Consider the following 144,179-nt stretch of genomic DNA (forward strand, 5'->3'; position numbering starts at 1 on the left):
AGGAACCGATGCAAATACCCTTACGCTGAATATAAACACGATCATCATAAGAAACAAGAGCCGAACAAAGATAAAATTCTAGTAAAGTCACAAAGTTATCAACAGATATGCCTGCACCTCTCTCAAAAGCTAGACAACCATTTTGTACGATGCAGGCCCGGACAATAGGAAACAGTTCGGAATGTGGAACTGAGTAAAACAAATCTTCGGCATGCAGTGAGCAGGCAGACCCACCAGATTCCAGGTTTTGCAAATATTGCGTCACATCTGTTGAATTCTTCACAGTAAAGTGATCATCTACATCCAGTGCACTAAGATGCTTTAGTAAATAACGGCTAATGTTTTGCTGCCAAAACTCACGCTCGCTAACAATGCACCTGAAAGGAATATCTGGCTTGTGGGTTTTACACTAAAGAACACTGACACGGAGGTACGCTTAAAAGCACGAACAACTTCAGATAATTTCTCGAGTGATGTGACGCTCTTTCCTGTACTGATCCTTTTTTCCGTCCTTGGCTGCGTCTTAACACTACGCAATAAGATGAACCAACTAGCCCAGCAACATGTCCTGATACGCAAAGAGCCCACACACTCGGAAATCCGCCTACACATTACCCATATTCTGGCCATGATTTTAGACAAATATGAACAAGGCGTCTTATTTACATCACTAAGAACACCCGGGAAATGAACTACGAACAACGTATGAAGTGATTAAAAAAAGCCATTGACCTGCGTTGCAAACGCAGCACAGTCGCAGCTTAAGCTGGAGGAGCTACATAATAGACTTTGGTGAAGGTATTCGAATGTGTGTGCCGATTATTTCCTGTGTGCTCCACTTCTCTATCACATTACACCCTCCCCCATGAAGCCAATCAGATATACCTCTAGTTAACATCCATTTTTTTCTATCTCTCCGCTAAGTGTGTTTCCATAAGACTGTCTGTATGTCTATCAGTGAACAGACAAGACCAGACGAGAAAAGACCACAGAGTACCACACAAGACCAGACCAGAACACTCTTAAGATGAGACCAGACATACAGATATCGAAAATGAAACGACATGTCGTTAAACGCATTGGTGTGGTGACCAGTAGCACCATGCAATAAATTGAAAATCCCCATGACCTACACTTTGCTCGGTCACCATAGCCGCCTAAGTCAAAATCAGTGGAACGGCTGCATAGGAGCTCCTTTTTGGGCAGCACGCACTAGAGCGTCTTCGCGGATAAATCTATTTGCGTCGTTTTCACGAGAACCAGCTGAACTGTCCGCCCGGCATTGGTATGTGCACACTGGTATGCTGAGCCCGATGTTGCCTGGTTGTAGCCGCGAGCGTTAACTCTACGATTCGCTTCTTGAGTAGCGATTCGTAGCTTGCGAGGAGGCGTCATAACGTGTATAGAAGAGTAACCACAGATATTCAGAGTACGTGGTGTACATGCCACCAATCTTTACAGATGGCACGATACGAGCATGTTGATGAAGATGATGATGGTTTATTTGCATTACCTTTGCAACGGGGCAGTGACAAATAGTCAGCTAGTCTGCTTGAGCTAATCAGGTATAGCATGGAACATGCAAATGCTATGCAAAGTTTGCACGTATCGATGCTACGTGGCGTGCCTGTCACATCGCGTGACAAGTGGCACGATACCGTGCTAATGATGATGATTAACTGGCATCCCTTTTCAAACAGGGCTGCGACAAGCAGTCACCTAGCCTGCTTGATTTATTCAGGTATGCAATACATGTTTTTTTTTTCATTCTACCATTATTGTATACAACTCCATACTCTTTTTCTTCCTCAATATTTCCCTATCTACCATGCACCGCTACCTATGCAACTGCAACATTGCGGGCCACTTGATGTAATAATGTGCAATTGCAATGCTAAGTGCGCACGTATCGATGCTACGCGGCGCGCATCTCACATCGCGTGATAAGCGGCACGATATGACGCTAATAATGATGCTGATTATTATTTATTGGCGTCCACTGTGAAACGGCGCGGAGAGAAATAGCCGCATAGCCTTGTTGATTTAATCAAGTATATAATGCATGTTTTTTGAAATTTATTCTAGAATTTTTGTGTGCATCTCCTTAATCTTCTTTTTCTTCCTCAAACCTTCTCTGGAACTGCTATAGAACTGCTACATGGCGTGTGATGCGATGTAATAATATGTAACTGGAATGCAACGTGTGCACGTATCGACACTACGCGGCGTGCATCTCACATCGCCCGTCTCCTCGTGCACTAGGACGCGTGTCTAGGGCATGTTTCCGCGGCAAGCTAGTAAGCGCTGCCGTGGCTCAGTGGTAAAGTAACTGACTGTTCAATCCCTGCGGGAACTGTTTTTTTTTGTTCTCTCATTCCTGGTGATAGCTGCGGCGGCGGACAACATCGCCAACCGGAACGGCTAATGGAATGAGCCCATAGCAACTTGCGCTGTAAAACGAGGGTTCAGCAATTAATCGCAAAGCGCCTAATTTACCTTGAAATGTAAACGGTTCCTTGCAGATTTTAACATGCCCCCCCCCCTCCCCCGCCATTTTCACCGAATATGTACTTCTATTCTACAGTTGTTTTAGGAATCTGGGAAACACTGCGGATAACGGCCGTATGACAGTCTGGAACGCGTGTATAAGGAACTCTCTAGGAAATCTGCTGTTACCATACAAAAGAATAAAGATTTGTCGTTCGTCACTCACAAGGTGTTTTCTACTTCCACGAATGATAAATAACATGCCTTGCATATTTAGTCGAAAAGACCGGGAAGACTTACTACACGCATCGTATGTTACAACGAATGAAAAGTGCGGAAATACTGCATACGGGCATGCAGTAATTATCATCGAGTGATTTAATTAACCAGCTAACTTCGAACTTTTGGAACATGTAACCCTTAGAATTCCTCCCATTTCTACTAATTATGAAATACCTCCCTTTTTCAGACATCTCAGGAAAGGGTGGAAACTTGGTAAGCGTTTCTTATACCGCCTTTAATGGGCGGGTAAACAAGGATTTAGAAATTTTAATTTGACCCTACTTTAACCATAGTTAGATTTAACACACAATTCTAATCTTGCTACCACATCACCGTTAATATTCGCCACAGTTCCTAAAAATATTAATTTCGCGAGTGGCTTAGTTCTTTGGAAAAACAGTAAAAACTGGCATGTGGCTTTCGTTTTTGTCACGTGACAAAAGCGAATGTACAGAACTATGAATGTACATTCATAGTTTCGCTGTAAAGCGAAACAAGTTGCAATATAATCGCTACATTATGCCCGCCCTATATTATTTATTGTTATTATTATTATTATTATTAGGACTGAGGATCAACGACGAATGTCTCAGCAACCTTCGGTTTGCAGATGACGTCCTATTCAGCAACAATGGGGACGAATTAGAGCAAATGATTGAGGACCTTAAGCGAGAAAGAGTAAGAGTGGAGTTGAAGATTAATATGCAGAAGACAAAAAGAATGTTAAATAGCCTGGCAAGGGAACAATAATTCATGATCGCCAGTCAGCCTCTAGAGTCTGTAAAGGAGTACGTTTATCTAGGTCAATTACTCACAGGGGACCCTGATCATGAGAAAGAAATTTACAGAAGAATAAAATTGGGTTGGAGTGCATATAGCAGACATTGCCAAATCCTGACTGGGAGCTTACCACTGTCGTTGAAAATCAAAGGGGTACAATCATTGCATTCTACCGGTGCTAGCATATGGAGCAGAAAATTGGAGGTTAACAAAGAAGCTCGAGAACAAGTTAAGGAGCGCACAAAGAGCGATAGAACGGAAAATGTTAGTCCTAACGTTAATGGACAGGAAGAAAGCGGTGGGATCAGAGAACAAACGCGAATAGTCGATATTCTAGTTGACATTACCTGGAAGAAATGGAGCTGGGCAAGTCATGTAATGCGTAGGATGGATAACCGGTGGATCATTAGGGTTACAGAATGGATACTAATGGAAGGGAAGTGCAGTCGACGATGGCAGAAAACTAGGTGGGGTGATGAAGTTAGGAAATTTGCAGGCGCAAGTTGGAATCACCTAGCGCAAGACAGGGGTAATTGGAGATCGCAGGGAGAGGCCTTCATCCTGCAGTAGACATAAATGTTGGCTGATGATGATGATATTATTTATGTTGTCTTATTAGATAATTGAATACTAAGTTGTTCGGAAGCTGAATAATAAGATCATTCTGATAACGACATTGCACACAGAACACCTTTATCAGTGGCTTGCGACGGAATGACCAGAATGCAGATCAAACGACTTGGAGACCAAGAGGGGAATTCGTGCGTTGATTTCTGCTTACGATTCCTTCCAATGCGTGGTTCTGTTTTACAATATAGGTAGGAGACCTGCAATGGAATGCGCTATATGCATGTGGCTTATATTTATAATAAAATACTGACTTGACGCGTCACTCATGCATAATCCTCAGACATCGCATAAGCGTCTCCATGTGTGGTATCAAGGGTGACCTGTGTGCGCATATCAAAGTGAGATCGTCTATTGCGGATTATTACGCTTATTTCTTGGCGCTTTGTCGGAAATTTGTGTTTCTAAAGACATTAGTAAAACTTCTAAAGCTTTAAGCACCATCTGGGCCCACTGGCAACACTGCTAGCAATATGTCATGTAATTTGCAGATTTTGAACAAGTCCAGCATTGGCACTTCATTTGCAGCTCGACAAACAAATTATTGTGCATCATATTTGCAGTCATAGTTCAAATAACTAAATTTTTCAGACATAATTGTAGTCTTTAAATATGTTAGAATGTGTTGGGCCTCAATGGCGCTTAGAATTGCGCGTCTAAAGTTCGAAATATACACTGCAAAGAAACAACAAAAATAAGCAACAGCTTCAAAGACATTGCTATAACTTTATTGTTATAGTCGTATGCCTGCTCAACGACACAGAGGATCGAGTGAGTTGGAAGTGCCTCATAATTTAAAGTGGAACAAAAAACCTACATAGACATGAAAAATTGCGAATTCCGCGAACACTTTTTTCTAAATAAACGTTTATAGAAGACATGTGTTCAATAATTATAATGTGACACACACATGCACACACACATATATTTTATAAAAAAATATGGTTGATCCCTCTATCATAGGAATCGGTAAGACACGACAGTGAAACGTGTCTTCGCAGAAGCTGTTGTATGTTTAGTGTACGTGAAGAATTAAGTTGCAAATACCCATCAGGCGGCACCCTAACATTGCACAGGGATCCTCGACAATTGTCACACAAGCGAAAGTTGCCTAACGACTCGCGGCCGGGAAACATCTCCCGGAGTCACTGGGTTGTACGAGCAGGAGCACTGCGCAAATCCGCCATAAACCACACGCGTTCGCAAACCGTACAAGCGATACCGAACGGGTGGTTAGTGAATCGCTTCGTGAACTCACGGTCCGCTGCAGCGAAAGGCATCCGATTTGCGGGTCGGCGACCATGTTGCTTGGCGCGCGGCGTCTTGCTGCCGAGTGGCATCAGCGAAGGTACGAGCATTTTGGTCCGGCTCCGTAGTGTCCTAGGCAGCCATTTGAGTTACAACGCGCTCAGCTTCAGGCATGCGAGTGGCAGAGTTCGCAGCGTGCGCCGCGAACACGCGAAGGCGTTCTGCTTCACGCTGGCGTGTCTCTCGCCGCACCAAACCGAGATTCATCCGTCGTCGTCGTTGCCTTTCTGCGCCGCTGAGCGCAGCAGCTTTCTTAGTTGGTGCCACCGCAAGCGAAGCAGTACGCGGCGTTTTTCTCTTTCCCTACCGTGGAGAAAATGGGTGTTTTTTGTAGGTTACGCCAGACTTCTTTTTTTCTGAAGGCATTACTGCACTCAGTATATTATGTTATACGTAAACAAAAAGCAGAATGAATGCACTTTTCATGCATTAAAATTTTATTAACGAGATATATGTCATAAGAAAGATATAAATTTACAGAATCAAGATTGTGGGGTAGAAGTGAACAAATTTTGTAAACAAAGACACGCTTGTACCTACTAAGAAAAAATGTTACAATAATTATGAGATATACAAAATATGTTCTCGTCTAATAGGCGCAATCTCCGAAAAAAAAATATTTCATTGAACAGGCATGCCGGGCTGCGGCCGTCGATGTTCCGGGTTGGTTTGCATCGTCGTCGCTCTCAAAGTCCGACAAAAAGGCAGCATCGTCAGACTTGCTGGTGCTCGATCCATCGATAAAATCAGCCACAGGCGCAGCGCAATCACGAGATCTACGATGTTCCGAAGCACGCGCGCCACTGCCGCAGGCGGCCGTGTTTACTTCCTACTTTGAGTATCGCGAAACTTCGTAGTGCGTTCAAAAATTACCGCTGGGCGAGAAAATGCGAACTGTTTAGGAAACAATAATACAGTTAGCCTTCTTCACGAACTATTATTCTAAAGACCATCCTTGGTGGCCAACTTATAGGCCTCTGCGAAACAAGATGGGTTGAGCGACACGACAGGTTTATCCGGTTTCGGGATTCACTTGGGAGCATGGCGAAAGTTCTGGATAACGTTTCTAGCTGGACAGAAATGCACAGCTCTGCGAAAGCTACGACACTTCTTGCAGCTATCAGGAACGGCGAATTCCTGGTTGCAATTGTTTGCATGGCAGATATGCTCACGCATACGCTTCTGCTTAGTCGTCTGCCGTGTGTTGACGTCCAAACTGCTAAGAACGCGTGGGTAGACACCATGGCTCTTCTTGATGACCGAAGAGTGGACTCTGCCGAAACATTTTCGCAGCTCTACAAAGACGCCTTCGCTTTGGTGGACGATCTGTAAATCGAGATTCGGCCCTCACGTGTACTAAATGACCGAAGTACAGGTGCAACGCGCCTACGCTTGATGTAAACAGCTACTACAGAACGGCAGTGTACACTCCATTACTGGACAATGTGCTGACCGATTTAAAAGCGAGATTCACAGTTTAGGCGCAAAATGCCTACGAAGTGTTCCTATTTATGCTATCTCAGATATGCGCTACGAAACGGGACGAGCAAAAATATCTCGCAAGTATTGCTCAGCGATGTTCCGCGTTTGTGGAGGCAAATGTCTCAACGACAGCAAAGATATGTCAAGCTGAGCTAGGTTTATGGCGGCAGAAATGGTAGCGCGAAGCCGAAGACGGAGCTGAAGTTCCCACTGCTGCTGTTGGGACGCTGGGCGTGTGCGACGGGGAAGTCTTTCCTTTACTACATACATACTGCGGCAGGTACTGGCCACTCTACCTGTGAGGTTTGCCAGTGCCGAAAGGTCTGCACTAAGCCGTTTGAAGACTTGGATGCGTTCTCAAATGAGCGAAGGGCGCTTGATTAGACTGACATGGTTGCATACTCATGGCGACATTGCCATTGACACGACAAAAGTAATTGAGTGGTTCGCAACCAAAGATAGCGCACAACGGAGGTTAGAGTTTTTTATGTAAGTAGCTTGCATAGGTTGGGGCCTTGCAATGTTAATTGCCGAAGATGCCAATCCTAATGCTTTTATAACAAACATGTGAACCTGGTTATCGCAAATGTACATCTTTGTTCTTATATAAATATTGTCTTTCCGTTTTATGTGTTGCTTTTCGATTCTTCTGTTTTCGTTGGTTAAGATTGTCGCCTGTTCCGATGTAGTTGTATGCTTATTTTAGTACACGTTATTGTAGTACTTTCCCTTCCCTCTACATATCTGTATATTTGAATTTTGTTCTCCCAGAATTCACTTGTTGTTCATGACTCATGAGTGTTACTCTACTTCCCTATAGAAAAAGCTCGGCAGGGCATTTAGGGTAAATAAAGAAATCGCCGCACTCTGCTGGTTAATGCTGCTTCTTTAATTTTCCTACTTACTCCTTGTGTTCATATTTGTAGCCGATATTATCCAGATTCCTGTGTAAAATTTTTGTTTTAGTTTTTATTGCTGTTACAAGGTTTGCCCATCTATGGCGTGGAGTAGCATTTTCAAATGCGTACTCCTTTCTTATCGGAATGGCCAATATCCCACTTTGTGAATTCTGCGGGTGTAATGAAACAATCGCACACCTTCTGTGTGAGTGCCCTCATTTCAACCCGCAGAGAGCAGCTCTCTCAGCGACAATAGATCAACTGGACAAACGCCCAATGACAGAAAAGAACATCCTTGAAAACTGGCCTACACAAACAACGGCGCGAGCCGCCCTGAAGGCATTGCTGCGTTGCTTGAGAGACACCGGACTCAGTGACAAATTGTGACTCTGCACTGTGGATGGAACGTTCACACTAAGCAACACGAGAACGCCTTCGCAGACTGCGTGACAGTGCCCGCAGAAACAGTTCTGTTTCGTGTGCGTGTGTGATTTTCTTTTCTTTCCTTCCTTTTTTATTCTTTATTTTTACTTATTTTTCTCTCCCTCGCCTTTCGCATCCCTTTACCCCTCTCCCGTTACAGGGTAGCCAACCGGAGATAACCTCTGGTTAACCTCCCTGTCTTTCCTTTACCTTTTTCTCTCTCTCTCTTGCCCATGCCCACCGGTGCCAATAAATTGTTTTCAAACTGGTCACATGGTTGTCTGCAAGATGTTGATGAAAAAGACGGTAAGAGAGAGAGAATAAACTTTAATCCAAAGAGCATGCAAGCGCAGATGGCTCTTCCGCTCTGCAGTGGGTGGTCCCCTCAGTCCAGGAGTCCAGCGGTCTTAGCTGCCCTTCTCGCTCTATTGACCAGGTTGAGCTGCTCCGTCAAGTCGGAACTGGACAGCGCTGCCTCCCATTGCCGTGTGGTGGAGTGTGTTATGGGTGTGAGCGGTGGTGTGTTTGCGCAAGCCCATACCATGTGGTAAAGCGTTGCACATTGGTCACAGTGTGGACATTTATAGGAATACAGCGCAGGGTGTATGGCGTGGTAAAGACTCAAATGTGGATATGTGTTTGTTTGGAGTTTTCGCCATATCACGGCTTCCTCTCGCGTCAGAGCATTATGCGGTGGGGGTAGTGTTCTTCGTGAAAGGCGATAGTGTTGTAGGATGCGCGTGTAGGTTCATGGTATGGGCTCTGGTTGGAACTGCTCGGCGCGGTCATCTCGCGGCTCCCGGTGTGCATGCGCTCGGGCCTAGGCGTGTGCCTGCTGATTGCCGCGTAAGGACTCATGCCCCGGAGTCCACACAATTTGAATGTATGGCGGCAGCTGGTGCGCTTCATTCAGAATGCGATGTGCGGCCCTGGAAATTTTGGCCCGGGAATAATTTTTGCATGCCGTCTGAGAGTCCGTCAGAACTATGACGCAATCCCAGTGCGGTCTCGTCGTCGTGGCTAACGCTATCACTAGTTCCTCTGCCTCCGCAGCGCTCACTCTGGAAACCGACGATGCATTTATTTCGGTCCCGTGATTGTCGACTACTGGTGACGATTGCGGTGCTTCTTGCGGTGCTGGCTGCGTCTACGTACAAGACATTGGGGTGGTTTCCACACTTTCTCACGAGCGCCTGCGCTCGGGCTTGTATCCGTCCGATGTGGAAGTTTGGGTGCATGTTCCTGGGAATCGGTGAGACGTGCATAGCTTCTTGTGTTCAAGTTGGGATTTTGGTCAGTGCGCTGGTCTTCCGTACGGTATATCCAAGACGCAGCATCCCGCTATTGTGCGTAGTAGTCTTTCCTTGTGGTTTACCAGGTGGGCCTCTATGATTTCCCGTGCGCTGTTGTATACCCCTGTCTCCTCGAGGCGAAAAGTAGCCGTTCTGGGTGGGAGTCCGAGCGCTTGCTTATACCCCTTGCATATCAGCCGGTCGAGTACCTCCACTTCAGCGTTACTGAAATTTAAATATGGTGCCGAGTGCGCAATGCAGCTCACAATCAGAGCCTGCACTAGTCGTATAAGGTCCTGTTCCTTGACTCCCCCATTCCTGCTGGTAATTCGTTGAATCATGCTCAAGATCTGCGTGGTCGTGTGTTGTAGCTTCTGTATGGCGTATCCTCCGCCCCCGTCCTTTTGTAAGTGTAAGCCGAGGATACGAAGTCTGTCTACCGTGGTAATTTCTCTAGGACCTATTCGCAGGTGGATGGTTGGTGCCGGGGCTATTCATCATCCTCGAGTGCGCTTCTCGATTAAGAGAAGCTCTGACTTCTCCGGGGCGCATTGCAGTCTGCATGTCTCCCCGTGGCTTGCTACTACGTCTACTGCCTCCTGTAATGCCCCTTGTTCTCCTATGGACCCTGCGACCGTCGATGTCGTGATGTCGTCTGCGTACAAGGCATGTCTGATCCCTGGTATTTTCTCGAGTTGGGCTGGGAGTTTTATCATGGCCACATTGAAATGTGTCGGCGACAGCACTGCTCCTTGTGGCGTTCCTCTGTTAGGTGTGTCTATTCGCTGTGACCTCACATTTCCCAGCCCTATTGTGGCTGTGCGATCTGTGAGAAAAGCCCTCACGTAGCTGTACGTTCGTCGGCCGCAATTCGTGTCACTGAGATTGGCTAGTAAGGCTTCGTACCCCACGTTGTCAAAGGCTCCCTTTAGGTCTAGTGCGAGGATTGCTTTTGGGCAGCACGGCGTTGCTGCAGTCAGTACCTCCTCTTTGAGCTGCAGAAGCGCGTCTTGCGTTGACAAGTTGGGGCGAAAACCAAACATCGTGTTCGGCATCGGTTGACGTTCTTCGAGATGCGTCTGTAGTCTGTCTAAAATAACACGTTCCATCAATTTACCGAGGCAAGGCGTAAGCGAAATGAGTCTTAGGTTCTCCAGCCAGGGCGTTTTTCCTGGCTTTGGTATCAGCGTAATCTCTGCATGCTTGAATTCCGGGGTAAGGTCCCTCTGCTCCAGTGCGCATTTAAGAGTTCAGATATTGCCTCCACGGTTGCATCGTCCAGGTTACGTAGCAACTTGTTGGTTATTCCGTCCTTGCCAGGAGTGATGTTTCGAGTGAGTCTTGCGAGCGCTCGTGTCAGCTCGGAACACGTTATGTCCCGGTCGAGTTCGCTGTTTTCCAGTCCAGCTTAGTCAGCCGCTGGCTTTGCACCGAGTATCAGCTAGCCAATATATCTACTTTGTAAGGCACACAATAATATCATTTGAAATAATTTGTTCATGTATTTAGTTAAGCTTGAAACCTGCCTGCTGTAATGCCCTACGGCGCGATGTAGGTCACTAATAAATAACTAATAAATAAATAGCTGACCGTTTGTGCCTCCGAAGTTGTGTAGCACTCGGCTCATCGTGTGCTTGCTTTCTCTCTTGCTCTGTGTCGGATCTAGCAGATGTCGAAGTATGGTCCACGTCTTCGCAGTGCCCAGCGTTCCTTGGAGGGAGTTACAGAACTGGTCCCAGTTCTGTCGTGCAAGTTGCTCTGCGTAGCGATCTGCTTCGTCCGTTAGTTTCGCGATGCGTATTTTTAGCTTACGGTTGTGCCGCTGCCTTCGCCATCTTCTAAGCAGACAGTGGCGCGCTTCCCACATGTGTAAGAGGCGCGGATCCACTGCCGGATTGTCCGTGGTGAGTGCAAACCTCCTTGGAGTGTTTGGCTACCAATTCCTGCAGTTCTTAAACCCAGCCCTCCAGATCGGTTATCGCTTGGGCTTCTTGAGTTTCTCTTTCGCTCCGGAACTATGCCGGAGCTATTCGGCACTATGCCGGAACTCCGGAACTATTCTTCTTGGGAAGTTTCCCACGTGTACCGAGATGTCGAGTATGAAGTGGTCGCTCCCTAGCGTCTCGTCAGCGTTTTCCCACTCGACGTTCCGAAGTCTGGACGCGAGCGCAAGATCGGGACAAGTGTCGCGGGCCGTGCTGTTGCCTACTCTTGTTTGATATGTCGGATCCGTCACTATCGTAAGTCAGTGGTGTTGTATGAGGTTGCACGAGGTTGTTCCCCTTTTGGTGTGTCTGACGTACCCCCACGCCTCGTTCGTCGCGTTGAAGTCGCCTAATATGAGGAGGCCGTTTTGTCCAGCCAGCTGCCTCGCTTGCGGCACCGAGTTGTCTATTAGCGGCGAGAAGTTGGAGTGGCGCCCTCTACAAGTGACGTCACGGCCAGGACGGCGCTCGCTCGGCTGCTGCGCGCGCTCGTTCCCTTTGTGCATGCTTGAGGTAATGGTGGCTCCAGCCGTACTTATTGAAGGATATGCCGGCTTCTTTTTACTGTCATGCCTGAACGGCAGTTTCTTCTTCAAAACCGCAAGTCGTGAAAATTTGCGGCGCGGATATCGCAAGCTATGTAGCATTGAAGGGGTGTACTGGTTTTGCAATGCGTATATGCGCAGCGGCTGTCCGTAAACTTTGCGTAAAAAGAATGTCTGCAATTTCAACACAGGAAGTTGTGTATGATGTTCCGCAAAACACTTCAGATTCTCTTAGTGCTTTGTTATAAGAAACATTGCGTTTTACTAGGAAGATAAATTTTGGTATTAGTATTTGATGTCAATATTAAAAATGTGTGTTAGAAGGAAACTGCACAGCAAATCTTTTATGATGATTCTTATTACTATGGTAAGTTGTTGTAGTCAAATATGGCTACTTTATTAATGCGTAAAAGGAAGAGTTAGGGGCGCATTTTGCATCAAAACGTTTGCTAATACTTTCACCGTTCTTCAAACACGCAATGGGCACTCAGAAAACGCATTGCTCATGGCTGTTAACACGACGGCGCGTCACGTATAGTATGTATATAATTCACGAATCCCATAACAGCAATCACCTGAAAGAACAATTTCGTGGTTGAGATAGAGATAGAGAGCCTATCAATTGCACGCGAGAAAATGTTTCATAGTGACCTACAGTTGCCTTTATCGACATCATGGCACAGCCCTTACGCAACTAAATCTACCGACTGTGGTTATGGCGAGGCATGCGTTATTCGCGAAATCCATCAGTTCACTACAACTTCGAATTGAAACCATGAAGCAGTTCTTTAAGCGCCAATTGCAATGCCTAAGGTATACTCGAGGTTACACAGCGCAGCTGAGGCTGCGCTGAAGAACAATATTCAAACACCTTCGGCCTCACCATGCCTCGATCCTGCGTTGTCTAGCTACACAAACTGAGAACTATTTGCTAAGTGAGTACATAAAAGAGAACCTCACATACCCACAAGCCTCAAATTAATTCACTTGATTTTTTACCTCCACAGGGGAATAATGATATCTTCAATAAGCCTCATACTGCTAATTAATGAGGCTTCGGCTTCTTTCTAGCTGCAGCCATACGGTCCAAAAGGCATTATTCAGTAAAAAATTTGGGCCCAGGAGCCTGTGTCAGTTCGCCAAACAGATTCATGATGTCTGTTCCTCAAGAAACAAGCAGCCATAAATTGCACAATGAGTTGAACATGTAGTACGAAACAGTGAATAAACATTGGTACATTACTTTGGGTATTCTGCAAACAGCTGTAAGCCTCAATTAGCTTTACTTCAAATTACCGCCACTTGAAATTAACCGGTGAGGAACGGCGTAATTTTGAGAAGCAGTTAAAGGAACAAGTGGTGCTGGTTGAATCTAAACTACACTGTCAGGTCCTCGCGTTACTGCCGAGCGTTTCTGTGAAGAAATGAAAAATTAGATATTATACCATGAGCTACTCGTCACAAGCAAACACGTTTTAATTAGTTAAAATGAAGGTAAATGTAGCATTCATATGTAGCAGACATAGTGGCATGCTCGTTGGACGCTCTCCTGGAGAATCTACAAAAAAGGATCTTCCGCATGCGTGCCTGCAACACCTTGTATTTCCCGAGGGATCAGTTATAGCCCCCACAAAAACTTCAGGTCTCCTTATGGAATTCTTAAGAGAGACTGGTTTGATGGACATATGGTGAAACCATTCAGCGATATTGTAAGAGACGCTCAGGCGGAGCATTGCCGGCCTTGATCGCCAGGCTAAACCCGCCTGTTGCTACAATTCACCACCACCACCACCACCACCACCACTGCAGGTATGGTATCCTAACTGGATTCTTATGTGCTATGTTAATGCGTTTAGCCTTTTATTAGTCACGTGCTATTTACGCTTTTTATTAGTCCCTCAATCTGCAATGTCGAGATCCGCGCACGAAAAACATGCAATGGGCTGGTCTGAGCTCCTTCGGCTGGCACTGCAGCGTTGCATGCCCTTGAGAAATAAATTTTCGTCTAGGAAATCAGCTCTTTGAATAAGCTTGCGCGAATGAAGACGTCGTAAATGTATTTGACATGACCGTCATAAGTACACAAGCACAGGGAACGACAGCGAACAAACGGAAACACTCCAGAAGGCGTCCGGACAGTGCCCGAACGGAAGCAGACGACAAGCGCGAGTCCTTGCCGTGACGTCACGCGAGCGGCGCTCGCAGCGCCCCTGTAGGTCGTTCTCGGGGCTAATAGGGGTCCCAGCGTTTCCTTCGGCGAACTGTATATATTAAGTATAAAACACTCTTGTTTCCCTTGCGCTGCGGTACTATGTATGTACCGCACTATGTACTATGTAGGCACTAGGGATGTAACTGAGAACCAATCGTGGCCATTTGGTTAAAGACGTGTGCTTAGTTGCAACCCCCCCCCCCCCCCCAACCGCATTCCAGCTCCGCAAAATCTTACTTTCGTCATGCCGTCGTCGTCGCGCCTTCCACTCCGACCCAGTGGCCCAAGTTGCCTAATAGCAAGTGCAACAAGTATGCGCGGGTGGTCATGATGCTGTCGAGGTCGTTTCATCGCTGTCATTCCAGCTTTGTCATCCGACACCCATCATGCCGTCGTCACGTCATCGTCGTCATACAGCCGTCATGCATTCGTTGCTGTACCGCCATAGTGATGCCGTCGTGTTCATTCAATGGTCGCTGTTTCAGCTTCGTGATCTCACTCTTGTCATGCTGTCGTGGTTACGTCTTTCATGCCGACCCTGTGGTTCCAGTTGTCTAATGGCTTTGGCAGTAGCTATGTGCTCGGGTGGGGTTGGGGTTGAAGATTAATCTGCAGAAAACAGAGAATGTACAATAGCCTGGCAAGTGGACAAGAATTCAGAATCGCCAGTGAATCTCTAGACTCTGTAGAGGAGTACCGTTTATCGAGGTCAATTACTCACAGCTGACCCTAATCGTGAGAAGGAAATATACAGAGGGATTAAATTTGGTTGGAGTGCATACGGAAGGTATTGCCAAATCCTCACTGGGAGCGTACCACTGTCGCTGAAAAGAAAAGTGTTGCAATCCGCCTTTTGCATGTCCCGAGTGCGCATGCGCTGTACCCTAGCGGTGAGCGCCGAAAACGTCTTGTACGGCGTCGGTGGCTCGTGCAGCAGACGACGCGCGCGTATGCAATAGCGTATGCAGCTAGCAACATAGTCGACGAGGACGCGAACTCGTATATTGTCGGAGCAGTGCCGACGACGCGGTATTTGCGATGTGTTTCGACAGAAACTTCAGGTGTTCACAACGATATTCGGTTAACGTATGGTACATCACAATCAATGCCGACATGACACCAATGCCGATAAGAAGTGTACCTTACGCCGGTGCCGACTTTCGGCCAGCTGTAGTTTGCACACTGTGCCAGTTGGAGACCTATATTGTCACACTTGTATGACAAAGAAGCGACCGACGATGCGACCAACGACAGCGAGTCATTTTAGTGTGATAGGCTTTCGTGTCGACGATGCCGACAAACCCATGGTGTGCTGCTGATCGCCGTGCGAGCGGCCGCCGAGTGAGAGCATCGCACCGGCAACACGATTGTCGCAGCAACTGCACTTGTGCGTGCATTTACTGACGCTCAAAATGAGTCGAGGCGTGCTTCCTAAGCTGTAATGCACGATTTACAGCCCTTTACAAACGACCACATTGAGTTTGAAGGGGTGTATATCTCGTTCAACACAGCTTTATTAGGCCTAACATAGCCTACGAGTTCGTCCGCTACCGGCGGACCTGAAATATAGGATAACCTAGCACGACGAAGGAAACTGCTGCTATAGTTAGGTCCTGACCATACCGACTTGAAGTGACGCACTCTTAGCATAGTACGATGCACACACAAACAGTGGGAAGCGGCGACAGGGCGCAGTGCCAACACCGCGGTACATCACCGTTCTTGATCGAAGGGCTGTCGTTCGCACTCGCCAGCGCTTCCATGAACGAAGCGCAACTACGTAGAGTGGTAGATCTGTGTGTATTGTTATTCTGCGAAATTTATTAGTTACCGAAAACACAGTTTGCCTCTTATGCTAAACAGGCAACAAGTGATGGCCCTTTCGATACGGCTGCGTCAGCAACAACATCGCTCGTTGCCACGCAAGTACGGCAGGAGTCGGCATTTTCGCGTGCCATTGCGGCTATAGGTGCTTGTATAGTCGCCGTTTTCGAAATGCCCGCGGCGCGCATGCCTTCTCGTCTCAGCGCGATATGCGTCTGATATGCGCATGAGAACTGTTCACATATGTTTTGAGCATTTCGTCATTATTTCGTGTGAGCGGTGCACGGTTTCTACTGTACTTGAAGCGAACAGCGAGCGGTATACCCGTACATGCGCCGATGTAAACAAATGCGCCTTTCTTGTGTTGCATAAGTACTCTGCGCGCATTCATAGAGCTATGGCCACTATGGTCAAGACAGCTGTAAAATCAGCTGTTATCATCCTATTGTCGTACGTTCTGTGCAGGTCTAACAGTGGCAAGTGCATGAACTCGACTGCTACGATACGGCCAACCTCCGCTGAGCGGAATTGACCCCAGCTTGAACGTGAGGTGGGCGGCTGGCGAGTGCTCACGTTCGTGCACTTCAACTTCCGAAGCATGTTTGGATTCATATTGGGTATACGAGTAAATAGGAATAATAGGAATACAAGCGTATAGGCGCTGTGGCAGTCGCGTTAAGGTGCGATGTGTTCGTTCAGAGGCACATCGCGTGGTGACGACTTCTGTCAGCGTATACGTGCACGAAATCACGTCATCATATTTCGACGACTTGCGGTTGTTAGCCGCGCCTGGGTCGTTACCGGCCTCGGCGTCCTGTCCAGGAAGCGGCCAGTCACAGCAAAACGAAAATTACAACAACTGACAAATGCACTAAACTATTTCAGCTCGCTTCTTGCAGCGTGCCTCTGCGTCCCGCGTTGCCCCGACGCCGTACATTCTGTTTCTCGTGGAGGCCGCCAGGTGGCGCCACAGTGCAATGCAAAATGCGGATTACTGCATTCTACCGGTGCTAACACAGAGGGACGAAACTTAGAGGTTAACAAAGAAGCTCGAGAACAAGTTAAGGACTGCACAAAGAGCGATGTCACGAAACGTAATTAGGCCTAACGTTAAGAGACAGGGAGAGAGCGGTGTGGATCAGAGAGCAAACGGGGATAGCCGATATTCTAATTAAGGTTACGAGAAAAAAAAGGAAGCTGGACAAGCCATGTAATGCGTTGGGTAGATAACCGATGGACTATTAGAGTTACAGAATGGGTTCCAAGAGAAGGGAAGCTAAGTCGAGGATGGCAGAAAACTAGGTAGGGTGATGAAGTTAGCAAATTTGGAGGCGCAAGTTGGAATCAGCTAGCGCAAGACAGGGCTGTTAGGAGATCGCAGGGAGAGCCCTTCATCCTGTAGTGGACATAAATATACGAGGATGATCGAAAATGTGTTCGGGGTCGTGATGCCGTCCTGGTCGTTGCGTAGTCGTCACTACAGCTTTGTCTTCCGACTAACCTCATTACGCCGTCGTCACGCCATCGTGGTCGCTCAATCGTCATCATCCCGTCGTCGCCTCGCTGTCGTTTTATCGTTTTCATCGCTTCAGTAACGTCATGTCATCGTCATACCGCCTGTGTCTTTGCATCAACGTCAATCTCTGTCACTGTATTGCAATCATACTCTCGTCACTCAATTGTGATTAGGACGCCCTTATCATGCCATAATCATAAGACAGTCGCCATGAATGCAGCCATTGTTAGGCCGTCGTTGCAATGCTGCATTGGTAGTGTCATCATCGTCATTCCAGCTTCGTCACCAACTCCTGTCATGCCGTCCTCCTCTCCCCGTCGCCAGTCATACAGCTTTCGTGATAGTGTCAGCGTCCCGTCATTGTCATCATACACCCCTCATGCCATTGTCCTCATGCCGTTATCATCATGCCATCGTCATCACTGCATTGTCGTTATGCATTAGTTCTCATACTGTCGTCGACATGTCATCGTGGTCGTTCCGTCGTCATCTTTGTGACTTAACATGCAACTCTCGTCATGTCCTCGTCGTCATTCCTTTGTCGTCATGCCATCGTCATCATACGACCTCGGTCGACCTATAGACGTCATTGCTTGTTCGTCATTTCATCGTAATCATGTTGTCATGCAATCGTAATTATGCCACGGTTGTCTGGCCATCCGCGTAAATTGGGTCATCGTCACTCAGACGCTATCACACATTCGTTATGACACAGTCTTCGTCATGCCGTCTTGGTCGTGCCAACTTCGTCATTCCCGCTATACATGATCCAGTTGTCGATATACTGTTGTCATCTCATTCTCCTCATGCCATAGTCGTCGGGTTGTCGTTATACCGTTATCGTAATTTAAGAATCGACATCGTATTGTCATGCCGTTGTCGTTACACGCCTTTGTCATCCGACGGATATATTTCCTCCTTCTTCATTACATCGTCACTGCGTCGGCGCCATAGAGCTATCGTCATGATTCCATGCTCATGGGTCACCTTGGCAAGCGAGGGCCATAGCAAAGTGGGATGATATCGAAATATGCGGCATATAGCCGAAGCAACGAGTCTGAGAATTACCACTACAGGTGTTCATAAACGTGACTTAGGAGTATGGTCTGTCACGACGATGCTCGATTGCTATTCGCATTGAATTGAATTGAATTCATTTATTAATTTATTTCTGCACATCAACAGGAATCGAAGCCAAATAAAAATGCTATACAGCCTGACGAAGGCGTTTGGTCCGATACAGTTCGGCACGCAGGCATAATACAAGTAGGCGAATATCAACAATATACAATACTTCAAATTAGGTTATCATTTCACAATCTAAATTGTCTTTATAGATATAAAAACAAACACACAAATATTATCACAAAGCACACGAAAGAAGCAAATTGGCATACATATATTGTCAGAAGCAGCAACGAAAAGAAACAATGCGCGCTCAGAAATAAAAGAGAGCACTCAGTGTACATTGATCAAGATGAAAAGTCGAGGCACGTGGAGATTTGGTCAACACTAAAACTGTACTTGGTTATATTGAATACAGTTTTCTACAAGAATTTGTTTAAGCCCATTTTTGGGCAATTTGTTATTTAGGCCTAAAATGTCAAGTTTATTAAGGAGACGGGGTAGTGTAGAATATGCTGCCTACCATATGTAGTTATATTTTTGGTGTTCTTATACTTTTTGTATGGAGGAAGTATTGAACACACCGAGAACAACTGTACATAGTGCACAACTTATTATTTTGGATATACAAAAAAGCGTGAGACAATAGATTTGGTTAGCTTGCAATATGAAATGTTTTGAAAAAAGCGGACGGGGTGACCATGATGTCCTTCAAACATTCGAAGTACCTTCTTTTTGTAATGTGAGTATTGTGGTATAATTCTGTGCTGCCGTTGTACCCGACATCAACACGCAGTAGTTGGGCCGGGAATAGAATATTCAGTAATATAACGCTTTGTTGCGCCAAAGTGCCAATGCCTGTCGACATTATCGTCGACAGTCATCGGGAGGTGAGTTCTGCCGTAATTTTTTTTAACAGCACACATTTTCACTAAGCTTTCAGTAGAAGTACAACACTTCTGTCGTCCCTATGTTTTCATTCTCTCCGGTGTAGGTTTTTTGTGCTTGAACTATTGATTATGCATGCTCATTTAATGAGAATGTATAATGGACCTGATATGTATGAGTCATTTAGAAATCTCGCAGACCTGCAAGAACCAATGAGTACGTTCCTCAGAGGTGGCACGGCTCCTGAGGAAAACGTTTGCGCACCTTCTATATTGCATACCTCGTAAGACTTGCGACTGTACAAGTGTCGGTTAAAATTAATATTTTAATGAAATGTACGCAGTTCTACAGCAATTGCAACCCCACAAATGTCTTTTTTATGTTTCCAAAGATTATCATCAGCCCATGTTTATATTCACTGCAGGACCAAGGCCTCTCCCTGCGAATCTCTAATTACCCCTGTCTTCCGCTAGCTGATTCCAACTTGCAAGTTGGAATCATGTTTCAAAAGATATTGACGCGACACAGAAGAAGACCGGCACCGAAGCAGAGGTCCCGAAGCAGAGGGCACCGAAGAAGAGGAGGTAGAGGTTGCTCCACGCCATCTAGAGTGGTTGCTGCTACGCCTGTGCTACTCGCCTATTTTGTAAATATTTGTAAATATACGTTTTTGCGCTACATTTTCTGGTGCAGGTGCTGGGTACGCTGCGTGTTCATCCCCATCACCCAAACACGGAACTCCGAAGTGGTCGCCGCGTTATTCCCACGGTGATGGCCACTGAAGCACGCACCGCGCCGGAATCTACCATGCAGCAGCCGTCGCCGCCGTCTGTCATCTTATCGCTTCCGCAAGATCCGGGCACCTTCTCTGGCACAGATAACGTAGACGTCGAGGACTGATTTTCATGCTATGAGCGTGTCAGCAAACAGAACAGATGGGATGATACGCTTATGCTGGCGAATGTGATATTTTATCTGAAAGGAACCGCGCGCGTCTGGTACGAGACGCATGCACACGATCTGACCAGCTGGGATGTTTGCAAAGAAAAACTGAATGACTTGTTCGGCGAGCCCTTGGGTCGTCAACTAGCCGCTAAAAAAGAAATTGGCTCCCGTGCGCAGTCATCTACTGAATGATACATTTAGTATATTCAGGATATTCTAGCGCTTTGCCGTAAAGTTGACGGTAACATGTCCGAAGCGGACAAGATCGGACACATACTCAAAGGAATCGCCGATGACGCATTCAGGAACTGCGCCACCGTGGATGCTATTGTGACAGAGTGTCGGCGATACGAACAAGCTAAATCCCGCCGTATCGCCCAGCAATTCACCAGGCTCCCCAATACTGCCGCATCGTCATCATGTGAGGAACCACTACCTCCGTTACAATCGCCGGTTTCGAACACTTTGACACGGATCGTTCGTGGGGAACTAGAATCAATGTCACCAGCCCCTCTCGTGCCCGATGTCTCGACTGCCAACCAGCCTATGGTTTCATTGATTCAGACCGTGGTTCGAAAGGAGGTCGCGAATTTGGGACTCTCCTCTGTGTGCGCTGTTCGCGTGCCACCAGTCGCACCAGTCACACCACCAGTTCCACCAGTCGCGCCGCGGAAGCCAGCCCTTTTACTCGCGATACCGCAATCCCGCTGAGTGGAGGACGCCGGATGATCGCCCAATATGTTTTGCGTGCTCTCGAGTTGGGCATATTGCGCGACACTGCTTGAGCCGTCAGACGTCACCCACTGGCTGGAGCACCCGAAACCCTCGTCCTGAAGGCTACTCCCGTACAATATCGTCGCGCTCTCCATCGACTGACACGCCCGACGTCGACACTCGCACCAACGTGTACAGCAGGTCACCATCGCCCCGCGATCGCTGATCTCGCTTGCCGCAAGCCCGCCGATTCCCTTCGCCGTAAGCCCGCCGTTACCCGTCGCCTGCCAACTCTGGACGCTACGCATCGGAAAACTAGCGAGTGCAGCGCCCGGAGGTGACGCTGCATTCTCGACCCGGCCTCGAAATCCTCGTCTGACAGTTTCTACCCGCTCTAACTTGCTCGAAGTCCAACTCGACGGTGTTAGTGTTACGGCCCTTATCGACACTGGTGCACAGATCTCTGTGATGAGCTCTAGTCTTCGTGAGAAGCTGAAGAAAGTCCTGACACCCACCGTGCAACGTACAGTGAGAGTTGCCGATGGAAGCACACCTACTTCTGTTGGAACGTGTACTGCCCGCGTTACTGTATCTGGCCATACGACGAGCGCTCAGTTTCTTGTGCTTGAGCAGTGCTCATACGACTTGATCTTGGGCATTGACTTTTTGCCGACACATTCGGCCCTCGTAGACTGCGGCACCGGTGTCCTGCAACTTGAACTCCCTTCTACCCCAGAGACTCTTCCTGCTAAACCTACGCAACTGTGTTCTTCAGAGTAAGTGCGATTACCGTCTCAATCCACTACTTATGTTCTTTTGACGCCCTCTCTTGCTGTCGCTGACGGGGATTACGTTGCATCCCCTATTACTGACGTTGTCTTGGCATACAATGTGACCCTACCCCACACGGTTGTCGAAATTGTGCAACAACGAAGATTATCTACCTGTGCTCAACTTTGGCTTATCCTCTCGTGTTCCGGAATTGCGCTTGCAACGTTGGCATCCTTCAACGACTGTCAAATATCCACGCTAACATTTGAGGCGACTTTGAGTCCGACGTGCTCAGCAGGATCCACCAGCTTGCCCACCAGTGAATTCAACGAAGTGATAGCCACGGACCTTTCACCTGCGCAGGCTGACGAGCTCTGCTGTGTGTTAGCGTCGTACCGGGACGTTTTTGACTTCGACAACCGCCCACTTGGCCAGACAACGGTCGTCATGCACCGAATCGACACAGGCGACGTAAACCCTATTCATCGCCGTCCGTATCGCGTTTCTGCTGCTGAACGGGCGATTATACAAACAGAAGTAGACAAGATGGCTGCAAAAGACATTATAGAACCTTCGTCTAGCCCATGGGCATCCCCAGTTGTGCTTGTCAAGAAAAAAGACGGCACCTGGCGTTTCTGTGTCGATTACAGACACCTGAACCAGATCACTAAGAGGGACGTATATCCGTTGCCACGCATACATGATGCCCTCGATTGCCTCCACTGAGCGAGTTATTTTTGGTCCATCGTCCTGCGGTGTGGCTATTGGCAGGTTGCCGTACATCCTATGGACCTCGAGAAGATCGTTTTTGTGACATCTGACGGGTTATACCAATTTAAAGTTATGCCCTTCGGCCTATGCAATGAGCCAGCCACATTTGAGCGCATGATGGATTCGCTCCTTCGTGGCTTCAAATGGTCGACCTGCTTATGTTACCTAGATGACGTTATTGTTTTCTCAACGACATTTGACAGCCATATTCAGCGCCTGTCCGCCATCCTCCAAGTGTTCCGCAGCGCCGGTGCTCAGCTTAACTCATCCAAGTGTCATTTTGGTCGCAGCGAAATAACAGTGCTCGGCCACCTTGTTAATGGTGGTGGAATCCAACCTGACCCAGAAAAAATTCGCGCCGTGAAGCATTTCCCTGCACCTTGCTCAACCAAAGACGTTCGCTGCTTCGTTGGCTTATGTTCTTACTTTCGTCGCTTTATCAAAAATTTCGCTGACATCGCCCGTCCGCTCACCGACCTTCTCAAGAAAGATACGCCTTTCGTCTGGGGCCATCTATAAGCTGATGGATTTTGTGCGCTTATCCGCCTTCTGACGACTTCTCTGTTGGCGCACTTCGACCCATCTGCTCCTACGGAAGTTCGGATGGATGCCAGTGGATACGGAATCGGAGCCGTCCTTGCCCAGAGCCAGCATGGTCGTGACTGCGTCATAGCTTACGCCAGCCGCCTGCTCTCTGCCCCAGAACGCAATTACTCAATTACCGAGCGTGAATGCCTTGCCCTTGTTTGGGCAATCTCCAAATTTCGACCGTACCTGTTTGGCCGCCCAATCACGGTAGTCAATGACAACCATGCGCTCTGCTGGCTTTTCTCGCTGAAAGATCCTACAGGCCGTCTCGGACGCTGGGCTTTGCGATTACAAGAGTACTCGTTTTCTGTCATCCACAAGTCTGGCCAATTACATCAGGACGCGGACTGCCTGTCCCGTTATCCCGTGGATCAACCCGAAAGCACCAACCTTGACACCGATGCCTGTGTCCTTTCTATATCTCAGTTAATTCATTTCGGCGATGAACAGCGGCGTGATCCGACGTTACGTTCCATCATCAACTGTCTCAGTTCTGGGGCCTCCTGACGAGCCACTCCGGATGTTTACCTAACATAATGGAACTTTATACCGCCACAGTGTATACTCCAAAGGCCCTGAACACTTGCTTGTGGTGCCCTCCCACATGCGTACTACTGTCCTCCAGCAGCTTCACAACGAACCTGCAGCAGGTCATCTTGGTGTAACGCGCACTTATGATCGCGTGCGGCGTCGTTTCTTTTGGCCTGGGCTTTATCGTTCCGTACAGAAGTATGTTGGCCGCTGCTAACTTTTCCAGCCACTCAAGAGACCACCGACGCTTCCCGCCGGCCTTCTTCAGCCTATTGATGTCCCAGTAGAGCCGTTCTTCCGCGTCGGCCTCGATTTGCTCGGTCCTTTCCCTGCATCAGCATCAGGGAACAAATGGGTCACTGTCGCGACAGACTATGCCACGCGTTACGCTATCACGCGCGCACTTCTAACCAGCTGTGCTATCGATATTGCCGACTTCCTCCTTCACGATGTTATTCTGCATCACGGAGCGCCTCGTCAACTGCTCACCGATCGGGGTCCCGTGTAATCGATGACCTTCTACGCTCATGTTCCACGAAACACAACGTCACCACCGCCTGTCACCCTCAGACAAGCGGCCTGACCGAACGTCTGAGTCGCACCATAACCGACATGCTGTCCATGTACAGTACGGTCCACTCTTAGAGGGAACACGCGAGCGCGCGGCCGGCGGTCCGCGGAGCGCTAACTGCTGGCGAGATTTGGAAACGTGGAGCATGCGCATAGAATAACGAGGGCGGTTCGTACCCGTGTCGTCTGCTACTTCTCCGCCCCAGCACTCTGCGCGCGCTAGCGCAGTTCTATATTTATATGGTTGGAAAGACAAGTTTGCTATGCTCGCTGCATCAACCATCAGATTCCTTGTCTTTAGCAAAAGCGGCTGGCTGGTTCGAAAAGCATGTGGAAAGCTTACGATCAACTTTTACGCAGGTGATGGGCTTCATTATCGCTTTCACAGAATTCCACAGCTGGGGGCGTATTCTTCGCTGATCGCATTTGCAGTGGGGCTAGTTCTTAAAAGCGGCATGGCCAGGGTACCTGAGGACGAAAGGCTTCGCATAGTCGAGCTCTACACTAAAGAATACAGCCAGCGCGCTGTCACTGTCCATGGTGAAGAGGCCACTTAAGACCGTGAATAGAATTATCCAGGCTTTCAGAGATGAAAATAGGATCAAGGACGCCTCTCGTAAACCAAGGCCACGAGTGACAACTCAGGAAGACGATATGAATATCGTTGCATACGTTGCTGACAACCCTCGAGCTCCACTTAGTGAAATACGCCAGTGTTTTCAACTGACCGCTTCAAAAACAACTGTGAAGCGACGGCTGGCTGAAGCAGGACTCAACAGAAGGATGGCAGCGCAAAAACCGCGACTGACGAACGTGAACAAGTCAAAGCGCCTGTCGTTTTCCCAGCGGCATGAAGCGTGGTCCGCTGACGATTGGGACCGAGTGGTCTTCAGCGACGAGTGCACATTCACGAACAAATGGGATCAGAGATCTGGCGTCCAGACAGAACTCGGTATGTTCGAATTCTCTTAAGTCTTCTCCGGTTCCCTAACCTTGCTACAACTTCCATAGTAAATCAAACTGTAAATTTGAGTTTTAACGCACCGTAGTCGAAAAAAAGTATACAAGTCTCACCCAAGCGCCGCGATCGGAACTCCTTTAGAAATTATGCGCTACTTATCAAACGCCCATTGTGCCACATGCGTGGGTTGGAAAACATGCCTTGCACCAGAAATATTAAGGTATCTGCGGCCGAGAATGAAACACTCGATTTCCTATTAATAGTCTTAATAATATCCGGGGTTGAACGTCCCAAAACCAGGATATGATTACGGGGGATTCCGTATAGTGGAGGGCTCCGGAAATTTGGACCACCTGAGGTTCTTCAACATGCACCTAAATCTAAGTACACGGGCCTCAGCATTTTCGCCGTATTAATAATCTTAAGTATGCTGTTTCGTCTCGTAGTTATTTCCCTTAAAACTTGATTGGCATTGCAAGACAAGAGTGCTGCACTATACAGCCTTCTAGAACTTTCTTTTTTCGTTCGTGTTTGTTACTACTATAGGTTCAGGCCTGAGTCTGTTCACCGAGTAGTAGCAAGCGGACGGACTGTGGGGAGCGTTTGGGGCTGCATCACCCGTGACGGCCTCGGACCCCTCGTGCGCATACAAGGGGCCCTCACAGCGGACAAATACAGCAATATTCTGGACACCGTCGGCCTCCCGCACATCACCAGTCACATCACACTGCAGCATGACTGCATTTTTCAGCACGACCGCTCGCCGGTGCACACTGCCAAAAAGGTCGCTCGCCTACTACAGCAGCGCGGAGTGACTGTGCTCATGTGACCCCCACAGTCCCCTGATTTGAATATAATAGAAAATGTGTGAGGAAGGATGAAGACATCTCTCTCACGCCTAAGCCTTCATGAAAAATCTGCGGATGACCTCTGGGCTGCGGTCAACGAGAAGTGGGAGCGGCTCAAGTGCGACTCTAACTTCACAGAAGCACTGTACAGGTCTCTGCCTGAAAGAATGAAGGCCGTAGTCGATGCTGAAGGTGACGTCACCCGGTACTGAACGAAGTCCAGGGCATGCTATTTGAGCACGAAGCGACTTAGGTTCATATGAGAATGGAAAACCCAGGATCCACCAGACATTTATCTAGACACCCCAAAACGATGAAACCAAAAGCCCAAGGCCTAAACAACTGACTTTTTTTGCGATTACCAGCGTAATCATCGTCATTACGATTGTAATTTTTTTCAGTGCCTGGTATGTCGCGCTTAGTCCTAGTTTGCTTGCACAGATCTGCATTTTATTTTGTGTTTCACAGGGCACAGACATGTTCCATTAGCTTTGCATTTTTTAAAATGTTTCGAGGCTATAGATCTGGCCTGGCTCACCTATACTCAGTCACACAAATACAACGAATAAATTTTGTCTTCTTCGTTTACTCCGCGTCGTTTTACGCACACCATTTTTTAGTGCGCGTGTTAGTGAAACGCAATAATTTTCGTAAAAGTGCACGTCATCGCATATTCTGCGATGTTGCCTCAACGATTAAAAAAATCACGCGTCTAAGAACTAACATTGGCTGGGGTATTGCAAGCCACAACAAGGATATCATTCGGTGTCACGCCGTAATGGGAGACTTTGAACTATTTTCAATCGCAAGTGTTTCCTTAACGTGCTTCTAAATACATGGCTTTTGTTTGCATTTCGCCCGTAATCGAAATTCAGCCGCTGTGGCCATGAATGAAATCGCATCAAAGCTGCCAGAAACCACAGCAACAAAGAAACGGTACTTACTTTTTTTTCTTGTTCTACGCGCTGATTACCCGACGAGGCGCTGGGAGAGTACAGGGACATGAATCGCACCGCAGAAAAACGAACGCGCTGTCCAGCGCACGGCAAGCGCAGGGGCGGTAAGTAGCAGACGAACGGCGGCAAGCACCGTCCTTGCGCTTTTATGCGCATGCTCCAGGTTTCAAAATCTCGCCAGCAGTTAGCGCTCCGCGTATCGCCGGCCTAACGCCGGCCGCGCGCTCGCGCGTTCCCTCTCAAAGTGGACCGTACTGTACGTTTCCGCCGCCCACCGCGACTGGGATGCTACCTTAGCCTTTGTCACATTTGCCTATAATTCGTCACGCCAGGTTGTTCACCGTTTTGTCTTCTTTTTGGCCGGGAACCGACACTACCTATGGATACTTTACTACGACCCGCTCCACGACAACCATCGGAGTACGCGCAAGATGCCATCGACAGGGCGCGCGCTGCGCGTCATATCGCGCGCGACCGCCTTCGGATGTCGCAGGTGTCACAGAAGAACCATTATGATTGCCGTCACAAGGATGGATACTACGCTCCTGGATCCTTAGTGCTCCTCTGGTCGCCAACTCGACACGTTGGTCTCTCCGCGAAGCTTCTACCACGCTACCATAGTCATTATCGCGTTCTGCGCCAAGTTACCGACGTGACGTATGAGATTGCACCGGCATAGCCAATGTTATCTTCTGTGCCGGTCAAGACTGACGTAGTTCATGTTGCCCGGCTGAAGCCGTATCACCCGTCCGCTGATGCTACACTCTGACCTGTCCGGATGGTGCGCGTGTTTTCGCCCGGGAGGTAATGACGCGACACAGAAGAAGACGGGCACCGAAGCAGAGGTCAGCATTAGGCCGGCACCGAAGAATAGGAGGTAGAGGTTGCTCCTCGCCATCTTGGCTGGTTGCTGCTACGCCTGTGCTACTCGCCTATTTTGTAAATATTTGTAAATATACGTTTTTGCGCAACAATATTGTCATGGAAACAAAATACATTATGTAAAAATACGACTTTATTGAATATACACATATGGCGGGTCTTTCACATGAATGTCTGAATGAAATAATATAATAACCAACATTGTCTGTGCAATTCAAAACTCTACAGATGTAATCGAGAAGGCGAAATGGCGGGCTACATAGTGTAGCCTCTGAATAAGAAGACGAGAATTATGTGTAATGTGTACACTACTTAATGAAAACGTTCAAATGTATGACGTGCACTCAACAACAACTGCGTTGCTGAAGTAATGACTATTTTGAAACCACCAGAAGAAACTTACGCATTCAGAAAAACTAGGTTCAGTGGCTGCTCGTGATGATACCCATGCTGATGATCTATACTGCTGTAAAGCAGCTTCAATGTGTAGTCCTAGAAATGGAGCTTGCGTGGATGACAGAGTGTGTCTTTGCAAAGAGCCAATAGTGGAGGGGCTGTTTTTTTAAGCAGAAGATATTTTGTATGCTTAATTCTGGTATTACTTATGACTTCAAAAAATACAATAAAATAAAAAAATGGAAGCACCACACGTATCACGTCTTCTCATTACTTCGAATCCTGCCGAATCGTGCAAAAGAGGCAGAGGGAGATGATCATGACGATGATCTGGAACACAAGAAAACAACTGTTACTCAATTTTCCTAAGAAACGTCACCACATAATTATAATGTTGAAGCTTCCTGAAGTCCAAAAATAGAAACTTGCGATATTGATGCCAGGAATCTTGTTTCGCGTACCATACGACAGAGTAGAAGAAGGTAACAGAAGGTTGTGTACCGAAAGCATTACTTAGCGTAGCTCTTATTGAAGCGTCCACTTTCACATATGATGTGAGTGTAGATTACGTTGGCTGATAATTTTCACTCATGATACACTTCTTTAAGGACGGAGCTTACACTTTTTAATGTCCGAACTTGATGTCCTTATGAGGCATTCGGTGCCACTCGCCTTTCAAACAAGGTGTTCACACTCGTGTGAATTGCATCCCAATGACCTTGGCATACCTTCACTCTTAGTGTTCTTATCTCGCAGAGATTACCCCTGTTGATTTTTGGGGGGACCGCTATGAACATCGCAGGTTACAAGCAATTGGTTGTAATGAAACAGAGAATAGTGCATTGGAGGCATTCTTGGCACCTCGTTTTTGATGAAACCTGGCAGAGTTGCGTGAACCGGTTGTGTGGCCTTATTCTTTTGTCTCATTGATGTGCTAACCGGTGCTGCTCAGATATGCAAGACGAACACGTTTTACGCAATGTTAACCAAGGCTAGTGCCTTTATAAGGAAAAGCAAGACTTCGGCGTGACTTTTGACGACCACTTTACAATAGCAGAATCCACGCACAATGATGCGGGTGCACTGCTTAAATGAAAGAATGGACACTGTTCCTTGCTTAGTTGAAATGAACCCATTTTCGCCTCGAGCCACACATAATCTTGTCAGTCGGTCATGAGATGGAAATGCGAACACATTGTAAACAAAGGAATTTGTTTGGTGAAAACTAGGTGCCACTGAAATTAGGTTACGTATTACAGAATGCTAAAATTTTATGACTAATGCAGTTTTTTCATCCTTTGTTTTTTGTGTTTTTGGCCATTCGAGCTCTGACGGTTGAGACGATAGTCCTAATCAATATGCTCACTCTTCCAGCAGAAATGTTCGTTTAGTGTTCTCCTCGAATTTCCTGTATCTAAAGACAATTAGCGTTGCTTGTAAAGAAGTGTGCGCAGGTGCCTTGCGCCAACGAAAGGAATGCTTTCGCACGATCTAATCTAAATACAATAAAAGCCCGTGAAGCCTCTGTTAAGCACTTGGTGAAAATTATAGGCACCTTTACACGTATGCACTCGGATATGTATCCCCGTCAGCTGACATCTGATTGTGGAAAAGCGAGAGTTATTTGTGTTGGTAAGAAAAAAAAATGCGACGAACTCTGCCTAGGAGTACCGTTACTGAAGGCACACACCTGAACAGTGGCAGTTAGCACGGGTGCAATGAAAAGATAGCATAATACTAGGAAGTATAGAGTGCGGGAACAAAAAGGGAAGCGGAGCTATTTATCATATTTCTTATATTTACAATAGTGGCTATTATCGCAATATACTTAAACATTTCGCCTTCCGTGTAATGCGCATCATGACACTGTGTTTTTGTGTTTATGTTAACGCTAGCAAAGCTGTTTAAAGAAAAAAGTTCAAAAAGCACCGTGCAAAATACAATTATAAGACTTGCGGTGTTTTGTTGTTAGAGGTCTGACTACCGAACACCATAGGCTAGAAAATTGTGTCTTGCAAGATGTTTTTAAATCTTTTTATTCGTTCAACAGCTTGGCTGACGTTAGGTGGGACAGCCTATACGTAACATCGTAGGCGTATTTTATTCAGCTTCACTTTTATTACTTAATTGAATGAAGTGATACGCACAAATACGCTTGACACAAGTTGTTCAGATAAATTAAGTGCGCGTAATTTGTAATCATTCTCAGAAGCCGCAATCTTTCCTCAAGGATTGCATGAAAATTGCAGTGACTTTGAAAACCCAGTAAGCCTGGCGTAGCTTTCCCTTTTCTTATCCCCAAATTCTCTCCAGGAAGTAATTCCTGCCACAAAATATTTCTGTAAGTAATCTTAGCTTAGTGGTATGAGAAGCTGCTATGATGACACTGTTTTATAATATTTCTTAGTAAATCATGTTACCTTGCATATAACCATTCTGAGGCCCTGTGTTTGCCTCAACTTAAATTCTTCATTTTTGGTAGCAGGGGAGTTTCGGGTTTCTGCAACTTATACCGCGCCAAGTAAAAAGGACACCTAAGTTATTTTAATGTTATTTGTTAGTGTAACGACATGATAGGATCAAGGTAGCATCCATGCTTTCTTCATGCTAGATTATTCGGGCTTGGAAGTGTCCTACTCTGTCGTAGCTCGACTAAACAAATACAAGCATATGGCACCACTCAGCAGCGCATATTACAATGCATACATTGACAAAAAGTCTCACCTGAACAAAGCCAAGCGCCAGACCCAAGCCACCCACAACGGCTCCTGTCCTCTCAAGAAGGACACGTAAGTTTTCACTGCATCCCTAAAAAATTCGAAAGTAAATAATAAATGCCTTCGCACCAGCAATCACTTGCTGAATATTCAGCAAGAAAAATACAAACATAAGTCATTTGTCGACATGAGAATTGGGTGTAGTGTGCTTCATCTTTCCCAGTAGATCACACAGCTTAGTGCTTACATTAAAGCTCACAAAGTACTTACAAGCTCCTACAAGCGGCCAATGTTGGCACTTCTACCTCCGCTTTCTCTCCTCCTTGCCCCCTCCCCCCCAAAAAATATACAAAATAAAAAAAAACAAGAAAACAGATGTGATTGTAAAAGAGGCTATCATATTTTTGGTAATTTTGCCTAATTGCTGAACTCAAGCAATATAATTATAAGCTGATACATGATTTAAATGTTCTGTAGTTCAATATATCGGACGTAGATTTTTTGCTGTCTGCTGTGGTACATGCTATCCAGGACGAGAAATAGGTGAGTTTAAAAAAATAGATATAGTGTAAGAATATTCTTTTAAGTAGGATTCTTCAAGTGTCCACTCTTCATATCTTTTCTAATATGCCCATGACATTCCTACGCATAATAAACACACCACGTTTTCCCCCTATGCCAAAGTACACGTGAAGTAGCATGTCAAACTTATATCTTATATTATAATGTCTCGTGTTAGCATTTAGTGTTCCCTACAAATTATTGAACCGAGAGTAATGGATTATATCTTTTTAGTCCATATCCGTTTATTAACCACAGTATGAAGCTGCAAAACGTTAATACATACGACGCCCGAAACTCATGAAATTTACTCCAAATATACCTCAACTGCATTTTAATAATTGTTATTCTCATGGAGCGATATTTTCTTTCTTATTTGTACACCTATGCACAGTAACCGATATATGTAAGGGTTATCGTGACTTTCTTGCGATCAGACCTGTTCTGTATAAAATCAGACGTCTTGTTACTGCAAAGAAATTGCTTACGCCTTTTGGCTTTCTTTTCAATTTGACGTGAAATGTATTTCAGTTTGGTAAAGACAGGGGGTTGCTTGCTAAAACCACAGGAGGCGGAAACATATAATATTTATTGCTTTTGTCTTTGCAACCGTACTACCCTCGCGCCTCTGGAATCATTTTGTAGAAAAAAGTCGCAGCTTCGGCCGAAAGGTGAAGCATCGATTGCGATAGCAAATTCGTAGACAGCTATGCGAAGTAAGGATAGTAGTTTTATCGGCCATATAAATTTGTAAATATTCGGTTACTATACTTAAACACAGTGTCACACGGGCACAGGTAAACATGAACACATCTCTCTCGATGACCGCGGGAGCTCGTCAAAATGCTGTAGTGAGAAATCGCGCCATCGGCAGCGAGAAAACTCACTTTGGCGCTGGCTCTCGCTTAAACGCGAACTAAACGTCGAAAGCGCGCATACGAAGCTACCGGCACTCGGCGAGTGCCCTTTGGCCCATCGCAGATCGCATTGAAGATGAGGCCGCCGCGGGCCCACGCTTCAACCGCGTCGCAGATCGCTTTCAAGATAGCTCCGTGAGCAGCAGCCGCGTAAGCAGAACGCACCCCCCCCCCCCCCTCCCGCCTTCGTCGCCACCTCCCCGTTTCTCGCGCGCGAACGAAGAGCGTGCGCTTCCGGCCGCCTTGCTCAGTCGCGTGCGCGAGATTAAGCTGCGGTTGCCGGCTCACACTCGCACGCCTTCACTCGCACACACAACGCACGGCACGCGGCGACGATTTCATCGTTGGATTTTATACGAAACATCACGACGACGGTGACGGCAAAAATGCGCTCGGAATGTCCATATAATTGCTATCGCAATAAAAAGAAGCCATTATTCAATTATGCGTTCATCGCGTGCACAGACGCAGCCGTTGTTGCACCACGCATGACGCAACTGCGGCAAAATTTAGCCTCTCGCTCGGCGTTCAGAGAGGCATAACTCGGCAGCACGTTCGTCGATCCGACCGGTAGGGGTTGCGTTTGAGAGAGATCACTAAACCAAGTAGGTATAATCTATCAAAGAATCTCAAACCTGTCCTCATCAGTGTTATAAGGCTTACAAGTGTGCAATGTGTTGCATAAATGTTGCGGTTGCTTGAGTATGGCGCCAGCGCGTTTGCTACGTAAGGTGCAGAAATTGACTTGGGAGCAAGACAAAGGGATGTAAATTCGCACCCACCACCTTAGACCACAACGGGTCCACTACAAATAGAGATCGAGCACGATTGGAAGATTACACCGCAGTACAGCTACTAGCTGTATCATAAGTTAAGTTTGTAAGATTAGTAACGCTTGGGTAAATTCCACTTGTGTATTTGGTAGCGTCACTTCGGTATTCTTGTTTACATACACCCTCAACTGCTGGCATAAGATATTTTATTTACCCCACTGCGGCTACGTCCTCGATGCAGCCTACCAAATTTGTTTTCATGAAAAAAATGGGACGTGCTTCTAATACTTCATTATTATCATTGTGCAACGGTATCTAAGCGATTTGGGTACTATTACCAGCCAAGTCATCACTGTAAGTCGCTGTCCAGCCGTATCTCCATGTCTTTGCACCACGAATTAAATTCCTCAAAATTGTTAAATTACCCTTTTTGACACTGTAAGCGTTTGAAATAGAGTTGCGATGGAAGTGGCATGAAAGATTTGCTTACGTATATGAAGATATTGTTGGTCCGGGAACTGCTGCAGGACTGCGGTATAGTCATGTCTCGGACCTCGTAGTCATGCTTGGAGATGGCGCCGCAACATTCAAGCTGCACCAAGAAAAAGAAACACGACATTACGTTAACGTAGTTTAGTGCCCAAATAAGTGCTGGTTATTATTGCGATAGCAATTATATGGACACTTCAACCGGATTTCTGCCGTCGCCGTCGCCGTGAGGTTCCGTATAGATAAAATCTTCGCCGCGCCGTATGCCCCAGAGGCAGCGTGCGGGGACGCGCGTAACAAGGAGAGCGAACGCACTCAATCTCCCACGCGCAAGCAAGGAAGCGGAAAGCCAGCGCCGGAGGGAGCAGGGGGGGGGGGGGCACTTCTCTGCCAACAACTGCGCTCGTCGCTCGTCCGCACAGTCTCTTATCTCTCCCACGCGCAAGCAAGGAAGCGGGAAGCCAGCGCCGGAAGAAGCGGGGGGGGGGGGGGGGGCGCACTTCTACGCTGCCAACAACCGCGCTCGTCGTTCGTTCGACCGCACCGTCTCTTATCTCCACACGGCTCTGACCTTTATGCGCCGTGCATTCGCCGCTCAGTTTCCGTTGAAGCGATAGACCGCACGTACCTTCGCCCGCTGCTGCGGCGTATATATGCGCTTGCTGCCAGCGTTTTGACAGTCGTTGTCTGCAGTCATTCAGTGTGATCTATTCATGTTTGTTTGTGCGCGCTCACACCACGCTTGTTCAATCAGTTAGTAATAGTCGGGCCACATTTTCCAACGCACGCTACACATGCAATGCTGCCCGGGTCGGCAGTGCAGCGCTACAGGTGTGTCCCTTCGCACGCGCTGCCCACGGGAAGCGCTTCTCATCAACACCACCGTTTCACACGCGCCTTCTCGTGGTCATCGAGTCTCTCTTCATGTCAGTCTACTTGCGCCGCAGCACACCTGCTTACTTAATCAGCTCATGTTTACTACAATTCATATTGCTACCAAAGCCGCTCACCTTACTTCGTATGACATTGCTGTGTTGCTATCGCATTCATCGCTTCGCCCTTAGGGCGAAACTGTGACATTTTTTTTGTCAAATGTAAAAGTTGTGCCATGCTTAACGCAAGAATCCATCTGACCAGTCCTACGTCCTTACAGCCTCACTTCTAGTCTACTAGTGGTGATTCAAGCAGCCACAACAATGCGCGCTTTCCTCTTTGTCTAAAAGGGTCCCATGAACAACAGTGCGTAGACAGAATGAAGTCAGTGTGATGGTCCGCGAGTTCCGTCACATTTGATTTCGCAGACTGAAGCTTCTTCACAAGACATTATGTGGGTGAGGCTTGAGCACTTGCCTGTTCCACCATGATATGGTTGGTGAGAAAAGCGGAAGAACCGCAAAGAAAAGGCGCTGTAGCCAGAGAATGAAGGAAGGAAGGAAGGAAGGAAGCAACAGAAAGGCAGACGGCAGGGAGGTTAACCAGAAATAAAGATGAAAAAACTGAGGGGGGTGACAGTGTAAAAAATTGCGGCGGCGTGACAAAAAGAGGCGAAGGTTGGAAGGGATGGGCTACCACCAGCGCACAGCACCAAGGGTGCATTTTTGGTCAATTTGCCTAATTCCTTAACTCAAGCAATATTATTATAAGCCGATACATTATTTAAAAGTCACTGTAGTTCAATATATCAGACGTATATTTCTTGCTGTATGTCGTGGTGCATGCTATTCAGGAGGACAAATAGGCGAGTTTAAAATATATAGTGTAAGAATATTGTTTTTAAATAGGACTCTTCAGTTTAAATAGGACTCTGCAGCGGTGGTCTGGAGGTAGAGCATCCGCTCCGTATGCGGGAGGTACCGAGTTCAAATCCTGGTGCCACCGGAAACCCACTGCTTTGTTCTAATGGGTAGAGATGTTCCTTGGCCTGTTGCTCAGCTCTCCAGGGGATTCACATCTCGAAATAGGGCCCCATAAAGATTTCAGGAGTGGTCTCTGGGCGCCTCTTGTCCAACCACAGACGGCCTTGTTGAGAATTCGCCGCGGCTGTGGGAGGAAAGTGCTGCCGCCGGGTAACTACTGGTAAAATAGGTACAAGCGCGCTCCCGGCCAGGCCCTCGGTCATCATGGGACCTCAACGTTTGGGAAGAGGTGTTTGTCCTCAAGCCGAAGGCGTCCCCACATCGATAGGCGCATTTGGGGCGCCATATGGGAAATGGCTGCCATGGGAGCGGCCCAAACATCACTTTTTTCTGTGCTCACGAGGGGTTCGACGGGAATTCAGGGTGCAGGCTCCTTTCCCAAGCGAATCACCCCTGAAGGAAGCCGAACGCCAGGCCGGGGTACGCTTGTGCCAATTTGAACCAGCGGGTGCCCGGTGGTGGTGGGAATCGAGCCCACAACTTCCCGCAGCTGAGGCGGGCGCTCTACCACTACTCTACCAGTACTGGGCGTGCTTTTTTATTTAAAACAACCGTTCTATTTTTTTTACTTAGCGGACAACCGCCTACACTAAACAATGGACATCATTGTTCACGGAATTATATGAGACCACTGTCGCATTAACTGGGGAAGGTCTCATGGTTTCATAATTGCTGCAGCCACCACACCTACTTGTAGCGTTTATATTATTTGTATATCGTATACTGTAGGAGCTGCATACCCACAAATATGTTTCTCGTAAGGTTTGTGCAACGTTGTGTTCAATTATAGTTTAATAATTAGTGTCTTAAATCCACGAAACACAATTTTTATGCCGCTCTGAAAGGAAACGGAAGCATGAGACTACTTCTATTTATCCTCTTTATAACGGTACACAGTGCATAATTTAATAAGGTGATGACATGGACAAGTGAAAAGTTTCATATGGATGCTACATGTCGTTAAGTCCAAATTTTGAAAGTAATGAATGTATTGCCCTATGATTGGACGCCTCTTTCGGGTTTTCTGTAAATTTTTGAAGGATGCATGAAACATTAAATGAAAAACCTGATATGGTTAGCTCACTAGCAAGCCATTGAATTAGTTGGTGAGAACTTGATGACTGCGGCCCATATTATGGATGCCGACCACTTCAACGTTCAAGCATGTAAGATGGCTAAAGTTGGTCAGCCTGAACACACCTAAGCGCCAACCGTTGTGTTTAATCCCTTCGGCCATTCAGTTGACAATTACACGAATTCTTGTACTTAAGTACGGAATTGTCGTTGACCAAAGTATTCACAAAAACGACTAGAACCCAAATTAGGCGAACACTCAAGTTACTCTTAAAGAATTTATCTGAATATACTTTTGGCCAACATGATAAACGAAGCAGTGCTTTTGCGACATGCCTTTTCAACCCCTGGAACTGCAATTAGTAAAACAACATTTGCTAGCTCCATTGTGTGTCGCACAAGTTTTAACTTCCAGCAAAGCACTGACGAAGTTACACACTTTATTTGGAGAGTGTTTCTGGATGGCATACGCAGCAGCTTTCCAGCAACGCATTTATTACGGGCCTCGAATGGACCACGTGAGAGGGGGCACCAAAACAGGCCTAATTTCCCTATAACGTGCCAAGTTCATTCCCCTCTCGTCAATTTGCCAACACGCAAGACACAAGTAGCATATACGGCCACTGTTTAATTATTTTTCAAACTTGTAGAGTGCTGCTAAGTGGTTATATTTGTTGTGCGAAAAAAGAATAAAAAAACGTGAAGTGGTAGGGGCTGAATGAGAGGCACGTCGTGGAACCATCGTAAAAAACGTTTTGCACACATAAAGCCTAATACTAATCGAAGAAAACAGCGCCAAAAACTCGGATGAGAAAGGAAGAAGACATGAAGTGTCTCGTCTGTGCTTTGAGCGCTGTTTTCTTTGATGGATTCATACGAACGAGCTTGTGTTCAAACCCTCATAATACTAAGTTGCACATACATAGCCTAATATTAACACTGCCCAGCCAAAGGGTTACAAAAACTGTGAGGTGGAACAAGACATGTGTTATAATTTCAGTCAGGCAGCGGCCGTAAATCGACCTCTTCAAGTTTTGGTTTCGCTCTCTGGGAAGAAAATACACACACGCTCACGCATAGAAAAATAAACACAATTTCTCACAAAGTAATCTTGAGAGAATCATTTACGTGCGTAACTCAGCGAGGCTCGAGTTAATTAGGAATAATTAGGCATTGATACACCCAAAAGCCGCGCAGCAGGGTACTACCAATATATTAGAGAAAATTCAGCCTCTTTGCTGGAGAGCTGTGTTTGAAGTGGTAGCAAAACAATCTCAATAGAACAAGCAAGTTGCGCGGATAGAGGGCTTCATTCCCCTAGAACACCACGTTCGATGACAGCGCAAAGGTTTCAGCGAATCTTTCGTGGTAGGCTCGAGAACCCGCATCGGCTATTTAGTACGGAGGCTTACAGATTCGGATCATAGATGTGACGGTCCGATAGCTTCACATAAATACAGTGAAACAATTGCTACATAGAAGAAACCGCTAAACGCGAAATTGGTTCTTGTTCTCATCAACTTAAAAAAGCAAGGATTATGTGGCGAAATAAACATTTAATAATGTCACTAAATTAAATAATTTATGTACGCACACAGAAGCAATTTGCAATACATACATGAACTTGCATGAGATCCATGAACCGTCTGGCCTTGGGATCATCGATGACTGTGTCCAGTTTTTCTTCTATGCTTACAGCCAGGTGTTGCTGCAGCTGCAAGGAATAAAGAAACCCAAAAATTATATCAGCTTCTTATTCCTGTAGGAAATGAGGTGTCAATAATGGAAGTCTAAAAATTAAAAAAGCCCTGTTTGGGAATTCAATGCGAAGATTCAGATGAACTCTGTCGCAGACCTAGCACAGACGTGTTCAAGGCATATAATGCGCTCGTAGATAATTACGCAATGTACTAGCAAAGCAAGTTTACTGCGGTGTAGACAAATGCCACACAGTCGGTGTCATTCCCAGTATTCGATCGAAGTGAATAAGCCGTACAAACTCACCGGCTACAACTCGTAAATTGCAGTGCCCTGCATGTAATTATTTAAAATTTAATTTGTGATTTTTGTTAGTTAGTCGATTATACATTTTGATTTCTCGTGCGAGCAATGTCCGCCACTTTGAGCAGTCCAGCTCAAGGACTGCTCAAATGGCACCAGTGCTTTCTTTTAAAAATAAGTAGTAGTTCCGCCCGAAAGGCTAAGCATCGTTTGCGAAGGCAACCTAGTATATATATATATGCGAAGTAAGGATAGTACATTTAATCGGCCGTATAAACTTGTAAACATAACTTGCTAACTAAATTAAAAAGCATGGTGTCAGCGCGCACCGGCAAACATGAACACATCGCACACGCTGACCGCGGACACTCGCAGTCAAAACGCTGAGGTGATGAAGCGCGGCAGCAGCAGTGAACGAAGTGAACTTCGTGGTGTCATCACTTCAACGCAAACTGAGCAGCAACAACACAGCACGTACAAAGGCGTCAGCCGTCTGCACACATAGACTCTGCCCCTAACGCATATCACTTTCAATTATGAAATCTGCATATTAAGTGAATCTCCCTGTCTTGTTTACGAAATGGAAAATCAACAAAATAAGCACCTCCGCAACACTACAAGCTACAAATGAGGAAAAAAAGAGAGCATTGCAAGGATTGTCAGTTGTCAGCGTTTTTAGGTAAACGAGACAAACGTTTTATTGAGTTTAAAGACGAAATCGGTAATCTTCTAAATTAGCAACACTCAACGACATTTCATAGTTAGAATAACGTGTACAAAGTCTGGTACATTACTGTGCTAAAAGGAGCAACGTTATTGTCAATAAAATATTCTCTGTTGGAGAGTTGCCCAGGGAGCAAAATGTATTGCGTCTATCGGGTTACAGCGGCACAAGCGTCTCAGTGTTCCATAACTGTGCTTGAAATGCAAGCAAGTCAACAGTTTAACGTCCGTAACGCTTGGTGCCCATATGATGTTCGTGCCTGTCAGCATGGCGTGGCAAGCTACTTTTTTTTCCAACAGACCAAGCAATCATAATTATATTAGTTCACAGTCTACTTTCAACGGTCGGATCATGCGAGCGAACTGTCAAAAGTGGCATCGCTGGTTTACCTGGTCTCCATCGGCTACCTTCCAGACCAGGCCGGCAACAGCGCATTCCATGATCAGCAGCACGAACATGGCGATGAAGTACTGCGAAAAGTAGGAATGGCGTTAGAACAAGTCGTAATCCTGAGGAAAAGCTAAATGGTACAGATAAAGTAGTGTGGTAGAGCGTCGTAACCTTGGTATGATTCTTAAAAAATGCATTCTGGGGTTTTACGTGCAATGAAATCCCTATCTGATTATGAAGCACGCCGTAGAGGGGGACTCCGGTCTAATCTTGACCATCTGAAATTCTTTAACGTCCGCATCAATCTAATCACACGAGCGTCCTTGCACTTCCCCTACTATTGTTTTACTATTAGGAAGAACTACTATTATGAAGAACTACTATTAGGAAGAACTGGTAAGCTTTATTCCCAGTGAGACCAAAGAATTCAGTGATGAATAAAAGAAGGAAACGGAAGAATGTACATATCAGGTGCGTGCTCTTTATTAGCCCAATTTGATCAATCGCATGCTAGGGTAAATTTAGCTGGCTAGGGTAGGTTACTTGAAGAGGCGAGCGTTTTCTAGCGCAATATTAGCAAGCTTTTCAATAGTTATCAAATTGTGTTACTTCAATATTAAGTGGTCACTTAGAGCACATTCTGCCCCTGAACTATTATGTCTCAGTTTTCAAGTAATGTCCACAAGAAACAAATTTTGAAAATATCACTTGTGAGATAAGTGTCGTGAACGTTAACGTAATTTCTTTAAAAACAGATTATTTAGCATAGATGATGCCATTCTTAAATAAAAGACCCGTTCATTTCGTCTAGCAGTTGGGGAGAAAAGTAATGTGCAAACTGACGTGTACCTAAGAATTTCTTCGAAGTGCAATATTGTCTTGTAAATTCACCGTTTGTAATTCCAAAATCACAATATCTGCCACAAAGAGATCGGGAAGAAGCTCAATAATAAAATGTTGTTACTTATTTAAAGGGGCACTAATGGTTAATAATGAGCCAAGTTTGATCGATAGATTATTCCTTTAGAAGTCTAGCTTCGTTTTCTATGTGACAATATGAGACTGTCTTGCGTAGTAATTGCCACCGATGGTACCACTTCTGCTCCTGAATTTGAATCGTCCGCTCCAAAGCGTACTCGTTCACGCAATGCCCCCCTAAGCTCTCACTCTGCCGCTCTCTGTGAAATGGCGGGTGTGAGACAGGGCGAACTAAAGCTTAGTAGCCAGTGCCTACGTTAGATAAGAGGTACCTTATTCCAAAGTGTGTGGCACCACTGTCAATTTTTTGTTTTCTTCCTTTAACGGTTACAGAAGTTACAGAACAGAAGCTACAGAAGTCGCTTCGAATTACCAATTCGTTATTAAAGAACTTCAGTCTCTTAATCTAACTCGATCGGTGTAATCTTTTTCTTCCGTGTCTCAATTATTATGGGTTTCAATTTCCCGTGAAATATAGTTCAACTCCAGATTCACGATTACATGGCGCTGATTTTTACACTGGCAAAAAAATTACAAAGAAGAGAACAAGGACGGAGCCGGACGAAGCACAAACTACGAAGGGCAAAAGGGTACTTTGCACTTCTTAGTTTGTGCTTAGTCCGTCTCCGTCCTTGTTTTCTTCTTTGAATTTTTTGCCAGTGTAAAACTAAGCGCAGCTTAATCATGAACGTCCACCAACTAGCCCTTTCATTGCTTTACTTGGCGTTCATCTCGTCGAGAAATCAAACTAAATGAGCAAAATTCTGCTGTTTGCCACAGGTGAGTTCTGTAAAAGTTTTACTTCTAAATATAAGAACATAAAAAAAGATATTAGCTACGCACGTCAGCACGTATCACAATTAAACTTATGGCGAGCCGTCAGCGTCTCGACGACGACGACGACGTTGCGCCTCGGCTGCTCCGCACGTTCGAGCTGAGCGCGAGAGTAGAACGGCGACAAGACTGGGCACGGTAAACACCTTCAGCCTCGTTCATTCCGGCTGATCATGGACACCACACCCAACAGCGACGTCACACCGAATCCCACGGTACCCGCACCTGTCGTCGCTACTCTCAAGCTACCGGAGTTTTGGCAGTCGGACTCAGAACTCTGGTTTCTGAGCGTCGAGCCTCTCTTCCGACGGCATCGAGTAACATCGCAAACATCAAGGTACGACTACGTCATCGGAGCTTTACCACCTGCCGTCATCGCCATCGTAAGGGACATTCTGAGCTCTCCGCCTCCTGACACACCCTACGACACTTATAAAACATAGCTTATACGCCGGACAACCGAGTCGGAACAGCGTAGGCTGCAGCAGCTACTCACCGCGGAGGATCTCGGTGAGCGAAAGCCCACGGAGCTTCTGCGTCGCACGCGGCATCTGATTGGGGACCAGTCTGCTGCATTGGACGCATCCATTCTACGGGAGCTCTTCCTACAGCAACTGCCACAGCAGGTGCGGATGATCTTGAGCGTGTCCTCCACAGAAACCCTCGACTCACTGGCACAAATGGCCGACAAAATTATGCATGTCGGCACCCCGGCCATATCTGGAATCGAGAGACAACGTGACTCTTCCCTCTTTGCGTCGGTCCGCGACGACCGCTTGGACCGTCTCCTTCGAGCTAACGAGGAGCTCAACCGCAAAATGGACCAGCTGGCCGCTGAACTCAGCTCGCTCAAAGCAGACCACAGAGGCAGTGCGTCACGACAGTGACACCAAAGCCGCGACAGATCACCAAGTCTGCCTCGCAGCGTCTGCTGGTACCACCGCTGATACGGAGCACGCGCTCGTCAGTGCAATCAGCCATGCCAGTTTGCGGGAAACGCACGGGCCACGCACTGACGGCGGCCAGTGTTTCTGGCCCGCCATACAGCCGCCTATTCCACGTCACTGATCGCGTCACGAAAGTTCGGTACCTCATCGACACAGGTGCCGAAGTGTGTGTCTTTCCTCCTACGCTGGAGGACCGCCGACGACGTCAGACCACGCCGCCTGTCACTGCTGTCAATGGTTCAACCATAAGGACCTTTGGACACAGGTCCGTTACGCTTGACATTGGCTTGAGACGCACGTTTCGATGGATTTTCTTAGTCGCTGACGTGCTTGTACCAATCATCGGTGCAGATTTTCTTTGGCATTTTAAACTTGTGGTAGATCTACGACATAGCCGTCTCCTGGATTCTGAGACCCGCCTAACAGTTCAAGGCGTGACATCAAGTTTACCACCTTTGCGTCTCGTGCAAGCTCATGCCAAAGTCTCTCCGCCGTGGTCCACACTTACGGAAGACTTTACCGATCTCTTCCGTGGTCCATCTCTTGAATACCCGGTACGCCACCATGTCAATCACCACATTGTGACAGTAGGAGCGCCGGTGTTTGCACGTGCTCGTCGTCTCGCTCCTGACCGTTACAAGATCTCAAGGCAAGAATTCGAGCATATGCTTGAGCTCGGATACGTCCGCCCCTCTTCTGGTGCCTGGTCATCGCCGCTACACATGGTCTCCAAGTCATCAAGTGACTGGAGAATATGCGGTGACTATCGCGCCCTTCAACAAAGTGACGGTACCGGACCGTTACCCGATACCACATATCCAGGACTTCACGGCATCGCTGCATGGTTGCACCGTATTGAGCAACATCGACTTAGTGAAGGCATACCACCAAATACCTGTCGAGCCTTCCGACGTACCGAATACTGCCATAATAACACCTTTTGGAATGTTTGAATACATACGTATGCCGTTTGGTCTACGAAACGGCGCACAGACCTTTCAACGGTTCGTGGACCAGGTTCTTCGTGGTTTGACGTGCTGTTTCGCGTACATCGACGACATCCTCGTTTTGAGCACCTCAGAAGCGAATCATGAACTTCACCTGCGTCAGGTTTTCACGCGGTTCCGCAAGTACGGACTAGTCAACGGACCGAACAGCGAGTTCGGAATTTCTTCACTGGACTTCCTTGCCCATCGCGTGGATTCCCGTGGGATCTCTCCACCAGCGGCGCGCGTGGAAGCTACAGTTTCCACGACCAACAACTACGAAGAAACTGCGTCAATTCCTCGGGCTTGCCAACTATTACCGGCGCTTTATTCCCCACTGCACTGCTATCTTGCGCCTGCTCCCTGCACTTCTGTCCGGTCAAACGAAGCCGAACGCTTCCATCTCCTGGACACGCGACGCCGAGAGAGCTTTCAGTTTCATCAAGGAAGCGCTCGCCAACGCAACGCTCCTCGCGCACCCAAAGTGCGACGCTAGCACGTCACTCACCGTGGAGGCCTCGGACGATGCCATTGGAGCTGTCCTGCAGCAGTTGGTCGATGGAGTTTGTCAGCCGATCGCTTTCTTCTCCCGGAAGCTCTCACAGACCGAGCGCCGTTACAACACATTCGGTCGCGAACTGCTGGCGGCCTATTTGGCTATCAAGCATTTTCGCCACTTCCTCGAAGGTCGGCAATTCCATATCCTCACCGACCACATGCCGCTCACGTGTCTTTCGACCGCTACCAACTGTTCCCACACTCCACGTGAGATCCGCCAACTTGCCTATATATCAGAGTTTACCAGCGATATCCGACACATCAGTGGCAAAGACAACCTTGTTGCTGACGCACTATCTCGAATAGAAATCAACGCAACGGTGGATGAGCGCCCGCCAGTTGATTTTGCAGCCATGGCTACCGCACAACGCGAGGACAGTGACCTTCAAGTTCTACGACTCCAAGAGAACTCCCTCAAGTTCGAAGATGTCCAACTTCCAGGCTGCGCTATTTCCACTCATTTGCGACACCTCTACCGGACGTCCTCGCCCGTATGTTCCAGCGCCATTTAGCCGCAGCATCTTCAACGCCTTGCATTTCTTGTCGCACCCCGGCCTACGTGCGACTCAACGCCTCGTCACAGAGCGATATTTATGACCACGAATGAACATCGACGTCCGCCGCTGGACACGTGCTTGCCTCAAATGCCAGCAAACCAATGTCTCCCGACTCGCGGTTCAGTCACATGCAGCTGGACCTCGTAGGTCCAGCTGCACGTCCTTTGCCTCGGTCGAACAACAGCTGGTATATGTTACCGTGCGTTTATCGGCTCACGCGATGGCCTGAGACACTACCGCTCACCGGACATCACGGCAGAGTCAGTTGCCCGCGGACTCATCACCGTGTGGATAAGCCGTTACGGAGTTCCCAAGACCATCACAACAGATAGAGGTCGTCAATTTGACTCCGCGCTCTTCCGCATTTTGTCCCTGGATTATTGGTGTCAACCACATCAAGACGACGGCCTACCACCCGATGTCGAACGGCATGGTTGAACGATTTCACCGCCAACTCAAAGCCTCGCTCATGACCTCACAATCACTGATACCCTGGACGGAGCGACTACCACTCGTCCTCCTCGCCCTTCGCAGCACGATACGTACGGACGCGTCCTGCTCCTCAGCTGAGCTCGTTTTTGGCACGACCTTAAGGCTCCTGGCCAGTTTTTCGAGGCGTCACCTATACCACCACTGGACGTTGCCGATTATGCCAGCCGCCTCGGGAATGCCATGAGAGACGTGTCTCCTATTCAGCCGCGTCAACACTTACGCCCTTCTTTCACCAGTCGTGCTATCCGCGATTGTACACACGTATTCGTACGGCACGATGCAGTCAGACCACCACTGCAGCCGCCTTACGACGAGCCCTTTAAAGTCGTCAAGCGTTGCCCGAAGCATTTCGTCCTGCTTCTTAATGGACGCGAAGACAGTGTCTCCGTTGACCGCATAAAGCCGGCCTTCCTCGACACCGACGCCGTTCCTGAAGACGATAGGCCATCCAAAAACACCAGACGAGCGCGCTTCGCAACAGCAGAACCTACCAGCTGCTCATAGAGATCGCTCCTTCGCACACTGGCTACCTCGCTAGAGGGGGGGCCCTATGGCGAGCCGCCAGCGTCTCGACGACGACGACGTTGCGCCTCGGCTGCTCCGCACGTTCGATCTGAGCGCGAGAGTAGAACGGCGACAAGACGGCAAGAACGGCGGCAAGAGCAACAGCGTCTGTGATAGTGCATAAATAAGTGTGGGCAACCAAACGCCATCACGTCTTCCCACGAACAGGCTGCCCCCACTCCCTGCCCGAGCATGTCCCACATGGAACGCTGCCGGTATCCCCGCATCCTACTTATGTCACGCTAGTAGTATGAAAGCTATGAAGCGAGGTCATTGTGCAAAACAATGCTAGCTACAAAACAACAGAAAGAGGAATGACAAGGGAACGGCGTAGGCACGTGCAGGTACTACTTCAGTGGTCCTGTAGCCAGAGCTGTTTTCCAGAATTACGCTCCAGCACAAACCATCCCAACTTCACACCTTTAGAGTACATTTTTAAGCAAATGTTCAAAGCCAAGCTTTCTTTGTCTACTTTCCCGGGTTTGGCGTGGCGGCCTGCCTGCTAGGTGGGGTTGGGTCGGCCACTGCCTGGGCGGTAATATTTCTGGATATACTGTTACGAAAGACGAAAGGCTGACAGGCTCCTCGCAAACATTCCCTTTATTCCAGCGCTCCTACATTGTTCCCCTACGCAGTCCACATGCCGTCCATTCCCACACACCGCACGCAACACACACTGCTCACCACCGGTGCCTCCCTTCCTCTGTCGCCTAAAGCCCCTCAAACTTCGTCAAGCGACACGCTTTGAAGAATGCCGCCTCCTCCTCGCGCGTCCTGTCCGAGGCCGGCGCCGCGTCACTATTGCTTTAATGGCATCACGTGGGCCCTCGCACCGGCTTTATTTCTTTACAGTCGCGCTCCATCGCCATTTTCGCTTGAGAGGCGTCCACCGAATGGGGACGAGCGCATGTTGGTGCCGTTGCTCTTCCGGCATTTTGGTTTGCGAACGCCTTGAACTAAGTTTGCGGCTAGTGCGACGTCGCTTCACGGCACTTTACATCACCGTAACCTGTTGCGGCTTAGGATGCCAAAAAAGTTTCAGCAAAGGCAAGAAGCTTAATCGTTTTGTACGCCAACCGCGCGTGCACGCGATGTTGCGTGTGAAAACGTGATTGCGGAACTTTAAGAGTCAGCACAATCCTTTTGACAACTTTGGGGCTCGAGCGTGAAAATTCTTTTGTTCGTGTTCGTCGTTGGCGGTCGCTCGGTGGATTTGCGATACAAAGGCACCGATGAAAAGCATGCGTGCTCTTCCTAAACCGAGTGACGGGGTGCGTTAGTCGCCGAACGATAGCCTCATAGCTCATAGGTCTTGAGACGTACGTGCTAATTCGCGTGAGCTTTTATGTGTGTGAAGGATACGATGCGGCGGTGGAGCACTCGCCAAGAAAACCTGAGGTCGCCCGCTCGTTCACTGGCTGGTTTAGTCGTCGTTCGTTTAGTCGTTTGCTCGTTCGTTTAGTCGTTCGAGTGCTCGGTTAGTAGTTCGCTTGCTTGTTCGTCTAGCTATTAGTTCGTACAGCCACTACGTCTCTGAGACGCACTTGCTGTAGGGCACTAAGGCTGGTGCGTCCGTGCCCTCTGCCAGCCTTTGAGTTTCATAGCTGATACGCGTTACAAATTGATGTGATAGGGACGGCGCGGATGATTTAGGTTACTGAGGGTTTGCTGGAGGCCAGGATGTTGGCATTCGATCGTAAACATGTTATTTACAACCACTAGAAACAAAATCTTGTGACACGCGCTTGCCAAGTGTAGCGCACGCGATACATTCGGAGTCGTCATGGTACGGCGTTAGCGCTCGTTTAGATACTTGAAAAAATAGTTACCAGAACAGGAAAAAGAAGCTGCCGTCAAAGAATTTGTATATATTGTTACGGGGATGTTGGGTGCATAGACTGAATGTATTTACAATATATACACAAGTAGAGTTAGTGCGGTCAAGATAGCTGACCAGCAACAACACGTAGCAGCCAGTGTCTCTCGATCTTCTTCTTTTCTTTCCTCCTATCCTTCCGTAACAGGACCCCCGGGTGCTGAAGCGCCGTCTCGGCGCATGTCAGGCGAAGACCTGCGAGCGAAGTATGGCTTCAACTGCTAAACGTGCACGATGTCAACTGGCGTCGGACTTCAGGACGGATCAAACTGTAACGGTGAGATCTCGTAATTGACGTCGTTAACCTGACGTAGGACTTCATAAGGCCCTGTGTAGCGAGAGAGAAGCTTCTGGGAGAGACCGACACGACGACATGGTGACCAGAGGAGCACCCAAGCACCTGGGGTGAACTTAACATCGCGATGGCGGCGATCGTACCGCTCTTTTTGTATATCCTGCGATGCCAATAGACGAGATCGGGGGACTTGACGCGCCATGTGAGCGCGATCGATGACTTCACGAGCGTACTCAGTTGTAACACGTGGCACAGAAGGTAGGCTGGTGTCAAATGGCAATGTGGGGTCGCGACCACACTAAAGATAAACGGGTGAATATCCTGCGGTGTCATGTTTGGACGAGTTATACGCGAATGTCACGTAGGCCAGCGTGGCGTCCCAGCCGCGGTGATCATTGGAGACGAACATCGACATTATCTCTGTGAGTGTTCGGTTGAGACGTTCTGTAAGACCCTTCGTTTGTGGATGGTAGGCGGTGGACAGCTTATGCTCTGGTGGCACAAGAGCGGAGGAGGTCGTCAACAACTCGGGACAAGAACGAGCGGCCGCGATCGGTAAGTAACTGTCGAGGTGCACCGTGGTGGATGATGATGTCATGGAGGAGAAAATCTGCGACGTCAGTTGCGCAACTAGTCGGCAACGCCTTGGTTATCGCGTAGCGTGTCGCGTAATCGGTAGCAACGGCGAACCAGTTATTCACTCGAGTCGTTGTCCGAAAAGGGCCAAGCAGGTCAAGGCCTACGCGATATAAAGGTTCAGAGGGAACTTCAATTGGATGGAGTCGTCCGACAGGTGGCAGGGGAGGTTTTTTTTTGGCGTTGACACAATTCGCAAGTTGCGACATAACGACGCCCAGAGCGGTAGAGTCCCGGCCAGAAGAACCGGCGTCGTACGCGGTCGTATGTGCGCAAAACTCCAAGGTGTCCCGCCGTTGTTGCATCGTGAAGTTGTTCGAGAACGACGGATCGTAGATGACGAGGAAGGACAAGGAGAAACTCAGGGCCCTCAGGGTTGATATTGCGGCGGTAGAGGATGCCGTCATGCAGCACGAACATGCGGCACGGGCCGTCGGTGCGGCCAGATTGCACTCCGGCGATGATGGCCTGCAAGGAGTCGTCGCGATGTTGTTCAGCGCGCATGTCGCAGATGTCAGTGAAAGCAAACACGCAGGTCTCCGGATCATCTGCGACAGGATCAGGAGGATCCACGGGATGACGACAGAGGCAGTCAGCGTCCTTGTGCAGACGTCCAGGCTTGTAGGTGACAATAAAAGAAAATTCCCGGAGCCGCAAAGCACAGCGACCAAGCCGTCCTGTCGGGTCCCGGAGGGAAGACAACCAGCAGAGGGCATGATGGTCTGTAATGACCGAAAACGTGTGGCCGTACAAATATGGCCGGAACTTGGCGACAGCCCACACTAAAGCCAAGCACTCACGCTCGATGATGGAATAATTCCTTTCAGAAGGTGACAGCAGGCGGCTGGCGTAAGCTATCACGCACTCGGTACCATTCTGGTGCTGGGCGAAAACAGCACCGATGCCGTGGCCGCTGGCGTCAGTGTGGACTTCGGTCGGTGCAGATGGATCAAAGTGGGCACGTATGGGAGGGGTGGTGAGAAAACTGATGAGAGCGGCGAACGCGTGAGCCTGCTCCGGGCCCCATCAGAAAGGCGTGTTCTTCTTGAGAAGATCTGTCAAAGGGCGAGCAACGTCGATGAAGTTTTTGACAAAACGCCGAAAGTAAGAACACAGGCCGACGAAGCAGCGCACGTCAGAAGCAGAACGAGGCACAGGGAAACCGCGAACGGCGCGAAATTTATCCGGATCTGGTTGTACACCGGTTGCGTTAACGAGATGTCCCAACACGGTAATCTGACGGCGCCGGAATTGACATTTCGTGGAGTTCAGCTGAAGGCCGGCTTTTCGGAAGACCGCTAGAATTGCAGCGAGTCGCGTAATGTGGCTGCTGAACGTGGGAGAAAAAACAGTAACGTCGTCAAGATAACAAACACAGGTGGTCCATTTGTAGCCTCGCCGAATAAAGTACATCATTCGTTCAAATGTCGCAGGAGCATTGCACAGGCCAAAGGGCATCACTTTGAACTGATATAAACCATCAGGTGTTATGAAGGCAGTCTTCTCGCGGTCCAGTTCATCAACAGAAATCTGCCAATAGCCGGATCGAAGATCAATGGACGAGATGCATGTAGCTCTGTGTAAGCAGTCCAAGGCGTCATCGATGCGTGGTAATTGGTAGACGTCTTTTCGCGTGATCTTGTTTAAATGGCGATAGTCGACGAAAAAACGCCAGGTACCATCCTTTTTCTTCACAAGGACGACTGGCGAAGCCCAAGGACTGGCTGATGGTTCGATGACTCCTTTGCGGAGCATTTGTCCACTTCTGATTGGATTACTTTACGTTCAGCATGTGATACAGGATAGGGACGCCGACGAATAGAACTCATGTCATGGTGAACAACAGATGTTTGGCCAAAAAGGCGGTCGTCGAAATCAAAGATGTCACTGTACGATTCGAGCAGGAGACGGAGGTCCTTGGCCTGAGCAGAGGTGAGGTCGGGTGCAATCATTTTGGCGAAGTCATCCGTGAAAGAACCAGAGCTGTGAGCTGCAATTGGTGCTAATAATCCACTCTCGGTATCCATACCCTTAATGTCAAATTCGGACGTACTAGAAACGCTGGCCAAGAAAATGCCGGCCGGAAGCACTTGAGAGGGCACAGGCTGAAGTTCAGAAGCGGGAGAACGACGTCATTATTCGTAACCCTGATCAGCGTATGCGGAACAGCAACGTTTCGGTTCAAAAGCACGTCGACGATGGGGCGAAGCACATATTCACCGTCAGGAACCTGTGGCTGTGCGGTCAAAGCGACGTAAGTGACTGCCTCGGGTGACAGACGCACATCTTGAAGCGATCACAGGCGCGGTGGCGCGGTGCTTGGAGCATCGGCGAGTTGAGGCAGTTCTAACTGAAGGACGCCGGTTGCGCAGTCGATGAGAGCATAATGGTTGGATAAAAAGTCCAACCCAAGGATAACGTCGTGAGGGCAGTTGTCGATCACAGCAAATAGAACATGAGTAGGGCGGCCGGCTATACTTAAACGCACAGTACACATTCCGAGAACAACCAGCACGCCACCGTCGGTGATACGAAGCACTTGTGCAGTTGCTGGGGTGAGGACCTTCTTTAAACGTCTACGTAGGCTAGCACTCATAACAGATATGTGGGCTCCAGTGTCGACGAGTGCTTGGACAGGTACGCCGTCTACTTTAACGTCAATTATAGCTCTCTTTGTGGGCACAGAGAGAGGATTTGCTGCAGTAGTTGTCAATGCAGCACCACCTCCGAGGACTGCAGTGCTTAGTTTTCCGAAAGAACGCGGTCGAAAGCCACAGGGGACGAAAGGCGACGTGGCTGCGGCGAACGGGAAGATGGGCGACGTGTTTGTTGTGAACGAGACTGGTGTCCGCGAGGTTTTTTGTTTGTTTGTTTATTAATACTGTGAACCCCCGAAGGGTCATTACAGTAATGGAAATACAACTAGTATTTGCAATACAATAAATAATTACACGCGCAACAATAAAGACAACAACAATAATAATAATAACAATAAAGACACACATATATTTACAGTACTAATATGCCGAACACAATCTGAAACTTATTGACCCGAATAAACAAGAACATGCAGCTCGTTTAAAAATGCATCTATGGAAGAGGAAGAAACCAGTGAATCGGGCGGCATGTTCCACTCCTTAATTACTCTAGGCAAAAAAAAACTATATTTAAGGGTGTCATTTCGTGTTAATAGGGGTTCAATATACATGCTGTGTCTATGTCGGAAGCGTGTGTTGGGAAATAATTTGAAAAAGTCGGAGCCGTTAATTTTAAGTTTATTGTGAATGATGAGGAACAGGAATTTTAATCGGTCCACTGTTGTTCTAATTTCTAGGGCAGGAAGATTTGCGTTCCGGCGCAATTCACTAGGAGAGTGACAATAACGATATTTGTTAACTATAAATCTAGCTGCTAGACGCTGGACTCGATCTAGTTTGTGACGATTTATAGCCGTATAGGGGTCCCACACTATTTTTGCATATTCTATAATGGGTCTGATTAAGGTCTTATATGCCAGTTTTTTTTATTTCAGGTGTACAACTACCACGGTGTAAGATATATACTCTTTAGGTGGGGACACTTCTCGGCTTGCTTGCTAGACGCGATCGACCAGATAAAGTAGCAAGGGCGCGCGTCTATCGGGGCGGTGACGGCAGCGGATACCTATCGGCGGAACGACGCAACTTCAGTTAGAACGCAGGCGAGAGCGTGCGCCGACAAGGAACGCGCGCATGCCCTCTCCCCGGTGACTTACTTTCGTGCGTCACTCAATCATTTCGGATTTCCCGCGAACCGCCGGTTGCTACAACAACGGGAGATTAAACCAATAAAAAGCTTTCTGTGTTGAAGTTGCGTCGTACTGCCGATAGGTATCCGCTGCCGTCACCGGGCCGATCGGCGCACGCCTTTGCTACTTTATGTGGTCGATCGAGTCTGGCGAGTGTCCTCACCTAAAGAGTATATATCTTACACCGTGACGACTACGTAAGTTACATCTGAGACTCCATAGAGCTCTGCTGGCCTTTTCGCTTACCATGTCTATATGTGCGTTCCACTTGAGGTCTTCAGTAATTAGTACACCTAAGTATTTATGTTGAGTTACCTTTTTTTAGTTCAATGTCACGGATTTTATAGCTGTTAGCATGGGTGACTCTTTTTCTTGTTATGGACATGGAAACAGATTTTTCTGGGTTTAGTATCATCTGCCATTGGTCACACCATTCCGCAATTTTTTGTAAGCTAGCCTGCAGTTCAAGTTGATCGTCTAGTGATGTTATCCTATTGTATAATACACAATCATCCGCAAATAATTGTAGTGGGACAGTTGCACAATTTGCAAGATCGTTAATAAATAATATGAATAGGAAGGGCCCTAGCACACTGCCTTGAGGTACCCCTGATACTACTGGTACGAGACCAGATTTACAGCCACCTAGTTCGACGAATTGTTCTCGGGATTGAAGATAAGATTTGAACCAGTTAGTTATATTAGAGTTTTTAAAGAAAGCCTGAATTTTCAACAACAGTTTTGGGCCGGAGACTTTATCAAACGCTATGAAAAAAATGAGATCTATCTGTTCGCGGTTATTGATTGTTTCAGAGAGGTTATGAACTAGTTCGGCAAGTTGCGTTATGGTAGACAGACCCTTGCGGAATCCATGCTGAGACAGTGACAACACATTATATGTTTCGAGATAGCTTGAAAGGTGTTTACTGATAATATGCTCCAGTAGCTTAGAGCAGGTGCTGGTAAGGGAAATGGGCCTGTAGTTTTCTACATTTGTCGTGTTACCACCTTTGTGAATAGGCACAATTTTGACTTGTTTCCAAGCTCTAGGAAAGGTACTTTGGCTAATGGATGATTGAAATATGATCGTTAAGTATTTAGCTATCCACTCAGCGTACCGGTATAAAAACTCATTAAGAATGCCGTCTGTACGAACACTTTTCTTAACAATAATACTCAAAAGAAGGTGTAGGACACCTGCTTCATTAATTACGACATCATCAGCAGAAGGACGATCCGGAGAAATAGGCAATGTAGGTACCGTTCCGTCGTCACGAGTGAATACTGAAGAGAAAAAAGTATTAAAAGCTTCTGTGCGCTCCTCCATAACTTTTTGATTCTGTGAAGAATAAGATTCAGCTGATGGATTAACATAACGCCAGAACTTAGCAGGTGCATCCGAGAGAAACGTTTTCAATGTTACGTTATAGAACTTATGCCTAGATTTCCGAACAAGACAATTAAGTTCTATCCTCATTTGACTTAAGGCATTCAACATTTACGGTGTCGGGTTTTTAGAGCATGCCTTCCTTTTCCTCTGGATTCCTCGTTTTGAGTGAACTATTTCTCTGTTTATCAATGAATTTCTCTGTTTTCCTTTTTTTGTTCGATTTAGGAATAAAATGTTCAATGCAATGAGCCACAACAGATGAAAAGTGTTCCCATAAGCTGTTCCTACTACCTTTCGATTCGTGTATTTTAGTGAACTCATTAAAGGAATGTTCAAGATAGTCCAGTATGCTAACATCATCCGCAGCATGGAAATTCAATACCTGTTTCGGTAATTCCTTATCAAGATAAAGTGGAGACAAGTTAAAGGAAAGCACAACCATTTTGTGATCAGCTAAACCATCATCAACTTCGCATTCATTTATGTAGCTAGTTAAAGAATTAGACACAAAGATGAGATCAAGAATGGAAGAGCTTGATGCACATATCCGCGTATAATCACTTACAACTTGTACAAGGTTGTAACAGAACATTAATTCTAATAAATTTTCAATAAGTGCCACATCTGTTGCACCAGGTAAACAAGAATTCCAATCAATATCCGGAAGATTGAAGTCGCCCAAGAGCACAATATTGTCGCCCTGTTTAAAATTAGAATCCATGAATTTACGAAGATGAAGAATTTGCTCTGTCGTCGTATTTGGTGCTCTGTATACGCCTCCGATAAAGACGCTGTGATTACTTAAGGTTGTCTTGATCCAAACGCTTTCGATATCACTTGAGACTGCTATTATAGAGAAGGTTATATTTTGTTTAATCAGGATAGCGACGCCTCCACATCTCCCTGACCGGTCTTTCCTAACTATGGTATACCCCGGGGGAGTGACTTCTACATCCGATATGCTATTGTTTAGCCATGTCTCCGTGATCACGATAAGGTCAGGTTCATGCTCTAAGATTAGTATATCTAGTGCCTCTTCTTTATTCAACACACTTCTTGCGTTTACATTGATTATTTTGAAACATCGGCGTTCTTTCCGTTCGTGTCAGTCAGTGATTATACTTGGTTCGCTGCCACACTTATATCGTTCGTTAGTTTCCTCGTTCCAGGCGTAAAGAACGTTATTCACTTTTAGTTTATCAAAGACAAGCTTAACCTTACTGCCTTTTTTCTTTTCATCTGCAGCTGAATTCCACAACTTTTTTCTTATTTCCGCAACTCTCTTTGAGAAGTCCTCAGAAACACTGTAATTTGTACCCTTAAGTCTTGAGCATTTACTCAGAATTCTTGATTTGTCCCTGTAGTCTGCCAATCTAAAAATTATTGGGCGCGTCTTACCAGTCAACCTCCTACCAAGCCTATGTATACTTTCGATTGAAGTAACTTGCACCCCCATTATGGCACTAACCACGTCATCGTTAACTTTCCTCAGCAGTATCTCTTCAGTCTCGTGGTCATCCTCTACCACGCCTCTAATTATCAGGTTATTGCGCCTCGGTCGGTTGTCCAGATCATCTACTCGATTAACCAGACTTCGTGTTTCGTCACAGGATTTTGACACAATGGTTTCGAGGTTCCCAAGCCTGTTCTGAGCTTCGTCGATGCTTTCTACTTTGCTTTCGATGGAGCAAAGTCGCTTTTGCATGTTCGACATCTGTGCTTCAAACGAGTCATGCTTAAGTTGAATCGCTGATAGTTTGTAAAGTATCTCTTTCTCATTCTGCAACAATTCTTTGCACATTTGTTCTGTCATGGGCCCTGGATTCTTTTCAATGTCGCCCGACAGGCTCAGTAACAGGCTTGCCACCGAAAAACAATCAGATATGCAGTGAAGCAATGTTTGTGGACACGGCAGCACTACGAGACAAGGATCATCGCTGTGAAAACCGTATTTTTTGTCACTAACCTGCACGAAGCAGGTTATGGTGAGCGACTGTACCACGTGTTCCTCGCAGAGTTGTCGGCACTGTTAGACTCGGTGGAGGGCGAAACACGGCGGGAATTTCCACCAAAACGGTTCAGGTTGGTCGGCGTGCGAGTGTTGAGGGCCACGAGTTGCGACAGTATCGGGCGACATGACCAATACGGCGACAGGTGAAACATATCGGCTGGTCGTCCGCAGTTCTCTACTCAGTCTGGTTGCGATAACGCGGAGGGAAGCGTCGCGGTGGATCAAACAGAGTAGAACGGCTTTCGTTGGCTCTGGAGTTGGCGACAGCACAGACAGAATGTAAACCCATGATTTCAAGTTCCTGGCGAACGATCGCTTGAATGAGGGTAACTGAAAGAGGGGTAGCGTCAGGGCGACGCGAACAGAAAGCTGCGGGCGCCATGGCTTCCAGTTCACGTCGAACGATTCGCACCACGTCCTCTGGTGGCGACGCATGCTGCTGTGTGGGCTGATCTTCACACGTCGACGTTGCGGCAGTAATAGGAAGTCTGGCGAATGGTTGCAGGACGCTGCGGCTTTTGGTCTGCTCGAATTGTCGGCACTATTTGAGGATAGCATCAACTGAAGAACAGCCTTCGCACATGAGCAGATTAAAGGCGTCGTCAGCGATTCCATTCAGCACGTGCCCAACCTTCTCAGCTTCAGTCATGTCGTGATCGGCTTTACGACAAAGCGCCAGCACGTCCTGGATATACGAAACATAGGACTCTCTGTGGGGGATTGGGCACGGGAGGCGAGTTCCTGCTTTGCGGCAATTTTACGGCCGGCTGGTTGGCCAAACAACTCTTTTAACTTCTCCTTGCATTGGTGCCAGCTGGTCAGCTCCTCTTCGTGGTTTTCGTACCACACCTTTGCCGTGCCTCTTAGGTACAACAACACGTTAGCTAGCATAAGCGTAGGGTCCCATCTGTTGACTCCACTCACGCATTCGTACATAGCCAGCCACTCTTCAACGTCGGCGCCATCGGTCCCACCGAAAGTTCCGGGATCCTTGGCTTGTACAACCACAACCGATGGGGGCGACGACGTAGTTGACGACGGTGATGTTGACGTTGGAGGCGGAAACGACGTTGATCCTGCGTGCTCACCGTCAATCAGGCGACGTCCACTGCGGAGCTACCTTTCCAGCCTTGGTACCCAGCACCTCTCACCAATATGTTACGGAGATGCTGGGAGTATAGACTGAATGTATTTACAATATATAGACAAGTAGGGTTACTGCGGTCAAGATAGCTGGCCAGCAACAACACGCAGCAGCCAGTGTCTCTCGATCCTCTACTTTTTTTCCTCCTTTCCTTCCGTAAGAATACATATAAAAAACCCTCGGTATACAAAACCTATGCGGTACATGAAGTTACTCGGAGCTAGAATGCGAATGTTTAAAGCGCACCGCATTGCTACGCGTGCATTCACTCTGCGGAAGGTCGTCTGCTACGCTCAAGCGATCCAGGCGGCGCCACGGTCGACGAGGGAGCGCGAAAGAGAGGAGGAACTACGAGGAGTTAAGGCGGAGGAGGAGAGTGACGCTACTTTACGAAGTTTCAGTGGCTTTACTGTCGCTGCGGCACTCGAGCCACCTGTTCCTTCCCCTGACAACTAGAGTCAACCGCGCGCGCGGCCTCCGCGCACCACGCCTAGCCTCGCCTGACCTTGCCACGCCTTGCCTCTCGGTCCGGCTAAGCCACCAGTCTCCCCTCACAATATATACAAAGGTTATATGAAGGTACCCACGGATCATATAAACCATGTATGCGTGTCATGGATGTCAAGCTCTGTACAGTGTTAGCAAAAATATCTTCCCACACAAAACCTGCACATATAATGTCGGCTCACAACCTTCTCTAAAGCGCACCCACCTGGTAATGCAAGCGTAAATTATATTTACCGAATTGTGTTTAGTTTCTTTTCTTTGATTTACCCACTCATTATTTCACAATGGTTTCTTGTCCACTTCTCCCGATTGGGCATGTCCCGCTACGTGCGGTTCCTTCATAAAAGAATAGTCGGTTGACAGATATTTCTAAAGCACGCGGATCTCTTTATAGAATGGTTAATTAAATTTCAGGAATTCCTTGTTTCACTTTCCTGTTTATTGCGATAGCAGTTATATGGACACTCCAAGCGGATTTCTGCCGTCAGCATCGTCGTCGCCGTCGCCGTGAGTTTCCGTATAAAGTCCAACGGCGTTGAAATCGTCGCCGCGCGCCGTAGGCTGTATGTGCGAGTGCCTCGCGCGCTTTCACGGGGAGCGAGCGCACGGCGGAGAGCAAACGCGACTTCTTAGGTCGCGCGAAAGGCCGTGGGGGGACGGAAGGGAGAGAGGGAAGGCGACGTCGACGACGCCGACGGCGTCGACAACATTTGTGCACGTTGCTGGTGCTGCTACATGTGGCAAGTTTATGTAGCTGATAAAACTACTATCCTTACTCCGTATAGCTCTCTGCTAATTTGATATCGTAATTGATGCTTCGCTTTTCGGGTGAAACTGCGACAATTCTTTATTTAGCCATTCGACATCTGCAACTGGGGGTGTACCTGTTGTTGGCAAATCCTCCAGAATGGTTCTCACATTGATGTTTGCAACGCGGATACAAAAAAATACACACGTCCATAGAGGAAATCAAGTAGACTGGACGAGCGCTAGTCCAGTCTAATTTTTTCCCTCAGTGTAAATGTTTCCCAAATCAGCGCTGCAAACATGAATGCGAGATCCAGAATCCAGCTAACCCGCCTCACTGCTTTGCCTCCAGAATGGGTATATCTCACTGCGACACAAGGGCTGCAGAATCCGTACACATTGCTCGATGACATGCTTTTCTTCGAATACACCTGCCATCACCAAATTCTACGTGTGCCCGTCAATTGTACATACAGGTTTCAATTAACCGCTTCACTTAACCTTCGCTTCGCGTATATTTCAACATGTGCGTTGCATCTTCATATTTTTTCTTTTGGTTTTTGGCCTTGGGTCTAGAAGAACAGCTCACTTGCAGTGCTGGTTTAGTATATGAAGCTGGCGCCTCACAGAGACTGATGACATCCCAACGCGTCATTAACAGAAAATGAATAGGTTCTCGTTGAATAGCCGGGGGACAAATAAACACTTGGTTGTAAAGAGAAAGGTACAACGACAGTCTATTGATTAACACAGCGCGTGTCATCATGAGAAACAGTGCTGTGGATGCGTGATACAATGGCCCGCTATAGTAGGAAGTACATAAAACAAATGGTCTATAAAATAAAAGTGATGAGCTATATACACCTTCCGTGGGCTCCGTGCCGGACATACTACCGGAGAATTGTCATGGTGGCAGACACTCAAAGGTATTTCCTACAGTTTAAAGATGAGGTCGGCGATCGCCAGTTTTGTATCGATATGACAGCAAGACGTCACTGAATTCAGTGACTAATCTACGTTATTTATCGCGAACTCTCGCGCTGATGAGTTCATGGGAGAAATGAAAGACCACAATGCGCACAAAATTCATGCGCTATGTTTTGTAACCGCGATATTGTAATGCGAGAATGTTAAAGGACACTAGGTGCCACAAGATTTTTTTGGAATATCAGCAATGGACGGTAAATAAGCTCTCTGCACGTATGCATCATGTGTCTATACTAATGTCGCAAAGGGAAGCAGAAATACATCACGTAAGGTTGCTGTTTTTGCTGATCATATTCCTAAATGATGCGTCCTTATCCCCGAGACGGTAAATATTTCTGAGCTTCATTGATGCTTTTGCTACAGGTGAGCTTGCAAAACTAGCTATGCAACTTCTTTTGAACTACGATGGGAAGAGCAAGATTCGAGCCACAACATTTCTTAATTGTAGGTGTAGAACTTTGTTTATTCTTTGCTAACGAGATCGTACGGTTCAGTCCGTAAATGCAATAACGAACAAGAAAAGGTCGTCGCCAAGACCACCTGAGTTACAATTGCTTTCCTGAAGGGCGGCAGTGCCTATGATGTCCCAGTTAAACTTCGTCGCAAAAACATATTTTCGGTCTTTCGTAGAATTTTCTTGCTTAGCAATAGCACACATAAGGGACGCTGTCATAGTTACCATTGGCCCTAGCATGGGTACTCGTCCTCCTGTGTTCCGCCGGAAAGCAACAATTTGTAGAGCACCTGCGGCTTTAAGCCCTTTAATTATTATTGAGATGAAAAATGTGGCGTGCACGATTCCCCTCTAAATATCTACGCTGAACTGTATATGTCCAAAGCGCGGTTGCATTGTGCCATTTTCGGAAGCCTTAACGAATTCGACCCCTGTCCCTTCAATATGGTTAAATAGGACCTTAACGACAGGACAACATCGTCTGCTCACAGAACCCCCAGGCACCTCATAGTTTTTATCTCATTGCTGAGGAATGACAACCATCTCCGCGGCAGTCTCTTACCGTAAGGAGCATACAGGGGCTGTCGATGGCAGCGGCGCAGCAGCCCATGAAGCCAAGGACAAGCAGCAGGAGGCCCACGGCCATGACCACGTAGCAGGCATTGTAATAGTTGGACAGTGGCAGGTTGTCCTGGTACACCCAGAAGTCCGGGTCGGACCGGATCCAGATGCCAACCGAGAGAACCCCGAGGCCTAGGATCTGCGCGCGCAGACAAGCAGTAGTAATCACACACTACTCTATCACCAGCACATCGACAGGTTGAATCTTACGAACTTTCTGTGGCAATGAAGATAAACTCTACGGAGGCAAAGTGCGCGCGTGACAGTGCTCATAAAAATTCTCCCAGATTACTTTTTTGTTCTAGCTAAGAAACAGAAAACTTGCGTATGCTAATATTTACAACATCAATAATAAAATAAGACTTAAGATACAGCAGTTAGTGTTGTGTTAGATTGTAGCTTCCTTTTGTATTTATTATTACAGCTTTAGCAAAAGCGAAGTCGATGAAAGTTCAAGCTACCTTGATCCAGAATACTGGTCAAAATAACTGACCTTCTACGCAAACAGAAAGAGCTGTCAAACTCTGCAGGAATAATTGGCACTGTCAAACATGTACAGGTGCAGAGTTTCTGCAGATTTGCTTTTATTGCCATAGAAAGTTATCCGCCTGTGAAATAGGGTAGTTTACAACATATATAAAATACTGAATGCAAATTGTTAAGCAATGAAAGTGATATAACGTTGCGTTAAGGCAATGGGCATGCTAGCAGAATTCGAGTTAAAATTCGTCCTTTAAAATAATCCATTGCCGCACGACATAGCTTAAGAAATAAATGCTTATTGACTGAAACACCGAGTGCAACGAAATTTCACATGAGGTAAATTTGTAATAAGTTAGCAGTGCATACAATTAAAGTAACCTCGGCAAAGCCATAGGGTTAATGTTGCACTGTTTTTTTTATAAGCAGCCTTTAAACAGCACCTACACTGACAACACGTCTACCTGGTGCTTGTCGCTATGACGTATGCCTCATCACCCGAGCCCGAGATTTCTCAGTGCACCGGGGGCGCCGCCTTATCTCGAAGTTGTTGCTGGGGGGCCGTGTGCTGTATGTCATGCGTCACTTCCGGTGAGCAATAATGGCTGCATTTTATCTCAAATTGGGTTAAAAACAATAGTTTCTGCCAGGTTTTTTTAACACTTCTGCTCGTATTTCCAACATCAAAATTTTCACGCAGGTTCGTCTATACTACACTATTTTAAACTAAGCTTTTTACGTAATGCAAAATTTCGTCGCAATTGGCCATTAACTACACCAATGTCACTTCTTTCCAGGCAGTGGCTAGGCGCACATTTAAACTGGTGCTATAATTTCTGCAACGGCGATGTTTGTACTCAGTGCCGCAACTAGGCTTGGGATCAGTACATTGTTAAATAAAACTTTCTTACTTTCTCAGAGTGCGAAGGCTGCAAATAAATATTCGCGATATGCTTCATTCAAATACATTTTGTTTCTTAAAGTCTGCTTCCTTTTTCAGTATACCAGCGTCTGTCAGAAATAGAATGAAAGTACTTGTGCTCGAGGCAAAACTGTGCACCTATCATAGAGGCCGCAATGCTGAAATAAATGCAAACAAAACTGGCTTTTCTGATGGCAGAAGCGATTCGCCAAATACATTGCCATGATTGAATACGTATTTTTTTCGTACAAACATTTTACAAGTATTTTTCTACTTGAAAAATTAATTGAAGAGCACAAATTCAACTTTGCAGGCGTAGCAATTTGGTTTAATTATTAAAGCATTCGTGCTATTGTGTTTGAAGGATATCACACTGAACCGGTGCCGCAAAACAAAATTGCAGTTAAGGGACTGTCGTTATCCTCGACAATGTTAGTTCTGCCGCAGTTCATAGGGCCCTTGTGAACCGAATGTATGGTGCGGAATAAAATGTACTTGAAACATGGAAGTACATAAACAGCAGTGTAAATACAGAAGCGGCAGTGCTAAATACATAACAGTACGTAACTGCGCGGCGTTATTGACATTATTTTTTCTGTCCCAGTTCTTTTGCGCATTGTTTATAACGAATCCGTTCCTACTTGCCAAACTTGCAGTCCTTCTAAAAATGTTGAACATGCAACAGATATGTTTTTTGTTTTTTGCTTCGCCGTTGTTTCAATACTGTGCATTCGATAACCAATTTGGACTCAACGGCAAATTAACTATACAATATTTCGCTATATTTCATAAATTTGTGGAAAATAAACGGTGATCACATACGTAAATGAGGAATTGCGTGGGGTAGCCAAGAGAAAAAGGAGGAAAACGTTTTTGACACTAAGGACATCAACCTAAAGCAAAACGACATTATCTGTGTTGTAACAGAGAAGAAGAACGTAAAGAAAGAAATAACGATATGCATATTGCATCACTGCTACCTTTCGTCTCGTAACGTGGAACATAACATACGTTCTGTGGCTCGCAGGACTGAATGACTTTTGCTTTGATAACCTGTTTTCTTTCCAAAACTTAAACTTTTGCACATATTGCACATATTTGCACAATTTCACAACTTTTGTACATTAAAATTGTGATCGCAATCTTAAATCCGCATCCACTGCCATAGGAAAAAACTAGCATACTTAACATACGTGCGACCAAAGCTTGAGTACGCGTAATCCATATGGCATCCATCCCAATCATACCTCACCTCTGAAATAAAGCAGTAAAAGACCGTGCAGTACGTTTGATAACATCTCAATATTCTCCATACATCAGTATAACTGATATAAAACAGACCCTCTCCCTTTCAGCATTACAATCACGTCGCATAATCGCTGGTCTTTGCCTGCTTCATTCCTTCTTTTATCAGTTGCATACAAGGCACGCACTGTTAAACCCGCCACTCAGATCATCGTCAAGATTAATCCACACACGTCCCAAAGCACGCCTCAGCGGCCGAACAACGGCAATGAATAGGTCCTTATTCCCGCACACAATACCCTTGGGGAACATGCTCCCTGACAGCACAGCTTCATGCTCAGATAGAGTAAAATTTCACCAACAATTAACTCGCCACCTGCTCTATCAGACGAAACACACCCATCATAGCGGGTCGGTAACTTGCCTTCGTTATACCGTACGCTACCTTTATTTGCCATGTTGCTTTTGTTGATTTTGTTACCAGTTGCATTTTATTGTCTTACATTTGAAAACTCGATTTAGGATACCTTATGTTTAATTTGTTGCCATTTGCTTTATATTGTATTGTATTTGGAAACTCGATGGTACGCCCCCCTTATGTAATGCATTCGGGCCCTTAAGGTGCAATAAATGAAATGAAACGTGGACGACCATCAAAGTTATTCTTTCATGGATTTCTCCTTAAGAGCCCAGAGTGCATTACGCAATGGGGACGTACAGACGTGAGCAGCCTTGTCTAGAACGCGGGAACGGTGGCTTCCGCGGCTCTCAGGAGCCAGCCAGCGACGTCTAAGGCTAGCTGAGGGGTCCTACGTGTAACGCTAGGTGCTGGGCAGCTTTGGGCCCAGCAACCACCGTTAGACGTCGCTGGCTGGTTCCGGAGAGCCGCGGAAGCCACCGTTCCCGCGTTCTAGACAAGGCTCCTCACGTCTGTGCGAGCGGGTGACATACAAGCATTATGGAAACAAAATAAAGCAGAACAAGACCGCTTGGGTGCTTTTTTAAGACTACACAAAATTTAAAAAATGGCATATTCCTGATAGCAAAATTCTAATCCTTGAAATGTTTAACTCGAAGAGGCGGACAGTGTTTCAATTACGCATCAAAATGCGTAATCGGTTAATCAACAATAGTGTACTAATAAACTTCTTAACGAGTTACGTTACGGCACCTAAGGCAATTTAAGAATCGTAGCCGGTGAGTTCGCAAGGTCTATTCACTTGAAACAGATTCTCAGGAAGCAACGAGGAAGCAACGCGGAGCGACGACCAAGAAAAACAACTCCAGGCCATCCAGCAGGTCATCGAGGCGCTGGCAGGAGCCTGGCGAGCCGGCAACGGCGGGCGGGGATCCTCGAAGAGCACCCTTCAAGATGACGACGTAGGCCACGTCGGAAGCACGCGTGCGCGCTTTACTGCACGCTCAATAAAAGTCTTCCCAATCCAATCCAATAAGGATGACCATACCGAGAAATGTTGGACGTTACCGCTGCACCCATCTGACGAATTTCACAGAAATGCGCTAGCGTAACTCAACGGGCAACACTTATATAAATGATAGTTCAAAATGCCGCTCGAATTTCACCAACTTTCAGTTAGAACGTTGTGAGGGTACGCCCTTCAAGGCCATGCGTACTTGCGACATTTATTTGTGACTTCCTTGCTGCGTTATAGCCATGATTTATTCGTCATTTCTGTGCTTTAACACAGAAATGTTAAACACAGAAATGTTAAAAGAAATGTTAAAAGTAACATAGCCTCGCAGCGTTGCTAACTGAAAGTGGTTAAAACTGGGGCGGCTTTCTGAAATGTCATCGTGATCGTGATCGTGATCATTATCGTGATCGGGACTGTGTACGTTCCGCCTGCAACGCCTACGAAAGACATCGCAACGTTCATGATAGACATGTTCGGTTAGGTGAGGCCCTACGACGATACGCCCATTCTTATTTTGGGGACAATACTCACTACCGCAGACCCACCATAGCCACAGCTTTGCTGGCTTCCATCTTCACAGTAGTGGAAGGGCTCTGATTTTTTTACTGCGATAGCAATTATATGGACACTCAAAGCGGATTTATGCCGTCGCCGTGAGGTTCCGTATGACGTTAACGGCAATAAAATCGTCTCCGCGCGCCGTATGCTGTATGTGCGAATGAAAGCTCGCGATGGACGCGCGCTTTCACGGGGAGCGAACGCACGGCGGAGAGCAAACGCGCGTTCTGCGCATGCTCTCTGAAGGGCTGCAGAATTATTCGTCTCTTTCCTCCTTTACAATCACCATATATATAGAGCAAACGCGACTTCTCCGTCGCGCGAAAGGCCGGCGGGGGGGGGGGGGAGGGCGGGAGGGCGGGAGGGGAGGCGACGTTTAACTGCGGCACCAAATGCCTATTTGTACAAAAAAGTTGTCGCAGTTTCACCTGAAAGGCGAAGCATCAATTGTGATAGCAAATTTGTAGAGAGCTATACGGAGCAATGATGGTAGCTTTATCAGCTGTATATATAAACTTGGACATGCAGCAGCACCGGCAATATGCAGAACTGTTGTCGACACCGTCGGAGTTTTGCCCACGTTCTCACAAAATGCGTGCGGCGTTGGTGACTGTTGCCGGAGCCTCTGATATAAATAGGCACTTGGTGCCGCAGCTAAACGTCGCCTCCCTTCACCCCCCCGCGGCCTTTCACGCGTCGGAAGAAGGCGCGTTTGCTCTACATATATGGTGATTGTAAAGGAGGAAAGAGACGCCTAATTTTACAGCCCTAAGGGAGCACGGCGCAGAACGCGCGTTTGTTCTCCGCCGTGGGTTCACCCCCCGGGAAAGCGCGCGTCCCACGCTGCCTTTCACTAGCACATACAGCGTTCGGCGGCGCGCGGCGACGATTTCATCTCCATCGACGTCATACGGAACCTCACGGCGACGGTGACGGCGACGCCGACGGCAGAAATCTGCTTTGGAGTGTCCATATAATTGCTATCGGAATAAAACGTTGCGAGGCGAGAAGGCGGTAAAGACTTCTGACGCACCTCGACGAGTGTCCCGTTCTGATCTCGTCGAAAACCTCCGAGCCACCGCCAGCGGCACCGGCATCGGTCACCAACGCCGCGCGCGTTAAGTGCGAACGCCGACAAAACACCGATGGCGTCGACAACAGTTCTGCGCTTTGCTATAAAATATAGTGCTGCTGCATGTACAAGTTTATACAGCTGGTAAAACTACTATCCTTACTCCGTATAGCTCTCTACTAATTGGCTATCGCAACTGATGCTTCGCCTTTCGGGTGATACTGCGACATCTTTTTATTGCGATAGCAATTATATGGAAACTCTAAAGCAGATTTCTGCCGTCGGCGTCGTCGTCGCCGTCGCCGTGAGGTTGCGTATGACGTCAACGGCGATGAAATCGTCGCCGCACTCCGGACTCTGTATGTGCGAGTGAAAGGCCGCGAGGGACGCACGCTTTCACGAGGAGCGAACGCACGTCGGAGAGCAAACGCGCGTTCGGCGCCGTGCTCCCTGAAGGGCTGCAGAATTAAGCGTCTCTTTCCTCCTTCACCATATATAGAGAGCAAACCCTACATCTTCGGTCGCGCGAAAGGCCGTGGGGGGACGGAAGGGAGGGAGGGGAGGCGACTTTTAGCTGCGGCACCAAATGCGTATATAAAAACGTTGCGAGCTAGAAGGTAGGTAAAATTTCCGGCGCTGCTCGACGAGTGTCCCATTCTGATCTCGCCGAAAACCTCCGAGCCGCCCCCAAAGGCACCGGCAACAGTCACCAACGCCGCGCGCGTTCGGTGCGAACGCGGGCAAAACGCCGACGGCGTCGACAACAGTCTGCGCGTTGCTGTTGCTGCTGCATGTGCAAGTTTATACAGCTGATAAAACTGCTATCCTTACTCCGTATAGCTCTCTACTAATTTGCTATCGCAATTAATACTCTGCCTTTCGGGTGAAACTGCGACAAATTTTTTAACCTTGCCTTCCATTCAGTTATGCTGGCGCACTGCGGTGAATTTCGAGAGATGGCCGAAAGACTAATGTCAAAAATTCCTGTACATGATCACTTTCGAGGCGTTCATTTCCAATAGGCTCGCCAAAATACATTTGCGTACCCGTCATTACTGTGCTTGAATGTATAAACAACGTTTTCCTAATAAAGTAAGTGGAACAGTGAATTTTTACAGCCAGCATATTGTACAATAAATAAAGTTTGACGGTCCATGTTTCGAAACCAGTGCCATCCTCCGAATTCTTTCCCAGCTGATAAGCGCTCTAAAATAACCAGCTAGAATCCGTAAATTACCATATGTGCCGTAAGGTATTTTGTAAAAAAAACCTAATTATTGAAATTTTGTGCATTCAGCATATTGATTTCTCGTGTAAGTATTGTGCGCTTCTTGCACTAATCAAGTTCAACTAATTGTGGGATATTCTACAGGAAGTGTTGAAAAAAATGTGCATTGCCAAAGAAAAACCTTTACAAATTCAGTGACCAAAACCTAGCGTACTGCAGCAGAATGTGCAATATAGGAATCACCTCACAGATGTGACAAAAAGCAACACGCAACCCAGTAGAGAAAGAGACGTAAAGACCCAAGTAAACGTAGTAACCCCCCCCCTCCCGAAAAAAATCATGAAGCATTTAAAAGATGGGATAAAAATAAAAAAAGGAATACGCACATATAAAAAATGCGCATATGTGAGCATTTTCCCAATTCCCCGCTTTTCTGCTCCGACATGTTGTACGAGGTACGGCCATTTTACAAGGAGTTTGTAAAAGCCGTTTCAAAAGCAATACTTTTGTTAGTCTGCAAATCACAGTTCCATTACACCTGAACATGAAGCCAATCACAAGACAACCCAGCCAAGCTTAAGAATGAAATAAGAGACGAATTTTAAATCTAGCTTATGTAGTACTTTACTTCATCACAAAACATTGAGCAGTCTGAACACGTGGTTATATTATCAGGCAATGAACTCCAAAATGTTATCGCCTGTGAAAAAAGAACTACTCATTGTTAATGTGCGGCTCTTGCTGATGTCGTCGCGGCAAAGCACCACAACAAATAAATTTTCTCTCCGTCTCGTTCGCAGGTTTCGTGCACACTGGGGAAACAGTTTTTTCACAGTATGCGGATATGTATAGGAGCATAGCGTACTGTCATTTCCAATTTTTTTGTTGACCATGACGCGGCGAAAGGTAATGTTGCACAGGAAGAGTTCATTTGATGGTTTTCGACCCTATCCGTGGCTGCCAAAAATGCGCACAGATTTATTTATTTATTTTTAGTAAGATTGGAATAGGCTCATTTTCTCATTCAATTTTCTACAACAATGGTTTGTCACATAAATTGGGACAAATTACACACGGCACATACAATAAATGAAGAAAAATGAACCCCCCATTTTCCCCAGAACTCTTATATCGATTACATATATAATGGACGAGTTAGAACCCTCGCTACATTCAAGGGAAAGGTATCTAACTTAACGCAAAAGGTAAATGCTATTATGGCCTCTAAAAATGCTATATTGGTGATTCTCGAAGCTTCCACTCGTTGTTATTGATTTCATAGCCCATGTAGTTTTCCTACTGTAAAAATACAGTGATCAAGAGGTCACGACCACTCGGTGTCATTCGCGTCGTTCGTGATTCACTAAGAGGGAGCCTGATAAGGACAAGTCTACATCCTATGTAGCACGGGAAATGAATCATTCTGGCCACACAGATAAGTGATCCAATCTTTTACGTCCGGAAGACGAGGGCAACTACCGGCGTAACTGGCTTTATCAGTAACATTCTTAAAGTGCTGACGTAAGGTAGTTGTTGCTCGGATAAGACGAAAAATAATAACTGGAGACGAATGTCCGTGCTAAGAAACATTGCTTATGGTCCTAGGGCTCGTTTTTTTTTGGGGGGGGGACAAAATGCGACATCCGTGCCGCAGCAATGTCGCAGCACGCTCCATTACCGTCAACTGGCTTCCACTGACGTAGAACGCCAGTGTATCGTCTTGCACTTTGTCTCTCAACGCAGTAGATGCGTGGGACTGCACAAATACTTCAAAGACAGGGCGAAACCTTTTTTGTCAGTGCTATAAGCTCCACTGGTTAGAGCTCGGTATGAGATGCAACAACCATGCTTGGTGGGATGAAAAGGCACACTGAGTGTTTTTTTCGGTCACGTACGAAAAAACAATGAACGTTAATTTTTATGCTAAATGAGCCGAGCCACCAATGTCTCAGTGAAATTATGAAGGCACGTTAATTATAATAACTTCTGGGAGTTAAACAATAAAGCACTCACAAACCGCGGTGTTCATCACACGGAAGCTCCGCGCCGCACCACGAGGGACGCAATAGTGTGGTTTCCTGATTAATTTTGACCACCTGTGGTTCTTTAGCGTGCATTTAAATAATGGCGCACATCAGGTTTTTGGTATTCAGCCCTAATCGGAAACGCGCACCGCGGTCAACAATGGCACCACAGCCTCGTGCTTAGAAGCAGGACGCAATAGTCAATTAGGTACCTCGGTGGGCGAGTTTAATGCTTGGAAGCTACATTCAGGCTATAAAAAGTAATGCTGCTACCAAAGCCAGCGATGCAGTCACATCACAACGCGTGCTCAACAGTGACTCAACAGAACAACCGAAATTAGCGCCGCTGTTTACCCAAACATGGCAGAAAGTATCGCTGCGAAATGAGACGTTCTCTGAGAATGTAGAGCGTGTACCACTGTGTGTCTTTAGCCACAATGACACTACTGAACACGTCGGAAACGATTGTTTCATGCTTATAACCGCAATTAACTTTTTTCAATTATAACTGAGAACAGTGAACATTCGTTTAAATATCTTGTGCCGAGAGGCTCTTTGAGGTGAACCTTTCTCAGTGCAAATGCCTAACTTTATTCATGGTGCTCGTTTTTCTGTTTAGTTGATTTTTTTTTCATATTGCTTTCGTACCCACTACCTTTCGTTGGTTCAAAGTGAGAGAATTTAACCTAATCTTTCAGTGAGGAGAGCCTGCGAGTATTCTAAAGCGAATATAATAGAAAATAGACGACAATATTGAATCAGAAAGCAGAATAAAAATACAATACAAATCGAAACTACTACGAATAGAAGTTCTCGGGGGCCTCATTTAGGGCCACGCCAGTGAATGATTGATGTCGATTGATGTAGTTGAGCGCGCCAAGGTTAGTAACTCTAGGATATTGGGACGCCCTTGCGATGTGCTATAGACGGGCATCCAGAACCTGAACCTTTAAGCCATAGTGAACTTGCAGTGCACTGACACTTTGATATTCTGCCCACGCCTAGAAACGGTTTGAGTCACCCAGAATAGTACCCGCCACCTCACGCTGTCGCTAAGCAGACGAATGTCAGAAGTTGAGCCGACTGAGCAGCCTGGCAGGGCAGTCGACTGGCGGTCGATAAGTGCGTGGTAAAAAGATTGTTTCCGAAAACACTTGCCTCATTTGTACAAGATACAAATGAGGAATTATAGAATTCTCAGAATTATAGAGGACATTAACACAAGAGGCGCACTACCGCAAAATATAATTCTCGCAACACTAGACGTCACGGCCCTGTACACCAACATTCCAATCCCTGATGGTTTAAACTCGATAAAAGAAACGCTGTCCAAACACAATGCATAACACTCTATTGAAGTATACTTGTCTCTTCTTGAATTAGTTCTGACATATAATTACTTCGAATTTGAGGAAAATTACTATCTACAAATACACGGGACAAGTATGGGCACACATTTTGCACCAACCTACGCGAACATATTTATAGGTACTCTAGAAACGGATTTCCTATCTCGTTGCACGCACAAGCCCCACACATACCTACGATACATAGACGACATATTCATAATATGGGAACATGGTCACGAAAGCTTCGAAAAATTTGTAACTTTCCTAAATTCTTTTCACACAACAATAAAATTCACATCGGAATCTTCAAATGAGCGCATAAACTTTCTGGACACAACAATATATATTGGTAATGGGACACTAAAGACAACGCTGTATAGAAAACCTTTTGATAAACAACAGTACCTAGATTATACAAGCCACCATCCCAGACATTGCAAACAAGGTATCTTTAAAGGCCAAGCCACACGACTTCGTCGCATTTGCGTTGAAAACCATGACTACATAGACAGACTCGATCACCTTAAGGAAATCCTATCAAGCAGGAACTACCCGAACACTGCCCTTCAGAAAGCCTACACCGCTGCAACCAAGCTTGATCGAGCCAAGGTCCTGAAACCCCGCCCTAAGATCACAAGGACAACAACGCCTCTTCTTACTACTAAATTCTCAAACGCACTCCCCAACGTGAACAATATCCTCAGTAAATACCACCCAATTTTCACCAGCAACCAGAAACTTAATAAGATCTTTCCCGACCCGCCCAGAGTAGCCTACAGACGGAACAGTAATTTCAAGGACATTCTTGTACACGCCAAACTAAGGACAAAGACGAAGCCAACATCCGGTCCCTGTGGCCGCTCCAGGTGTTCCACATGCAAACATATTCAATCTACTACTACAGTAAAAAGTACAGCGTCAGATTACATTCACAAGGTAACTTCGAATTTCACTTGCACGTCAATTAAGCAACGTAGTCCACTGTCTAGAATGTGCCGCTTGTAACAAGCAATACATAGGTGAGACTGGACAAGAAATGCACACGAGACTCAACGGCCATCGCGCAGATACAAAACACAATTTACCTAAAGCAGTAGCCAGCCACTTCAATGAGCACGGCCATATATTTGATGAAGCAAGACTCTATATACTACAAACAAATTTTCGTTCACCTCGCGATAGAAAATATACAGAATCATACCTCATACACAAGTTTAAATGCCTGCACCCGACAGGGATGAATTTATCACGTGGCAACTTAGAATCGCTAAAAGCAGTAACATAAACCTTAAATTGTTATACCATTAACAAAGGCGCAAAACAAGTTAAACCTCCAGCTAATCTCGATGCTCAACCTCACCTATTCTTCCATTTCCAGTTCTTCCCTGCATCTCCCCTACCACTCATTTTATTATCGTCCTCCATGCTTTTACGCATTGATCAACCATACGAGCCCTTTTCCAGGTACACCTGTCTCCCCCCCAAAATCCCAACCGCCAGGATACCGCCAGTCCAAAATCCCAGACGCCAGGATACCTTTTCGGCGCCTTGACCACACAGGGTCTTGCCAATTCTGTATACCGCCGCGACGACGCCTACGGCGAACTAGTGAGGCTAACGTCCCTTGACGGACCAAGCTGGTCCCTGTCAACCACAAAATTACCCGATGCCTTGATGCTACGCTACTCAAGTCATGCTTTCAACTCGTATTGTCACTTGCACACTGACCGGCTCTTCAGGGACCCGAAACGCACGCCGACCACGACACCTCCGAACGCTCACTCGCCTCTCGCTCCCCCAACCCCCTCTGACGTTTTTTTTTTTTAATGTTTCTTTCTTATTTTTTTTTTTGCCGCTTTCTCGCTCTCCCGCTCTTGTCCCCTCGTCTTAGAAACCGCGCCTAGCCAGTCAAGCGTCAGCGCTCATTTTCTTTTCAGTCTCTCCCTTTACAGCCAGCCACAGCCGACATCGACGTGACGTCACTCCACTAACCCTTTAAAACTAACCCGCCGAGGATGACCAGGCCGCCTTTGACGAAGATAGGTCGTCCTATCGAAACGTTGGCCAGCCTTTCTGAGACACCTTATCCCTGTTTATAATCCTTATTCCTCGTGTGCTACTCCATTAGTCAGCCATCTTTTTTGATTTTGTACGCGTATATAGTGCGTCAAACAACACAAACAAGCATGTTGCGCAGTCACAGATAGTAAACTTTACGCATAGAAAGACAGACGATCCAGGCAAGAACAAAACTATAATCGCAGAAATTGTGATATGTACTTGGGCCATGTGGCGGTTGCGACAGCGCCATATGGGTTGAATAATGGAGTAATAATGCAGAAATCAGTACGAAAATGCGTAATTTAACTGCCTGCAGAGCGGCAACAAATATTCTGCACCCAAAATTAAAGAAGGGTATTTGCTTGGGTTCAAAAAAGAAGTAAAAGCAGGTGGCTAAAAACGAAAGAAAAGGCCGAACGAAAGCCACATATGATGCGGCAAGTTGAACTACCCAATATCCGAGTGTGTTTGTTGGGCAACGCCGCGTGGGCTGGGTGTTCGATGAGCAAGGTCGGTCACAGTTGGTTATTGATGTCCTGGTATTTTGGTATTCGCATGATGATTTTGATCATAATGGTAACTGTTACAATAAACGGTGAAAATGTCTGTGGTTCGAAAAGGTAATTAACAGTCATACGTTTTCATAATTACGAGCCTATATGGGAAAGTGAAGGAACAGATATTTTTACATGCATTGATTTTGCTGCTTCGCTATCTAAAGCACAAACTTTATTCGGCGGGGAAGTTTAGCGAAGCGGTCAATGACTTCTGTCAATGCCGACGTCACTGTGGGCGTATAAAAGCGCCAGCCTAACCAGGCGTTCTTCAGACTTTGTAGAGCGGAAGTAGTTTTCAAGTAATCTCATGTTAAATATATTCTCTCTGCGCAGGCAGTGGTCACTGCAAGGGTGACTAGAATGTGCAGCAGTTTGTACACACTTACGTATAACTTGCAGTCACAATGAGAGAGGGCACCTATATATTCCGGTGCTAAAACCTAAAAACACTCCTTCGATGTCGTTTGCATCCTTGTTTAGGTAACTCACACAAACAGTAAGCTGTAGATTCCAGCAATATCCGTCGTTTCGTCAGAAAGTATGGAGAAGCAGCCTGCGGCGTTTACTTTTGAATCTAGGCTTTCTTTGATAATTTCACCACAAATTTCTATAATTCGGTTCTGTACATTTGGGCTTAAATACGAGGCATTACTTGGGCAACTTTGAAAATGGTTCTTCAGATACGTATCTCCACCATCAGCTCGCCTGCGAAGAAGTGCTCTGAAAATACCAGTATTTTCAGCGGAGTCTTTGCTTACATCCATAGGACCACTCCTCCTATGGCGACGGAGAGCCAGACTTTGTCGCCTGCAAATAGAACTGCCTCAACAATAGGCCGTTAACTTTTCTTCTGATTTCTCTTATTTTACTTTGACTGCCCAGGCCCAGCTGATTGATCACATTGGGCGCGCTTCCTGAAAATGCTTGGAGAAAATTATTAGCAGCTGCCAGCTGACAGTCACGGAGATACTTAGTATTTTCGTGTGTGTGGAAGATTGCGCGCGCGTGCTTCCCTTTCTGGAACGGCTTGGACACGAGGGCTCCAGTGCGTGCATATGTTGGCCCAAGAACATCAAACCCGTAAGTTCCAAAATTGAAAATCCCAAGTACGCCTTTGGAAATGTCAGTGCACCTTTGGCCTCAAAGGTTTATGAGAGCTTTATACCCATAAAATTTCGGAATAGAAATCCATGCGCTCCGTAGATTCCGCTGCGAGATGCCGCAACGCGCCCGCTCGCTATCGAAAAGCCCTTGAAAGCTTGTGCTCGGATGGGTCTCCTTACGTTATGTGACTCCAGGTGCAAGGGTGTTGCGACGAAATCCAGCCCGAGTTCGCAATGTTCCTGCCGAAATGTCTTTTCGAGCGTGAAAAAGACATTGTAGACAAATGCAGAATGATTCCCGGGGCCAGGGTTAGTTTTGGTTGGCGGATCAGCCCCCCCCCCCCTCTCCCCTGGCTACGCCCCTGCTCTTGATTTTGGGAAACAGCCAGACGTCGAAGGGGGGCCATATCAGGAGAGTAAGAAGCCTGTTGAGGTACAGGAGTCTGGTTTTTCGCCAAAACAGTCTGAATCAAGTGCGAGGAATGTGCAGGAGCGTTGTCGTGATGGATGCGCCAATTTCCTGTTGACCTCAACTCCAATATCTTGCGCCCCACAGCATCACGTAGGCGACGGAGGACATGCCTGTAGCACTCTTTGGTGATTGTTTGACCCTGTGGTGCGTACTCGTGGTGTACCACATCGCGGGATTCAAAGAAAGCAGTCAGCATCACTTTGACGTTGCTGCGCACTTGGCGGGCCTTGTTTGGTCTTGGTGGCGTCGAATGCTTCCACTGTGATGATGACTGGGATTTGCTTTCCGGGTCGTACCCGTACACCCAAGACTTGTCACCAATAATTACGGTGTTCATGAAGTCGTGGTCACGGTTTGTGGAATCAAGCAGGTCCTGTGAGACTTCAACACGAAGTTTCTCCCACTTTTTAAACAAAACCCGTCAAATTATAGGAATACTAACGCGACCTTCTGTTCGCGCCGCCGTAGTGCCATTTTCCAATACGCTGGCAACGTACTGAAGGTACTTCATGCCTGATGATATGGTATTACTGATCTGACAAGGCGTTTATATTAGTGTGTCTGCGTAGTACCCTGCTAGCGGCGAACCTTGCGTCCAGCCTGATCTCGTGACAGGCGGAACAGTTTGGGACAGCGGCAATGTGAGAAAGTTATCGCCAACGGCAGCGTACAGATTTAGCTTGCCTCTTCAGGCTAACATAAAAATAGCGGCTGAATATCATATTTATTTTTAACCGTACTAAAGTGCGCCACTTCTGCGATGCGCCAGCAGCAACCACGTCGATCTTTTTGTTATTGTTCTTTTTTTGTGTCAATTTTTGCGGGCGTTCTGCTAAAAGCGCAATAAAGAGCTACGTTAAAAACAGCGCAAAGCAAAGAACTGGAACTCGTGTTCTCAAATGTGCTATAGACTCAACGTATTCTCATATTCGCCGTAAAATGAATTATTAGGGTAATTCGTTAATGAATAGTTAAGGAATTATGGATAAGATGAAGAATACAGGATGATACGTTGCGCTGCTGCATTCAACGTGACCTCTGCTTAGGGGCAATCTTGCAACGAAACGTCATTGACTTGAGCAGCACAATGAAGACGAGGGACGCGGAAAGGAGGCGACTTAAAGAGAGACACGCAGCTAACGGTAATTTGAAGCTGCAGCTTCATGTAAAACTTCAATGCAAATGACTCCGCGACGTCAGATGACACAGCTATCGTGTGCATACAACAAAAGCAATCACAAATTCCGTCAATGCACATGCGATTGCGCTGAGCACTAACCAGGATGACCTGTCCCGTTAATGAAGAGTAACGAAAGGCTGTCCCGTGTTGCTGCTTGTTATTTGGGGCGATACAATCATTTTTCGGGTTTGTCACTCACGACACTCAGATAAAATTGAAGTGGTATCGAATAATGGCTTAAAGCCATAATTTTAAAATTCACAATATTTGTTAACTGAAGGTCGCCCTTTAAAAAAAACTATTTCACTCAGTGTAACACTAATGCCACTTATAACATAATGCCATATATGTAAACCCGCTTACATGAAAACGACAACGAATGAATCAGAGTAAAAGAACGATGTCCTAATCATTTCTAATGCTTTACCTTACGTTTATTTTCATCAGCCCTAAAGGGTGCGCCTTATATACAAAAAATTGGTATTTGATAGCCACGACGCATTCAAAGCATTGTTTTCAACATGTGTCCTATCACAGTTGCAAAGAACGTACGTACGAAATGTGCTCTCTGCCTTCAGAGAGAGAGAGAGAGAGAAATAACTTTATTTTGCCCAACATGTGGTTAGAGGAGGGGGCAATGACTAGAAGCCTCCCCCATCCCCCCGTTAGACGGCGGCCAGCAGCCCCTGAGCGGCGGCGGCGTCTTCAGCCATTTGGACTACTCTTGCTTGAACATCCCGGTCCGAGCTGAGCAGCACGGTCTCCCATTGCTCCTCATTTCTTATTATTAAACTTGGTTGTTGCGTTTTTGAACAGTTATTGTTATGATATTGTTTCTTTGGGCATGTCCAGATTATGTGTTGAACATCTGCTTGGTTGTTACAATGCTTACATATATGTCTGTGTATTGACCCTTTTCGCGGAGCAGTTAACTCTACAGGAACGATATGGCGCTTTCGGCCGCGCGCCATACGTTGCCTCAGCGAATGCGCACGAATACGAAACCATTACTGCTTCTACCCTGCTACTGTGCGATCAGCTGTTGAAAATGCAACTGGGTGTGCGCTAATGCACTGTGCCCAATTCATACTGCAAAATGTGTCGCGATAAAGGGAAGACGTGTGCGGTAGTTCGCTGCAAAAATAGTGATTCATATATTATTGAATGGAATCAACCTGTGCCGCCGCTGCTACATAATGACTGCCTTTGTTGCCGCCCTTCGCGATGCACGGATTTCCTCAAGGATAAAAAATATAATTCATCCGCCTGCGCTGTATAACCAACCTCCAAAGAAAGGACTTCAACTCCGGAACGTCGGCACTTTGGAGTGAGTACTGCTCGTTAAAAAATGAAGTAGTGCCACTTACTGGCATAGTAAGTTTCACGCACGCTATCTACACACATCCACCCTTACTCGCACGAAAACTTACGCCCACCCTATCGCCATTGTGAGAGTGAAGAGGCGCACACTTCAATCAATGTGCCGAAGCATGAGTGACGGCGACTACACCGACAAGACACGAATGTTGTAAGCTGAATGTTTCGCGACGGTCCACAGAATAAGCGAGGGACTAGCGATAATATGTCTTTGCTACGAGCTACCGCAAAGTACACAACCTTTAAATTCCAAGCTTTGTGCGCAGCAAGAACAAATTTATCGCAGCAGAGCACACCCGCGTGTGATTACGCTGAAAATAAACAATCAGATAGTGGCCGCACCGAGGAACTTTACTGAGTCAGAAATATGACAAGCCACTGGTTCAAAATGTTTGCGTAATAAAGAACGCAGAGCACACTAATCCCGATTTATTTCATAAGCGGAAAGATTGGACAGCTTGGAATACATTTCTAGCCCCGCTCTTAGTACAAGCACCGTATACGCTGCTCACGCCGTTTGGACAAGGCGCAATGAGCTCTGAAAGCACTTACATGGCCTCTAAAGCTGTCACCCAAAGCTTCGTGTCGTGCACGCAGTCACCCTCTACGATACGCGTGGAAACAGCGGTTTGCTGCGCCGCGCCGGCGTCACACGCTTGTATTGTAAACGCGGAGGCAACGGAGGCGGCTGAGGCAAGCAATGGACGCGTCACCACGTGATCAAACATGGCAGCGCCCACGGGAGCGCCGCGAAAAGGGTCAATACGTCTGGGTGACAGTGACTGAAGGCAATGGGGTTGGGGAATGTGTTGGTTTGTATTAGCCGCCAAGCCACCGATTGCCACTTGTTTAATGAGAAATGTGCTGCCGGATATCTAGCCCTGGCTTGTCTGTAATGATCAATGATTTCCCTAAAGGAAACCAGCCTATCTCTGCCCGACCGGCGGATTGCGAATGCGTCCGTAATGGTGTTGGTGACGTCGTCTCGGTCTGCGAAACCTCGAGCCGCGTCATGCGCATTCACGTTGCCTGGCAGGCCACAGTGGGCTGGTGCACACATGATTTGTATTCCCCTAACTCAGTCTCCGTGGAAACCAGCCTGGAGGATTTTTTGCGCCTTTGGCGGGATGCGTCCTTTAGCGTAATTTAATATGGCGGTCTTGGAATCACTTATTAAAATTTTATATTTGGGAGAAGATGTCATTGCGAGTGCAATGGCGACCTCTTCCCCTACCTCTGGCGTTGTTGTTAGGGCTGTGCCTGACGCAATTGCATGTCCTTGATTATTGACTACTGCCACTGCCATGGCATCTTGATGTTCGTAGTCGGCTGCGTCTACATATAGCACATCTTTAGAATTACCAAACCTTCTTCCTAATGCTTTGGCTCTTTTTTTTCTTTGTTCTTCGTTGTGCGAAGGATGCATGTGTTTGGGTAACGGAGGTATATATTGGTGTCTCCTAATGTCCGCTGGTATATCTGTTTTGATGTCAGTTCTGGGTTCATAGTTGAAGCGCAGTGATTCCAGAATTTGTCTTCAGGTTTGACTTTTGGAGAGCCTCTCCATCTGGGCAGTTCTGTGAGCTTCTAATCAACTCTTCTATGGTGTTATGGAGCCCCAGTGCCTCGAAACGTTCATTCGAAATGGAGACCGGGATCCCCAGAGCTTGCTTGTAGGTTTTCTTGGTCATGACGTTGATTCTTTTCTTTTCATCAGTTTTAAGGTCTAATAATGGCGCTACGTAGACGATCCGGCTGAGAACAAAGGTTTGAATTAGTCTGATCAAGCTATTTTCTTTCATACCGTGGTGTTTATTTGCTATGCGCGAAATCTGACGCGTTGTCTGATATGTAGTGCTTTCTAACTGTCTGACGGTTTCAATATTGTAGCCGTTGTTATGAATCCGCATACCGAGGATCTTTATACTTGTAACCAGCGGTATGGGTTGTCCTTGGTTTGCGAAGAGCTGTATATTGGGGACTTCAGTTTTCTTTTTCCCTCTTGACGTTGGCTGGTATAGCAGGAGCTCGGATTTCTGCGGGGAGCATCCCAGACCTCTCGACCCAACGTATGATTCTACCGCATCAGTGTGTCCTGAATATGACCATCACTGGCTCCCGCTATCCATAGCGTAATATCATCGGCGTGTAGGCTATGATTTAGATCTTCAATGTTATTAAGTATTTCTGGGAGGCCTATCATGGCGACATTGAAGAGAAAAGGCGAGAGGACAGAGCCTTGCGGCGTACCTCTGCTCCCCATCTCTAGTTCGTCCGACGCCACTCCTCCTATTGTTAAGATTGCTCTTCTGTCAGATAGAAAGTCTTTATTATAATCGTACGTATTACGCCCAACTCCTAATTTTACCAGGTTTTCCAATATGGCTTCATGTTTCACATTGTCAAAGGCCTTGGTTAGGTCTAGTCCCAGTATGGCCCTGGTATCCATCCAGGAGCAGCCGTTTCCGTCTATTATTTGGCGCTTAATTCTCAGCATTATATCTTGCGTCGATAACTTCGGGCGGAAGCCCACCATTGTGTGTGGAAAGGCTTCTCTGTTCTCCATGTATATGTTTAATCTGTCGAGGACCACGTGTTCCATCAATTTCCCAATGCTTGAGGTCAGCGAGATTGGTCTGAGGTTTTCAAGCTGTAGTTCTTTGCCTGGCTTCGGGATCATTGCGATTTTTGCTGTTTTCTACTGTTTTAGGATTTTGCCTCTTTCCCAGCAAACGGTCATTTATTTTTCATCTGGCTTGAGCAATGCCAAAATCTTTTGACACCGTCCCTTTGGCATCGGCATAAGTGGAATATTATTTGCCATTACTGAATCTGAGTTTCTCTTTTTCCTATGCACGTCCAAAAACAAGATTTTCAAGGTGAAATGTACAAGAGCTTCCCCACGACACCGAACGTTAAAGTCTCGACGTGGCCTATAAACCATACTGTGACAGAAAAAAAATCACTTTTATACGTCGGGCGCGTCAGCTGGTATTGTCAGCTCTCTGTACAGTTTATGTGAAATCTTATCTTACTCAAATATAACACATTATATGTTGATTTGTTCAAATAAGAGCACAATGTTCTACGAGTGTTGAGACGTGTTTCAGTTTTCTCTATGAAGGCGGGGTGGGTATGGCGCTACAGAAAAGAAACAAATGAGAAATACGGTAAGACAACAGAAAAAGAGCTCTCGCTGAAATGATGACAGCCGTTGAAATCCTTTATGCCGGAACAAATCGACCTCTACTGGGCGGCTGTCATGTTTGCCCGTTATTTTAATCAAATATAACGTACTATATGTAGATTTCCTGATAATAACATCACACAAGGTTTTACGGGTGTTGAGATGTGTTTTAGTTTTCTCTACGAAAACGCGATGGGTATGCCACTACAGATAAAATAAACGTATCAGAAATACGGTAATACCACAGAAAAAGAAATAAAATTCTGTCGCTGAAATAGTGACAGCCGTTGAAATCCTTCATATAACAACAAATCGATTTCTGCTGGGTGGCTGTCATGCTTCCCCACTGTCTGAATTACACTATAGCGAGAGATTGAGGGAAACGGATAACGGCTAGCAGTGCTTCGTGGGTATGGTAATCTTAAAACGCGCAGATGCTTGTATTCCACAGTACATCGTTTCAAATATTTGCACACCCGAACACACCAGCAGGAAAGCGTCTGGGAACACGCTTAGTAAGAGAAGTGAGCGCAGCAAAGTTATAAACATGGAGAGAAAAACAGTGCGGCAAGGACCCTTCTGACTACTATTGGCTACAGTATTTGGAAAGGTGCTTTTTCTGAAAAACCATAAACGTACTTGTTTTAGATGTTGTCGCAGATGTGAAAAGTGAGCCAAAAGCAGCAAAAAACGTTATCATACTATGTATATATATATATATATATATATATATATATATATAAACGAGAGGGCCAAAGAGGGGACCGATTTTTATTAGGCATATCACAAGAAACCAACAAAGACACGGAGGACAGCATAGAATTTGTGAGTGGTTGCGCTGGCTGACACCCCCAGGTTTAGTTCTAGAACATAAACATAAATACCCCACAAAGAGCATGGGAACACGGCGCCGTGATAGCTCAATTGGTAAGGGCATCGCACGCGTAATCCAAACTCGTGGGTTCGTTCCCCACCTGCAGGCAGTTGATTTTTCATCCACTTTCCTTTCCATGAAGTTACCATTTAGTTATTGTCCATTAATAAGTACAAGTAATTACCCCTATGCTATCATTGGTGTCTTTTTTGGCTTCTTCTGATATGACTGTATATATAATGAGGAAATTGGCTACATCGAAGATGGCACGCCAACATCAGAGCCTTGCTGAAGGTACTCATCACCCTGCTGAACGCCTACTTCAGCTTGCGGAAATGGGCCCTACCACAATAATTGTTGCCGAATCAAATAATAAAGAATCAATTTCCTAAGATCGCTTGCAAGATTCATTTTTTATGCTACCTGAGAGTGCCTGCTAAAAACAGAGCAATAAATGCAGACGTAATTTGCTGCCCGAATAGAGTTTTGCCGGTAGGAGTTCACAAACAGTAGCAGTTAAACTTGGATGACTCATTGTTTGTTAGTTCATCTCGGTTGTTTTTCAGGCGTCTGCCTTAATTCAGATGTGTGCAACTGTTCACGGGCTTTCTTGGTGTCCAATTCGAAATTTCCCGCAGTTTGATTAATAAATACTCTGCCTTAATTTTCCCTTTAGATAAAAAAAGTATTATGCCTGCGTCAACGAATGATTCACGTCATTATAAGGTAACTGTTAAGTCACGTGAATAATCTTACTCGAGATGCAAGAAGTAACGCTTGGCTCTTCTAGAGTGGCGGACTCTCTTCCAGCTATAAGAAACGCGACACGAGAAAATGCCGTCGACAAAGGAGAAGAAAAACAAGATCGTCAGCCCGAGATTTGAACTTAGGCCTAACGTGGCCAACAAAACAACGCTCCGACATTACGTTTGAACCTGACGCCACCCAGTTTCGCGCTCACTTACCCAGACGAGCAGATTGCACGTGATGAGAATGTACTTCACGCAGGCTACTCCTTCGTCCATAGCTTCTAATTTTTCCGGGGCACGAATGGCTCAAATTTCACACCACCACTTAACGCACACACGCGAGCTTCACACTGTGAGGAGTGCGGCCTCGGCCAAGGAATGTAGATTACGCAGGGGCGGTGGCCGGTGCGACGCCAGCCCCAGGTGAGCAAGCCCCAACGCTCAGAATGCTTCCCGTTTGAACTCACTCGGCCGTTATCGCAAAGACAGCGAAACGTGGGGTCCGTGGACGAGGGTTCCATACGTAGGCATAGGGATAAAGGTGAGAGAGAGAGAGTGTGTGTGTGTGTGAGAGAGCTTCAAGAAAGCGTTTCCTCCTCGCACGTCGTCTCCAGCAGAGTTTATGACAAGGCACGGAGGCGGCAGCGACCGTTACCCGCGCCGTGCACCGCTATCTCGATGCTCGGGACGAAGTCCGCCTTGCGGGCGGAGCGCTGCGCTTCGTACGTGCCTGGGAGAGTGAGTGCCCGTATCTACCGGCGGTGTACTCGTCAATGTTTGCCTGCCCGTGGTGAGGAGAGCGAGAGGAGAGGGACGAAGAAAAAATAAACGCGGCTGCTAACGGGCCGTTCTGTGCGGGCAACACAATCTCCACATTGGCGAGGTCCCGATGTGGCGCTGTTTGTGTGTTGCAAATGCCGTGACAGAAGTTTGAAGCGAGGGAAGTTTGAATAAGACTTCGAGAAACTTGGTTAACATGGTTGTTGTATCAAGCGCTTTAAGATAGGTAGATTACGGAGTTATCCTGCGCGTGCAGCGTGGGTTCGTCGTTCCGATATGTTCACAGGTTGTTGAAGTCATGACAGTCTGCCGGCACCTACTTACTGTGGTTTCGAAAATGCTTGAGTTTAAGTTATATCACTTCTCTTGAACACGCAATAAGAATAAAGAAATGTCGCTTTTCAGTTTTTCACAATCCGGGAATTCCTCGCTATTAAAGATTTTGTTGCAGAAATACTGATATTGCCACATTAACCCGCTCATATGTTAGCGCCAATATTTCAATCTTTGTGTGTGCATTCAAAATCAAAACCGACAGCAATAGATTACAGAAAGTGCACAATTTCACGCAAGTTATTGCGACGCATAGGTATTGTTTTATTATATCTGTGCCTAGGAGATAAGACACGTATAGCAGTGGTTTGTGTTAACTAGAATTTTACAATGAATTGGAATTTTCACTATACGGGGCTGCGTGGCGTCTGCAGGTCTTGTTTGTTTACATCGAGTGTGAGTTGTTTTGCTAGTCGGCTGCTTGTTTATTTGTCTTTTGGAACTCGGACATGCCAATGTAGCATATCGGAAGGCAAAACTTATTTTTTCCTGACACATTGTAACTTTATAGGCAATAAGACGGTTTTCATGAAAAGATTTTCGGGAACCAACAACACCATATGAAGGCGGCCCATGAGCCTACAGACGCCATGGAATTCGGGAGGAAAATAGAGGCGAGTTGCAGCTTGTTCAAACACGACCGTGCCTGCCGCTTTCAAGGTGAGCCCAAGCTATGAGCCTGGTGTATTTTAGGTGTATCGTATATTTCTTCTCGTACCTGACCACTCGTTTCGATACTTCAACGGCATTTTTTGTAGAAACTTGATTTTCAAGTTTCTCTTGTGCGAACGTTCATAAACGATTTCTGACACACATATCTATATGAAAATTTCGTACTATTTATTCATGTAAGAACCTGAGAAATCAACCATAATGGTTTTTAAGTTGCAGCAATATTAGAAATTTTGTTCAAACTTTAGAACAAACGTGTACCTTTTGCAGTTTTTGTTTTTGCATAGAAGGCTAGAACTATGGCAATGATTGTGATTCATTGCACAGCCCAATGATATCGCTACACAATCTCCCGGCCTTTTATTTTTATTTATGATTATTTCCTTTTTTTTCTGCTTGCAGTGGATCACTGCTAGTGTGGCACCTATGTTTTGGCATATTGTTGCAATTTGATAGATGTATTATTTTCTTTTAATACTTAAGCCGTTCAATATGCTTAATTAACCGTGTTTTACAAGAGTACACTGAAATTGTTACTTTGCAACCTAAATTGCAATTTTCTGAAAGGTGCTCGCATACCTTAAGGTAAGAGGCCAAGTATGGCAAACAAAAATTGTGGCGGAAAGTAAGCATACTTAATCTATCTTAGAAATCATTAGTCTGTCTTACAGAGCACATTTTTAGAGGGGAATGTGTTATGAAGCGTAAAATGTTATGCTAAATTTAAAATAAAATTTGTTTAGCGAATGTGGGTCCTAAGGCAGCACTAATTACTTAAATTGAGCTCGGCATAGCGAAATAACTTGATGAGACATTGCTGTGTGCAATGAACCAAAACTATCAAGTTCTGCAGAATTCTGGGAGCATTATGATGACATAATTAAAACGTGCTTTCCTAAAAGTACGCCATACTATAAAATGGAGCGTTATCAAACGTTATTGCGATTTCTGGGGGTTCATTGCAAGGTCATCTATGTAAGAAATAAGCGTGAACAGTTTTATTTAAAAGAAATCTTTATTAGAAAAGCGTTAAGCTTGTTTGAGTATGAAAGAACTACGAAAAACTGCGTTTTGAAAAAATCTGCGAAAGAAATTTGAAACAGCTGCTGTGCTCATAAGAATGACTGAAAACAGCTAAAATAAACCGTCTTCGTAGCTTGTATACCTCTGATTCTTGTTGAAGTGCGATTAGTATTGTTAGGATTAGTCACTCACTTTCCGGCATCTATCAGTGTCCGGATCTAGCTGTTTTCCTTTCATGCCAACTTGGGTCAGCAGGTCCCTGGCTTTGCGCCACTGGGTATGTGGCGCTAGGATGCAGCTCTTCATAGTAATCATAACATATAAGACAAATCACCAGTTACACACCCTTTGATGTTGCATTGACGTTGCCAATGATCTCCAAAGAATGGATGCAACACCAATGTTTGAAAACAAGGTCTTCTTTGGTGACTTGAGATCGATATTGAGTTCATGGGACGTGGGTCTCTCAGCACTTTCGTCTGGTAAATTAGACAGTGTTAGGTATTCTACTGCACGTAGGACAACGAAAAAAGTGTCAAAATGAAGCAGTGCAGCTAAAAAGACGTGCTGAGTTAGCGTAGAGCTCTATGTACGGCGCAGTAATAATGCGTTATTAGCGAATAAAAGTCTGAAATAAAACTTAGCTGCACTAGCTCAAACTGCTCACGCCTAAAACCGGTACCGTAAGTGTGGCCTTGCTGAACAAAAAATGTGACCGGATCCTAGAGAAAATGAAATCTAGAAATGTGGGCCGATTCCGAAGGTAGTGCAGTCTAATAACAGGGAAAGTAAATAATAAGTGAAGGGTTCCACGTAGAGGGTAACATGATAATAAGGCGGGGTAAGGTGGCACACGTGATCTTAAGGTTACTCAAGAGCGATTGACATCGAAGAAAGACAAGGTCTTCTGGGGTGCCCTCTCTACCCTCCCGAAGTGAAAGAACAGGGTGGAGAGGACAGCACAGAGGATAGGGTAAAGGAGAACGAGTATGTACAGGTTTAGGAATCTTCGGTTTCCGTCGCTTTTGCGCCCGATGCTCATCAAACTGCAGTGTAAACACTGTTGTTATAGTGTGTAAACACGTAATGCATTCTTGGTGTGATTGCGTATGTTTGTCACAGATGGAAACATGCTGCAAATGGTTTTAAGCCGTTATTACTTGATTGAACCCAATATTAACGTTATCAAAAAAGAGAAATAATACCCTATTTTAACATTTTTATGTTACACATAAAACTGGCACCTTAGTCTCGGTTTAATAGACACTGAGTGCGGATACAAGTATCACTCTTCTTTACAAAGAGACAGCGCTGGAACATAATTTTTGTTGCAAAAATGTTGCATCAAGAATTGTATTCAATGGAGAACATTTATGCTTCTGCAATGAATCCCTCATCTAATTAAGCATGAAACAAAATATACTTTTTCTGAAAAGGAAATTATGTTTTGAGTTTTGCGTCACACTTTAAAGACGCTCAAGGAAAACAGATGCCGTCTGTGCCCCACTGTTAAAAAATTGTACGTATCTAGATATACTCAGCACGAATGGCGCCGCTCAGTCTTTACCATAGAACAAATATATGCGTTACCACCAAGGTATATAAACATCGCAAACAGCATAGACGCTGGTCGAAGAGATACGAATAACGAGGTTCTGTAAATACCAAGAGATAGTATTGGGAGTGGTAGAGAGTAAGTCCAGTGCACCTACTTACAACGAATTTCGACGCTAGCGCATGTTTAGTTATTGATTACTAAATCTTGCGATGAAATGCATTGGTGTTCCCGCTAAATTCAGCCTTCATTGCTTACATGGCATAGTGGGAAAGAATAAAAATAAAAGGAAAAACAGAGCTTTCTGCGAATATTGACGCGTATCTACCTTAAAAGTGGTATCAATTTCAGTAATCACGGAAAGTGCAAGTGCCTTGCCTATTTGCCAGCTTCAATTTATCATGTGCAAGATTTATCACAATGTTATTAGTTATAATGTTCACGATAAAGTGATTTCGTATTGCATGTAAGCATTTATTCTGATTTCGCACGCTAGTGGGGTTTGCCTATTAAGCAGCATTTTGACCTTTTCATCATGCCAGAAGGAAAGGGCGCGCCGAGAGCCTTTATTCCTCTTGGGCTTGGGTGAGTTGGCGCTGCGCTGCTAGAATGCTCGCCGTCGCGTGCTGCGGAAAGGTTCGGAAAGACCTTACCACGTTCTCGGAAAAATTTACGTGACGTCAGTGCATACAAGACCGTCGGGCAACCACTGTGCATAGCTGTAGGGTGCAGCAGTAGCTACAGTGTACGGCAATTTCTCTTGGCTTGGCAAACATGCGACGTGCGGCATCGGCCGTGGTGCGCGTTCACGTTGTGCACTATTTTTACTGTATCAGTTTCCCCTCGACGAAGAGCAGTGGCGTTTGTAAATTGCCGTGTGAAATGGAAAACCTTCTCCCTATTTGAAATCGCTTGGCGTGAGAACTGAAACTTATTGAGTGAATTGAGAGAACTGAACCATTGAGTGAAATGCAGCTCCACTAACGTGAAACCTGCAGAGGTGCGAAGCATGAGTGATGCACCGCTAATGGGCTCCTACTACCTTAAGCAATGGCTCATAACCCCGTAAACGCAGCCTCCCTATTACGACGACACAAGAGAGGGGAAATTCTACGCTGGAATGATGAGCGGCAACGCAGCCCGCTGTGGAAGACGACGACGACGACAACGAACGCGGGAGCAGTGGCACGGGCGCGTGCCGAACGCGAGTGCGAGCGGCTTGCTTACCATGATTACGACAGGAGAGAGAGAAGTGACTTTTTTTGTACCCGTCAAATAGATGACGGGGTAGAGGCTTCAGCCTAAACCCACACTGATCCTCCCTAAACATCGGCCGGGATGCCTTGGGACGTGGCGGCGGTCAGGGCGAGAGACCATTGAGTTGTCGTTGAGCATTTTCTTCTTCGTTGAGTAGCAAGGACTCCCAGGATTCTCTGCATCTATCTGGCTCATCAAAGCTAGGACAGGTCCAAACCATGTGGACTAAGTCCGCTATACCATCACAATGCTTACACCGAGGGCTATACACAGAGGGATGCCATTTGCTCAACAGTTATGGGTTCGGAAATACCCCCATTTGCAGCTTCCTCCACATAACTTCCTCGCTTTTGATAAGGTTCTTATCCGCTCTCGGGTAAGTCTTACGCCCTAGCTTATAATGGTTAAGATTTCCTGAAAAGTGTTCAGTTCGTCCGCGGTCTGTAGGGGTTCCTCGCTTGGGATTGTTGTCGAGACAGCGCGGGGATCCCGGAAAGTGAGACTTCGGGCCAGCGCATGCGCCTTCTCGTTCTCTCGCAAACCCTGATGAGCCGGTGTCCAGATTAGCGAAACCTGCTCCGACGGGGGCGGCCCGACGGCTATATGTGTACAGCTGCGGCTGAGATCCTGCCCGCATCAAAATGTCTGATTGCAGATTTTGAATCACTAACAATAACTCTCACATTCTTTTGAGTGAAGTCTAACGCAATACCAACTTCTTCCGCTTCCGTTGCTCCTAAATGTCTCACGCTGCAGCACGAGGCAGGGCCTCCGTTTCCGCGTGTAATTACTAGAGACCGGATTTTAGGCAAATGCATTTTTGTTCAATGCACTCCTATCGACCCACTTTGATATATGAGCATGAATTAGAGGTTAAGAAGGGCTTTTATAGTGTTTTTATAGTGCCTATAAATGCCTATTTTGGCGTTTGTCCTAAATTTCTATAAATGCCGATTTCTAATATCAGCGCCTATATGAACACTATTTAGCCTCAAGTTTCGCTTTCGAGTGCAGTTAGATACCGTTATTCATGTTACCGGGCAACATTGACTGTTCGGAACTCAATGGGGTTCAACCTAGTCCTTTAGTTCAACCTACTCGCGGAAGACAACTGCTAGTAGCATTGAAATGGGACGCGCCGACCAGCATACGCCGCCGCGCTGACATTGCGCGAGCGCTTGGCGAATGCGAAACCGCGGAGAGCCGTCAGGGGAAAGCAGTGTGAACAGCAAAAGAAAAAAGAAAAATGTGATCTGTACGCGGCTTTTGTTTTGTTTGTAATTTACTTTTTAAGGTGTTCACCGCCGTCGGGCGTACCTTCTCAGCGTATGAGATCATTCTAAGTGACAAGAGGAACAAATTTGAATCCAAAAATCTGGTCATGGTGGTAGTTTGCTATTGTTTCCACAATCTTCACAGTGATTCTTAGACTACGTTCCGCGTGCTCTCCAAACAAATTTCTTCAAATATGTGCACTTCAAATGGGCGGAAGTATATTTGGCAGTGTTGGGACGTCTTGCCTGTATAATTCGGATAATGTAATTGTATATGAGAAAATTGCCAAGAGTCGTACCTAACAGTCCTCATGTAAGAACATGCTATTTTTTAATAAATCGTAGTCTCTCTTGCATTTGTTATTTGTATGTTTTTGTTATGTCTTGTTTAATTGCGTCTGGCAGACATAAACTATTGCTTTTTTTTAATCAGTATTCCCAGCTTTCAAGTATTCTCTCTCATGCCTGTTTCACTATATGCGACGCTCGAGTACAGTGGCCATTGGACATGAATATGAGCAGTGTGCTTATTGAATTAAGCCAACTGATCGTCATTACTTCAGTAGTATTATGGGACAATTACATGGTTATGTTCAACTGTTGGCGCCTTTGTGCCATCGTAGACAATAACATTTCTTGTTTTCCTATCGTAGATATAGGCCGCGCACGTCTTCGTTTCAAATTATTTGCATTTATGTAAAAATTTATTTTGCCGATATTTACGACGTTGGAGGCCTAAAACGTTGCTTTGCCTGCCTATTTTTCACGCCTAAAACGCACTTTTTTAATGCCTAAAGATCTGGCCTCTAGTAATTACGGCTGCGTATACTTTGCTTTGCTTGTATTCGGCCGCGTCCGTGTAATCACATCCTGCCTGCCTTCCAGTCTTTTCTGCAGCGCCTCAGCTCTGTCCCTTCGCCGGCCGTCGTGATGCACCGGGTGCATATTCTTGGGCAACGGGAGTATTCTCAGCGTGTCCCTGACTCGCGGTGGGACTTTGCCTCTCTGCTTCGAACATGCCTGAGGCTCGAACCCCTGCCGCTCCAGGATCCTTCTACCAGCCTGAGTGCGCAGCAGTCTCTGATACTGTGATAGTGTCGCCGCTTCAATGAGCTCGTTTAAGGTGTTGGACACCCCTAAACTTAAGATTTTGTTGGTTGATGTGTTCGGGGAAGACCGAGAACCGTCTTGATCCCGTTCTTAATAATCATCTCGACCTTGTCTTTCTCTGCTTTGGTGACAGGAGACGCCGACAGCCCGGGTGCATAAGGTGTTTCGCAACTAAAATCAAACCCCGTTTTCCTTGTGTACGGGGGTATGTACCATTGATGAGTCACTGCTTGAAGTCTCTGCCTTACACAGGCAGAGACTTCAAGACAGTGCAAGCCTGAGCCATTGCACAGCCCTGCACTGTCACTATCGCGTCCCACCCTTAAAGGCGAAGCTTAAGTGTCATTCAAGCTTTTTTTGAAGATGTTTCTTGCACATGAAAGAGGAAGTTACACTCTAATGACTGTTCAAAGCCGATTTTAGATTCAGGCTGCCAATGTTTTCATAAACATTATTTGAAATTGCAAATTTCCTATTAACAATTATAGGTTTACAAGACTGTAATTAGGTAATGAAACATGATATCACAATTCTGTGAACTGCACCTAATAGTAAATCTAAAATGGATAAGATTGATGTACTGTACCTGGCTGTCAAATACATCCGTAATATGTGAGTGGCACTTTAGTGAAACCCTCGTAAACATTCTAACAAATTGACTTAAGATAGGAATGGATGTTCTAACGGATACATTTTATCGACTGCGACATCTGTTCTTAATGCAGAATTACCGGTTTTTAAACTTCATGTACCTGTTTTTGCAAACTTACTGATGTCGGGCAATACCTGTAAAAATTAACAGGCCCTCAATCAGGATTGTGATTAGCAGTCACTAGAATCAAACTTCTTTTTTCCCTGAATGGAACACATTTCAATAAAATCTGGCAGTGGGCTATCTTAGAAAAGCATTTCTTCGTTATACATGTATTTGAATAAGTGGCATTGGAGTTGCCCCAATCACCGCTTCTGACGTAGCCATCGTTGGCGCTGCGAGAGGTCGATCGCGGTCACGCCGACTGTAAAGAGCAGGAACATTTTCATTGTTCGGTCGAGCAATATTTGGCCCCGGTCAAAGCATCTGAAATCTGGGAGGCCACGGCATACTCCCGTTGTTGAATTCTTCAAGGAATCCTGAGTGCCTGGTCAGAACAAGTTCTAAAGAAGACGGGACCAGCACTAAGTCGCAATCCAACTTTGATACGGACACATAAATAATACAGGAAATTGCGCGTAGAATACGCAACCACTGTCATCTGTGCGAAAAACACAAGTAAACTATTTTATCACAGAAGTATGTACCCACATATGTAACTAAGGCGCACAACATTGAAAAAGAACGAAAGCATGAACATTCGTAAACATTTCAAAGCTGTATAGAAGAAAGAGATTATGTTCTTGATACATCAGTTGCCTTCTCAGGGGCTATTACCAAATTGACGAATGTTATTAAACTTAATCTACTTACCACAAGGAAGCACGGGAGTGATATCCTCTTGAGACGAGTTTGGTAGGTAAGCTATCACCTCAAAGGACAAGAGACAGAATGATGCAGGTGTTATCTTGTTTCGATTCTTCGCGAGGTTTCCGGCTTTTCATTCGAGCACATGCACAGACCGCGGGAAAAATAAAGTAGCTGACATAACTTCTTGCAGGATCCACAGCTTTCGGCCATCGAAGGCTCGGAAATGTACGTTATCAACTTATATTTGTGTCGGAGGAACCATTCGCGACATTCGTGAAATCAGCCTAGTTTATTCATATGAGGTCAAATTTTAGGGAAAACACTCACATAGGGCACCATTTTGCAACATTCATTCAAGCGAACTTTCTTCCTTGTGCAAACATACATCGTCGGAGTAAACTTGTATCATGATTGTCGTATTGCATCGGCTTTCGAAGAACACTTCGCAGCAAGTTGCGTTTCTCAGTCCCCCAGATTTGTGCACAGTTCCATTGTAGTCGCGGCTCACCCACAGTTCACAAAGTGGCTTTGGACAGTTCCCAGCTTCTTCACATTTATCTGTGTGCATAAAATAGCATGATTACAATTGTATATGAGTAATGAAAGTTCAGCCGTACGCATTCTAGAACATGTCAGCGATGCGGTGAGACGGGATGTTAATAACATATCTACAATATTACAGACACCGTATGGTACGTGGTTGGTGAACTTGAGTGAATTTATCTCATGGTACAGTCATAACATTTAAAATAGCTTAGACACAGCGAAACTGTCGATCCTCAAGTCTTACTGGCTGCTGTTGCTAGGTATTAATTCGGTTGCTGCTAGGTCTTACCTTGGTCGCTGCTAGGTTCTAACTTGGTTACTGCTAGGTTCTGTAACTTGGTTGCTGCTCGGTTTGTAAGTAGGTTTTGCTTGGCCTAGTATTTTGCTATCACTTCGCATTACTGGACTTGAGGATCGACAGTTTCGCTGTGCCTAATCTTTTCATGACCGAGTGCAAACTTGCCCGTTTTTAAAACTTAACTACGTATGCAGGGATGGTATTCTCGAGCGATCATTTTTGGAGGTACCTTCCCTTTCGCGACATTTCGCGTGACTAGCGCTGGACGTGTCGGCGCCTATGAACGACAGCGTTCCTGGCATGCCACAAACGCAGGCAGGCTAACCAAGGTTGGCACAGTGGCAAGAACGCTGTTGCTTGCCGACGCCGAACGCGTTGGAGGCTAACCGCTCGATATCTAGCGAAAGTTGACACGACTAGGCGCAGCCCCTTTTATGGCAAAATTCCAGGCCAAGCGCAGATAGTTGCTAGGCGACACGTACCAGCTATTTTCAGCAGCTTCGGCGTGGCGGGAAACGGTTTACTAGCTGCTGCGGTGGCTAGGTGCGGCGGCTGCGCGGAGTGTTCCCTTCGGTGGGCGTGGCTTGGCGGCGGCTGCTGGGTTGCTACTGCTTCGGCGCATGCGCGGCTAGGCAACGTTGGGCCAGGTGGTGCGCAGCTGCGGCTTGGTTGTTGCTAGGCAATGGCGCGGAGTTTTATGCGGACTACGGACGTTTATCCTCTAGCTTTACCAGCTTCGCTGTTAATAACTCCCAGTAACGAGACCGTGCTGCGTCATCGCACAGTGGTCCTGCATAAAATGAAAATCTCTACGTATTCCGGCGCACTACGTGATTGGCAGACCTTCTGAGATCACTTTAGTGCCCCAATCCATCTGAACGCAGAGCTTTTGCCCATTGTAGAATTTAACTACCTATTATTATATTTGCAGCCAAGTATCAATCGAGGGCATTTTATTGACTGTAGAAAATCATAGCATCGCCATCAAGATTATCAGGGCGATTTGGTAGACGCGAGGATCGGCGTGCACGTTGAGTGCACTTCCTTGCCTTTTCACCAGTTAAGTCTTCGGCAGAGATCGAAAAAAATCAACGTAGCTTGCACTAGTGTTGCAAGGCTGGGGCAAACCGTGGAGCTTGTGACCGACCTAGCTTATTCCACCGACGCTAGATACTCAAACAAAGACTTTAGCGTTCTCATTCTCGAAACTCGGGGTCTTCGACTCGACGACGCCTCTTCTCGGCTGCAACTTCGGCACGGTATTTCGGATCGGCTCCCGCCGATGCGCAGATTCTCGCTTGGCCGTACGACAAGTTTCAGGTCGCGGCCTGGCGTAGGTTGACATGTCTAGGCGAAGCGAGACACATGTGGTTGCTAGGCGACGCGAAGTGACATCATGGCTAGATGGAGCAGGTGCGTGGTCGTAGCAGCTCGGTGGGGCGGTGCGGAGCGGCGGCGAAGCGAAGCGTAGCTGCGCCAAGTGGTTGATAGGTGACGCGCGGTGACGTCATCGCCAGGCGCAGTTTCTGGTCTACGCTATACGGGCCAACCTCCGGCTTAAACAGCTCCGCTGTGAAAGCTTCGGCTGCTCTACGACAAGGTCCTGTTTCGTGTATCCGCATTGAATGGTTTGGGCGTCTCACCTGATCAATGCAACGTATTCTCAACCGCGTGCTGATAAAGTGCTGGGCCAACGACCTGGCGATTCTCTATCACCAGAAGTCAAAGGAAGCGTCGCACGAGACGTCACGTGACAGGACTCCTCATGAGAGAGCTCGGCAGACTACAGAAATGCTCAGTTTTTTGCGTGTGAAGCTTGAGATAAGAGAAAAGTGCAGGCTAGAGTGCAGGGCGTCCTCATCCTCGTTTCCTACTTGAAGATGATGCCTTACCTTCCTTAGCACCAATGGGACAACACCTGCCAACGGCGCCCGCGCTTGCTACTGAGTCTGTTGCAGTTGTGGAAGCTTGCCCCTTATGCAACAGTTGTCATACCACCGCGGAATGCAAGGTCCAGCGTTCTGCGGATGAAGAAAGGGCTCGGTTGCGCAGTGCTCTATATTGTAACATTTGCGGCAAGAACAATTATGTGGCGCGGTATGATGCTGTGGATTGTGTGGCCGCGACGAGGCGAAGAAACAGCAGTGATGATGTGGATTGTGTGGCCGTGACGCAACGAAGAAAACGCATGGCCGCGAGAGCTGCGTACGGCTCGAGCGAATCGATCATGGAAGAATTCGAACGGCAGCTCGCTGACCGTAAGTTTGAGTCGGGGCTTTCCTTCGACCGGGTGTCCTGCGGCCACGCGGACCTGGTGAGGCCGATGTCCCGTTCTGCGCTTGCTGCTCGCCCGGCGACCAGTCGCCTGCTGTCGTAGCAGCCTGTAGCTATATTTGATCTGAGGGTCTCGTGGCCAGTGGTGTTCGCGGCCTGGGACCAAGGAGGCACCCGCCTGCGGACCAGGTGATCCGATGTGCCCGGAGCTCGCGGCAACCCTCTACTGCAGCAGCCTGGTGTTTTGCCGACCTGATGTACACTTCTAATGCTACTGCCGCGTCACGGTCTGGTACAAGCCACCTCGGGAGATGCTGGACTTCCGATTGCCTCGCGGAGCACCCACAGCAACATTCTCCACTACAACGACGACACACCAGCGAGTAAGACGGTGGATATGTGCTTCTGGGCGTTAGGAATTCCAATCATGATAAACTAACGATAAGATCTAAACTAACTTAAGACTAACGATAAATCTAAACTAACGATAAATTATGGTGACTCATTAAATTCATAAAGAGTCATTCTACCACATTGACATGCTCTCAATGAAGTCTGCAGCACCTTGGCATTCAATTATTCAAATTCATACATTTATCGACAGTCGATCATTATTCGTGACTGAGGAGATAGAAGACAAGGAATAAGAGGGGGGTCATGAACAGTAGAATAAAAAAAATTTAGTGATTTGGCTAAGGCTCGGATCTTTATTACGCGACAGTGCGAACTGGTAATGTAGCAGTGCGGTGCAACTGGTCCTGAGCGATTGCACATGCCACGCTCGTCACACTCGAATAAACTCGTAACATTGCAATTCGAAAAATTAGGTTTCAACAAGGGAATCATTTATACATCCCGGTCATATATGCCAATGGAAACATATAAATGCATCACGAAAGAATTTGACATAGACGCCAGTATTAAGATAACTTCTGATCGACTGTGTGCAATGGGAGTGTCATCTCAAAATTTATTACATAACGTTACACCATTGGGACAATCCCGCTTTTCGTAATAATACTTAATGACAGGGGAACTAAAAAAATTCACGCAGAAACTCCTTGGGGGTTGCGTAAGTATGCGTGAGCATTATGCCACTTGCTCATCTCCCCGCAGCCCGGTGTCATTATCCGTGTTATGACACTTGACCCGGCCAGTACAGACGACAGCGCTGCGGGGACACGAACTGGTGCTGACGGCGGCGCAAGGTGCAAGATAACGCAAGCAAAGTACTGCAGGGGGCGGCGCCAGGTGCGCTGATGACGTTCCGATCATCATAAGCAATTGTCGCTCTTTAGCGCCTTATTCATCCGCGTCGAACCATTAGGAACCATGACCAAACGTATTCCGTCGGCGGCTGCGTGTCACGGCCGCGCGGACAGTATCTTGAAAGCGATCCGCGATACTGACACAGAGTGCCGACAGCTGATAGGTGGCGCGGTGTGTTCTCGCCGCTTACTTAGCGCTGAAGAGACACGCGAGGGCCCATATCTTGAAAGCGATCGTCTTACGGGAAGGACAGACGGGTGGACTGACGAACAGTTTTCTCGTTGGGTAAACAAAGAAATGCTTATGCATTTAAAAAGAGGCTAGCATTCATTTGGACATACTGTCACACGCCTCTCCAACGAACGCCTTTATAACGAGGACAACTACAACGAATGTTCCTATACAAGGAAGGAATTCAGGCATCATCGATGGCTGATTTGTTGTTTACCAACGAATGTCGTGTAGAGGTGCCACCATGGCCAATCGAAGACGTCACCAAGGTGCATTCTGTGCTAGCGCTAACGGCCGCGCTAGCGACGCAGTTGACAAGCTTGCCGATATTTAAAGTAGTCCTTCTGACTGCTCCATGAATACATTACATTGTACGCTACATATAACGCATGAACGGGTGCCGCGGCTGACGAAGGCGTCGCAGGTGATGGCGACTTGATGCTGTTTTACAGCGTAAGCTGTTATGGGCTCATTCTAATAGCCGTGTCGGTTCGCGATGATGCCGCCGCTGGCATTTGGCCGCAAGCGCTATCGCCGGAAATGCGAAAAAAAGTTCCCGCTCTCCGCCGGGATCGAACCCAAGCCCGATGCGTGGGAGTCGAATACTTTGCCACTGAGCCACGCAAGCGCTTGCTGTCACGTGGCAGACATATTCCCTTTAAACGCGCCCGAGCCTCCGCCAGTACGGTGGCGCCATCTAGTTAAAGTGGCTGCGACCGCCGCGCGCGCAAGCGCAAAAGACGAGATGCGATTCAAATGAGGCGCGCAATCAACGCGATTCCGATGTGAGATGCGCGCCACATATTCTGGATACCTCTTCGGTACACGTTATGGCGTCTCCCCGCAGGGTACGAACCACTGCTGAAGAAGCGAGTCGTCGAGCTACGTGTGCTGCTACAACCAGACATCATTAGACTCAACAGACTGCTGTGCAGACAGCATTACAAGCCGCAGCTCGCCGTCGACGCCGGGCGGACAATTCAGATTGTTCTCGTGCAAATCAAGGCGAAGCCACTTTGCCGCGAATACCCTGTTGTGCGTGGTGCCGAAATGGGAGCTACTGTTGCGCCGCTCAACCAACTTACGCTGTGACTGTGCTTCGTGTGCCGCGCAGGCCTGTGACTTTTTGTAACTAGCAACCGACTTTGTGGGTTGCGGTTCAAGTTGCACGCGCACGTGCCCGGACCACCACTTTATTCAAGTTATTTCCCGGCTACCCTGATGGTGGGTGGGATGCATATTCTTGGGCATTGTAGGGACGGTTATCATGCCTCTGATGTGTCTGGGCATATTCACTTTGACACCATGTTGGGTATGATACCCTATACCCAGGCGATCCAAAATTTGCCTACCTGTTTTAGTTTTGGACAGACGTTCATATTACGCTATGCGTTGTGCCTCGATTAGCTCATCCAGTGTATTGTGTAGACGTAGCTGCAGTAGTTTATCGTTGCTGGTGGTGATGGAGAGTCCGATTGCTAGCTTGTACATTTTTCTGATTAAGGAGTCTAATTTGTACCTTTCTGATGAGTACCATCGTAGGTACGATGCGACGTATACAAATTCTGCTTATTACAAACGCTTGGACTAGCCTAACCAGATTGTCTTTTTTCATTCCACTGTGTTTGTTGGCTATTCGCTTCAGCAGTCGCATGATTTGAGATGTTATATTGTCTAATTTACGTATGGTCTCTCCATTGTAGCCGTTACTTTCAATGATGAGCCCCAATACTCTGATCTTGTCGGCCTTGGGTATGGGCGTATCATCCGCGGTAGTTAGGCGAATTTCAGGATTGTTTCGTTCCTCGTAGTTGCGTGGTTTTCGGCCACACCGCGATGATATATAAATGAGGAACTCAGATTTCTCAGCCGAACGCGCCAGGACGGTTCCTGCTAGGTATTGTTCAACTGCTTCTATTGCACGTTTCAATGTGTTTTCAACCTGTCCATCGTTGCCATCGCTCACCCAGAGAGTGATGTCCGTGTAAATGGTATGATTGAGGCCATCGATTTCCTGTAGTTTTGTTGGTAATCCAATCAGAGCCAGATTAAACAGCCTCGGTGATATTACTGAACCTTGGGGCGTACCTGCACTTCCAATCTGTAGTTCTTCGGAATTAAGGTCTCCTATCTTAATGTGTGCTTTTCTGTTAGTAAGGAAGTCTCGTATATAATTGTATACTCGCTGGCCTAGGTCTAGCTCATTTATTCTGTTTAATTCTGTTTCGTGGGTAATACTGTCAAAAGCCTTCTTTAGGTCCAATCCTAAGATAGCTTTGGTGTTCTGACTGGTGTTATCTATAATTTGATGCTTAAGTTGTAGCATTGCATCCTGTGTAGACAAATTTCTCCGGAAGCCCAACATTGTAGGCGGGAGAACGTCGTTGTCCTCAAGATAGTTGGTCAGTCTCGCTAGGACAACGTGCTCCATGAGTTTGCCCACACAGGACGTGAGTGAAATGGGTCTCAGGTTCTCCAACTGCAGCCGCTTGCCTGGTTTAGGTAATAGAATAATATGGGCCGTTTTCCATTGCTGTGGTATTGTACCGGATAGCCAGCATGCGTTTATATACTTGGTAAATTGTTCTAGAGAGGCATCATCGAGATTTCGGATCGTCTTGTTTGTTATTCCGTCTAGTCCTGGCGCGGATGTAGTATTTAGCTTTTGTGGAGCTGCTCTCAATTCCGCTTCGCTTAATCTCTTCGTCTAATTGTATGTTTTTGGTGCCTGTGTAATCTGGGTGAGTTGTTGGCTTAGCCCGAGATAAATATCTTGTGGCTATCTCATCGATAAAAGCTTCTTCAGTTTTGTCATATGCATGCAATATTTTGTTTATGTTTTGTCTGTACGTGGCTTTACTTTCCTCGGGATTCAAAAGGTGCCTGAGGAAGTTCCACGTTCTGGATAAACCTAACTCATTATCCACATTGGTGCATGTTGCTTCCCATTGTTGGTTACAGAGCTGTTGTGCGTATGCTTCTATATCTCTGTTAAGCCGGGCTAGCCGGCGTCGGAGCGTCCTGTTGTGTCTCTGAGTTTTCCATCTCCGCAGGAGACCTCCTTTAGCTTCCCACATATGTAGGAGTTTACTGTCTACCTGTTCCATTTGCGCGTCCTGGGGGATTACTTGTGTGGCTGAGCTAACATCCTGCTTCAGCTGCGTGCTCCAGCCCGCGATGTCCGTGATAGTATTATCCTTTTTTCCCACGAATTTGTCTCAGTTTGTTCCAGTCTATATATACAATTTTCAATTGATTGCCCTTGGATTTGCTTGGCCCTACTTTAACAGTGATTTCGCGGATATTGTGATCCCTGCCGTGATCTTGTTGGGTGTTAAGCCAAATCGCATCCCTAATGTTCTTCGTAAAGGTGAGATCTGTCGTAGTATCGACACTAACACTAGACCCTCTCCTCGTAGGAGTCGACGGGTCTGTGATGAGGGTAAGGCCCTCTTGCTGTGCGTCTAGCCATAGGTGTCTACCTTTGGGGTTCTCAAATCTGTATCCCCATGCCGTGTGTTGTGCGTTAAAATCCCCTTCAATCACTAAGGCTCTGCATTTTGCAATAGTGAGGGTCTTGCGGAGAAGTGATCGGAAATTGGGAAGTCTGTTTCTTGGGTTACTCTAAACATTAAGGACAAATAGGCTTTGATTGTTTTTTAGCAGGTAATAACACGATTAAAATATTGTCTACATCCGCAATGCCTGTATCATACTGAACGACCGTGTACCTACGTTTGATTTAAGTGGCGACAGTTCTCGTCTCCCCGTCAGCACTACAGAATGATCTGTACCCAGATAATTTGGCCTTACAGTGTGGCTCCTGTAGCATTATGACATCAGGATGTTCCTTATTAATTAGGTGTTGACGTAAGTTGGATCTTTTTCTACTGTATCCACGACAATTCCATTGCCTGATAGTATTATCGCCGTGTCGATCCATGGTGGCAGTTACAGTTTTCCGGTTCCCTCTAACGTAGGTGTCGAGGGTTTATCATATGGTTTACTGGCTGTTTTCATGGGGCCACCTCCACTGGTTTGCGGTCCCCACGTCTTCGTACGAGATTCAATGTCGGCAAATTTTGTATTGATTGTGTAGCGAAGCGTTGGAACTCTGAAGTGGGTCGTCCGCTCCAGCGCCTTCTAGCGGGTCGTTTTCTTCGGCTTTCGAACGCCGCTCGTGCTGAGAGTCCGTACTGCGCTTTTTGGACTGTCGCCCTTGCGCTGCATTAAGTGCCGTCCAATAAACACCCTTATAAATTGGTGGAGAGTGCTGTACCCTCAAAACCGCTCCGAAACCCCTTCGATGCCCCTGGAGCTTCGATCCCGTGCACTACCATCTGCCATGCCGCAAGACGCCTCCCAGCAAACGCCTCCTCCCGGCGGTCCCGGTGTCCCTCGTCAACGCGACCCACCTATCTTCACCGGCGCGGATGGCACCGACGTGGAGGACTGGCTCGCTATCTACGAGCGTGTGAGTGTACCCAACAAATGGGACGAGGCAGGAAAATTGAGCAACTTGGTCTTTTGCCTGGCGGAAGTAGCATGTCTGTGGTACAACAACCACGAATCCGATTTCCCGACCTGGTCCGCTTTCAAGACTGCCATTATCGACGTGTTTGGCCACCCTGCTGTTCGTAAGCTGCAAGCAGAACAGCGTTTGCGCGAACGAGCTCAGCAGGCCGCGGAATCTTTCATTAGTTACATAGAGGACATTCTGTACTTGTGCAAGAAAACAAACGCGACCATGTCCGAGTTGGATAAGATCAAAAATGTCATGAAGGTATCGACGACGACGCCTTCACCATGCTCCTCGCCAAAAATCCTCGCACGGAGGCAGAGCTAGTAACCATGTGCCAGAGTTATGAGGAGCTACGCCGGCAGCGGTCGTTGACCCATCGGCCACCAGCACGGGACGCAGATTTCGCTGGCTCGTCAACCGTTTCTGACCACACTACCTTGCTGGAAGAAATGAAGACATTTGTGCGCAAAGAAATTGCACGCCAGCTCTCTCTGCTGCCCTTTGCTCACCCGCAGCATGTTGAACTGCCATCAACCACACTCCCGCCTCCCCTCCGCCGAGTGATTGAACAGGAAATCGCCGAAGTCATGCCCGAATATCACCAGCGCCCTCCGGCACCGGCGCCACTTCGCTACGCTCAAGTTGTCGCCAGGCCAGCCCAACCAATCTCTGCGGCTGCTCTGTTTAGTTACGCCGCAGATGTCGCTGGACCTCAGTCGTTCGAAGCGGTTGTGCCGCCTACGTACGCGGATGTCACTAGGCTCCGTCTGCAGCCCACCATGCAGCCGTATCAGCAGCCGCTAGCTTCTTCGCGTCCTTAGCCATGGGTGGGACCCTATTCGGCAAACCGTTGGCGCACTTCCGACAACCGTCCCATATGCTTTGCCTGTGGTTACGCCGGCCATGTTGCACGTTTTTGCAATCGCGTGCAGTCGCCTCGAGTCGCATCACCCGTCATGAACCAGTCCAGCCACCCTAATTACGAACCACCGCCGCCTGTGTGACCGACGTTACGCCCAGCTCCTTCTACCCGCCGTTCACCGTCTCCATAACGTCGCTCATTGTCGCCGATGCGGCCACGTTAAATTGTTGTATTTGCGTCATAATAGCCTGTGTAACTTGCTGGGTAATTTGTGTGCCCAGATCTTTAAATTGTGTACTTATGATATCTAGCTTGCTTTCTAGAATGTCAATTTTGCTTTCGAGTTCATCCTGTCGTTTCTCAAGAGGTTTAACGGACTTTGTCTTTTTACCTGCGATTGTCTTTTCGTCTGTGGCTTTGCGTTTGGTGGGCGCGTTAGCCTCTTCCTCCATGTCTGTCTCTTTTTCCTCAATACTATTTAGTGTGACACCTTGCCCGTTTTTCAGAGTAATGTTCTCTTTCCGCAGTCTACTGTTTTCTTCTTCTAGAGCGACAATCCGCTCATGATGTTCTAGCATCATTTGTTTCATCTGTGCTAGTTATTTTTCTAACACTCTATTTCTAGTGTTAAGTGCAGCCTCTGCCTCCGCGCGCGCCCCAGAAGCCACGTCAGCCCAGCTCACTTATGATGGGGATACGGTGGTGTGGTTACCGATAGTGCCCTTGCTGTTGCCAATGGCCTAGGGTGACTTGGTGGGGTTGCCACTGCGGGGTCTGGACCTTGACCTTGATCGGTTGCCGGAGTGTGATCTGCTTCTGGTTCTTGGGAGGGAAACCGATCTGTTCCTGCTGGCTGTACTTGGGCTCCTTTGTTTGTCGATGTAGTTGTCGTATTCCACTTGTTCCTCTCTCCGGGCACGTTCCCATCTTCGTTATTTGACGAGGTATGGGATCCGGTACCTTGCTTGGCATCGTTTAACCGCGGTCGGGTGGTCATTTCCACGTAGTTGGCATTCTGCTTTGCATTCGTGGTCTTGCTTTGAATTCTTGGTGCCGCAACTCCGGCAAATTTTGTCAGTAGGATTGGGGCATACGTCCGCTCGGTGTCCAAGTCTTTCGCATTCGTAGCAGATGTCAAATGGTTTCTTGTGCGCATCGGAGTCCAACGGAGTGCGCATCGAACAAGCGCAGCTCCGTAGTTCACATAGCTAGGGAAGTAATATCCGTCAAAAATGACGATTACGTTGTTTGTATTGCCCATAAGCTTGGCGTAGAGGACGCTGGGGTTACGTAGAGTGACCAGCTTCCTAACGATGTCTTCCAGGCTTTCATCGGCCGAGATACCTCGGATGACTCCTTTGGAGGTGTTCTCCGGTGCTGCGCGATAAGCACAGGCTTCATATTCCTTGCTCCCAATTCTCAGACTGGTTATTGCGAGATACTTTTTGGCTCTTTCTTTCGATGGTGTGCGGACAACTATAATGTTTTGCTTCTGGTTTAGGCAAAGATTATCTTCTTCATCCGCTGTACGCTCAACATTTGCAGCATGTCGTACGCTGTGGTAGATGCCGTCTGTATCGTGTTCGGTCACGTTGAGTCGCCCTCTTGGTCTAATAATGATCCTGTAGTCGTCCACTGGTAAGTGTGGCATGCGGCTTGCGACGATCAATTGTCGGATCTGCTGATTGCCCTTTTTCTTGTTCCATGAGGTTTCGTTAGCTCGCTGAAAGGTGTTTTATCACTACGTGGCCGGTGCACGTCAACAGTTAGTCTTCGACGATTTCTTTTAATTTCGAACCAATGGCCTTGGTCCAAATCTTCTGGTTGAATATCTTCGCCTTCTACACGTACAACGTCCATATTTGGCATGTTTAGAGGCGTTAGGCTCAGCACGTCAGCCATCGTGGCTGGTGATACATCGCGACGGGGATGCTATCGCTACGCTTAGGCTTCCCAGTCGGCATGGCAAACTGTTTGAAATGATTGCTGGAAAAGGCCCACCTGGTTGATTAGGTGTCCAGGTGATCCTTGGATCTTCTGGCTCCTCCTGAGATGTGAATTCCCTCGTTCCAGCCGAAAAACCGCCGGCAATCATTCGAAATTTACGGAGCCGACGTGAAACGCATCCTGTTTCTAATGTTAATTTTTTAACCACCCCTTATGTAATACCCTCCAATGAGGTTTTTAAGGTAATAAAGTGAAGTAAAGTGAAGTCTAGACAGCCATCAAAGGGGGGGGGGGGACGCGTACGTAAACGAAGGCTATATTGAGGAAGAACTTGCAAGTGAAGCATAATTTTGACAGGAACTAAGGCGATAACGGTGCAATAAGGGTAGCTGCAGTCGCAAATTCTGTCAAATGTTCACACGAAATAAGTGACCTTTTTCGCTAAGTACCTCTTGAACTCCCAGTAAATCAAGTTTTTTATTATGGATGTGCATAGTCTGCTTGATTGCGAGCAGTACGGCACGCCACCTTTGTAACAAAATGCCATGTATAACGAAAGCTTTTGGAGGTGTCGAGCACTTCATTATAAAGGCGTTTGACTGTATTTGTACATGAAAGCTGACATCATGCCGCATGATCAAATACAATACCATTATAGTATTGCCATTGGTCAAGAGCCTTAGGAACGACATTGCGGGAGTTTCATTGTGAACACACTGCAAAATATTATCTCAAGGCATGCATTATTATAAACCGCCTGGTAAGAACGTCATGAACAGAGAAAAAAAAATTAGGCACTAAAGAAACGTGAGTAAAACCAAGCACGTTTACTAAAGTAAACAGAAGTTTCGGGACCAACGCAGCTTCTTAATCTTAAGTTACTACAGCAGCGCAGAGATGGCATGAATTTCTTGCCGATGCTCTTCTAACGCGACGCGCTGGAGCAGACTTTACGACCAGTGTTCCGCCGCTATACGGAGCGATAACTATTTCCGGAAGTTTTCCGGAATCTTTTAAATATCTCATATCGCCTAAATATGACGTAATTACACTCCTTCAGTTGAATTACTCAGAGGAGCGGACATGAATTGCACAAGAAATCGAAACACGTATTGAAATAATTAAATATACTGTTTTACCCAATTACATTACGGCACATATTGCAATTTACGAATTGTAGCCAGTGAGATGTACCCACTAGGAATGAATTTCCGGAACGAGACCAGTTTAGATATATGTGCCACTAAACTAGCCATAAAAAATGCACTATAGTGCCTGTTACTTTTCTAACAAAAAGTTCTTTTATGCAGTGAAGTACGAAATTACCTGGAACGCCCAAGGATATCGTGCATTTAAAGGTTTAAAACAACTCAAATTTCTCCGACGCTGACCGGAAACGAGCACACGGCACCCACGTTCCTTAGGAACAGCAACGCGACGCTTCAGCAGACTGCGCCATAAATACACATTTCAATGAATGTCGTTCACGCCAACAATTTAACGAGCTGTGCCATGTCACTGGGTGCGCGTCAAGCAAGGGAACAATCCTCAGCGTTCACACGCACCGGCGTCCCCACGCTTCTCGTCTCAGAGGTCACGTACGGACTTCTCGACAGCGCCACAAGACGGTGGAACGTGTCCAGAAAGAAGCATAGGCTAGGATACCGGCGGCCTCATGACGGATTTCCCAGCGTTCGCGTACACCGGTGCGGCATACATTTCAGAGGACACGTGCAGACTTTGCACCGGCGCCACCGCTAGATGGCGCCGACTGTTCTTAGGGAACACTTAGACGCACATAGCATCCATTCATCCATGCATCCATCCTTCTATGGAAACGCGAAAGAGAAGTCCCGCTGCAGTTCACGCCTCATACATAACTAATTTCGACGGTGGCAATACATTGTGTGGCTATATTGATTCAATGCTGAACGCATTACCATCGACACACATCGTGAGATGGGTTATGCCATATGTTTTTTTTTTTTTTTTGCTAAAAACTGCGTCAGGTACCCAAACGTTTTTTCCGACTCTGATGCTACTAAACTCTAAACTGATCCTAATGCAATGACTAACTTGTGGCAAATGCTGAATATGGAAATGCTAAATGCGAATTTACATGTGAATCAATGAGAGTTTTGCACAGTCAATCATATATTTTCCATACTTATTCCTTGAACGGTATTAACTGCATTTCGTAACTGCCGATAAGTACCTCAGCGATACCATCACTTCAAAACTGCATGTTTATGCAGTCATATCTAAAGCCAACCGTGTGCTTGATTTTCTAAAACGAAAATTTGAACTTGCTCCTACAGAGCTTAAAGAACAACCTTACATCATTTATGTCTGCCCTCATCTGGAATATGCCTCATCAGTCTGGGACCCCGGTCACGCCACGCTAATCAATAAGCTTGGAGCCCTGCACAATCACTCAGCTCGCTTCAATATGTCTATCATCGCAGTGCCAGCTTAACCAGCATGAGATACATTGTAAACCTTGCTTTACTCGCTGCTGGCGAGCGGCCGCTCCCCTTTTACCGCACGTGTTTCGTCAACCAGGTTTTCGGCGTGACTGTCGCGGTCTCCCGTATCCCAAGCTGGTAAGTTGGAAGCCGCTCTTTACCCATCGTAAAATTCCCTGACCTGCTTGAAGTGTTAGTTGCAATCGTAATTGATTTCTGATTATGCAATTGGTTGTCGTCCATTGTTTTCTCGAGATTGTACCGAACCGCGACTGATGGGCAGGTGTGCGCCAATGGCGGAGCGCGGTGTGCCGAGGCATAGCGCCGCTGGCACCCGTTACCCCTGTGCCCTATATTTCCCAATGCAGATAACCTGGCTTTTCGGATTCACATAATAAGTTATGTGAATCCGAATTTTGCAAGGGCAATCACCATTTTTCAGCGACAACTAATAAATAGAGATAGATACGAAGTAAACGAAGGTAACGTAACTAAAGTCGCGCGCGCTTGGCTACCCTGACGTGGTTGGTAGCTAATTTGATTTAGGTAAATGTTTCGGGAAATTGGATAACTTGTTTTATAAACTCGCATCAGAACAACCTAAATCCAATCGTAGTGTTTAGAAGCACAGGCTAGGATACCGGCGGCATCAAATGTTTCCGGAACATCGATAATTTGTGTGCCTTATTAGTCGATTCCAATTTGTAAGAATTGTTCTAGAATTTTAGTGCTTAATTGTCGGAGTCATGAGGGATGTAGTGGCCGAATACTGCACCAGGGAGGCGAATTCCAGTTCTGGTGAGGGAGTGTCTTTGATAAAGCTTAGTGGGCCTGCATAGTTTGGTTGCACCTGAACTAGTATAGCCCCACTAGCTCTCGGCAATATTTTTGCCGGTGTCAGGCACCACTCCATGCCTGAAAATGTGGTGGACTGGAGCATGATTCGAACTTGCGACCTTCAGATTTGAAGTCGGGTGTTCTACCTCTGCTCCACGCCACCACTATCAGAGAACAAACGGGGATATCCGATATTCTAGTTGACATTAAGCGGGAGAAATGGAGCTGGGCAGGCCATGTAATGCGTAGGATGGATAACCGGTGGACCATTAGGGTTACAGAATGGATACCAAGAGAAGGGAAGCGTAGTCGAGGACGCCCGAAAACCAGGTGGGATTATGAAGTTAGGAAATTCGCAGGCGCAAGTTGGAATACGCTAGCGCAAGACAGGGGTAATTGGAGATCGCAGGGAGAGGCCTTGGTCCTGCAGTGGACATAAGTATAGGCTGATGATGATGATGATGATTTTAGTGCTTAATTGTTTTCTGCTGTAGTATAACTACAACATCGTTCCGTACGCGCTATGGATATATGATCATTCTAGTGAAGCGTTTTCATAGCTTAATTTGTTATACATAGCTCAAACAGAAAGTACGGCGATATAAACATATAAGCAAGGAAAAAATGCAAAGAACAAACGCTAAGCTTACTGTTGATTACCCGCCATGATCCGCTAAATATGTAAGGCGTACAGAAAACAGAGCACATGCGCGAAGCAGGGCTATTACGACGAACGTGCCAGCACGTGCGCATAAGGAAAAGCTCTCTTCGTTACTGAGATTTATCGACAGATCACTGACAGAAGTACTGCACCTTTCTAATAATAAATATTTCCTAACATCGGTCATCCGCGTTCTCAGCTAAATTAATAATTTATTTCCTCTTTGAACTCTACAAATGTTCACTCGTGCTATCCTCAATGCTGTACCCAATTCTCGTTATATATACTTTGTAGCGAGTAAGTGGTACTTACTATGCCAACGGTGAAATGCACAAGGAGCGACATGCCTTTAATCACAAGCTGTCGTTTTACACCAGAAATATGGGATTCACAATTTCTTTGGATTGTATAGTCACTCACACGAATGACATGGCAAAGCGTTCATATGGCATAACATAACGTTGTAAAATCTGCATTACGTAAACAAAACCGGGTCTTTGGTCCGCACAAACCATTTGTGCTGCGTACGCTGTAGTCTACGGAGATCAAGAGATTTGTAATTATCAACATCAGATCGAGTGTTCAGCAGCACTCTTTTCAGGAACCGCTTCGCACTAAGTTTTTCGTGAACCCATTTGACACACACCTCGTTAACCACGCGGAATTCGCCATGTGAAATGAACAGTTGACTGTTTCAGTATAAGCGAATGGTGCCAACTATAACAACATAATCATTTGGTCACTTACCATCTACAGGGGTCTGGAAGGGTATCCTAACGACGGAGCAGTTCTCATTGGCGTACCAGAAACGCCAGTATGGTGGTGACAACGAGTACCCGAAAGAAGCTGCACAGGAAAAAGAACGCATAACAAACACAGTCAAATTTTAAAAGCAGTGTCACACAGCTGTGCGAACTTTTGTTCATTTTGAAGCCAGGTTTGCCGAAGCGTAGTACGCTGTAACATTGAAGAACACACAATGATAATATTTATGTGAATATAAGAGATAGATGAGACGTCAGACCTCACAAGAAGGTGCCAGCCGTTTGGACTGCAAGTCAGAAATGTTAGGTTCGTAAATGTACTAGAGCATCCAATGTGAATCAGTTGGCTGCCTATGTTTCGAAAACTTGAAACCGAGGACTTCTATAGTAGTTAATGATGCCTAGAAGTGGGACTGATGGCTCGTGCTGAGGCTTCTGAGAAGGGCGTTGCTAGGGAACGACTCACCTAGCCGGAGAAAATGGGTCAACCGCTTTCTGAAGGCCAGAACACATAATGGTAGAAACGGTTTCGTACATGACTTGCTTGTTTCTGGCTGACTGCGGAACGGCCAGAGCAAAGCGGAGGTCTTTCTGCGTTTACTCTGTATAGGCGTTCACACTGGGTATCTGACGGGTGCATCAGGGACAGTTGGCAAATTGTCCGGCTGGACAACGCAATCCACAAAAACGGCTGCTTTTTTTCAATGTGTGCATCCTGCATAAGAAATTCGGGAACTCTCCTTCAACCGTTCTTGAGCCTACGTACATACCAGCAATGCTGAGAAATCGCCTTCTGCAAAAACTCTCCTGAGTAGCGTTACTCATGCAGAGATCCAAAAGTGATATACCATACGTACATCAGATACGGCAAGGAACTCGTTCTCTGTGAAGCACCTTGCGAAGTATGCGTCCGGACTTTTCCACTCAGCACATGTACCGTCACTCTCTTGTTTCCGATTGGAGTAGGCCGGAACACGGTCACACGTAGGTGCTCTCTCCCGTTCGCTCCTGACGCCGGTCGCTGCTGTCTCTCTGTTGATTTCTATAGACGCCGGCACAATGGCGATCAGCAACACATGCTCATTATTTAGTTCCCTTCAGCTGGAAAGCGACAGCGTGTCGGAAGGACTACTGAGACGCTGTTCCACTCTTCGCTAACCGCACAGCAGGTTTTTATCCCAAATTTAGTGCCAGATTGATTTAGTGTCATGTATTTAGTGCCAGGTATTCATTATCGCGTGGCTCATGGCGCCGTGGCGTTCGGACGTGTCCGCATCGACTCCGCCAACCTACGTTGGCGAAGTCGATGTGTTTTTCCCTCCAAATTTACACTGGAACATTTCCGAAAAGTTAAAAGGAAGAGTTGGATACCGCAGTTATCATGGTAGGTCCACTGAAAAATTTTTTGTGGGTCCTTTCTCCGACACCGAGGGTTAAGCCTATCTGGGCGTAGTACGCCATCGGCTCGGCCACAGCGCGGGAAAGCGTGGCAGCTCGCTCGGCCGACCCCCAAGAACGTTCTAGAAAACTGCGCCATTCCTCACGAGGAAATGGTAGTGGGAGAGCAAATCTCCAAAGAGGAAGCCGAGTCCAACGGCTGGATTACCGCTCACAGAAAGCGGAATGCGGACAAAACCCGCGTCGAGAACGAGACGCACAAGGCAAGGCAAAACGATGCCCGCGTTGGCGCCACACAAGCCGGCCACTTAAGAAAGGTTGCCGCAGCCTCCAGGCTACTGCGCCTGCCCAAATCGCACTTTCGAGTTCTCGTCCGCCCAGGGGAGGGCTGGACGTGCGAAAATGCCGTTTAATCAAAGTCACGCACGCCATTTTAATGGCCGCCAGGCTGCCCCCGGCGGCAGTCGGGGAGGATATCGTGTGTGCGAATGCCATGCAGACTATCTTCCTTATAAGCACACCCTCCGAAGAGAACGCCAATGCATACTGCAAGGTCCAGGAGATAATCCTGGCGGATAAACGGCACCTTATCGCGGCTTGCATTACGCCTCCGGGTAATACCTGTAGAGGCGTGGTCAGGGGCATCGATGCCGATCTTGCTGAAGCTGCGCTGCAAAATCTTTTTGTCACACCTAGGAACCCGATGGTGCTCGGAGTAACACGCATAAAGGAGTCGACTACCGTGATCATACCGTTCAATGGCATGAAAGTGCCTAACACGTCCGCTGCGGCCCCAACATGGTACGCTGCACGCTGTACAAGAGGCAAATAGACACTTGCCGCAACTGCGGCCGAGTCGGTCAAAGGCACGACGTCGGCCTCAGACCAACCGAAAAAGTGTGTGCGAAGTGTGGAACTTTGCAAGCCACCAACGCACACTGAATGCGTGCAACCGAAGTGCGCGCTCTGCGGAGACGCTCAGCTCACCGGCGATATAACCTGCAAAAAACTCTTGTCGCAGTTTCACCTGAAAGGCGAAGCATCAATTGCGATAGCAAATTTGTAGACAGCTATACGGAGTAATGATATTAGCTTTATCAGCTGTATAAACTTGGACATGCAGCAGCACCGGCAACACGCAGAACTATTGTCGACGCCGTCGGGGTTTTGCCCGCGTTCCCTCAATATGCGTGCGGCGTTGGTGACTGTTGCCGGAGCCTTTGATATAAATAGGCACTTGATGCCGCAGCTAAACGTCGCCTCCCTTCTCCCCCTCCCCCACGGCCTCTCGCGCGTCGGAAGAAGGCGCGTTTGCTCTACATATATGGTGATTGTAAAGGAGGAAAGAGACGCCTACTTCTGCAGCCCTTAAGCGAGCACGGCGCAGAACGCGCGTTTGTTCTCCGCCGTGCGTTCACTCCCCGTGAAAGCGCGCGCCCCTCGAGCCCTTTCACTCGCACATACAGCGTTCGGCGCGCGGCGACGATTTCATCTCCATTGACGTCATACGGAACCTCACGGCGACGGCGACGCCGACGGCAGAAATCTGCTTTTGAGTGTCCATATAATTGCTATCGCAATAAAACAGGTATCAAGTTCCTTATGTCGTTGGGAGACGACGTACAAGAAGAAGGAAAGGCAGCAACAAGAAGAAGAACGGAACGAGCAACGCTGGGGGTCGGGGAATCCCCGCTCCAGCCAAAACGCCACCTGCGGAGGCACCCAGGAACGCCACCACCCAGGCTCCCAGGAACGCCACTGCGGAACGTTCTAGATCGAGATCCAGGAGCAGATCCCAGGTCCGGAACAACTGGCAACCCACCTGAGCGGACAAGGCAACCAAAACAGGTGAGACCCATGCCTCCGCGCAACAAGGGCAACTCCAAGTGAAAACGCTAGCCAAAATTCAATCACTAGAGCGCAAAAACGCGTCTCTTAGAAAGGAATTATCTGAGATTAGATCACTTTTGCAAGAAATGCAGCAGAGAGAACGCGCGATCGGCAGCCAAGCTGCAGCAGCCGCCACCTCTCTCAACAGAGGCGCTAAACGCAGGGCGGGCCCCGAGCCCATGGACCAGGAGCCGCTTAACGTCTCGGCCGTCAAATAACTGCTTGACCAGCTAAGATCGGACATAGTTGCCGAAATTAGCCCCATCAAGCTCCAACTGAGCGAGCCAGAACGAGGCTCCAAATTTTAGAATCCGACAGGCAGCGCGCGCTGCCCGGTACGCCCACACCGCGTAAGTAAAATGGCTAACGCAAGCACTCTAGTCATCTGGCAATGTAATTGCGCCAGCTTCCGCAAAAGGAAGGCAGACTTGCAACAACTACTTAGCTCTGCTAACGAAAGGCCGTCAGTTATCCTCCTCCAGGAAACGCTCACCGACGTGATCGCTCTTCGCGACTATCGTGCTGAAGCGCACTTTTCGGAGGGCGAGAGGGGAGTAGCGGCATTCATCTCAAAGAATCTCGCTTATTTACGTCACGACGTTAGGCCGGACTTGAAAGTTGAACACATCATGATCGAGCTTATCCCAAACGCTAAACTCAAACAATCCGTTTTCATTCTGAACGCCTACAGCTCACCAGCTGAAACCATATAAAATTGCAGAAAGCATGTAAAGTTGCAGGAAATCATCCACTTATCATAGCAGGGGACTTTAACGCACAACACCAAGATTGGGGATACTTGAAGGGCACAACCAAGGGAAAGGCCCTCGCAGCACAGATCGCAGCTTGCGGTCCCACCTTGGTCACCGATCCAAGATACCCCACCAGAATTGGCAACTCAGTCAGCAGAGATACCACGCCTGACTTGACTATGGTTAGGAATGCGGAGGAACGCGTGTGGACCAATTTACAAAAGAACCTCAGCAGTGATCACTACATCAGCAGCCTCGTGGTAAGAGCCTCATCACCGCTGCTCAGAAAATTCAGAGTAACGGACTGGAAGCTCTTTAGAAATATCAGAAAGCAGGACGAGACTGACTACAGCTCGTTAGAGGAATTATTCGCTCGCCTCAAAGAAGACGTTGCTGCTTACACAAAGGACGCAGAGACAGACAAAGAGGTAGAGAGCATGGACAGTAGATTAGCACAACTGCTACAAGCCAAATCGCGCTACAGGCACAATCGAAAACGCAAACGTTAAATAGGCGCCTACGCAAAAAGATTGCAGAACTTAATAGAAAAATAGATGAGCACAGCTAAACGCTCGCTCGGCAGAAATGGGACGAAGTATGCAGTGCCGTCGACGGGCGAATGAGGAGCGGAGCGAAGTGGAACATCCTCAAGCATCTGCTTGAGGACAAACAATCCAAAGCCAATCAGTGGCTCACTATCGATAGACTCCTTCACAACTTAAACAACTCTGGCATGACCGAGAAACAAATTACAGATGATCTGGCCTCGAGATACCTCTGTATTGAACCCGGTTCAAACAATGACTACCCCCCTGCGACCCACGAGAACGGAACGGACCCTCTGGGCTCCCCCTTCACGTGCGCGGAGGTGAGAGAGGTACTATACGAATTCAATTGCAGATCAGCACCCGGTCCCGATGGGATCACAAATAAACTTTTAAGGAATTTGGATGACGGGGCCATCGAGCTCCCCAAGAATAGCACCAACGAGGTTTGGGAGACGGGCGAGGTATCACTGGAGTGGCGCATCGCGACTGTACTCCTCATCCCGAAACCGGGGAAACCCTTGGAGATTGGCTCGTTCCGGCCGATTTCACTCACTTCGTGTGTGGGGAAGGTCGCCGAGCACGGCCACCTTCCGGACGGAATCTCCTTCCGTTTAATCAAATTGGATTCGACCATCCATGTCCACGCAGGACGTAATGATACTTCTAAAGCACAAGATCATTGACAAGGCCTCCAGAGACACCAGAGCCGCTCTGGAACTGGACCTGGAAAAGGCCTTCGACAAGGTAACACACTCTCACATACTCGATTCGATTAAAGAAGCGGGTCTGGGCGAAAAGTTCTACATGTACGTCAGCTCCTTTCTTATAGACATAAAAGCAACCATTCGCCTAGGAGCTCTGGGCTCGAGAACATTTGATCTCGGATCCAGAGGCACCCCGCAAGGGGCATTCCTCTCCCCGTTCTTATTCAACTTATCCATGAGAGCTCTGCCCCGCAACCTGGCCGAAATTGAAGGTCTCGGTCACGCCTTCTACGCCGACGACATTACAGTCTCGTGCGATGGAGGTAGTGACGGGCAGATCGAAGAGAAATTACAAACAGCGACCAGAGTCGTTCAGGATTGTCTCAACAAGGCAGGTCTCTGCCTGTCGGCTAAGAAATCGGAACTGCTACTATACCGACCCACAATCGGTGCAAAGAAAGGGAAACCTCCCGATATATCTATCACCACCGAGAACGGATCCGTTATCCCGGTCGTACAAAGACTAAGAATCCTCGGCATGTTTCTGGAGGAGAACGGCAGTAATGATTACACCTTAGAGAGCATTGCAATCAAAGCTGATTCCATGACAAAGTTAATCACGAGGGTGGTGTCATGTATAAAAGACTTATGTGCGCGTGTCTGGTGCGGCGGACGATCAGTAACCATAAAAGAAGAAAAAGAACGGCGGGATTCGGCGCGTGCTCGCCTGACGCGGCACCTCGGCCAACAGCGAATCACGAAGACACACGATTGCTGGAGGAGGGAGCAGAAGAAGAAGAGAAGGAAGGCAGGGTTCGAAAAAAGAAGGCCGGTGTGCGGAGTGGTCGAGGCAAGGTTGTCGGGCTCTGGGTCCGAACCTCAAGACCTCAAGAGCACCCGTCGGAGAAGTGAGGCTGTCTGACTGTGGGTCCGAGTCTCAAAGACTTCAGGAGGGCCGGGCGGAGAAGCGAAGCTGTCGGGCTGCGGGCCCGAGTTTCATAACTTCAGCGACGATCCGGCCTCTGTTCTACCTCCAGCCTTTGGTGTCCGTGGGTCCTGCAGTGACATGGTGCTGAAGGCAAGCCCTACCTACTTTCCTCCTGTGACTTCTTGGCCGAGCTGCGGACGATCGTCAAGACGCAAGTAGTGTCTCATCGTCTTATACTCACGCGACCGACGCACTGCATCTGACGCCGTCACAACGCCGCCCCGTACAGCGCTGCACCGACGCTACCAAGTAATTGTGACCGGTCACGAACTTTAATTACTGTTATATATAATTATTTATTGTGAGAGAACATTTAAAAGTGCATGAACTTTTATATTAATCTTAGTACCTTGGTTAGTTAGTTTGTGTGTGACAGTTTATGTTAATTATATGTTCATGTCTTGTTAACAATCGGCTTCGTTGTTTCTTTTTCCCACTGTGAATTAGTCTCAGTGGTGGCCACAATAATTCGAACCGTGCAAGTACAAATACATTCCCGGGTAAACAACCCTTCGTTGACCTAGGAAGATCAAATCATCACAAATTGGCGTCCGCGCGACAGGACGAAGCCGGTTGTTCACAGTTGCTTTAGCGACAAGTGAATATGAGTTTGGCAGAATTTATTACGTTGGGTGAGCGCTTGGGGCTGCAGGGCGCGGAGCTGAGAAATTGGGCGGACGAGCAAGTCACCAAAGCTCGGGAGGAAGATGCGAAGGCGCGTGAGGAACGGGCAGCGGAAAGAGAGGCGACCAAACAGCGCCTTGAGCTAGAAGAAAAGAATTTGCAGTTGCGTCTGAGGCTCGCTGAGGTGGGAGAAAGCAGTGGGAGTGGGAATGGTGCAAGTCACACGAACCAAGCGGAAGTCTTGGCTCCCATCAACCCACATAATCTGATCCCCATGTTCAATGATTCTCGAGATGACCTCGACGCATATTTAAAGCGCTTTGAACATGTAGCCACGGGACAGGGCTGGCCAAAAGAAAAGTGGGCCACCGCTCTCAGCTTGTGCCTCGGTGGGGAAGCACTGAAAGTGTTTGGTCGTTTATCGCCCGAAGACTCCCTGGATTACAACAAAGCAAAACTAGCATTGTTAAAACGATTTCGGTTTACTGCTGAGGGATACCGAGAGAGATTCCGGCAAAGTAAACCACAGGATGGAGAAACCGGCAAGCAGTATGCTACTCGGCTGTTCAGCTATTTCGACCGTTGGGTGGAGATGGCAAACCAGGGGAATACGTTCAATGCGGTTCGTGACTTGATCGTCGCAGAACAATTCTTGAACAACTGCCATAGTCGTTTGGCGCTTTTTCTTCGTGAGAGAAACTGCAAGACTGTGGATGAGGCCTCGGAAGCGGCCGATCACTATTTGGAGGCACAGAGGCAGCATAATTTGCTGGTGTTCAAGGAGAGGCAAGAACAAAATCCTGGCAAAGAAACGAATGAGAAACCAGGTGTGAAGTCTCAAGTCCGTTGCTTCATATGTGATAAGATAGGACACAAGACATCAGATTGCCGTGTGAAGACAAAACAGCCATATTGTGAATATTGCCGCAGATATGGACACGATGTGCAATCATGCAGACGAAATGAACCAGGTGCCAAAGGCTCATCAGCATGCTGCATACTACCTCCCGACCAGCAAAAAGATGCACGGGAATGCTTTGAACGTAGTACCAAGCAGCAAGATGAGACATTTTCTAATGCTTTGGGAGTCTGCTCTAGCAAGTCTTTTGACATGCCGGTGTTGAAAGGAGAGCTTTTTGGACAGACCGTTTGGGTTCTGCGAGATACAGGAAGCAATAGTATAGTCGTACGACGAGATCTTGTACCGGACACAGCAATGATAGGCACTGAGTCTATCATACTACTGGCTGATGGTAGCTCTATTAACGTTCCGGAAGCGGAAGTCAACATTTCATCACCGTACTTCTCCGGTGTTACGGTCGCAAAGTGCATGGAGAGACCATTGTATGATGTGATCATTGGTAACGTTCCTGGAGCACGCCAACCCATGGAGCCAGATCCCAATTGGAAAGCATCCTCGTTTACTTCTGTAGCAAGTAAATCACGCGAGATGAGCACTACGAAAGAAGACAGTGGTTCTCTGCAGGTTATAGTGGGTGCCAAGATCTCGAAACCATGTTCCCCGGTGGGCGTTAGAGCTTTACAATTGTCAAGAGAAATGTTTCGGACAAAGCAGCAGGAAGACACAACACTTCAAGTTTGTAGAAGCAAAATCGGGAAAAATATTCCGGGAAAAGGTACAACCGCCCATTCGTTCTACCTGGATAAAGGCGTGTTGTACAGATGCTATCAAATATGCCCAGGAAAAATAATCGATCAAGCAGTGGTACCGAAGTGCCTACGCCTCGAAGTCCTTAATATGGCACATGACAACTCCTTGTCTGGGCATCAAGGCATACGGAAAACCACGGAACGGGTCCTTGGATCATTTTATTGGCCCGGCGTCCAAGAGGACGTTAAAAGATTTGTGAGATCGTGCGATGTATGTCAAAGAACCTTCCCAAAAGGTAGAGTGGGCAAGGCTCCACTGGGACGAATGCCGCTTATGATACCCCATTCGAACGGGTAGCGGTAGATATCATCGGTCCCTTGACTCCAACATCGAGTAAGGGCAACCGATATATACTCACTCTTGTGGACTTTGCAACTCGCTTCCCGGACGCCATCCCTTTACCTTCTATTGACTCAGCAACTGTAGTCGAAGGGTTGGTTGAGATGTTCTCAAGGATCGGTTTCCCATACGAGATCCTTTGTGACCAGGCATCTTGTTTTACATCAGAGTTGATGAAAGAAATCAATGATTTACTCGCCATCAAGCATCTCAGTTCAACGCCTTATCATCCAATGTGTAATGGAATGGTGGAGCGCTTCAACGGAACCCTTAAGATGATGCTGCGGAAACTATGCCAAGAGAAACCAAAAGCCTGGGATCGATATCTGGCTCCTCTTCTTTTTGCGTACCGTGAGGTGCCACAAACCAGCCTCGGTTTTTCGCCATTTGAATTGATATACGGACGACAAGTACGAGGACCCTTGGCTATACTCAAGGATCTCTGGACAAGAGACAGGCTGAAGGAAGATGTTAAGACGACATATGCATACGTTCTCGACCTCAGAAACCGACTAGAAGAGACTTTGAAGTTAGCTCACCAGAACTTGTGCAAAGCTCAGAAGACTCAAAAGGGGTACTACGACCGAAACAGTTGTCGTCGACAGCTGAAGATAGGAGATCGTGCACTCATACTCCTCCCAACCAGTGATAACAAACTCATGATGCAATGGAAGGGACCATTTGTAGTCACTGGAAAGAAAAACAACTTTGACTACTGGTTGGACGTAGGCCATACCACTAAATTATTCCACATCAACATGCTGAAGCGGTATGAAGAGTGCCAACCACTAGCTAGGTTCCAAACTTCCTCGTTTATAGTGATTGACGAACCAGAAAATGAAACCCCTTACCACGCTTTAAAGCTGAAGCAGATGGGGGTATCAAAGGCATTCCTCAGAAAAGGTTGGAGCAGATTATTTAAGTAGGTCAGGATCAGCTATTGAATCTTGCACTTTGGGAGTTCATGCTTCTGTATGCTTTCTTGTTTCTTTTATTGTTTTTTGTGGTTGAAGTCTGCATGTCGCTCAATCTGTTAGTACATGCACTGTATAAAGTCTCACGAGACCACGCGCATCGCCACAGTTTTTTTTTATTATTTTCGCTTCATCAAAAAAAAAAACTTTTCGAAAAGGGGGACTTTTTGTCATGTATAAAAGACTTATGTGCGCGTGTCTGGTGCGGCGGACGATCAGTAACCATAAAAGAAGAAAAAGAACGGCGGGATTCGGCGCGTGCTCGCCTGACGCGGCACCTCGGCCAACAGCGAATCACGAAGACACACGATTGCTGGAGGAGGGAGCAGAAGAAGAAGAGAAGGAAGGCAGGGTTCGAAAAAAGAAGGCCGGTGTGCGGAGTGGTCGAGGCAAGGTTGTCGGGCTCTGGGTCCGAACCTCAAGACCTCAAGAGCACCCGTCGGAGAAGTGAGGCTGTCTGACTGTGGGTCCGAGTCTCAAAGACTTCAGGAGGGCCGGGCGGAGAAGCGAAGCTGTCGGGCTGCGGGCCCGAGTTTCATAACTTCAGCGACGATCCGGCCTCTGTTCTACCTCCAGCCTTTGGTGTCCGTGGGTCCTGCAGTGACATGGTGCTGAAGGCAAGCCCTACCTACTTTCCTCCTGTGACTTCTTGGCCGAGCTGCGGACGATCGTCAAGACGCAAGTAGTGTCTCATCGTCTTATACTCACGCGACCGACGCACTGCATCTGACGCCGTCACAACGCCGTCCCGTACAGCGCTGCACCGACGCTACCAAGTAATTGTGACCGGTCACGAACTTTAATTACTGTTATATATAATTATTTATTGTGAGAGAACATTTAAAAGTGCATGAACTTTTATATTAATCTTAGTACCTTGGTTAGTTAGTTTGTGTGTGACAGTTTATGTTAATTATATGTTCATGTCTTGTTAACAATCGGCTTCGTTGTTTCTTTTTCCCACTGTGAATTAGTCTCAGTGGTGGCCACAATAATTCGAACCGTGCAAGTACAAATACATTCCCGGGTAAACAACCCTTCGTTGACCTAGGAAGATCAAATCATCACAGGTGGCCAACAAACGAGGGGGGTTATCGGATGAGAATCTTCGGCGACTCTTCCACGCCTTTCTCATAAGCCGCATTAACTACATAGCCCTGGCCCACAACTGGAGCAGAAGGGACAAGGCTAAACTAGAATCAATCATTCGCAAGAGCATAAAAAAGGCACTGGTTCTCCCGCAAAACACCAGTACCGAAAGACTCTTGGAGCTAGGCGTCAACAACACCTTTGATGAGATAGTTGAGGCACAACAGGTGGCACAAGTTGCAAGACTGGCTTCGACGGAAGCCAGCAGACAGCTACTAGCGTATATCGGTAAAGGTTCCAGCATCACCAGACAGAGGGAGTGCGCGCTCCCCGCCAAAGTCAGGGAAATGTATTCGGTATTTCAGATACCTAGAAACATGCACCCTGAAAACCATTACGGCAGACGTAAAGCGAGAGCCAGGGCCCTTCTTGGCCTAGCGGCTATGATTGAGAACAACGTCGCCTTCGTTGACGCTGCGCAATACGCAGCTTCCAATCACTTTGTTTCGGTGGCTACCTCGCTGCGGGGGGAGCTGCTGACGTCGCTTACACATAAAAATACGAACGCCGACAAAGCCGTACAGGTGGCCGTAGCCATCGCCATGGCCACCATGAATCGTTCCACTACCTTTACAGACTCGCGAGTTGCCACCAGAGCATCCATGAAAGGCTCGGTATGCGAGGAAGCCGCTCGCGTTCTCTCTGTTGCGTCTTGGACAGGCAAAAATCACTTAATCTGGTTCCCCGGTCACATGGGCAGCGATGCTCATGAAGCCGTCCCCAACGCTAACGAACTTGCACACTCCCAGGCGCGAGATCTCACTCGCCGTGCCGGAAGTGGGCAATCTGAGGCCGGGGGAGGGCAGTGGCAAAGGGACCCTCTCCTCACTTTTAACGAGGTCTGCAAGCACTATCAACTGGGGCGTCGGAAGTTTCCGCTTCCACACCTACACCTAAACAGACCACAGGCAATCACTCTGCGAATGCTGCAGACGGAGACGTATCCGTCTCCATTTATTTATTCAAAATTTATAGAATCGATCCGGGCTGACCGCACTGCGGACATCCCAGGTGAACTAGATTTGCGCGGGGGCTCAGGATCGCCCTCTTCGGAGGAAGACAGGCTCCGGCTCGTCACCAGCTCCGCCAAGGAAGAGCAGCTCAGGGCTGTCCAGAGAGCCCGCGAGATCGCCGAGAGACTCAACCTCCCGGCTCCATCGTGGGTGCGGCCCGCAGACGATGCCCCCTAAGGGGGACACTCATCATCTTCTCAGGACCAAAATAAAAGTTCTTTGTCTCTCTGTCCATTATCGAGTATTGATAAATTTCTCCTAAATTTCTTTTAGAACATAATTACGAAATATATACATCTGCATTGCGTGATAAAACAAGTGCACAGGATTGACAGCAGTGAAAACTGTGTCAAAGAAAAAAAACAGACATTTAAGAGATAGCTACGACATCAAGTTATGAGAAGTCCAATTACGTGAAGTCGGAGGAAACCAAAATAACAACTAGCTTGATTATACCTGACAATTAGTAACAGAGGTTACCAGCGATTAACTTTCAAGGGATGGTACGACAGGTAGAAAAAACTTGGGGGACGCTTAAGCTTCCCCTTTAAGAGTAGAACGCGATAGCGTTATCGGGACCCGTTCACATCACATCGTTCGCATACGCCAAGTAGGCTTCATTCACTGCAACACTGAACGTGGAAAAGCCAGCTTACAAATACCAAGCTTACACCGATCCCCTTAAAGTCGGCTTCACTTTTAAACTCAAATGCATTGTTGGGAAGACGTTTTTCGAGGGTCAATATGAGTGGTCTTTTATTAAAATGTGAAGGTCCTAGCACCTTTTTTGAATATTTTATTAATTATTTGCTATTTCGCCGACGTGCGCAGGTCTGGTAGAAATGTTTGGGTTTCGTCGTAGCAGAATTAGGTTTTCTCGTACATTCAAATTACAATCCGACGCCGATTGGTAAACAATTCGACGGCGAATCCGACGCCAAATGGTAAAGTCGTACTCTACCATTTTTCTGACAGATTTCACTTTGAGAAATTCAATTTTTATTCACCAAAACCTTGCACCACCTGGAGGGCCTGCGCGGTCGATGTTGTTGGATGATTTTCTCCGCCACCCGCGATCACACGCTGGTTGCCGACGCTGGATTTTCTGCGACACGGGGGCCCTAAACGCTCTCGCGTTAAAATATAACTTAGGCTTTGTACAGACTTCCTTAGCGGCAATGGTCAAAGGCGCCTGTGGCATAGATGTAGTAGCGATGTTCATGAAAAAAAAGTTGTCGCAGTTTCACCTGAAAGGCGAAGCATCAATTGCGATAGCAAACTTGTAGAGAGCTATACGGAGTAATGATATTAGCTTTATCAGCTGCATAAATTTGGACATGCAGCAGCATCGGCAACACGCAGAACTGTTGTCGACGCCATCGGCGTTTTGCCCGCGTTCGCTCAAAATGCGTGCGGCGTTGGTGACTGTTGCCGGAGCCTCTGATATAAATAGGCACTGCGTGCCGCAGCTAAACGTCGCCTCCCTTCCCTCCCCCTCCCCCACGGCCTCTCGCTCGTCGGAAGAAGGCGCGTTTTCTCTACATACATGGTGATTGTGAAGGAGAACAGAGACGCCTACTTCTGCAGCCCTTAAGCGAACACGGCGCAGAACGCGCGTTTGTTCTCCGCCGTGCGTTCACTCCCGGTGAAAGACGCGCCCCTCGCGCCCTTTCACTCGCACATACAGCGTTCGGCGCGCGGCGACGATTTCTTCTCCGAATGACGTCATACGAAACCTCACGGCGACGCCGACGGCAGAAATCTGCTTTTGAGTGTCCATATAATTGCTATCGCAATAAAAGAATTAGTGATGTGCGCTTAAGCTTCATTTGGATGACTCGCCATCCCAACCCTGCAAAAGTAGATGTCCGGCGAAGCTGCTGAAAACCGCCACAACTACTGTGGGGGGTATGCAATGCTTTATTGCTTTAGAGCAATGGTAGTAATGGTAATTTGGGGTAGTAGTAGCAATGAGAGTAATGGTAATTTTGAGAGCACACCGCCGCTGGTCCTATAGTTACTTCTACCCTGTGCCGCTCCTCCTATTCACGCTGCTCCTTGGGAGTCCTGACTATGCGTTGCCTACCCATAGGCGGTGCTGCAACAACAATGAAATCAGTTCCTAGGCTGGTTCTTTTATGTACCAAACGCTAGTGACGTCACTCCACACGTTGCAAGCTGCCGCGGCGACGGCAGCTTGTGCAACAGTAATCTTTAACGGGAAACGTATGCGGGGAGTGCTACGCGCTTCCAATTGTTATCAGGAGCGCCTTATCATCAATTATGTGGTTCGGATGCTTGTTTTGTGCTTGTTTTTGTAGCGTTAGCTACACTGGCCTAGCCAAGCCCGTTTCGCGCGGCACATCAAGAGCCGTGCTGCGCATGCACAAGGATCAGTGATGTCACACGGCTTGCGCACCGGATCCACCGGAGCCGGCACCTCTCGCGCACTCCGCCGCCGCCGCGCGCGACTCACCGCCGCCGGTCTGCGCATTCCAGAGGAGTGACGTCGTAGCCGTGGTAGACGAACTGGCGCCGGCGCGCGCTCGCTGTGCAGTCGCCGTCTGACACTGCGCTGGAGCCGCTGCGCTTCTGACTGGCGTTTGTGTGTGTCATTGGAGCAGCAGTAAGCATGACAATCAAGCTAATCCTTGACAATCTAGACAACCAGGAAAGCTAAGAATAATCAGCTGAACCTTTGCTAACGCTACGTATATCCGGGCGCAGCCGAGCTAAGCCACTGCAATATTTTTTCTTGAAAGGAATGCTGTTCTCTATGTTGTAGGCGTGGTTCCAAAGAACGTATGTACTTTTCACCTCACTTTGTTTAGTGCTTCAGGCCTGCTTCCCCTACGCCGCGGTACTGCATTACCTTCTGGCTGCACTACCTCCGGATTTTTACCCACGGAAGCGGACGTGAGAAATGTCGACCAACTAGAGGCTAACAGCTTCGCTGTAATAAGAAGGGAAACAGTAACATTATTTTTCTTGCCCATCCAGACGTATGTGGAAGTACGTCTTGGCAAAGCTGCCACAGTCACACTTGGCCAGAAACTTTCGTTTGCTTTTCATGTCGAGCTGTTTGTGTAGATCGCCTAATTATGCAAGTTTTTAGGACAACTCGCAATGTATCCAATTCCTTCGACGTTTTGTCCTACACTTCCGCCTACAAAATAGCGTGAAGCCGGACGTACTTTTTGGTCAGCAAATTTAGTTTTTTCCAAGAATGGAATATTTGTGAAAAAGTGCTTCCATATGACTTATGCCAATTATCATCTTTAAATTTCAAATAATTCAGCCTGTGTCTATGTCACAAATAAACGAAGCTGAAGATATAGGCGGCAAACAAGGCATCTCACTTAGAGGTGGGCTTGTCAAAACATATGTTTAGTAGAGATTGATCTACAACAGTGTTCTGAAGTTCAATAACTTAACAAAACGAACAAATAAAAAAATTTTATGCGTCACCTTCGGTTGGCCTTGCAATGCGTTTCCTCTCCTAAATAACTCCGTGAGTCTATCCTGGTCGGTGTTGGGCTTGTGCTTGCACACGCGGAAATTGCTATTCCCTTCGCTATTTGTAAACTTCATGCACGTATTCCCGGACCCCCCCCCCCCCCCCCCCACAAAAAAATGAATCGGTTGTGGTGCCTGAGTAGAGCACTTCTTTCACATCGAAGGATTTATCCCTCGAGCCAAAACCCTCACGAGACCTTCTGTCCTTGTTTTATTAAAATTTCTGAGGCATCCAAGCGTGATGTTGCTAGATAATCAGTTTTCGCGCCACAAAAGTGCTTCGCGCTCCAAAATACCGATCAAAGCCCTAGGGCAGTTCACTACGACCGCTTGTCCACTGCAACGGCTCAGTGCACAAAGCCCCACCCACCTGCATCCCTCATTTATTATGAGCTGTGTAAAAAAAGATATACTATCTATTAAACCGCGACACAGCACTCGCAAAGGGCCCCTATACCGCCCAAAGGTCGAAATTTAGTTGTGGCATTGCAGCTGTGCACGACTCTACGACGAACACGTCGCCGTGAGAATTTTTCGAAATGGTGCCGTAATAGCGGAGTTACACACGTTTGATGATCGAAACACGGCCCTCACTCGTTTCGATTTTTCCTTCGCTACGCTCCTTTCATCGCCTGGTCTGTCCTCCTCGCCGAATCCTCCTCTAAATGTCACGTGACATACGTCATCGCCAGCGCGCTTTTCAAAACACTGTCCTCTTCCGGTTAAGGCACGTCCACGCTAGCGGCAAATATACCGACGGCGAACCGGCCTCCGGTGCCGTAGAACGTGCGATGTGCGAGTGAAAGCGCGCGCCCCTCGCGCCCTTTCACTCGCACATCCAGCGTTCGGCGCGCGGCGACGATTTCCTCTGCCACCGGTGACGCAAAGATCGGCTGCAGCTTTTGTTCCAGGCAAAATAATTTCCGGTAGATAAAGTGATGCCTAAATTGTACATTTAATGAAAAAAGTTGTCGCAGTTTCACCTGAAAGGCGAAACATCAATTGCGATAGCAAATTTGTAGGGAGCTATTCGGAGTAATGATATTAGCTTTATCAGCTGTATAAACTTGGACATGCCGCAGCACCGGCAACACGCAGAACTGTTGTCGACGCCGTCGGCGTTTTGCCCGCGTTCGCTCAAAATGCGTGCGGCGTTGGTGACTGTTGCCGGAGCCTCTGATATAAATAGGCACTTGGTGCCGCAGCTAAACGTCGCCTCCCTTCCCTCCCCTTCCCCCCCCCCCGCCCCCACGGCCTCTCGCGCGTCGGAAGGCGCGTGGGATTGTAAAAGAGGAAATAGACGCCTACTTCTGTAGCCCTTAAGCGAGCACGGCGCAGAACGCGCGTTTGTTCTCCGCCGTGCGTTCACTCCCCGTGAAAGCGCGCGCCCCTCGCGCCCTTTCACTCGCACATCCAGCGTTCGGCGCGCGGCGACGATTTCATCTCCATTGACGTCATACGGAACCTCACGGCGACGCCGACGGCAGAACTCTGCTTTTGAGTGTCCATATAATTGCTATCGCAATAAAACAATGTCGCAGTTTCGCCCGAAAGGCGGAGCATCAATTGCGACAGCAAATTAGTAGAGAGCTATACGGAGTTAGGACATCAGTTTTATCAGCTGTATAAACTTGAACATGTAGCAGCCCCAGCGACGCGCAGAACTGTTGTCGACGCCGTAGGCGTTTTGCCCGCGTCCGCACCGAACGCACGCGATGTTGTTGCCTTTGACGGTGCCTCTGGGGGCGGCTCGGAGGTTTTCGACGAGATCCGAACGGGATACTCGTCGAGACAACGTTCTTAGACTAGTCTAAGAACGTTGCGTCGAGCAGCGTCCGAACTCTTTACCACCTTCTCGCCTCGCAAAGTTTTATATAATTGCGTATTTGGTGCCACAGCTAAACGTCCCCTCCCCTACGTCCCTCCCATCCCCCCACGGACTCCCATCCCCCAGTCCGTCGTTGCAGTTCTTCAGTCTGTCATTCAGCACTCGAAGCGCCGGAGCGCTAAACTGACTCGATTCCATGAGTTGGCTTGCCTCGTTTCGGAGACGCGTGTGCAAAGGTCGCTGGGTCGCTCGCTTGCCCTTGAAAGTTGATCCGCTCCATCTTCGTTGCCGGCGAAGTCCTTTCGTTGTCGGGTCGCTTGGATCACAGAGTCGCGGGTTTCTTGGCACCAGAAAATCTAAAACAAAGGAGTCTTCGCAGTAGAAGGGCGGGAAGGGGAAGTGTATTGCCCGAAGGACAGTAACAACGCGTCCATACTGGCCGTTCGAATCAGTCCAGAAGCCCTTTCGCGCTACTGAAGAAGTCGCCTTTGCTCTATATATATGGTGATTGCAAATGAGTAAAGAGACGCTTAATTCTGCAGCGCTTCAGGGAGCACGGCGCAGAATGCGCGTTTGCTCTCCGCCTTGTGTTCGCTCCCCGTGAAAGTGCGCGCCCCTCGCGCGCTTTCACTCGCACATACAGCATACGGTGCGCGGCGACGATTTAATCGCCGTTCACCTCATACGGAACCCCACGGCGACGACAGAAATCCGCTTTGAGTATGAATATAATTGCTATCGCAATAAAACGATATCCACTGCCAACCGTTAAACACGAACGAGAGCTCCGATATTTGTCGAGCTCAGTTGCAGTGAACGGCTGCCGACGGCAGATGACCGGCTCGGCTGTGCACGCCTCGCATCCGACGGCGCCGCTAATATCAGCGTATTTTCCTCTTTCTGTACAATTATTGTGAAGAGCGACAACAACGGTAAGAAAACATTGCGGCTTGTTAGCATCGGTAATTCATTAGGAAGTGCCGTCCGCTTTAGCTTTGCAGTGAACCGGAGAAGGCCTAGCGAACATATCGGCGTGTCGAGCGATCAGCGGCGGAGAGGCTGCCGCACAAATGGTTCCCGGTCTCATCCTCTCTACGGCAAGGAAATCTCGCCGTTAGCGAGCAAAACCGCCGTCGAACGGCGGACCCGCGAATGGCAAACGGCATGCGGCGAGTTACCGTGCCGGTAAGGTGGACGGGCTTTAGCCGCGACTTCGCGCTTCTCGGCTTCCCGCTGTTGCTGCCGTGCCGGCCCGTGCTCATGCGAAGCGTACCGCTATGGACCCTGCGTGGCGCGCACGTCTACAAAGGCCACCACTGTCGCACTTTGTTCGCGCAGCTAATCAGACCGCTAAGCACGACTGTGTTGGAACGTGAGAGATTTTGCACTTGCGTTGCGGGCTCTAATTACCTATTCGCAAGTGCGCACAAGCGAGCAACACAACGAGGAAGAGCAGGGAGCGCGGGTAACAGCTAGCAGACCCGCTCATGTTGAATACTGCGCTCAGCTTGGAAATATAACGCATTATTCACATATTCACGTATCTGCATACCGTCCAAGCAGTCTACCATTGTATTCAATGTGCACATTTAATATCCATCGTGGGTCATAAAATAAGCATGGAGAAATACAGACTATCACAGCATATAATGAACTAAAAGAAAGTTCAGAAATAACTATTCACCCGTGAATTCAATAAACAAGGCTACATGGAACCTCGCACCGTGCGTGAACAATGAGGTCCAGAATCGGAAGTCGTAGGTTCTTGTTCGACCAAACGACATCGTCGCCCCCGGTGATATCACCAGATGCACCCTGTTGACGTCACGACAATGTGGGGATACGGGAAAGTCCCGGAGCGAAGCATGGCATTGCTTTTTGATTTTGTGGCGCGCCCGCGTGGCATGTCGCGCTGCAGCGTTTGGCTTTGTTGTTCGTGACAGTATCCTGAACTCGATGATCTTGTTTACTTGCAACGTTAAAAAATATCGAAGGTGGTTTAGGGGCCCTTAAAGACATCAAAAAGCGCTTAAAACCTATGTGGTTAAAACGGAGAAGCCAAATACGTAAGGTCATCGCGTTACCAATGCGAATCCAGTTAACCTAAAAATGCTAATATTTCAAAATACGAACACGAATCTAATTTGTAATCGCCTCCGGAATTCCGTGTTCGATTCACGCGTGACTAGAACACTCAGAATTCTATGCTGCCAAACATTGCTCCAATTGAAATAAATAAAGGGGCTACAACTCTTGTTTAAGCCCACATAGTGAAATACTTATGCAAGTAGAGACTCTTCGAAATGTACTTACTGCCGAAGTAGCCCGGCTGCAGCGCACACGACACAGTTCTTGGCGAACGCATAAAAAATGTTACTTCTACACAATCGTTTTCAGTCGTAAAAGAAACATGGCTTGCCCCTCAGGCAGCCTAATAATCTGCGTGCTAAATTTAAGCAGGACCATTTATTATGTGGCCAATATCACCTTATTCGGATTTCTGTAAGACCCCTGTGGTGATGCTGTAGGTGTTGCGCTCTTTCAGCGAGCACTGCAATCTTCTGCACGCATCTGCATGGTGACGTGCTATTCCGTTGTTTCATTACAGACATGTCGCGGTGCACCGTGTAAGATTGCATTTACTTTGTTTCTCCTTTACGAGCTTCTCCGTTTACCTTACATCATATCACGCGGCATCTGATGCATATCAAATAACGTAAATAACTCTTTTGTTGCCAGACAAACTTCTCATAGTCTTTATATTTCGCTTGATTAATTACAAATATATGGTATTCGCTCCGATTCGAAAATTACGGCATTCGAACAGCTCTCAAATTCATGGCATTACTGCCAAAGTACAAACAAACCTACACGTGTCTTCATGCACATATAACGTACTTACTGTTCACGATTGTTGAGTTCACGTAGTTTAAATGTTGCACTGTTCCATACATGAAAAACGTCATGTTGAATACTGCACTCGGCCTGGAAATATAACGCATTATTCACATATTCACGTATCTGCATACCGTCCAAGCAGTCTACAATTGTATTCAATGTGTACATTTAATATCCACCGTGGGTCATAAAATAAGCATGGAGAAATACAGACTATCACAGCATATAATGAACTAAAAGAAAGTTCAGGAATCATTATTTACCCGTGCATTGAATAAACAAGGCTACATGGAACCTCGCACCGTGCATGAACGATGATGTCCAGAAAAGAGCACTGAGGGTTCACAGAAAACCTTGGTAAACAATTAAGAAGCTAAACTTGTTTAGGTGCTACAACCACCATAAAAGGACACACCAAATGGCGTAGCCATTGACGATGTCCACGCCTCTTCAACGTAACATACGTAGCAGCTAGCTTAGAAGTGCCTGTATGTGTACGGAAGGGGGCTATGTATGTATCATCATGATAAGCCTATGTTTATGTCCACTGCAGGCCGCAGGCCTCTCGCTGTGACCTCCAATATATATATATATATATATATATATATATATATATATATATATATATATATATATATTGTGAGCGCATTTTGTGCTTATCGTCGTCGTCATCTGTACATACGACTCATCATCATCTTTTGTCTCGTGCGGTGCTTCGTCTCTGACTCGGGCGACTGCTCGGAAATAAAGGGATCGCATCGGTCAACGTCTCACAATATATATATATATATATATATATATATATATATATAGTGAGTGACCGTCCTTCTGACCATCACTGCCATGGGTTCGAGATTGTTCACGTTTCGCGGCTCAAATCGTTTGTTCGGCGTTTCTTCCCAGTCTAAGTTGCGGCCGAGCTGCCCGCTTCAGCGCGCGCGGGAAAGCAGTGTCAGCGTTGCATGTGCCTTTGATTTTCCTTATCTGTCCATACACATCACCACTCGGGGCCGTAATAGTGGCTGGTTCACTAGCTGAAATACAAGAAAGATACATGATGTCGTCATGTGTGCACAAACTTTGCACCGTGTTTTCTTGCAAGGTTGGCAACCCGCAGTCTCAGGAATCCTCGTTTTAGATGACGTTAAGATGTCATGCAGATTACTAGACCGTCTGAAGACTACCCGTGGGGGTTCTGGAAAGATAACTTTAAGGTGATCACTCTGTGCTAGTGTGTTGAAATGTTTTTTAAGGATTGACGAAACATTTGGAACCGATGCTGAGTGGGTTAGAACGAGGGTACTTTGTGTCTGAATGGGCGATTGCTTTTTTGCACGGAACAAATCAATCCGATTTAGCGCATCGGCCCTTTTAACGGCATCATCCACAATATGACGTGGGTATTCCTGCTGAATTAAAGCTTCGCGAAGTTTTTCACAGTTTTCATAGAAGTCCGACTGTTCCGAGCGAAGTTTTTTAAAGCGGAGCGCCGGACTATATGGTATACTGGTTTTCCAGTGTTTTACGTGAGAACTTTTAACGTGAAGATAACGATGTCTGTCCGTTGGTTTTCTGTAAAGTTTAGTGGTTAGTTTGTTGTTAGATAGGGAAACTGTAACGTCCAGAAAGTTAATCGTAGAACGAGAGTATTCATGCGAAAAAGAAATGGATGGGTGGGTGGTATTGAAATCGGCTATAAACGATAACAGTTCATTTGCACCATGAGGCCAGATCAGAAAAATGTCATCTATAAACCGCTTATAATAAACAGGTTTTAGTTCGCGTTTGCCAACAATGTCATTCTCCAGAACAGACATAAAAATGCTAGCATACTTAGATCCAATGCGAGTGCCCATTGATGTGCCGCTTATTTGAAGGTATTGCGAACCATCAAATTCAAAATTATTGAGCTGTAAAATTAATTCAATAATGTTGACAGTGTGTCACTACGAATGGTTTTCTGATCATCAGACGATCTGTCATAGGCATGAACAACTGCCTTAATGCCATCGTTATGGGAGATGTTTGTATAGAGTGAAACCACATCTAATGTAACGAGCAGGGAATTCTCTGGTATAAGGAGGTCGTCGATGGCCAACAAAAAATGGTTCGTATCTTTAAGATAAGATGAGAAGGTATATGGAAGGCTGCTGATTATTACATCAACGCAGCGCGAAAGTTGCTCCGTGACAGTGCCAATGCCTGAAAGGGCGTCCGGGACAGTTTTCTTTGTGTATTTTAGGTAGTAAGTAAAACCTGCCCAGGATGGGACTGAGTAGGACGAGTGAACCTACTGCGTTATCGCTTAATTGCTTCGCTTTTACGAGACCTTTAATGGTGTCTTGGACTATTGTTTTAAAATTTGTGGTAGGATCTCCGTCTAGACGCTTATAGAAAGTCTGATCATTTAGTTGTCTCTGGGCTTCGTATATGTAGTCCGTCGTGCTCATGATCACCACGGCACCTCCTTTGTCCGCTGGTTTTATTACAATGTCACTGCGTTTGGCCAATGATGTGATAGCTTTCCTTTCTTCTAAGGAAATGTTTGGTTTAAATGAATTTTGGTTTTCATAAGGTTTAAGGACGTCACGTTGGACGGCGGCAATGTACATGTCTAGGCATTTATTACGCTGGGCCGGAGGGGTCAAACGTTTGCTAGAAGGCATAACTGGTGGCGTGTCAGAAGTGGATGGGCTGTCGTGGAAATATTCCCGTAGGCGCATGTTTCGTGAAAAGTTTTTCAAATCTTTAGGCAATTGAAAGTCGTCATATCCGCCGGTTGCAGGACAAAAGGTTAGGTGTTTTGGTGTTGCTGACCTAGAGCGGGGGGGGTCCTTCCTTCCCTTCGTCGCGTCTGCAAGGCCATGAACATACAAAGACGGAAGGATGCCCTTCACGCGGTTTATATTACCCGCCGTGTTCTCAATGTGCCTTGACTCCAGTAGTAGCCTTGTTCGCCAGTTTGTCTCTGTTTGAAGGATTTGGGTTTCTTGGAAAGAAATCTTGTGGTCGGCGCCTTCGGAATATATATATATATATATATATATATATATATATATATATATATGAACCACAAGAAGGGAACCGAGGGTCCCGATTATTAGTCATATCATATCAAGTCTCATCATTGTTTGGTGGCTTCATATGATATGACTACATATACATACATTGTTTCGAGTATCATGCACCAAGATTTTAAAATATGCAAATGCCACGTAGCTGGAAATAACCTAGGTCATGTTGTTTGCCGTCGCTTGGAGATACTCAAATTATTAGCAGCGGAGCTGTTTCAACTTGTGGTTAGGCCGTGGAGCGTTAGCAAAAAACTGCGCCTAGCGATGACGTCACCACGCGTTGCCTAGCAACGCCTCGGACAGCTTTATATATTACGCAGTCGTCTCCAAAAAAAACGTATGGAACACTGCATGTTGGTCGATATATCATTTATTTAGATTAAAAATAATAACGGTCCCAAAACTGATCCTTGTGGGACTCCCGACTTGACATGCGTGTTGTTAGATACGTACTCATCGATTTTAACTCTGAAGTCTGTCACTAAGAAAGCCCTTAATCCACATAAAGGTTTTGTCATCTTGCTGTAGGCTACGTAGTTTTGTGAGTAGACGTTGGTGAGGGACGCGATCGAATGCTTTAGAGAAAATAAAAATTGCATCGATGAAAAATGAACCATTGATGGAGTTGTGTAAATCGGTTACTACCTCAAACAACTGGGTGTTACAGGATCTGTTTTTCTGAAAGCCGTGTTGGTTTTCAAAAAGTAAATTATTGGATTCAATGTGAGACATTATGTGACTGTAAATGATATGTTCAAGAAGTTTGCAGCAAATAGACGTACGAGAAATAGGACGGAAATTGTTAGCTAAGTGCTTGTCTCCAGCTTTAAAGCAAGGAATGACATGCGCAATCTTCCACTCATCAGGAAGACACCCAGTGTCCAGTGACTGCTGGAATATTAGTGATAAAATGTAAGATGAATTATGTGATGTTATCTTCAAAAGTTTTGCGCTGATACCATCCGCTGCAGGGCACGTTTTGCATGGTAGCTTCTCTATTGCACGTGCTACGCCTGTTTCTTTTATCGAGATAGTTGCAAACTCGTGCGAAATTCGTAGTTTGTAGCGGCAGCTCTTCTGAGAAAACTGAAGCAAAATGCTGATTAAAATTTTCGGCAGATTCTTCTGTCGACAGCAGGTAACCATTTTCACATTTGAATTGTACGCTGGATTGCTTTTCTTTCGGGTTTACAACTCGCCAAAATTTTGCAGGGTCGGTAATCATCAGATTGGGAAGAGTACAGCTAAAGTATTTGTTTTTAGCTTCATTAATTGAGGTCACCGTAAATTTTGACAGCCTTTTGTAGTTTTCCCAGTCTAGATTGGTATTTGATGTCGAAGCTTTTCTAAACGCCCGTTTTTTCTTGTTAACGGTTCTCTTCACATCACGTGTGAACCAAGGATCGTCTGCTTTGGACGGGAGAGTTAGTTTTGGTACGCAGCAATCTTAAATTTTTTTAAGGTTGTCTCTATACAAAGACCAGTTCTGGTTCACTGATCGGCTAGCGAAATTCAGTAGGAATTCGGCCACAAAAGCCGTGAGCATGCTGTTCATTTTGTCGATATCTGCGCGTGCATAGTCAAGTATTGTTTTCATTTCTTTTGTTTTCTTTGGGCGTGGTAGCTCCAGAGTGCAGTGAACGGCCCTATGATAACTTATTTCCTCGAGAACACGAGCGCTTCCGTATTCAGGATGGTTAGTAAATATCAGATCTAGAATATTTTCGCCTCCTGTAGGGTTTTTTACCAATTGGGAAAGGTTATGAAGGTGTACAGTATGCAGAAAGTGAAGGTATTCTTGGCGATTATTTTTACCGAGAGCAGAAGGTGTCAACCAGTCTATTGCAGGATAAGCTAAATCACCGGCCAAAACAAGTATGGCATTTGGGAACTTATTTGTGACCTGTTCGATAGCATCGTTGAAAAGATCGACAAAATCGGGCTGGCTATCAGGAGGTCGGTAGCACGAACCAATAACACAGTGCACATGACAATGACGCGTAACAATCCAAATAGTTCATAGGAATAAGAGACGGCTGAAATTCTTTTTTGACAGCAATGATTACGCCACCAACCCGTGACACTTTTCGGTCTTTGCTAAAGACAACAAATGACTTCGGCAACCATATTTCATTATCAGCAATATGCTCGGTGAGCCACGTTTCTGTACCGATTATGATATCGGCATCACATGCAAGTACCAGTGCTTTTAAGATATCAACCTTCTTAAGTAGGCTTCGGAAGTTTGCCAGGAGCAATGTAACATTATGCGCAGTTGGTTTGTAGTGAACTGCTGTGGCTGGTCATTCATGGAAGGCTTGCCTTTGTTTACTCACTAGAACGACAGACTTAGACAACGAGTCGTACCGATAGGTGCCATCCTGCATGTGCAGAAGGTTAAAACGGAGCGTAAAAGGCTCGTTTTCCTCGCGGTTTTCCTTGGCAAAGTCTCGAAGCTTTTTACGTGCCAGCTGGATCTTAGGAGAGAAGTCTTCTTCCAGCCATACTTTGGGTGACACAAGATTCTTTAGTTTGAAAGCGCTGCGCAGTGCATCTGTTTTTGATTTGAAGTTGAGAAATTTGATGATAATAGGACGATTGAAACCAGTCCGCCGTTGGCCAATCCTATGGGAACGTTCTATGTCTCCCAGAGTTACATTAAGGTGAGCCGAAAAGAATTCTTTGACGATGCTCTCTGTTCTTGCGTAGTTTTCATTTTCTCTTTCAGGAAGGCCCTTGACAACCAGGTTGTTCCTTCGCATTCTGTTATTCATGTCATCAACAACATCGCCAAGTTCTTCATTTACTCTGGCTATGCTCGTCTTGACTTCTTTTACGGAGTCGCTCATGCCCTCGCAGTTGATTTCTATTTGAGCTACACCACCCAACGTGCCCTCAATGACTGTTACCCTAGTGTCAATGCCAGTTATGTTTTGTTGAATTTTCTTTAGTATTTCCATAGTTTCAGCGTGGCAGTGATTGACTAGGGACAGAACGTTATCAATCTTGGGACCAGGGTTCGACTCCACATCTCCGGCACAAAGGAATAGCAAAGCAAGAAACAAGGATAGTAACAGGCAAGGTCTAGGGCAAACTGAGCGGACAAAGTTTGCTTCAGAGCTGAAGCAACTATTTCGGGCACTTACTCGCTGACTGTGAGCGAGAAAAGTGCCGATCCGCGCGCGGTACGAGGACACATCAACACCCATCGTGCATGAAGGCACAACAAACTTTGAACACAGAAGGTAGGGGATCAGCGGCCAAAAACTACAAAAGTTGTAAGCTACATATAGAATTCAAATGCCTACCTATAACGAAATACAAGCGACGACTCAGTCACTGCAGATGATGGCCGCTAATCACAAGCTGGTGGTGTTTGATGCTACGTTATAAAGGCCACGGTGGCGCTCCCGTCGTGGTAACGTCGGGGCGAGCCACAGCTGTCCCGTGGTGCCTTGATGGACGACAGATAGGGTGAAAGCAGAGCTGAGCTTCTTGTGATAGTCAGCAGCTAGTCAGCAGCAGCACGCGGCACGAGGCAATGCTATAACGAAATACAAGCGACGATTCAGCCACTGCAGATGATGGCCGCGAATTCCATGCTGGTGGTGTTTGATGCACCGTTATAAAGGCCACGGTGGCGCTCCCGTCGTGGTAACGTAGGGGCGAGCCGCAGCTGTCCCGTGGTGCCTTAATGGACGACAGATAGGGTGAAAGCAGAGCTGAGCTTCTTGTGATAGTCAGCAGCTAGTCAGCAGCAGCACGCGGCACGAGGCAATGCTATAACGAAATACAAGCGACGATTCAGCTACTGCAGATGATGGCCGCGAATTCCAAGCTGGTGGTGTTTGATGCACGGTTATAAAGGCCACGATGGCGCTCCCGTCGTGGTAACGTAGGGGCGAGCCGCAGCTGTCCCGTGGTGCCTTGATGGACGACAGATAGGGTGAAAGCAGAGCTGAGCTTCTTGTGATAGTCAGCAGCCAGTCAGCAGCAGCACGAGGCAATGCTATGACGAAATACAAGCGACGATTCAGCCACTGCAGATGATTGCCGCGAATCACAAGCTGGTGGTGTTTGATGCACCGTTATAAAGGCCACGGTGGCGCTCCCGTCGTGGTAACGTAGGGGCGAGCCGCAGCTGTCCCGTGGTGCCTTGATGGACGACAGATAGGGCGAAAGCAGAGCTGAGCTTCTTGTGATAGTCAGCAGCTAGTCAGCAGCAGCACGCGGCACGAGGCAATGCTATAACGAAATACAAGCGACGATTCAGCCACTGCAGATGATGGCCGCGAATTCCAAGCTGGTGGTGTTTGATGCACCGTTATAAAGGCCACGGTGGCGCTCCCGTCGTGGTAACGTAGGGGCGAGCCGCAGCTGTCCCGTGGTGCCTTGATGGACGACAGATAGGGTGAAAGCAGAGCTGAGCTTCTTGTGATAGTCAGCAGCTAGTCAGCAGCAGCACGCGGCACGAGGCAATGCTATAACGAAATACAAGCGACGATTCAGCCACTGCAGATGATGGCCGCGAATTCCAAGCTGGTGGTGTTTGATGAACCGTTATAAAGCCACGGTGGCGCTCCCGTCGTTGTAACGTAGGGGCGAGCCGCAGCTGTCCCGTGGTGCCTTGATGGACGATAGATAGGGTGAAAGCAGAGCTGAGCTTCTTGTGATAGTCAGCAGCTAGTCAGCAGCAGCACGCGGCACGAGGCAATGCTATAACGAAATACAAGCGACGATTCAGCCACTGCAGATGATGGCCGCGAATTCCAAGCTGGTGGTGTTTGATGCACCGTTATAAAGGCCACGGTGGCGCTCCCGTCGTGGTAACGTAGGGGCGAGCCGCAGCTGTCCCGTGGTGCCTTGATGGACGACAGATAGGGTGAAAGCAGAGCTGAGCTTCTTGTGATAGTCAGCAGCTAGTCAGCAGCAGCACGCGGCACGAGGCAATGCTATAACGAAATACAAGCGACGATTCAGCCACTGCAGATGATGGCCGCGAATCCCAAGCTGGTGGTGTTTGATGCACCGTTATAAAGGCCACGGTGGCGCTGCCGTCGTGGTAACGTAGGGGCGAGCCGCAGCTGTCCCGTGGTGCCTTGATGGACGACAGATAGGGTGAAAGCAGAGCTGAGCTTCTTGTGATAGTCAGCAGCCAGTCAGCTGCAGCACGCGGCACGAGGCAGTGCTATAACGAAATACAAGCGACGATTCAGCCACTGCAGATGATGGCCGCGAATCCCAAGCTGGTGGTGTTTGATGCACCGTTATAAAGGTCACGGTGGCGCTCCCGTCGTGGTAACGTAGGGGCGAGCCGCAGCTGTCCCGTGGTGCCTTGATGGACGACAGATAGGGTGAAAGCAGAGATGAGCTTCTTGTGATAGTCAGCCGCCAGTAAGCAGCAGCACGCGGCACGACGCAATGCTATAACGAAATACAAGCGACGATTCAGCCACTGCAGATGATGGCCGCGAATCCCAAGCTGGTGGTGTTTGATGCACCGTTATAAAGGCCACGGGGGCGCTCCCGTCGTGGTAACGTAGGGGCGAGCCGCAGCTGTCCCGTGGTGCCTTGATGGACGACAGATAGTGTGAAAACAGAGCTGAGCTTCTTGTGATAGTCAGCAGCCAGTCAGCAGCAGCACGCGGCACGAGGCAATGCTATAACGAAATACAAGCGACGATTCAGTCACTGCATATGATGGCCGCGAATCCCCATATAGCAAGGACAAACTTGTGGCGCAAGTATTGTGAATAGGTTGAGGACACTATAAAGGGTGGCCCCGATAACGTAGGCTAAGCCATTTAAAAAATGCGGTCGAAGATGCGTAGGGAGGGCCAATGGTATTTTTCTGGCTCACACCTTGCTCAACCTTCTGGTATATTTTGCTATCATTGCTTAAGAAATTTGTGAAAATTAATTAAATAAACATTAGCTCTAATGTCCGCAGTAACGTTACTGAACGGCTGATTAAAAATAAACGCGCCCTGCGCAATTGTGCGTAGGTGTCAATTGACCCATTGAATGAAATGCAGCTGCACTAACGTGAAACCTGGGGAGGGGCAAAGCATGCCGTGATGCACCGCTAATGGTGCCATACTGCCTTAAGCAATGGCTCATAACCCCGTAAACGCGGGAGGCCGCGTTTACGGGGTTATGACGACAGTAGAGAAGTGAAATTCTACGCTGGAATGATGAGCGGCAACGCAGCCAGCTGTGGAAGACGACGAACGCGGGTGCAGTGGCCCGAGCGCGTGCCGAGTGAGAGAGAGAAAGACAACTTTACTCGTCAGAGTGGGGAGCTAGTTCATGGGCTCCTCAGGAAGACCAGATGGCCGCCACGCGATGTGTGACGGCGACCTCTTTGGCGTGCTCCACGGCCCGGAGTTGCATGTCCGGGCTGGTGCTAAGCAGCACTTCCTCCCATGATGAAGGTGAGGGAAAGGCGAGGAGATCGGGAGGAGGGGGATCCTCGTAGCAGTCCCAGAGGATGTGACTGAGTGTAGCTAGGTCGCCGCACAGGTGACAGTACGGAATTAATCTATCCGGGTAAATGTAAAATTATACGTAGGGGTGCAGGTATGAGTGTGTCTGTAACGTGCGCCAGGCGACCTCCTGACGCTTGTTTAGCTTACTGTTTGGTGCGCGCCTAGTGTGTCGTGTAAGACGGCAGTACTGGGCTATGTCGTGATATGAGTGCAGGACTTCGTTTGATGTCTCCGGGTACGGGAGGCCCACCGCTCGACTGACGAATCCTCGAGCACGTTGGTGAGCCGCTTCGTTCCCTGGATTCTCCGCGTGAGCCGGCACCCATGTCAACTCTACTGAGCGTGGTTCTTCACTGTTTTTTAATGACTGTAGGAGCTTTAGTGTAGTGTGTGCCACTATTCTTATCGCAAAGTTTGTTATGACAGTTTTGGAGTGGCTGATAATTATACAGGCGTCAGTTGAGGCCACCGCCAACGCTATGGCGGCTTCTTCTGCTTCGGTGGGTGTGGCAGCGCTGAGCGAGCTCGAAGTTGTCTGTGCCTTGAGTCCTGGGCTTGGAACGGCGCAAACGGCGTTGGTGTGGGGTCGATCAGAGTACTGGGCTGCGTCGACGTACGCCACGGCAGAGTTGGTCCCGTACGTATTGTGCAGTGCCTGGGCCCTCGCTCTTCTTCTGCCGTCGTGGTGGCCGGCGAGTGGGTTTTTGGGCAGGGGTTTGATGACGAGCATGCGCCTGATGTGTGGTGGGATGGTGGCGGGGTCGCTGCCCATCGGGGACGCTCTGAGACCTATTCCAGCGAGGGTCCAGCACCGTCTTGCTACCTTGAAGACGGTGAACCTGTGAGGTGGCATGTGCTTCAATGAGTCCTTCGATGGTGGTGTGAACTCCCAGTTGAAGAAGTTTCTCGGTGGAGGTGTGTCTTGGTGAACCGAGGGCTAGCTTGTATGCGTGTCGTATAATGCAGTCGAGGCGAGCTCGTTCTGTCTTCTGCAAGTGTAGGTATGGCAGTGCATAGGTGAGACGCTGACGACAAAGGCCTGGACGAGTTGGAGCAGGTCCTTCTCCTTCATGCCTTGCGTACGTGCGCTCAATTTGTGTAGCAGTATCGTGGTCTGTTTCACCATCATTTGAAGCCGGTCGATAGTGATGCCGTTCCACCGGTTCTGCTGCAGTATCATGCCCAGTACTTGTATGTGCTCGACGTGGGTGACAGGCTGCTGGTTTACGCGTATCGTGATGTGAGGTGGTGGTGACTCGTGCTTGCTTCGGTCGGGTGGTCGGATCACTAGGAGCTCCGACTTGTGCTGGGAGCACTCTAATCCCGCTACCTTCACTTGTTGGACAACGATGTTGGTGGCGTGTTGGAGCGTTTCTTCAGCTGTGCCGTCCGACCCTTCACACGCCCAGAGCGTGATGTCGTCGGCGTATAACGTGTGTCTGAGTCCCTGGACTTCACTCAGTTTCGGAGGGAGAGTGCGCCTTACGGCGTGCCTCTGTTCCCAAGCCGGATGGGAGGCGATCGCAGGTCCCCGACCGGGAGCTCGACCATCCTGCCTGTGAGGAACGACCTGATGTAGTTGTAGGTACGTTCGCCGGGTTGCAAGTCGGCTAAGCTCTCGAGCACGGCCGTGTGGAGCACATTGTCAAAAGCCTTATGGACGTCCAGACTCAGTAGAGCTTTCGTGCTCGAACCACTGTCTAGATGCAAGAGGTCGTGGTGTAATTGAAGGAGGACGTCCTCGGTAGACAAGTGTGCCCGAAAACCGAGCATTGTGGGTGGTAGAAGATCCTGTTCCTGTTCCTTTGCAAAGTTCTGTAAGCGGCAGAATGTCATATGCTCCATGAGCTTACCTAGGCAGGAGGTGAGTGAAATGGGGCGAAGATTCTCTAGTTCAGTTTCTTGCGCGGTTTTGGTATGAACGCCACCCATGCGTGTTTCCACTCAGGAGGTAAACGGCCGGAATGCCAGCACTCGTTCATGTATTCGGTTATTGCTCTCACGGACTTCGGGTCGAGGTTACGCAGCGCCTTGTTCGTAACCCCGTCGGGATCCGGCGCTGACGTCGTGCGCAGCTAGTGTAGCGCAGCGAAGACCTCTGTCTCCGAAATGTCAGCATCCAGCTGTTCGTTGGGAGCTCCGACGTAGTCTGGCAGGTGCGTGTAGCTCTGGCTGGAGGTGTTAATGTACCGGCTGGCGAGCTCCGCAAGCTGCTCCGCGTCGGTGCCTGGGTTTTGGTTTATTATTTTCGTCAATTGCTTGCGTGCCGCCGACTATGTGTTGCCTGGCTGTTGGCCGTTGAGGCTGTTGCAGATCTGGCCCCACTGCTGACGTTCCAGTGTAGAGGTGTGCGCCTCTATCTCCCGTTCGAGCTTCGCTATGCGCCGTCGCAGCTTGTTGTTGTGACGTTGGCGCTGCCACCTATGCGTGAGGCTTTCGCGCGCTTCCCACGTGTGCAAGAGGCGGGAATCGGCCGATGGCTGCTCTTGAGGCACTGCCACTTCGTACGTCGTGGAAGTCACGTCGCGGCTCAGCGACCTGATCCATTCGTTGAGATCCGATATAGAGTCGGGTGCCATTTCTTCGTGTAGCTGACAAAATTTACCCACTTCGTAATGCGGGCCAAGGCAGTTTTCGCCTTAATGGCGGCCGTTTTAAAAGACAGTGACAAAATGTAATGATCGCTGCCGACCGTGTGGCCTGTGCTCTGCCACAGGGCGCCCGGTATATTCTTGCAAAGGGAGCGGTCTGGCGTGGTGTCTCTGCACACACTGTTACCGACCCATGTTGGTTGTTGTGGGTAGTTGAGTATAGTAAGCCCTAGATCCTGAGCGGTCTCCCATAATCGGGTGCCCTTGCGGTTGGGTTTTGGGTAACCCCAAAATGGATGTTTGGCATTGAAGTCACCCAAAATCAGTAGTTGCGCTCCTTTGGCCAGCAGAGGCGCTTTGCAGAGGATTAGTGCCCTTGTCTCGTGGTGAGTTGAAAATGCTGAGGACGAAGAGCAGGCTGTCTCCCCTTATCCTCGGTAGTATTTCAAGGAGTGTGTGTTGAATGTCGGTGCATTCAATTTCGTGTTGTGTGGCTCTAAGGATGCGATGTACAAGGATGGCCGTGATGGTGTGAGGTCCGTCGGCCGGTCCTAGCTGATTGTATGGAGTGTAACCTGGTAGTTTTACGGGAGCGTTCGTATATTGTAGTGCTATGATGTCTGGTGTATCTTGCGGGTTGTGTTGGATGTGAAGCTGCAAATGCCCCCCCCCCCCCCCCCCGCCGCCGTTTAGTGCTGATTGTATGGAGTGTAACCTGGTAGTTTTACGGGAGCGTTCGTCTATTGTATTGCTATGATAACTGGTGTATCTTGCGGGTTGTGTTGGATGTGAAGCTGCAAGTGCCCCCCCCCCCTGCCGTTTGGTGCGGTAGCTCCTGCAGTTGCACTGCCATACCGTCATGGTTGTTCGTGGGGCCATGTTACGTTTGTGGCGGTGTGAGGCTCGGCCTGGCATGCTGGCGTTGGTGTATGGCTGGCTTCTTACGGATTTCCTATATGATGCAGTTTTGGCTGGTGTCCGTTGTTTCTTTAGTGTGGGGAGCTGTGTGCTGTGTTTGACTTGTGTTGCCTCCACAGAGTTCTTGAGTGTAGTGTATGTGTTTATCGTGTCCATGCGGAACGCGTGAAATTCCTGAACGTTTGTGTTTATAAGTTGACTAATCACGGTAAAGCGCGCCTCGAGCTTAGCTTCTAGGGCGGAGATGGCCGCCGTTACGGCTGTGTCATTGTCCGCTTCGGTATGAAGCGAGGCAGTGGATGTGGCTGCCTTGCGCTTGTTTGAGCTTTGGGGCTGTGGTGCCGTGATAGGGGAGCCGGATGAGGATTCGCGTGTTTAGGTGCAGGTGCTGATGTCGGTGTGGATGCGTGCGTGACGAGGGCCCTGTCTAACTTAGCTTCAAGGGATTGAATATAGCTAGTTAACTTAGCTATCTGGGACTGCTGAGTGGTGATTTGGGCTTGCTGGGTTGAAATCTGGGCTCTCAAGGCGGAATTCTCCTTGACCATCTTCCTCACCTGTGAGTTGAATGCCAGCTACACAGGGTGTCCATGTTGCCAGGCCACCATCTTGGGTGGCTCTCCGGGGCCTTGGCTAGACGACCGGAGCCGGCTTGCCGAGGGAGCTCGTTGGGTTGACCGAGATCCCGACCGGTGGGTGTGGGACCGGGACCTACTGGCTCGGCGTTGAGGTTGGCCACTGCAGTCGAGTGGCGGGAACGACGACGACCGTGCTCAGAGGAACGGAGACGGGCTGCTGGAGGTGCCGCTGCGAGACGCACTACGCCGGGTGACCCGGGCAGGTCCTTGTGCATGCTTCGTTTGTGGGGTGTGCGCAGTGTCGCCAGGTTTGGCAATATATAGCCAAATTAGGCTACGGGAAAATTTTTTTGGCGTCGACTTGGACGAGTTGGCTATGTGGCTATATTTGGGCTACTGAAAATCGTCGACTTAGCTGTGTTTGGGCTATAAGTGGCGCCCTAATCCACGCTCCAGAGGTGGTTCTGATCGGGTAGACGCAAATCTCGAAGGCTGTGTTTTAGCTAGCTGAGCCGGCCGCTTGGCTGTGCCTGTGCGCGTGCGCGAAAAGACCCCCCCCCCAGCCTTGCCTTCGCTTCCCTCTCTGTGTTGTTGTCTGAGCCGGTGGCTTTGATAGTTGATGCACTTAAACTTACACCCTGCTTGACCGTTAGGCACCCGATCCCTGGGCATTGGAATGAACCTGGGAGTAGTGGGTTTTTCACAGTGCACTGTACTAACATGGCTATGCTCAGGAAGGGAGAGCAATTACATAGGGTCGGGGCCGTCGGGCGATCGCGGTGCCGACATGAAAGAAGGGAAGCACGGGTGGATGACACGCTCCAGTGTGTTCATGGCCATGTCTTCCGGATGAAGTATCGCGCGGGGCACAGCTTTCGACCTACTCCACGTTTCTGGCGCGAAGCTTTACTGCCATTTTCCTTTTCCTGCTGGATGAACTTTTCTTAGTGCTTAGATTTGAGATTCATTTCGATAGGTTGGACGCAAGATCGCATCCTCCTTAGGGAGGAGGATCCATACACGGGGAAGTGGACCAATTTTGCGAGAACGTTAAATAAGAATGTGAGGAAGACCCCGAGCCAAAGGTGGGTTGTGGCGCTTATACTTCTAGCCCGTAACGTCGTGGATGCAGATACTCATTCTGCCAATATCGAAACATGTTTGCCACGATGACATCAGTGCACCACGTCACATGAACTTCACTCACCGTGTTAGCTTAGCTTGTGAGGTATCGTGCTGCTGGCTCGGTGACGTGGGTTTGATTCCCGGCCACGGTGGCCGCATTTCGATCAAGGCGAAATGCAGGAACACCCGTGTACTTAGGTGCACGTTAAAGAACCAGAGGGGGCCAAAATTAATCCGGAGTCCCCCACTGCGTCATGCCTCCCAATCATATCGTGGTTTTGGCACGTAAAACCCCATCAATTATTAGAGTTCTAGAATAGGGGCCTCGAACGTATTGGAGCCCCAAAGAAATAGCGTCGAGGCCACTGCGCATGCGCAAGACGGAAGCTGTGTTTGGGTTTTGCGTCGGGCACGCTATTTCATCGATTTAGCGTGAGCCCCAAAAGCTACCCCAAAAGCTTTCGTCAACAAACACGGCGGCGCCCATCGAAGCGACGGCTCTAACCTAGCACAAAACTGGGCTTGATTCGTCGTAACGCGTGAAGTTCGTAAGCT

The 144,179-nt window shown here is 47.4% G+C and overlaps 2 protein-coding genes across 2 annotated transcripts; both read right to left on the bottom strand.

Annotated features, from left to right (window-relative positions):
* Positions 1-28,336: 28,336 nt before the first annotated feature.
* Positions 28,337-82,897, bottom strand: LOC119450884 (CD9 antigen-like). The gene is made up of 7 exons (XM_037714360.2): positions 82,632-82,897; positions 60,483-60,680; positions 40,170-40,250; positions 38,674-38,769; positions 34,067-34,168; positions 31,333-31,416; positions 28,337-28,938 (listed from the first exon to the last, which is right to left on the bottom strand). The coding sequence occupies exons 1-7, from the start codon at positions 82,689-82,691 to the stop codon at positions 28,879-28,881; spliced, it is 681 nt and encodes a 226-aa protein (XP_037570288.1). The 5' UTR covers positions 82,692-82,897; the 3' UTR covers positions 28,337-28,878.
* Positions 82,898-92,230: 9,333 nt separating this feature from the next.
* LOC119450885 (uncharacterized) lies at positions 92,231-128,934 on the bottom strand. Its single transcript, XM_037714361.2, has 3 exons — positions 128,855-128,934; positions 108,541-108,639; positions 92,231-92,439 (listed from the first exon to the last, which is right to left on the bottom strand). Exons 1-3 carry the CDS (start codon positions 128,916-128,918, stop codon positions 92,231-92,233), a joined length of 372 nt encoding a protein of 123 aa, XP_037570289.1. The 5' UTR covers positions 128,919-128,934.
* Between the last annotated feature and the right edge of the window lie 15,245 nt (positions 128,935-144,179).

The sequence above is a fragment of the Dermacentor silvarum genome, chromosome 4 (assembly GCF_013339745.2).
Source record: "Dermacentor silvarum isolate Dsil-2018 chromosome 4, BIME_Dsil_1.4, whole genome shotgun sequence".
Classification (NCBI taxonomy): Eukaryota; Metazoa; Arthropoda; class Arachnida; order Ixodida; family Ixodidae; genus Dermacentor; species Dermacentor silvarum.

Coding starts and splice junctions, on each gene's coding strand:
- LOC119450884 (XM_037714360.2), bottom strand. CDS start 82,691: ATGGACGAAGGAGTAGCCTGCGTGAAGTACATTCTCATCACGTGCAAT. Junction 31,417..34,066: donor CCAACAATATCTTCATATAC/GTAAGCAAATCT, acceptor CGAATTTTTTAG/GGATGCAGTGAAAACTTACG. Junction 28,939..31,332: donor TGGCGCTTGGCTTTGTTCAG/GTGAGACTTTTT, acceptor CTTGTGTTCCAG/ATCATCGTCATGATCATCTC.
- LOC119450885 (XM_037714361.2), bottom strand. CDS start 128,918: ATGACGTTTTTCATGTATGGAACAGTGCAACATTTAAACTACGTGAAC. Junction 108,640..128,854: donor GAACTCAACAATCGTGAACA/GTAAGTACGTTA, acceptor TTTCCTGTGCAG/CTTCTTTCGGGTACTCGTTG. Junction 92,440..108,540: donor CTTCCAGACCCCTGTAGATG/GTAAGTGACCAA, acceptor TTATGCACACAG/ATAAATGTGAAGAAGCTGGG.